The 144,179-nt window shown below is 39.0% G+C and overlaps 1 non-coding gene and 1 pseudogene across 1 annotated transcript; one reads left to right on the top strand and one right to left on the bottom strand.

Annotated features, from left to right (window-relative positions):
• The first annotated feature begins 61,646 nt into the window (after positions 1-61,646).
• Positions 61,647-100,027, top strand: LOC124973007 (uncharacterized; annotated as a pseudogene).
• Positions 100,028-137,572: 37,545 nt separating this feature from the next.
• LOC124973044 (U6 spliceosomal RNA) lies at positions 137,573-137,676 on the bottom strand. Its single transcript, XR_007106606.1, has one exon. It is a non-coding gene; the product is annotated as a U6 spliceosomal RNA (small nuclear RNA).
• Between the last annotated feature and the right edge of the window lie 6,503 nt (positions 137,677-144,179).

The following is a 144,179-nucleotide window of genomic DNA, read 5'->3' as shown; positions in this document are numbered from 1 at the left end:
CAATGCTGTTTTGCTCAGGGGTCTCTGGACTAACTTGATTGTGACGATTAGTCCAGGATTGTACCCACTGTGGTAAAGCCTTAGTTCCCAGGTTTTTCCAGCCTCCCAGTTTGCCTTTTTTCCCATAGGGGTGAACTTTATGATTAATGGGTTTCAGCATCCCCTTGGGGTAGCTAATGGGGAGGCAGAATATTCTGATTAGTCTTTGTCATAACATGGCCCACAGTTAACCCTTTTACCTTGCTAGTGGCAATAACCTCGTCCCACTTCTTCTGTGTTTCCACCCCTTTCCACCAAGATTAGGTCTCCAGTGATGGGGGGATCCACATGATCCACCCAGTAGATTCACAACCCCATGCTTTACAGTAGGCGCTTTCAGGACCTCCACACTTGGCAATTTGCTTTCTGTCTCTCCAGTGAGCTGGGCAGACATAGAACCCTAGGCTTCTGGTATTGCTGCGACCCCCGGGAGTTAAACACCCATACCCTCGGAAGGGTTACTGATCTGAAGGGTCCCATGTATTCCCCAGAAGGTCACACAAGTCCACAAGGAGGTCAGGGAACCAAGTTCATAGAGGGGCTAAATTTGAGGGGGTGACATTGATTATTTCGCTGGTTCTCACGTTGCTGACAATCCAGGTTTGGTTCCACAGGAGGTGGGGATTTCCTTGAACTAGTACAGTACTTACAGTTAGGAAGCAAAGGGTTACTAAAGGTCCCATGGTAAGCTGAGGGATTTAGGATTTAGTATGGTTTTGATACTTGTGGTATAGCTCCAGGTGCTGCAAGAAAGCTTGGATGATGATGGCACTAATGAACACCAACAGAGAGATGATGAGCAGTACAGTGATGATGAGGCAAAGAGTCCACCAAGGTTTTTGCATACCTGTCAAAGACAAGAGAACACCATACCTCAAGAGGTGGAGCTCCTTGGGTCAGTATTATCATTTTGTGAGGGGAGGGCATCATTTGGAGGGGGGTGATACTTAATGTTCTTTGCAGGGACCCAAATGGGCTTGTCCTCACCAATAGGAAATACACATCTGAATCCCCTTTGAACAGTTAGGAGAGGATCAGGACCTCTCCAGGCCCCTGTGAGAGGGTCTTTCCACTGGACTTTGATGGTGTGATATTTTACTGTGGTTGCCCAATGCTTTTGGAAAGGGGAGAGATGATCATTTTTGGAAAAATTTAAAATATTTAGAGTGCATAGTGCCATCTTTAATTGATCATGGGGGGTGATACTCCCCCTTTTTGCTTTAATAGCTGGGTCCTTAGGCTTCTGTTTTGTTGTTCGACAATTGCTTCACTAGTGGGATTGTAGAGTATGCCCGTATTATGGTGGATGCTCCAACGTTCTACAAATGTGGAGAATGATATACTGGCAAAGCAAAGGCCATTGTCAGTTTTGAGTTGTTTAGGTAGGCTGAGGCCTGCAAAACATTGTAGTAAATGATTGATAGCATGTTTTGTCTTTTCTCCAGCTGGGATGTGGCCCAGCAGGTATGTGAGAAAGTATCAATGGTTACAAAGACATATTTGAGCTTTCCAAAAGGAGCATAATGAGTGACATCTGTTTGCCACAGATGGCTAGGTGTTAACCCATGGGGATTGACTCCAGCTTCTTGTAAAGGAGGTACTTGTAGAAAAGTGAACAAGATTTACAGGTCTGGGCAATATGTTTGAGCTCCTTAATAGGGACCTGGGGATACCTGTGGTGTAAGCCCTGCCAATTAACATGAATTAACTCATGAAAGGCGGTAACATCCTCTTGAAAAGAATAGCTTTGTAGAGAAGATGCTAAGGAGTCAACAATTGTATTGCCCCGAGATAAAATACCTGATAGGTGTTGTTGTCCCTGGAGGAATATAGGTTTAGTCCTCAACTTTAACAGGTTTCTTTCCTGAAACATTAAAGGAGTGATGGGATTATCATCAAGTTTAATGTATGACCAGGGGAGGTTAGGGAGCAGATTGGCAGCATAGAGGCTATCAGTGAATAGGTTGAAAGGCTCTCATATCTCACTTAAGGCCAGAATGATTGAATTGTGCTGAACCTTGCATACCATAGACTAATGTCCTGGGGGTTTCATCACCCTGCATAGAAAGTGGAAAAATAACTATTGCTGCTCCTCTTTTTCCCCAATTTGAGAACATCATGAGAAAGGAAGGATTAGCCTCAGGTAAAAACAATCTTGGTGGAGCCCAATCCAGTTATGAAAAGGAACTTATCCATTTGTGGGGGCCATACTGAAAATCAACTTGTCCTAGAAATCTGTCCATGGCAATTGCGATGTGGTTATTGTTTTACTGCAACCAAGTAAAGTCAGCCAATCAGAAGGGGACAATAAGAGCATGTGACTGATGGCCAAAAAGACAGAGATATAAATCCCTCCCTTTTTTAATGCAGTCGACGAGTTGATCTAAGATGGCATAGACCCGGGGTATTCCCCCTACTGACAGGTAATCCAATGGATGGGTTCCCCTTCTTGCTCCAGGAGGCCTGTGAGAAGGGATTTTCCCCTGAAGATGTAGAGAGTTTAGAGGTGAGGAAGGGTTATATCTCCTAAAACAGGAATGGTCAATGGCCTGTTGAACTTTAAGGAGAACATTCATATGAATGGGTTCCAAAATGATTGCTGTGGATAGGATTGATCACCTGAGTAGATCAAACAGGGAGGTGAACTCCTCTGTGCTAATGGAGATTCAGGGAGATTCATCCAGTTAATCTCCCCCAGAAGTTTCTATAGCTGGGGTAAGGAATAACTTTCCTGAATTTGGAGCTGAGGTCTAACAGGAGAAACCACATCCAGCTCCAGGATGGATCCTAAGACCCTAAATGGGGGGACCTATTGAAACTTCTCAGGTGCAATTTGAAATCCATGTTCTGTAAGCAGTTGCAGACATGGCTCAAAAAATTGATCTGATTGGTCACTTTGTGTTGCCCCAAGTATAATATCATCATGTAGACATAAAGCAGGCGATCCACTTGCTTAACAATCTAGGTATAAACAATCCTAGACATAAACTATTGACATATGGGGGGACTATTGGCCATTCCTTGGGGTAAGACAGTCCACTCAAACCTCTGATCAGGACCTTTAAAGTTAAGGGATGGAATGGAGAAGGCAAATTTCTCAGAATCTTTGGGGCTTAAGGGAATGGAAAAGAAACAGTCCTTGATATCAATAACTATGAGATGATAATGTTTAGGTATGGCTGGGATCCAAGGAAGTCCCCTTTGAGGGGTGCCAAATGTATCATTCTTTCATTTATTCTCCTCAGATCCTGTAGGAGTCACCATTTCCCATTGGCCTTTTGTACAACAAAAACTGGGAGTTCCATGGACTGACAGAGGGTTTAAGATGATCTGCCTGTAACTGTTGCTGCACAAGCAAGTGAGATTGTTGAAGCTTATGTTGGGGAAGTGGCCACTGCTCTACCCATATAGGGGGGCCCGGAAGTCATTTAATTGTAAGGGGCCCCAGGTGAACAGTGACCCTTAAGATTGGAGGTATGACCAGACAGAAGGTCTCGGTTCCCCTGTCCTTATCGCCTCCAAGGAGGGGTCATCTCTGTAGTTGGGGTGACAGGCCCTCCCTTCCTTAAAATGCTGTTGGTATTCTTCTTCTTCCTATAAATCCTCATAAAAGGCTTTGTGATCTGCGGTGATATAGGCCTCTGCCTCACCTAGTATATCCTGTCTAAGATGATTAGCAGTTAATCCTGAGGCCACCAGAGAGCATTCTTCCCCTCCATGGGTCCTTCCATGAGAGCCAATCGGCCATCTGAAAAGACTGTGTTTGCCCACCGACTCCCAATAAAGGAGGCCCAGGCAGATGCTTCCATTGGGGGGGTTTCCTCCCTCCTCAGAACTGTTCTGTCAACCCCAGTGTCAATGAGGCATTTAAAGTTCTTTCCTCCTACAGTAATAGTCATTTTTGGCTGGATCCCTGGCACGAGGGGAACTGTCCAGTGAGTCCTAACCAGGGGTCTCCCCTTATTTAATGGGGCTGGGGGCCACCCCGTGGGGAGTTTAAAGGTTTCCCCTTAATGTCCATTTTGGATTTGCAGTCCTTGGCCCAATGAAACCCCTTTTTACATTTGGGGCAAGGAGTGCATGGTGGCCAAGAAGAAGAATCTCCTGGGGGGGCGTGTAGTTCCCCTTTTTCTTTGAGGACACTCCTTTTTGAAATGACCCTCTTGTCCACACTTAAAGCAGATTTTTCCCTTCCTAGGGAATGCCTGTTGGAGTGCACAGACGAGAGTGGCCATATTATTTTCCTGGGACGCCCTTAGCATTGATGTTATGGTTTGAGTTTGATGAGACATTGTGCCAACATCCTTAGTGGCAATGATCCATCGTCCCACAGAGCTATCTTTTAAGCCTGCACAGGCCGGTTTATGATCAGTAGTCATGCCTTCCCATACTAACATCTTCACAAATTGATCTCTCAGTGGGCCTGGAGGGAATTTTCTCTGTAAGCTTTTTTTCCACTCTGCCTATAAATGTGGCTAAATCCTCAGAGGTCTTTTGTGTGACACCTGAGATTGGGGGCTCTGGGGGGCCCTCCTTAAGTTTCCTCCAGGCTGCCAAGCCTAAAGCGTGTACCTGTTCCTGATAAGGAGCAGGTATGGCCGCCTGCAGTAGGCCCGTAGAGAATTGATCATTAGACCCTGAGAGCATTCCAAAGGTGATGGGGATAGGTGGACTAGTGGCTTGGTTTCTCTCTGCCTGAGCATGACACTCGTCATTGAAAAAGGTGCACCAATTAGTATACATTGGACCCGGAAGAATGGCCTTAGTCAGGTTTCTCCAGTCCTGTATGGTGCAATTTTGGTGGACAAGACCTTGAAGGTAAGTTTCTGCCCAGGGGGAGTTTGGGCCGTCCTCAGCAATGGCTTTCTTTCGTTCTTTTAAATCTTGAGCCTCCCATGGGTACCAGATAGCAGGCCTATTACCTCCTGGGTTAGCATTCACTGGAAAGAGGAGACATGCTTCAGGAGTGGCCCTGTGCTCAAGATAAGTTTTGTATCTGAATAGGTGGAGGAGAGACTGAAGAAGACTGGAAAGGGTTAGAAGAGGGAGTGAACTTGGGGGAGGACCGCTTCAAGGACACAGGTGTTTCCTCTGTAGGTGGCCATGGGGCTGCATCAAAGGGATCAAGAAGGGGGCCTGTTTCTGTCTCTTGTGATAGTTCCTCTTTACCCTTGCATGGGAGGACCTCAGGATGGTCCTTTGGAGAGCTGGCGTCTTTGGAGAGACCCCTATCTGGGTTGTGGGTAGGAAGCAGTGGGAAACAGCTTTTAAGGGCTGCAATAGTGGGAAAGGCCCCAAGAGGGGGGGTATCTCCCTTATTAACTTGCGTCTTATGAAGAAGTTGTTCAATTCTATCCCACGTTTCCCAAACTACTTTGCTTCAGGCAAACTGGGTCATTAAGGGGTTGCCTTAATAAGAGCCTTCCAGGTCTGAAATGCCTGGCTATCTGAGAGTTCTAATCCTCTACTTCTAAGGAGAATCCTAAGGGAGTCAAGGAAGGGATCAAACTTGGAATTGGACTGTCCCATATTTTATGGAAGTACACTCACCTGCAGTCTGATTGACCTGTCGGCAACTTTGTGATCCTCACACGGGGCACCAGTTTTTGCTCCCTGTCGAACAACAAGGTCTGATGTATCTCCTCAGGGCCCGCCTGAGGAGAGTATGGGAACAAGCAGGATGATGAGTGTCAGCATCAATGGAAACCCACCAGAGTCGGGAGGTCTGTCAGCACATGAAGTACAGCAGTAACTCATTTATTGAGGAAGTTACACAGCTTTTATGTATGGTGGGAGCTAGGTGGGAACCAATTAGCTTAAAGGTCAGCAAGGCACAGAGGAATCACGCAGGGGAGAGTCCCATAGGACTAAATGGCAAGCACAAGCTGATCATGTTCACGGAACTGCTGCTAACCAATCCCTGACAGTAGCGGGTGGAGATGAGCAGGCCAATCAGGGAGTTGCTGGGTAAGAACACATTTTTCAGTTTCCAGGGGAGGGTGGCAGTACAAAGTAGTCCTGGTAAACTGTTGGAAGATCAGGCAGTGCCACGTATGAGGAAGAGGTTGCCACCAGGGTGCAGCTGCCATTAGGGTGCATCTCCTACACTTAGCTTATGTGATTTCTTGAAGGCTTAATTCCTCTTTCTGTATAATTACTCTCTCCAAGAATTTCAGCCTTTTTCTTCATTTACCTAGTACATGGTAAATGCTCAGACTCACACAGGATGCCCAGGAATAGAGGGAAATAAGTTACTATGTGCATATAAATGAATAGTTCTCACGAAGAAAGTTGAACAGGTACATAAACCCATCAAAAAATGACCACCATAGATCTCTGATGGATAGACCTCAGCCCAATTTGGATGTGGTAGCAGTGGGCCAGGAAGAGTATGAAGACCTGAGAGGCAGCAATATATGGAAATAAAAGGAAATGGGGTTGAGAAGGAGCCTTGGAACATCAGCCAGAAAATACTTAACTTTGTTGTTAGAGTTTGTGTTCCCAGTTTGGAATCTGGGGCAACAAAGATGGTAGGGCCCTAATGGGGTTCAGACATTTATTTGGTAGTTAAGAGTGCTTGTCCAGGCCAGAATACCAGGAAGGGCAAATATAATTCCTGCATCTTCTACATGGCGGAAGCAAACTGGGAGGCTCAGGCATTTGTTGCTTCAAGTCACTGAGTGAAGACATCATTGGGTGAGGAGTAGTGATAACTGGGTGTAAGCTCAGGGGCTGGGCTAGTGGCAAATAAAATTGGATAGAAAGTGGCTGAAGAAAGCTTTATTGGAATTTGACACTCAGGTGAAATTCCCAGTACCCCAGAGTACAGGTCACAGTAGGGAGCCAGAGAAAATTATACATGGCCCCGGCTGCCCAGGGTTTTTATAGTCCGGAATAGGTGGGGGTTCCTGCTCAGTGATAGGTGAATATAAGTTTTGGTGGAATTTTTCTGCCCATTTGATTTGGTCATTGTTTGTTTGGTCACATTGCTCTCTGCCTCAGTCACTCTGCTCTTCCTCATATAGTCATTCATATTCTGACCTATCACTGGGTCCCAGGCTAACACCATCATATGCCATCAGGCCATGATGGTTGCAGCTTTTTATTAATCTATGAAATAAGTATTCTGAAAATTAAGTCATTTGAGCTTCAAAATTATTGAATTGATATTAGGTAAGTGTAGCTGTTGAAATTCCATTGGATATTTTAGTTGAAGGAGTTATCATAGTCTGAGAATCTATACTCACTCTCTCTTAAATAAGGGGCAGAGCATGGATTCACCCACCCAAGTCCACTAAATAATAACCACCCCAATCCTCTGGCCAGTGCTATGGGTCTTGTACCTTACTTGGCTGCACTTTCATAAATGAACTAGTGAAGAGCTTAGATCTGCAGAAGCTACCATGTCTCCCACACACACTGGAATTAATCTTGAGTCCCCAAACTCCTCAGTATATTTTCGTGTATCAGAGAAGATAAAACTAATCAATGAACTTTGGTAGTTCTTCAGCTCTGCAGGACCTCTGGAGTCTCTCCTCCAGCAATTATTTTATTGAGACGGCCAAGGACAGGACTGGGGACTTAAGTTCTTATGAGTTCCATAAACAGAATCCTCTAATTAGCTCCCAAATGAGAGTTTAGGATAAAGCAATCTAGGGGCTGAGGAAGGCCCAAGGATTTACAGATGTTCTTCTGCTAATAAGACCAGGGGGAAAGGCCCCTAGAAAATGGTTACTTTCTTTTTGGTACTTAGTCCGAAAGAATCTGGGACTTTGGAGAGTGGAGGAGGTCAATTAACGATGTGTGGTATCAGTAGTGTCATTATCAAGGCTTATAACCAAGTCAGGAAGGGAGAGAAAATGTGTTCAAAAAGAGAAGGCCTGGGGCTGAGCCAACCTCCTGCAAAAAGGAGCCAGCTGTTCCTTCTTTTTCTGTATGGTTGTTATTTTCATTCTTGTTCTCTCCAGAATGTCCCACAGTTTTCCTGTTCTCCTGCTCTTTGATCTCCTGCTCAAAATCACAAGATCTTTGTTTTTCTGATTCCATATTAACAAATCCATCTTCTTTCTGGTTTGCAATGACTGTCATTTTATAACTACATCCCTATTTCTTTGATCAAACCCCTATCTTAATTCTTTGAGTTTCCAGTTTTCTATTATCAAGAGTTATTCTATTATCAAGAGTATTATCAAGAGTTAATCTTTGTTAGGACTTTGCACAATGTCCTGGAATTTTCAACTCTTTTATAAATTTGACTTTCACTAAACAGATTGCATCATTTGACTTTCCTACCAACTCAGTGTGAGAAGGTCACTCCCTAATCCTAACCAATTCTACGTATTATCATTCAAAAAATCTTTATGATGAGATACTTGAATCACTATTTCCCTTAATATTTTAGTTTGTAAATGAGACTGAGATTTCCCTAATATATCAATGCAAATATTGACATTTTGTCACAAATGCTCCAAATGTTTCCTATTACAGTTTTATCTATTTAATGGTAATGGTGTTTTGATGGTTTGTTTAGTGGGATATATATTTACTTTATAACTTCTGTCTTTTCTGTCACCCTTGAAATTATTTTCCTCATTTTCAAGTTTATAAAAACTATCAACTATTTTCTCCTAATTTTTAAGACTTTATTTTATACACTCCATATTTTATAATTTTTATATCCAAATTGATTTTGGTACATGATGTGATATAGGAATACACTTTTATAACATATGTATCTAATGTAATTTTGGCCCAAGTGAACAGTCAATTCCCTTGTCACAATTTACTGCATATTTCACTCCTTACCTCATTCCCTACTGATTTGTGATGTTTAATTTATTCATATGTTAAATTATTATAAATCCAAATGTATATGTATAGACTGACTTCCATTTCATAATTTTCTTTCCTAAATCAGTATGGCTTTATTGTTGCACAGTAACATAACTACCTTCATGAATTTCCTTTTATATCACCAACTAAAAACTAAACTTTACACACACCATCTCATTTAACCCTTGTAACCAAAGTTCTGTTTGGCAAATGTTGCAATTTTTACTTAGAGATGAAAACAACTGTGGGATTGGGGGTCGGAAATTCTGACAAGAGAACACAGTCTAACACTCATTACTTTTAAATTTGTTTAAAGGTAAACTACCCAGCTTCTCTCCATCCCCCAAATTTATTTTAAGCATCCAAGTTTCCACAGCATAACAGATGCTAAAACATGATATGGATTTCTTTGTGTAATTTTCTTTATGCCTAAAAATTGTAACAGCTCTGTCCATTCCTGACAAAACACACAGAGCCCTCCAGGGGAAAAATTAAAAATTCTCCTGACCAACACTGGGAGAATGACTTATCTTCATTCAGTATATTGTAGTGGATATTTAAAAAACAATGTCAATAGTCCTGACTTCAACCAGGTTATGTATCACTTGTGTAGAGTTGACATAGGCTAAAATTATAAAACTGAACAACTTATATATAGTATGGTCATTTTTAGAGACAATAACTCATATTTTTGTTTCCTAAATTTTAAACACTATATCTTAAAAACTTATCTGAATTGGAGATTCAGAAAAGAAAACTGAAGAGAGAACAAATGTGATTCAATTTGCTAGTGTAAAAGTCAGGAGAACAATAATCTTAACACATATTTGGAAAAAAATTCAAAACTATATTCATATAAATATTTTCTGTGCTTGAGAAGCATAATTAGTGATGTCCACAAACACAAATAGTGGGGGGAAATAAAAATAAAGAGAATTTTAAATAAGTTGAAATAGGATGTTCTGTACAAATGTTAAATTCATTAATAGCACTCACCAGAGGGAGCTGTGCAGTAATTATTAAAAATCTGTTTGATACACCACCATAAATAATATTTGAAAAAATTTAAGAAGAATATAATTTTGAAGATGTATTCAAATATTAGACATTTCAGACACCTCAGGTTAACAGTACCTAAACTTGAGATGTGTTCTTTATACTTCTCCCTTTAAACTAAACAGTTTTTTATGAGATCAAGAATTTCTCTAGGGGCTGAGTTGTAGCTCAGTCATATAATATTTACCCAGCATGCAAGAGATCCTGAATTAAAAAAAAAAAATTCTGTATTAGAACCCAGCACATGTAGCTATCAATAAATACTTTCTGAATGAACAAATGTTTCATCCCTTCTTAGCCTCAACCTAACCTCCCAACTCATCTACTCAGGAAAGTCAGTTACTTCACACTTTAGATTGTATTCTGTATCCCATAGTAGATAATGCAAGTATAGGCATGTCAGTGGAGGTTTTCCATTAGGATGCTACCAAGGACAAAAGACATCCATATACTAAATAGTTAGAGGTCAGCCAATTAAACAATCTGGTCATATCTATGAGTCCACAGCCTCCCGCTTCCACAAATCTTCAAGACACATTTTTAGGGGCGGGCCAAGATGGTGGACTAGAGGTCGGCTGCATTTCACGCTGCTCCAGGACGCAAGATTCAAAAGAGAAGATAGTGAGAGACTTGGGACCAACTCAAAGCTGCCGGGTGAGTCTCTCCTGTTGGGGAGGTGTCCCGGATGGGGCGGTAGCCCCTGAACGCAGGGAATTTGTGAAGTGGAGTTGCTCGGCGAGACACCCCTCCCCCCGCTGGAGCGGTAAACACGGACAACTGGGATCATCGTAGAGGAGGCAGCTCAGCATAGCGCTTGGACTCGAGCAGCCGCTGGGGCTCCGGGCGGCTGCCTGGGGAGGAGCTGCGTGGCGAGCTGTTTGGACCCAGAACAACCGATTCTGAACACCGGGGGGTTGCCCGGAGGAAGAGGAGGAGCTCGGCGGGACGCTTGGTCTAGGAGTGACTACATCAGAGCCACGGGCTGTTGCCAGAGGAGGAGCTGCGTGGTGAGCTGTTTGAACTCAGAGTGGGCAGCGACGGGGGACTGCCCGGAGGAAGAGGAGGAGCGAGGCGGAACGCTTGGTCTGGGAGTGACTGCATCAGAACCACAGGCGGTTGCCAGAGGAGGAGCTGTGTGGTGAACTGTTTGAACTCATAGCGAGCGCTCCTGAGTGCCGGGAGGTTGCCCAGAGGAGGAGGAGGAGCGCGGCGTGTTACTTGACCTGGTTGTGACTGCATCAGAGCCGCGGGCGGTTGCCGGAGGAGGAGCTGCGTGACGAGCTGTTTGAACTTGGAGCAGCAGCTCCAGAACACTGGTGGCCTGCCTGGAGGAGGAGAGCGGTGGGACGCTTAGTCTGGAAGTGACTGCATCAGAACCACAGGCGGTTGCCAGAGGAGGAGGCGAGTGGTGAGTTGATTGGACTAAAAGTGACCGCTCCTGAACACCGGTGGCCTGCCTGGAGGAGGAGCGTGGTGAGTCACCTGGTCTCAGAGCCACCGCTCCTGAACACCCGGGGGGCTACCCCAAGGAGGAGGAGGAGGAACAGGGCGGGTCACTTGGACTTGGAGTGACTGCCTAGGGCTACGGGTGGTTGGCGGGAGGAGGAGACCTGAAGTGAGTTGTTTGGACTCCTAGTGACTGCGTCGGAAACCGGCGGCTGTCCGGTGGAGGAGGTGTGTGGCGGGTCTCTGGGTCTCGGAGCTATTGTACGGGGCTCCAGGTGGTGGCTCAGGGGAGGGGCTGCATAGCCAGGTGATTGGTGCAGAGCAGGGTCCCAGGAGCTAGGTGGCTTCTTGCTGGAAGAGCCGCACAGAGACACGCCTAGGGGCAGAGCGAAGTTTCCAGGGCGGCGGGCAGATTCTCTGGGAGAGGCAGCCTAAGGAGACTCGCCTGTGAAGGGTGAGACTCCCAGGCCCAGGAGATAGGTCCGGGCCCCTGGGAACGTTGCAGAGGAAGACAGCCCAGCCCAGGTGGTAGTTGTAGATTGAGGGGAACCTCTAGGAGGGCAACTGACCAGCGAGACGTCCCCACCGAGTGACTCTTCCCGGGCAGGGGAGGTTTTCCCACAGGGACAGTAAAACCAGAGACATAGGCACAAACAGGCCTTGCCTCAGCCCACAGTCTAGTTCCCCATTGGATGACCATTGGTCAACAAGTGGAGGCACCTCTGCCCACTAGCAGGGAATATACGCCACCTGAGGGTTACCACACCTAGAGAGGCAGCTTCTTCTTGGAGCTCTGCATTATCAACCTCCTCCAAGACTTCAGGTTACTGAAGGATAAGAGGGGATATACTAGCAATCTTCAGGGACATTATAAGTTGATAGAGGAAATCTGCAACATCTTAAAGACCCACTGATCCCTGAACAATATGAGAAAACAAGAGAAGAAAATGCCCCAAACAAATCTAGATGTTACATCAATAAAATCCAACGACAGCATGGCAGAAGAAATGACAGAAAGGGAGTTCAGAATGTACATAATTAAAATGATTAGGGAAGCAAATGATGAGATGAAAGAGCAAATGCAGGCATTGAACGATCGCACCAATCGACAGTTAACAGAGCAAATTCAGGAAGCAAAAGATCATTTCAAAAAAGAGTTAGAGATATTGAAAAAAAACCAAACAGAAATCCTTGAAATAAGGAAACAATAAACCAAATTAAGAACTCCATAGAAAGCATAACCAATAGGATAGAACAGCTGGAAGACAGAACTTCAGATATTGAAGACAAAATATTTAACCTCGAAAACAAAGTTGAACAAACAGAGAAGATGGTGAGAAATCATGAACAGAATCTGCAAGAACTATGGGATATCATGAAAAGGCCAAATTTGAGAATTATTGGGATTGAAGAAAGCTTAGAGAAACAAACCAAAGGAATGAACAATCTATTTGAAGAAATAATATCAGAAAATTTCCCAAATCTGAAGAATGAAATGGAAGATCAAGTCCAAGAGGCTTATAGGACTCCAACTACACAAAATTACAACAGACCCACACCATGGCACATTATAATGAAAATACCTAACATACAAAATAAAGACAGAATTTTAAAGGCTGTGAGAGAAAAGAACCAAATTACATTCAGGGGGAAGCCAATACGGATATCAGCAGATTTTTCAATCCAGACCCTAAAGGCTAGAAGGGCCTGGAACAACATTTTTCAAGCTCTGAAAGAAAATGGATGCCAACCAAGAATCTTATACCCAGCAAAACTTACCTTCAAATTTGACGATGAAATAAGATCATTCCATGATAAACAAAAGCTAAAAGAATTTACAAAAAGAAAGCCAGCATTACAGAACATTCTCAGCAAAATATTTCATGAGGAAGAGATAAAAAACAAAGAAGCAAATCAGCAAAGGGAGGAATTACCCTAAAGGAACTATCAAATAAAGGAGGAACCAAGATGTGTCAAAAATTTTAAATATGAGCCAAATGACTGGGAATACAAATCATATCTCAATAATAACCCTGAATGTTAATGGCCTGAATTCATCAATCAAAAGACATAGACTGGCAGATTGGATTAAAAAGAAAGATCCAACAATATGTTGCCTGCAAGAGACTCACCTCATAGAAAGAGATACCCATAGACTAAAGGTGAAAGGATGGGGAAAAACATACCATGCACATGGGCTCAGCAAAAAGGCTGGAGTATCCATCCTCATTTCAGATAATGTGGAATTCAAGCCAATGTTAGTTAGAAGGGATAAAGAAGGACATTTCATACTGCTTAAGGGAAGCATAAATCAGCAAGATATAACAATCATAAACATCTATGCCCCAAACAGTGACTCATCCATGTATGTGAAACAAATCCTTCTCAATTTTAGAAACCAAATAGACCATAACACAATAATACTTGGTGATTTTAACACGCCTCTCTCACCACTGGACAGATCTTCCAAACAAAAATTGAACAAAGAAACCATAGATCTCAATAACACAATCAATAATTTATACTTAACAGACATTTATAGAATATACCATCCAACCAAGAGCGAATACACTTTCTTCTCAGCAGCACACGGATCCTTCTCTAAAATAGACCATATATTATGCCACAAAGCTAATGTCAGCAAATACAAGAAGATAGAGACACTACCTTGTATTCTATCAGATCATAATGGATTGAAGTTACAAATTAATGAAAGAGTAAAAAACAGAAACTACTCCAAAACCTGGAGATTAAACAATATGCTACTACATGATGAATGGATAACAGAAGATATTAGGAAGGAAATTAAAAAATTCTTAGAGGTAAACGAGAACAAAGACACATCATATCAAAATCTCTGGGACACTATGAAAGCGGTACTTAGAGGAAGATTTATTTCATGGAGCGCATTTAATAAAAGAAGTAAAACTCAAAAAATAAATGACCTAACACTACAGCTCAAAGCCCTAGAAAAAGAACAGACCAACACGAAAAGTAGTAGAAGACAGGAAATAGTTAAACTGAGAGCTGAAATCAACGAAATTGAAACGAAAGAAACAATACAAAAAATTGACAAAATAAATAGTTGGTTCATCGAAAAAATAACCAAAATTGATAAACCTTTAGCCACACTAACAAAGAGAAGACGAGAGAAAACCCAAATCACTAAAATTCGGAATGAACAAGGAAATATCACAACAGACACGACTGAAATACAAAACATAATTAGAAGCTATTTTGAAAATCTATACTCCAACAAAATAGAAAATTTCGAAGACATCAACATGTTTCTAGAGACATATGAATTGCCTAAACTGAACGAGGAGGACATACACAATTTAAATAGACCAATTTCAAGTAATGAAATAGAAGAAGTCATCAAAAGCCTTCCAACAAAGAAAAGTCCAGGACCAGATGGGTTCTCAGTCGAGTTCTACAAAACTTTTAAAGAAGAACTCATTCCAATACTTCTCAAAGTATTCCAGAAAATAGAAGAGGAGGGAACCCTCCCAAACTCATTCTATGAAGCCAATATTACCCTGATTCCTAAACCAGACAGAGACACATCGACGAAAGAAAATTTCAGACCAATATCCTTAATGAACATCAACGCAAAAATTCTCAACAAAATTTTAGCAAATCGCATACAAAAACATATTAAAAAGATAGTGCACCATGATCAAGTGGGTTTCATCCCAGGGATGCAAGGTTGGTTCAACATCAGGAAATCAATAAATGTCATTCACCATATCAATAGACTTAAAGTCAAGAATCACATGATTATTTCGATAGATGCAGAAAAAGCATTTGATAAAATACAGCACCCCTTCATGCTCAAAACACTAGAAAAAATAGGGATAGTGGGAACATTCCTTAATATTGTAAAGGCCATCTACGCTAAACTCATGGCTAATATCATTCTAAATGGTGAAAAACTGAAAGCATTCCCTCTAAAACCTGGAACAAGGCAGGGATGCCCTCTTTCACCATTTCTATTCAATATCGTCCTTGAAACTCTAACCAGAGCAATAAGACAGACCAAAGAAATTAAAGGGATACGAATAGGAAAAGAAGAACTCAAACTATCCCTATTTGCTGATGATATGATGGTATACTTAGAGGAACCAGGAAATTCCACCAGAAAACTTTTAGATCTCATAAGTGAATTCAGTAAAGTAGCGGGATATAAGATCAATGCACATAAATCTAAGGCATTTTTATATATAAGCGATGAATCTTCAGAAAGAGAAATTAGGAAAACTACCCCATTCACAATAGCTTCAAAAAAAATAAAGTATTTGGGAATCAATCTCACAAAAGAGGTGAAAGACCTCTACAATGAGAACTACAGAACACTAAAGAAAGAAATTCAAGAAAACCTTAGAAGATGGAAAGATCTCCCATGTTCTTGGATAGGAAGAATTAATATTGTCAAAATGGCCATACTACCAAAAGTGCTATACAGATTCAATGCAATTCCAATTAAAATCCCAATGATGTACCTTACAGAAATAGAGCAAGCAATTATGAAATTCATCTGGAAGAATAAAAAACCCAGAATAGCTAAAGCAATCCTTGGCAGAAAGAGTGAAGCAGGGGGTATCGCAATACCAGATCTTCAACTCTACTACAAAGCAATAGTAACAAAAACGGCATGGTATTGGTACCAAAATAGAAAGGTGATCAATGGTACAGAATAGAGGACACGGACACAAACCCAAATAAATACAATTTTCTCATACTAGACAAAGGGGCCAAAAATATGCAATGGAGAAAAGATAGCCTCTTCAACAAATGGTGCTGTGAGAATTGGAAATCCATATGCAACAGAATGAAACTAAACCCATATCTCTCACCATGCACGAAACTAAACTCAAAATGGATTAAGAATCTCGGAACCAGACCAGAGACCTTGCATCTTATAGAAGAAAAAGTAGGTCCAGAGCTTCAACATGTTGGCTTAGGACCAGACTTCCTCTACAGGACTCCCATAGCACAAGAAATAAAAGCAAGAGTTAATAACTGGGATAGATTCAAACTAAAAAGTTTTCTCTCAGCAAAGGAAACTATCAGCAATGCAAAGAAAGAGCCTACAGAGTGGGAGAAAATCTTTGCCAATCATACTTCAGATAGAGCGCTAATCTCCAGAATCTATAAAGAACTCAAAAAACTCTACACCAAGAATGTAAATAATCCAACTGACAAATGGGCTAAGGAAATGAATAGACACTTCACAGAAGAAGATATACAAGCAATCAACAAACACATGGAAAAATGTTCAACATCTCTAGTAATAAGAGAAATGCAAATCAAAATCACCCTAAGATTCCATCTCACCCCAATTAGAATGGCGATTATCAAGAATACAAGCAACAACAGGTGTTGGCGAGGATGTGGGGAGAAAGGTACACTCTTACATTGCTGGTGGGGCTGCAGATTAGTGCAGCCACTCTGGAAAGCAGTGTGGAGATTCCTTAGAAAACTTGGAAAGGAAACACCATTTGACCCAGCTATCCCACTCCTTGGCCTATACCCAAAGGACTTAAAATCAGCATATTACAGAGATACATCCACATCAATGTTCATAGCTGCTCCATTCACAATAGCCAGATTGTGGAGCCAACCTAGATGTCCTTCAATTGATGAATGGATAAAGAAAATGTGGTATATATATATGTATAATGGAATATTACTCAGCCATAAAGAATGATAAAATTATGGCATTTGCAGGCAAATGGAGGAAACTGGAGAATATCATGCTAAGTGAGATAAGCCAATCTCAAAAAACCAAAGGAAGAATGATATCGCTAATAAGTGGATGATGACACATAATGGGGGGTGGGAAGGGTTAGTGTTGGGGTTGGAGTTGGGTTTAGGGAGGGGGGCAGGAATGGAGGAAGGAAGGACTGTATAGATGGAGGGGAAGGGTGGGAGGGGAGGGGGGAAGGGAAAAAATGGCAGAATGAATCAAACAACATTACCCTATGTAAATTTATGATTACACAAATGGTATGCCTTTACACCATGTACAGACAGAGAAACAACATGTATCCCATTTGTTTACAATAAAAAAAAAAGACACATTTTTAGAGAGTAAGTCTTAAACAATGAGGGGAGCCCAACTTATCAGAGGAAGGAGGTGCAAGACCAAAAGCAGGAGCAAAAAGGGAAAGAGAGCAAGAGACTAAAACAAGAACAAAAACTTAGAAAGAAGAAAATCAAACTATAACAAGCATCGTTAGAAAACAAAGATGATATTAAATCCATAAAACAAGAACAAGAGACCATGAAAATAAATATACCTGCAAAGAGTTTGTAAAAATAAAATTAAAAATTATGACCCTTCTTGATTTTGGGAACTAAAGAAACCACAGCACAGTAATACTAGGCCACTTTAACATACCTCTCTCACCATTGGATAGATCTCACAGATAAAAACTAAATAAGAACCTGTAGAACTCAATAATACAAGCAATAACATACATTATGACATATATGTGTATATATATGTCTATATATATATATATATATATACACATATAGAATATATCCATCCATTAATGAACACACTTTTTCATCAGCAGCATCTGTATCCTTCTCTGAAATAGACCATGTGCTCCACCACAAAGCAATTCTTAGCAGATACAAAAAATAGAGATAATACCCTGAATTCTATCAGATCATAATGGAATGAAACAAGAAATCAAAGATAAAATAAAAATTGAAGTTACTCCAACACCTGAAGATTAAATAATACACTACTTAAAAAAACAAGGATAACGGAAGACAACAGCGGAAAATTTAAAAAAATTCTTAGAGGTAAATGAGAGTACTAATGCAATGTATCAAAATCTCTGGGACGCTATAATGGTAGTGCTAAAAGGAAAGATCATTGCATTGAACTAATTCATTAGAAGAATGAAAAGTCAACAAATAAATGACCTATTATTACATCTCAAAGTTCAGGAAAAAGAAGAACAAATCAACAACAAAAGTAGTAGTAGAAAATAGGAATAATTAAAATTAGAGCTGAAATTAATGAAATTGAAACAAAAGAAACAATTTAAAAAATTGACAAAACAAATAATTGGTTCTTTGAAAAGTAAATAAAATTAATAAACCCCTAACCATACTATTAAAGAGAAGGAGATAGAAAACTCAAACTTACTAAGATTCAGGATGAGAAAAGGAAATATCACAACAGACACTATTGAAATTCAGAAGATAATTAATATATGCAAATTTTGTACTCCAAAAAAATAGAAAATCTCAAACACATCAAAAAAATTGTACAGGCTTATGAACTCTCAAACCTGAATCAGTAGGACAAACACAATTTAAACAAGTATATTTCAAGTAGTGAAATAGAAGATGCCATCAAAAGTCTATCAATCAAGAAAAACCCAGACCAGATGGATTCTCAGCTGAGTTCTAGATCTTTAAAAATGAACTAATCATAATGCTCCTCAAAGTATTCCATGAAATTGAAAAGGAGGGAACCTTCCCAAACTCATTCTATTAAGTTAGTATCACCCTGATGCCAAAACCAGACAAAGGCACATGAAGGAAAGAAAACTTCAGACTAATATCTCTGATGAACATTGATGTAAAACTTCTTGTTAAAATTCTGGTGAATCACATACAAAAACTTACTTAAAAGATAGTACACCATGATCAAGTGGGGTTCATTCCAGGGATGCAAACTTGGTTCAACATACAGAAATCAATAAGTGTAATACATCACATCAATAGACTTAAATCTAAGAATCATATGATCATTTAGATAAGATGCAGAAAAGACATTAGAAAAATACAGCACCCTTCATGTTCAAAACTCTAAAAAAAAAATAGGGATAGTTGGAACACACCTCAGCATTGTAAAAACTATCTATACTAAGCCCAAGACCAACATGATTTTAAATGGAGAAAAACTGAAATCTTCCTCTCTAAAACCTGGAACAAAACAGGGATGCCCTGTTTCATCACTTCTGTTCAACATAGCTCTTGAGTGACCAACCAGAGCAATAAGAGAGGTGAAAGAAATTAAAAGGATACAAATAGGAAAAGAACTCAAATTATCACTATTTGCTGACAAATAATATTATATTTAGAGAATCCAAAAAACTGCACCAGAAAACTTTCTACAACTAATAAATGAATTCAGAAAAGTAGCAGGATATAAAATCACCACTTATAAATCTAATACATTTCTATACATCAGTGATGAATCCTCTGTAAGAGAAATTAGGAAAACTACCTCAATCATAATAGTCTCAAAAAATAAAATACTTGGTAATCAATCTAACAAAAGAGGTGAAAGACTTTTATAATGAAAACTACAAAACACTAAAGAAAGGAATTAAAGTACACCTTAGAAAGTGAAAAGATCTCCCATGCTCTTGGAGAGACACAGTTAATATTGTCAAAATGGCCATACTACCAAAAGCATTATTCAGATTCAATGCAATTTCAAATAAATGTCTTTCCTCAGGGAAATGGAGAAAGCAACTATGAAATTTATTTGAAAAAATAAGAGACCCAGAATAAATAAAACAATCCTTAGCAAGAAGAGTGAAGCAGGGGGCATTATAATACCAGAACTTAACCTATCCCATCCCACAGAGCTATAGTAACAAAAACAGCATGATATTGGCACCAAAATAGACAGGTACACCAATGGTACAGAATAGAACACAAAGAGACAAACCCCCATAAATACGGTTATTCCCTACTAGTCAAAGGTGCCAAAAACATACATTGGGGGAAAAGATAGCCTCTTCAACAGATGGTACTGGGAAAACTGGGAATTTATATGCAGCAAAATGAAATTAAATTCCTATCTCTCATCCTGCATAGAACTCATCTCAAAGTGGATTAACCTCGGAATTAGACCAGAGACCCCATGCCTAATAGAAGACAAAGCAGGCCCAGATCTTCATCATGTCAGCTTAGGACCTGAATTACTCAATAAGACCCTTTCAGTACAAGAAATAAAATCAAGAATCTCATGAATGTTATTAACCTACATTTGTGTACAGCCAAAGAAATGAAAAGTTGTACCCCATTTTTGTACAATGAAGCAAAATGCAGTCTGTAAACTTAAAAAAGAAAAAAAAAACATAAAATGAATCAACAAATTGGATGAATTCAAACTAAAAATCTTTTTCTCAGCAAAGGAACAATCAATAACATGAAACTACAGATTGGTACCACATGCAAATTAGATAGAGCACTAATCTCCAGAATAGATAAAGAATCTTAACACCACAAAAAGGAATAACCTAGTAAATAAATGGGCTAAAGAACTGAAAATACTCTTCACAGAAGAAGATATACAATTGTTTTGGGTTAGGATTCAAAATGTCTATACTTTAACCAGTTAATGTTGAACTGACAGGAACCTTTGCAGGAACTACAGAAAATTCCAAATTATCTGTATCCTTATTATTGGACTGACATGATCCTAGCCATCCAGGGCTCCCAACATATCTGGTAGAAACAAATCTAAATCCTTACTTTAGACCTCCTAAGATACACAGTTTATATTTAAAACAATTCACAAATATAGGTAAATATGTCATCAGAAATGACCAGTCATGTCAGAAGACAAGATAACATGAATAAAAATTATTAGAAATAACAGGAAATTAGAATTGGATCATATTCCAAATTTGTACATTTGAATTATCATAAACAAAATTTAAAGTTATATGAGTATTATTTTTAAGGAGTTGGGAGTGGAGAGACTGAAAATGGCTGCAGAGTGGTAGAAATTTTGTGTCTTTGAAAATTTCAGAACCGAATAATATAACCAAAATTAAGAATATATATGCTAATTAGATCAGCATCCTCAGATCAGAGAAAACTTTTGGCTTTTGGTTATTTGAGTTTGGCTTATTTCACTTAGTATGATATTATCTAACTCCATCCATTTACCAACAAATGCTATAAATTTATTCTTCTTTAATGCTGAATGAAAGTAGAGTGAAACAGACATTATTACTTCATTTATGTATATGACTATGACCGATGTGATCCTACAATATGAATAATGAGAAAAATGATCAAGGTGGGCAGGGGCATTCACCCACTGGTGATGCCTACAGTGGACCCTTGTGGGTCGGGGTGCTAACCCACAGGAACCACCAGACCCTCGGCACTGCTGGGTGAGGGACACTCACCCTCAGTACCCAGAAAAGACTGAACCCTGGTGGGCCACTGATATCACTCACAGGACACTGAAGACATCTGGCACTGCTGGGCCAGGGGTGCTCACCCACAGGCCCCAGTGCAGAAGGAACAAGATTGGGCCAGTGTCCCCTCATAAACATAACCTTGAGGAAAGTCAAGCGTAGTGGAGTGGGACACGCACCCAAGCAACACTGAGGACACTGAGCACTGCTGGAGAAGGGGTGCTCACCCACAGGACCAAGAAAACACTGGGGAATGTAGGGTAAAAGCTGCCCATGCCCAGGAACCAGGGCAGGTGGACTGGACTCACACAAGTCACACCAGCTGAGGGAGGGGTGCTCACTAACAGCAACTGGGGAAGACAGAGAAAGGATGGTTGGAGGGTGATCACGTTCAACACTCTGGGGTGTCTGAGCATTGGTGGGTGAGGGGTGCTCACCCCCAGAATCCAGAGAAGACTGACTGGGGGAAGAAGGTTGCTAATCCACAGGAAACAGGGAGACAGAGCACTGGTTGGAGTGGAGCACTCACCCACAGGACCAGGACTCCTGGCAACCTGGAGGACAGGATTCCTAATCCCAAGGAATCAGTGTCCTCTGAGTGAGGGTGGCACAGTAGTGCTTGTTCACATGGCTCTTCAAGTCCTCCCTGAAGGGGACAAAACTGTCCTTGACCAGATGTCTATCCTATATGGGAGTGTTTTCTTATTCCAGGATCCCAGATGGTTTTTGCCTGGAGCAGAGGCAGTATCTTGAGGCAAGACAGAGAAGATGGTGACAAGAGTTGGAAATTTGGCCTTCATGCAATGGTTTCAGGGACCTCAGTCACTCTGGGTGTGTCTCAAGCATCCCTAGTGACAGAGCCCCATGAACCGAATAGTGTACAAATGGTGGCTAAGGAGTGATGGGCGCAGGTCCTTTGGTGCCCTTTTCATGAAGATCCACTGGTTTTGTGGTGGCAGGCTGTGAGGAGAAGCCTGTCCCAGGGGCTGCAACAAAGGCCAAACAAGGTTCTTAGAAGAAGGAGCAATCCAGTACTCCCCAGGTTTCTTCCATAGTGTTGACAGGGACAGTGTTTTGAGGCCAAGAAGTTGTCCTTGCCTCAGAGGGAAAGTCCCTCACCACATCTGTAAGGTCAATGCAGGAGTCAGGCAGCCTATGGCTCCGAGGGCGCTAAGCTCAGGAGGGCCAGGGGAAGCTGACCCACGGGTCACAGAGACTCTGAGGCACTCACCCAGAGGTCTCAGATATTCCACAGCAGTGGTGGACAATGGGTACTGAGCAAAAGGACCCAGAGGAGTCTGAGCACAGGTAGGCAAGGGGGAATCAACAGGGCCCAGAGGACACTGAACACTGCTCAGGGAGGGGCATCGCCCACAGACCCCAGAAGAGCCTGAGAAGTGCTGGGCAAGGGATGCTCACCCCGAGAACCCAGAAGACAGGGAACACCCTTGAGAGAGTGACAAAAACCCTCATGTCCCCCACCCTCCAGAGGACCCTGAGGACTGCTGGGTGAGAGACATTCACCCAGAGGACCTAGAGGACACTGATCAATATTTGGTCAGTGGCACTTACCCACAGGAGCTGCCTGCACTGGCCCTTGTGGGCCAGGATCAATCACCCACAGGAATTACCAGACCCTGGTGACTGCTTGGCTAGAGGAGCTAATGCAAGAATCCAGGGGAGACTCGACCCTGGTAGGCCACAGATGCCTCTCACAGGACCCTGAGGACACTAGGCACTGATGTGCAAGGGGCAATCACCCACAGGCCCCAGTGCAGAAGGAACAAGAGTAGACCACGGCCCCCTCACAAACAACTTTGAGGAAAGCCAAGAGTAGTAGAGTGGAGTGCCCAATCCAGGGACACTGAAGACACGGAGCACTACTATGTGAGGTTTGCTCACCCAAAGGACACAATGGACTCTGGAAAATGGAAAGTGAGGGGCATCCAACTCCAGGAAACAGGGAAAAGGACAGGACTCACACTGCTGGGGGAGGGGCACTCACTCACTGCAACTGAGGAAGACAGAGCAAGGAAGGTAGTGGGTGGTGCTCACCCTCAACTCTCAGGGGTATCTGAGCACTGCTGGGCAAGGGGTGCTCAACCACAGAACCCAGAGGAGACTGAACCCTGGGGTTCAGTCTGATGCCACCCACAGGACCCTGAGGACACTGGGTACTGCCTGCTAAGGGACATTCACCTGCAGGCCCCAGAGGACCCTGATCAAGAGTGGGCCAGGGTCACTCATCCACAGGAACCACCTGACCTTGGGCACTGCTGGACAAGGGGCACTCACCCAGAGGACACAGAAGAGAATGAACACTGGTGGGCTACTGATGCCACCCACAGGACCTTGAGGACAGTGGGCAATGTTGTGCAAGTGGCACTCATTCATAGGCCCCAGTGCAGAAGGAACAAGAGTGGGCCAGGGCCCCCTCACAAACAGGACCTTAAGGAAAGCCAAGTGTAATGGATTAAGGCAGACACCCCAGGGAACACTTGAGGACACTGAGCACTTCTGGGCAAGGGGTGCGCAGCCCCAGGACCCAGAGAACTCTGGGGAAGGCAGGGTGAGGGGCACCCACCCCCAGGAACTAGGGCAGGCAGACTGAACTCATACAACTGGGGGAGGGGTGCACACTCACTGCAACTGGGGAAATCAGAACCAGGAAGGGTGGGGGTGATCACCCTAAAAACTCAGAGGTGTCTGAACACTTGTGGGTCAGGGGTGCTCACCCATAGGATGTAGAGAAGACTCACCACTGGGGGAGAAAGGGTGCTCACCCATAGGAACCAGTAAGATGAGCACTGGTTGGAGAGGTGTGCTAACACACAAGACCAGGGCTCCTGGCAACTTGGAGGATAGGATCCTTCTGCTCAATGTCTCAGTTTACTCTGCATGATGGTGGCATAGTGATGTTTGCTCTGCAAGCCCTCCCTGATGGGGGCAAAACTGTCATTGATCTATGTACCACTGTCCTGTCCATGTGGGAGTAGTTCCTTATTCCAGGATCCCAGAGGTTTTTGCCTGGGAAAGAAGCAATGCCCAGGGTCAAGTCACAGAAGATGCTGACAAGAGTTGGAAATTTGTCCTTCCTCCACTGTTCCCAGGGACCTCAGCCACCCTGGGCTTATTTCAAGCACTCCTAGAGATACATCCCCAGGAGCCCAGTGGTGTTCAGATTTTGGCTAAGAAGTGATAGACACAGGTCCTTGGTGTCCTTAGCACTGAGACCCAGTAACACTGGTATTGTGGTGGAAGGTGGTGAGTAGAATCCTGTCCAGTGGCTGCCCAAAGGTCAAAAAAAAAAAAAAATCCTGGAAGGGAGAGCAATCCAGGGCTCCCCAAGTTTCCTCCACAAGGTTGACTGTGACAGTCCTGCAAGACCAAGAAGGTTTCCTTGCCTTGGAGGGAAAAGTCCACACAATCCACCCCTCAGGTCATTACAGGAGCAAGGTGCCCTAAGTCTCAGAGGATACTAAGCTCAGGAGGGCCAGGGGAAGCTGACCCATCAGACCCAGAGACCCTTAAGACTGGGTCTGAGGGGTGCTTACCCAGAGGCTTAAGAGATTCAGAGCAGTAGTGGGAAACAGGTGCTATGGAAGAGGACCCAAAGGGGACTGAGCAATGCTAGGCAAGGTGTGATCACCCACAGGGTCCAGAGCAGATTTATCACTGCTCAGTGAGGGGCACCATCCACAGACCCCAGAGTAGACTGAGCAAAGCTAGGCAATGGACGCTCCCTCAGAGGACTCAGAAGACAGGGAACACCCATGAGTCAGGGGTGTTCTGGCTCAACAGTCCTCAGGGTCCTCGGGGGTGAGGGGTGCTCACCTGCAGGCCCCAAAGGACATTAATCAAAAGTGGGCTGGGGCACTCCCCACAGGAACTACCTGCACTGGTACTTGTGAACCAGGGACACTCGCCCACTGGACCAGAGGAGATTAAACCCTGGTGGTCACAGATGCCACCCACAGGACCCAGAGGTCACTGGGCCCTGCTGAGCAAGGGGCTCTCACCCTCAGGCCCCAGTGAAGAAGGAACAACAGTAGGTCAGAGCCCCATCACACACAGGACTTTGAGGAAAGCCAAGAGTAGTGGGCCACTGTTGGGTGAGGGGCTCTCACCTATAGGACCCAAAGAACACTGAGGAATAGAGGGTGAGGGATGCCCACCCCTAGGAAGCAGGGCAGGTGCACTGGACTCACACTATTGGGGGAGGAGTGTTCACCCACAGCAACTGGGAAAGACAGCAAGGAAGTGTGGGAGGGATGTTCACCCACAAAACTCAGGCATGTCTAAGCACTGGTGGATGAGGGGTGTTCATCCATAGGACAGAGAAGACTGACCACTTGGGGAAGAAGGGTGCTCACACACAGGAACCAGAGAGTCAAAGCACTGGTGGGAGAATGGCATTCACCCACAGGACCTGGATTCTGGAAACGTGGAGGACATGATCTCAGACCCCAGAGGAGACTGAGCACTGCTGGGTCAGTGGCACTCATCTAGAGGACCCAGAGGACAGGGAACACCTGTGAGCTAGGGAAACACACACTCGTGAAAATCCAAGGACCTGAGGACTGCTGGGTGAAGGGCCTTCACCCAGCGGACCCTGACGACACTGAACAAGAGTGGACCAGGGGTGGTAACCCACTGCAACTGCCTGTACTGAGCCCTTGTGGGCCAGGGACACTCACCCCCAGGAAACACAAAACCCTGGGCACTGCTGGGCAAGGGGTGCTCACCCCAAGTACCAGAGGACACTGAACCTTGGTGGGCCACCGATGCCTCCCACAGGACCCTGGGGACACTGGACACTGCTCAGCAAGAGGCACTTACCCACAGGCCCCAGTGCAGAAGGAACAAGACTGGGCCAGGGCTCCCTCACAAACAGGACCTTGAGGAAAGTCAAGAGTAGTGGGAGAAGGGCGTGCTTCCCAGGGACTCTTAGGACACTGAGTACTACTGTGTGATGGATGCTCACACACAGGACCCAGAGGACACTGGGGAATGGAGAGTGAGGGGCACCCACCCCCAGGAACAGGGATGGGCAGACTGAACTCACACTGCTGGGGGAGGGACACACACTGACAGCAACTGGGGAAGGCAGAACAAGGAAGGATGGGAGGGGTGCTCACACTCAACACGCAAGGGTGTCTGAGCACTGGTAGGTGAGGGACATTCACTCATAAAACCCAGAGAAGTTTGACCACTGGGGGAGGAGGGGCAATCACCCACAGAAACCAAGGAGACAGAACACTGGTGGGAGAGTGGTGCTGATGCAAGGGACCCAGACTCCTGGCAACCTGGAGGAGAGGATCCCTCAGCCAAAGGTCTCAGTTCCCTCCAAGTGAGGGTGGTAAAGTTTTATTTGTTCACAGGGCTCTGCAAGTCCTCCATGATGGGGCCAAAACTGCCCTTGGCCTGATTCCCACTGTCCTATCCATGTGGGAGTGTTTCCTTAATGTAGGATCCCAAAGGATTTTTGTCTGGGGCAGAGGCAGCTCCCAGGGACAAGTCACACAAGAAGCTGACAAGAGTTAGAAATTTGGCTCTCATTCACTAGTTCCATGGACCTCAGCCACCATGGCTTGTTTCAAGCATTCCTAGGAGCACAGCTGAGTGGTGTGCAGATGGTGGCTAAGGAGTTCTGGGCACAAGTCCTCAGTGTCTTTAGCGATGAGATCCAGTAACACTGGTCTTACGTTGGCAGGCTGTGAGGAGAAGCCTGTCCTAGTTGCTGCACCAAAGGCCAAGCAAGGTTACTGGTAAGAAGAGCAATCCAGGGCTCCCCAAGTTTCCTCCACAGTATTTACTGGGACAGTCTTGTGAGGACCAAGAAGGTGTCCTTGATTTGGAGGGAAAGATGCACATTACTCCCGTCAGTTCATTATAGGAGCCAGGCAGCCCCAGAGGACACTAGGCTCAGGAGGGCCAGGGGAAGCTGACCCACCAGACCCCGAGACTCTGAGGACTGGGACTGAGGGGTGCTCACCCAGAGGCCTCAGAAATTCCAGAGAAGTGCCAGGCCAGGAGTGCTGAGCAAGACGACCCAGAGGAGGCTGAGCACTTGTACATGAAAGGCACTCTTCCACAGGGCCCAGAGGAGACTGAGCAATTTTAGGGAGAGGTACCACCCGCAGACTCCAGAGGATTCTGAGCACTGCTGAGCGAGGGGCACTCACTCAGAGAACCCAGAAGACCAGAAACACCCATGAGCCAGTTCCATCTAAGTGAGGGTAGCACAGTGTTGCTTGTTAACAGGACACAGCAACACAGCATTTTTGCTCCCTCATGGGGGAATAAATGTCCTTGGCTTGATGTCCCTCTGTCCTATCCATGTGGGAGAGGTTCCTTATTCCAGCACCCCAGAGGGTTTTTGCCTGGGGCAAAGGCTGGGCCCAGGGGCAAGTCACACAAGAAGCTGACAAGAGTTGAAAATTTGACCTTCATCCACTGGTCCCAGGGACCTCAGCCACCCTGGGCTCCTTTCAAACATCTCTAGGGGCACAGCCCTGGTAACCAAATGGTGTGCAGACTATTGTTAAGGAGTGGTGGGCACAGACCTTTGGTGGCCTTTGAATTGAGACCCAGTAACATTGGTCTTATGGTGGCAGTTTGTGAGTAGAATCCTGTCCAGTGGCTACAACAAAGGCCAAGCAAGTTTCCTGAAAGGAGTAATTCAGACCTCTGTAAGTTTTCTGAGCAGTTTCCTGTGATAGTTTTGGTAGGGCCAAGAAGGTGTCCTTGCCTTGGAGGGAAAAGTCCCCACCATCCTCCCCTCAGGTCATTAAAGGAGCAAGGCAGCCTATGGCTCAGAGGAAACTAAACTTGGGTGCACCAGGGGAAACTGACCCACCAGACCCAGAGACACTTAAGACTGGGGCTGAGGAGTGCTCACCCAGAGGCCTCAGAGATTCCAGAGCAGTTTTGGGAAAGGAGTGCTAAGCAAGAGGACCCAGAGGAGACTGAGTACTGGTAGGCTTGGTGAGCTCACCCAAAGGACCCAGAGGAGACAGAGCACTGCTCATAGAGGGGCACCACCCACAGACCCCAGAAAGACTGAGCAATGCTGGGAGAGGAGCAATAACCCAGAGGACCCAGAAGACAAGCAACACCTGTGAGCCAGGGGTGCACACCCTTTTGACCCCCCGAGGATCCTCATGACAGCTGGGCAAGTGGCACTTACCTCAAGGATCCAGAGAAGACTAAAACATGGTGGGCTGCCCTCGCCAACCACAAGACCCTGAGTATACTGGGCACTTCTGGGCAAGGGTCACTCATATGCAGACCCCAGTGCAGAAGGAAAAAAGTGGGCCAGGGCCCCCTCACATATTTAAGGCCCACTTGAGTGACATAGTAACATCCTGTGTTGAAAATAAAATGAAAAAAATTCTGGAAGAGCCCCTGGTTTCCACACCCAGTACCAAAAATCACCAAATACATGTATGCTTTTTAACATCCATACACTGATATGCCAAGAGCGAGCATCAGGGCACAGGATGATCCCAGATCTGCCTGTGGAGGAAGCAAACACCCAGCACCACCATGCCTTGCCCTGATGCCTGTCACAGCTTTCAGCTGAGTTCAGCTCCAGTGTGTCTAGGATAGTGTTGCCCTTGTCTTTATCTTGGCATTTGGCCTTTTCTTGTCATGGCTCCCCTCAGCCCTAGATCTGGTCTGGGCTTTGGTTTTAGTCTTGAATGGATCCTAGGCCTTGAGTCCTATCCTGTTCTATACATATAGGCTTCAATATGCTCCTAGATTTAACTTAAATCTAGGTAAGTCCAAGTTTCTGAATGAGCCCACCAACACATTGGCTTCCCTTGGGGACAACGGCTTGGTAGTTGATGCCTGTCACTTCACTGGAACACCCAGGCAGAACAACCTTGCAAGCAACAGGACAGGACCCAGATCCTCCTTGACCTGTTCCTGTCTGCATCCTCACCTGGAGGGTGCTGGTAGTACCACACCAGAGCATGGTCCAGGGGCAGATGAGCCTGGGTTTTGGTACCTGCTCTGCCCCTGGTGGCTTGGGTACCACTGACAAAGTCACATCGACCCCCTGAGAATTCTGTGCCATTTGTAAACTGAGGTTATCACTGCTCCCTAGAGTCTTGAGGCAGATACTTTATGACATCAGGTGTATCAAGCACCCTGCTGGCCTCAGAGCAGAAAAGGTGCCCTCAACAAATGAAAGCACTGCCCTCACTGGACTTAGCACCTGGATAGAGCTGGGAGCACTTCCTGCTCTTCCCCACTGTGGGTGCCCTCAAGTTGGCACCCACACTAGTTCCCTCTCCTCCCAGTGCCTCATGGTTCCTGTCTCTACACCCATCACTTGCTCTTTGCTCATATTCACTCTCTTTCCCCTTCTAATTTCACAGCTTCATTCACAAACTCAAGAACCCCCAAAAAGAACCTCAGTTCCAAATCTTGGGCTGGGTCCTTGGGCAGACGCCACTTCTACAGCTCAGGGACCAGCCTGGTCAGAAAGGTGATGGTGCCAGCTCTGTGATAGTTCCCTGCTTGAGTTTGGCACACCGATCTGGTCAGGGCATTGCCCAGGGATGGAGACTTGCAGAAGAATGCTACAGGGCTGCTGGGATAGTGATGCAGGGAATGGCAGGCAACATGCAGGTCTCTCCAGGCACAGGACAAGCAGCCAGAACAAAGTGCCCTGCAGGAAGGACTACAATCTAGCATCTAGCAGACAAATAGATGTTTCCTGAAGATCCAACTAATGAATGAACACAGATTATTCCATAAACCCATACCTGTGAATAAATGCACACAACACCATGGTCAAAACTTCAAAAACAAAATGAACAGAAGGTGAGGGTGTCTCAACCTGACTCCAGATCTGTTTCTGCTCCCTGTGGCCTTCCTTGCAGCTGACCCATAGGCTAGCACACTCTGTCCAGCTTCTCCACTCTTTCACCTTCACTGTTTCTCACACAAGTGTTTCTCCCCTTAGTCTGAAAGAAAATTTCCACATTATAATGAACCACACATTTCTTGGGCATACTCTATCTTACTGGATAAGCACCCTCCTCCTGATCCTTTGAAGTGCTTTACAATTTCTAAGAGTGGTTAAGTGAGCAGAGTTTCTTCTCATTGCTCCATCTGCATCTTTGAGCCAAGGAATGTGAACCGAGTTTTCTTTCAAAATATTTCCTACTGGCTTGTTGGGTGTGTAGTATATTTGGAAAAGTCCACTTCAACTCATTCTCACTGGCACTTGATATTTTTATTTTATGAAAGAACTGCATTCAGGAGGATGAGTTCTGACCTCCCTGTTTGACTTATATTTGTGTTTCCAAGGGTCCAGTCCTAAGGCCTTGCAAGGTGGACGAGTTGTCCAGCATCTTAGCTTTCAGTGGATTCTTTTTCTCCTGAAAGTCCAACTGATTGTTTTGAATGAATGTAAGTATTCAGGTTCTCTGTCTTCAGGTTCAGTGGAGCCATGCAGAGACCAATCCCAGCTCACACAACAGGTTTGGTTTACTCAAGAGGAATGCAGTGATGGAAACTCTAGAAGAGTAATGTGGAGAGGAAGAGAACCAGGAGAAAACTGAGGAAGAGACCAGCCCTGGAAACTGGAGGGGAGCAAGGGAGGCAGCTATGTGGGATGACCCTCCACAATTGGGCGACAGGACAGAACAACCCAGTGGCTGCACACCCTGCCAGATCTGATGCACACACATGTGTCCATGTTGATTGGAATGTGTGTGTATAAGCCATGGGTGGCCATAAGCAGGGCTTTCTTTTTAACATGTCAGCCCTCTCTGAGTTGCTAGGAGCCAGAAAATGAGGTCTCTGTGTCCTGCTCTTCTGCAGATCTCTCCACCAAGTCTTGCTCTCACCTATGCTTAGAACACACCTGAGTCACATTCACATGAAAACACAGTGCTCTACTCCAGGTCCATTCCTGGCCAGTTGCATGAAGCACCAATAAAATTGAAATGGGTAATCACCCCATTGGTTTCTGGTTTGTTGTTTTGTGCATTGTATCAACATAATGAAGGGATGGAGAAAGGTTAATAATGCAAGAATGTTTATGTACGTAGCTATTTCACTGTGAATCTCTACAAAAATAAGCTTCCAGTAGTCAACACTAGTATGCGTTCCACCAAGGACACCCACCTGTCATGAACAAAGTGGTACGCTACATATGAATGTTTTGTTTGCTTCACTTTTGTCTTATTTATTAATGAAATTATCAACCAACATTCTTGTCAAAACTATACTCAACTATCAGCCAGTGAACAAGGTCCACAAATTCTCTGTCCAGTTAGATAACAGTGAAGTATTTACTAAGAGCCTGATCTTGTCCATGGTGGTTCCATGGCAACTGTCGGCTGGCTGTAGATACAAGAATTCTGACAAAATTGAAGCATTCAGAGATACCTGGTGTGTGGAATCCACAATTGACAGATGTGCATTTGAAGATCATTTTAAAGCACATGTCACACATCCTCTGTACCCGTTAAGTTAATGAGTACACAAGTGCTCTTCAGAAAGCCTGCTGATCAACTTCTGCTGGCACCCCAGGTAGGTTGCAGGGGGAAGGCCACTGAGGGCCTCTGAAATTCCAGAGGGCTACAGGGTATAGTGCACCCTGAATGGTCCATTTCACTCAGATCCTTTCCCCACACACAAGTTATGCCTGGAACTTTTGTTCCTCTCTCCAGTGCTGCTCCTTCCACTGGGTACAGAGCAGAACATGATGAATATGATCCCAAATGCTGCGACTAAAGATGGGGAAGAAGCCACACTCAATTCCCAACCTGTAAGGTGTTAAGGTGACAGATGAGGAAGACCATAAGGCTGACATTGGCTATCATAGGAGTGAATGAAAGCTGAGGAACAGGAAGAGTGCCTGGGAGGAGGACAGAGCACCTGATCCCAATATTTCCAAGAAAGGGCCCTAGGAAGGAGGCAGCCTGTGGAGAAAGAGGCTGAGAGGTGGGTTCAGGAAATCTCTGCCTCAGGGCTTCTAACCTCAGGACAGGTAGCTCTGTCTCAGTGAAGAAAGGCGCCCTACAGAAAGTTTGTCAGCAGACACAGATCTACTCACTGAATGAGCATAAAGAATAACCCAGCCAGGAGAGTCAAATATCTCCATGAAGGATCATAATCTGGGGAGATGAAGGACCAACAGAGGTTTAGAGCACTCATGTGCCACACATGAGAGGCAGCCAAAAAATCCAAATCTCTAACATCTTGAAAGCCCAAAATAAACACAAAACAAGCTCTGCAAGGGACAAGTGAGAAAGGCAATACTAACTCAACCACAAAGATCAAGGGTACGCAGGGAACTGGAGGAAAAACACCCACCATAGTCTCAGGAAGAAGTAACACTAGAGGGAGTAGACCACCAAGGACCAACTGCAAAGAAGTCAGACTGTGGGGGAGGACACAGCACACAGAGAAACCTAAACATTGCTTGCAAAATGGCCACACACCCAGAGGACCCAGCACTGGTGGGTGAAGGGTGCTCACCCACAGAAATCAAAAGACACTCAGCACTGTTGGGCAATGGATACTCATCCAGAGGACATTTAAAAGACTGTGTGCTGGAGAGGAAGGGGTGCTCACCCTTAGGTTCAGAATGCATGCAGTCTTTTAGAGAATATTCCTCAGCACAATGTCTCAGATACCTTGGTGATGGTGGGGCAGTCATGCTTTTTCAAAGGTCTCAGTAAGTCCTCTATGATGTTAGGAAACTGTCTTTTTCAACTTTTCCTACTTTCCTCTCAAGGTGGGAATTGTTCCTGATCTAAAGATCCCAGAATGTTTCCTCATGGAGCAAACAAAGCCCACACTGTCAACTCATGGAAGATCTAGACAATATATGGAAATCTGGCCAACATCCACTCATCCCAGGGCCCTCAGAAATCCTGGAAACATGTCATTCATCCATAACAGAAAAGTCACATAAGCAAAGGTGTTGAAAAGATAGGTAAAAGGAATGGATCCACGTCCTCAGTACTCTTGGAATTGAGATCCACTAATAATTTCCTTGTTTCAGGCTCTGTTGAGAAACCTGTCTGAATGGCTATACCAAAGGCCAAGCAAGTTTTTGGAAAGTGGGACTACCAAGATTTCTTCCATTTTCCTCAGTAGTGTTGACATGGAGAGTCTCCTAAGGTGAAAGGGGGTTCCCTGCCTTGGAGGGAAAGGCATTTACCCACCCAGGACATGAAAGGAGCCAGATGGCATAGGACTCAGAGGAGATTAAGCACTGGAGGGCAAGGGTGCTAACTGACAGGAACCAGAAACACTTAGGACTGGTGGGTGGGGGGGCACACCTACAGGACTGAGAATCCAAAGCAATAGTAGGCCAGGTGTGCTGAGCAAGAGGACCCAGAGGGGACTGAGCACTGGTGAGAGAGAGGCACCACTCATAGGTCCCAGAGGAGACTGAGTACTGCTGCATGAGCTGTGCTCAATCACAGGCTGTAGAGTAGTCTGATCAATAATGGGCAGGGGAAGATCACCCAGAGGTCCTGTGGAGACTGGGCACTTGTTGGCAGTGCACACTCACCCACAGGACCCAGAGGAGACTGAGAACTGGTGAGCAATCTCAAAGAGATTGAAAAATCATTTAAATTGGGCAAAATTCATAAGCTACACTTTTTAATTTTCACACAAATGACAAAAAATAATTCTTAAAACAGTTTATTAAACAAGGATATTTAGTTTTCTTTTCAACTTCTATATTACCATGATGAAAAGTATTTGACAAAATTTTGAAAGGGCAAATTGTTTCTGGATTTATTATTTCTATGATTGTAAAGATAATTAAAAAATGGAAAAAGTATTATCTTTGAATATAACTTTAAAGTATCTCAAACATAGTAGAGATTTATGTGTCTGACATTTATTGGTAATTTATTTTTCCCATCACCAGATCTTTCCTGAAATTAGTAACTAAGTTGTAAGAATTAGAGAGAACCTAAAATTATTCACAACCTTTCAGAAATATTAATCGATAAGCTGGAGTCTTCTGCTTGTTCAAGGAGACAGGGTAAAACATGCTGATTGGCATCTGGTTCTCTTGGAAAGAATGGATAGAAAATGGTAGACATATAGAGCCTCATTGGTGTTCCCCAAATATAAAGGAGTAAGGACTGGAATTAATGGTAATCCATGGGCCAAATTAAGAACACATTTACCTGTTTCTCTTGTCACCAGTATTTGAAAATGATGTTTGTAGATGTTTAAATGGAATGTGGCAGTGCTAATCTAAGGATACAGCAGCAAGCACATTGCTCTCTATTTGACAAACTCCCTATCCTGCAACTTAAATTAGTACAGGATGTAAGGTGAGTCCAGTGTGATTCTTTTTCATGTGGCTAAGAACAATAATCTTTTTGTGAACATGTGCCCATAATTACACAAACATACAATGTTTATAGGTAAATATTTGGAAGGTCATATGAATTAAGAAAAGGAATTTAGAACAAGAGCATATGTGGTTACTTAATAAAGTGTTCAACTTTGTGTGTTTCAGAAAGCATCAAGTGAATATGTCCATTAAAAAATGAAGATAAAACTTGAATGTGATACAGAGGTGTGGTAGGTGCCCTTAAAGAGAAATCAGAAGGACAAATTTGGTAGTCATCACTTGCACGGCCCAAGGAAACTGATGATCAAGAATGGAAACATAGACATGATACATGAAACTCATATTGAAAAATGTAAGGGAGATCCAAGATGGTGGACTAGAGGGAGGCTGCATTCCTTGTTGCTCCATAACACCGGTTTCAAGCAGAGGATATCTGTTTCTCAGTGAGTCAGTTTTTGCTGCTTATAGATCCTCTTGTGTTTCCCTATTTGCTGTGATGACCTGCAGTCTGCCAGCATATCGACACCTTTTTTGAGAGCAGATTGCTCACTGTCAGGCGTCTATCATCTGCCATTTTCCTGCCTCTCTCCTGTCCATCGCCTGCCTTACACCTATCCATTACCCAGCGCTTGAGGTTCACCTCCCGATCATCCTACAACAGTCAGAAAACTGATCACCAACCATCAGTGGAGCACCTGCTGCCCACGGCTGCCTGGAAGTTCACTGTTACAGTACCTGTAGGCTTGATTACACGTGGCTGCCGACATTTTGAGACAACAGACAGGCCCCGTAGGACATCAGGCCAAACTGACTGAGCCCTGTCTCCAGCATACCTCAGCCCAACCAATCACTCCTGGCCTCTGGGGCCCTAACATTGACTGACTGTTCCCTGCCACCAGGACCTCCAGACCAACTGACTGCGCCCTATCACCAGGACCCCAGACTGACTGATTGCACTCAGCATCCAGGATCCCACAACTACACCAAACACACCAGACCTCCAGGACCCCTGCCAGACCAACCGCATCCCATCTCCAGTACCTTCAGCTGACCACGTCCACCCCTAAGCTGCAACTCCCCAATTGCCAACAACACATTTTGAAGTCAGAGCGTCCATCTTGGATAATCCTGGAAGCCTTAGCTCAGATCTTTGGGTGAGGAAAATCCCATCCTGAGATGCCTGCTGGAGGCTTGAAACTCACTGTCAGGTACCTCTCATGCATCAGGCTACTGAACACTGGGAGGTTCATTAGTATATGACTGTTATACAGTAGATTTTCTTTTTCCTCCTTTTTAAAAATTATTTTTTATTTCTTTACTTTTCTTGCTCTCTTTTCCTTTTGTTTATCTGTTCCCTCAGAGTCTCTTTCTCCCTTTTTTGCATGCTACTATCCAATGTCTTTTGATTACACTCTCACCCTTTCTATTTTCTAGAACTTCTGTATATTCTTTACGTATCCCATTAACAGTCACATTCTACATCCCTCTGCATCCTCTTTGTCCTCCATTAGAAACTGCAGACCTTATTGAAAACCTGTTTGTTTTACCAAAAATGATATTTCAACTCATTTTGTTTACTATGACAATTTTGTTACTGTCCCCATAGGGGCTATTTGATCTACAATTGCATAGTGTCTCATTTGGGCATGACTAATATTGATCTTGCCTTAAAGAAAGGGTTTTGGAAACCTATAGGGCCACTATAAGCCTATAGGGGGAAATCTGCAATATGCCAGATCTGCACTACTAGAGGAGAAGATACAGGAACAACATAAAAACAAGGGAAGAAAATGATCCAAAGAAATCTAAATTCTGTTTTAATAGAATACAATGACAGTATGTTAGAAGAAATGTCAGAAAAGGATTTCAGATTATACATGATTAAGATGATTCATGAATCAAAGATGAGATTAGAGAACAAATGCAGGCAATGAATGATAATACCAATAAGCTGAAAGAGCACCTGCAGGAAGCAAAAGATCATTTAAACAAAGAGATAGAGATTCTCAAAGAAAACCAAACGGAAATTGTTGAAATGAAGGAGACAATAAACCAAATAAAAAACTCAATGGGAAGCATCACCAAAAGACTAGACCACTTGGAAGACAGAACCTCAGACAATGAAGACAAAATATTTAATCTTGAAAATAAAATTGCTCAAACAGAGAAGATGGTAGGAAATCATGCACAGAATCTCCAAGAACTATGGGACATCATAAAAAGACCAAATTTAAGAATTATTGGTATTGAGGAAGGCACAGCGATACAAACCAAAGGAATGAACAACCTATTCAATGAAATATTATCAGAAAATTTCCAAAACCTGAAGAATGAAATGGAAAATCAAATACAAGAGGCTAATAGAACACCAAATGCACAGAATCACAACAGATCCACACCAAGGCACATTATAATGAAAATGCCTAACATTCAAAATAAAGATAGGATCTTGAAGGCTACGAGAGAAAAGCATTAGATTACATATAGGGGGTGACCAATATGGATAGCAGCCGACTTCTCAACCCAGACTCTAAAAGTGAGAAGGGCCTGCAACAACATATTTCAAGCTCTGAAAGAACATGGTTGCCAACAAAGGATCCTATACCCAACAAAACTAACCTTCAGATTTGAAGGTGAAATAAAATCCTTCCATAATAAACAAAAGTTAAAAGAATTTAAAAATAGAAAGCCTGAACTACAGAATGTTCTCAACAAAATATTCCATGAGGAGGAAATGAAAAACAATGTAGGTCAGCAAATGGAGGAAATACCTTAGAGAAAAAAGGAGAAATCAAGCCAACTTAAAAACCAAAAAGAAACCAAATGACTGGGATTAAAATCATATCTCAATAATAACCCTGAACGTTAATGGCCAAAACTCATCAATCAAAAGACATAGACTGGCAGAATGAATTAAAAAGAAAGACCCAACAATATGCTGCCTGCAAGAGACTCATCTCATAGAAAAAGACATCCACAGACTAAATCGGAAAGAATGGGAAAAAACCTACCACGCACAAGAACTCAGTAAAAAAGTGGGGGTTTTCATCCTTATATCAGATAAAGTGGACTTCAAGCCAATGTTTGTCAGAAGGGATAAAGAAGGACATTTCATACTGCTTAAGGGAATCATAAAGCAGGAAGACATAACAATAGTAAATATTAATGCCCCAAACAATGGTGCATCCCTGTACATCAAACAAATTCTTCTCAATTTCAGGAATCACGTGGACCACAACACAATAATTCTGGGTGACTTTAACACATCTGTCACCACTAGACAGATCTTCTAAACAGAATCCAACCAAAGAAACCATAGAACTCAATAACACAATCAATAACCTAGACTTAATAGACATATATAGAATATTCCATCAATCAAGGAGCGGTTTCACTTTCTTCTCAGCAGCACATGGAACCTTCTCAAAAATAGATCATTTTATGCCACAAAGCAGCCCTTAGGAAATGCACAAAAAAATAGAGATACTGCCTTTTGTTCTGTCAGATCATAATGGACTGAGAATAGAAATCAATGACTAAATAAAAAAGAAATATTACTCCAACACCTGGAGACTAAATAATATGCTATTGAATGAAACATGGATAACAAAAAACATCAGGGAGGAGATTAAAAAATTCTTAGAGGTCAATGAGAATGAGGATACAACTTTTCAAAACCTCTGGGACAGTATGAAAGCAGTACTAAGAGGAAATTTCATTGCATGAAGCGCATTCCAGAAAAGAATGAAAAGTCAACAACTAATTGACCTAATATTACAGCTCAAAGTACTAGAAAAAGAAGAAAACAATAGCAAAAGTAGTAGAAGACAGGAAATAATTAAAATTAGAGCTGAAATCAATAAAATTGAAACTAAAGAAACAATTCAAAAAATTGACAAAACAAAAAGTTGGTCCTTTGAGAAAGTAAACAAAGTAGATAAACCCTTAGCCACACTAACAAAGAGAAGGAGAGAAAAGGCACAAATCACTAAAATCCATGATGCAAAAGGAAATATCATGACAGACACCAATGAGATATGGAACATAATGAGAAGCTACTTTGAAAATCTGTGTTCCAACAAAATAAAAACTACCAAAGACATTAACAAGTTTCTAGAGAATTATGCTCCGCCCAAACTGAAACAGGAGGACATTCACAATTTAAACAGATCAATATCAAGCAATGAAATAGAAGAAGCCATTAACAAACTACCATTCAAGAAAAGCCCAGGACCAGATAGATTCTCAGCCACATTCTACAAGACCTTCAAAGAAGACCTCATTCCAATACTTCTCAAAGTATTCCAGGAAATAGAAAAGCAGGGTACCCTACCGAACTCATTCTATGAAGCTAATATCACCCTCATACCCAAACCAGGAAAAGACACATCAAGGAAAGAAAATTTTAGATCAATATCCTTGATGAATATAGATGCAAAGATCCTTAACAAAATATTGGCACACCATATCCAAAAACATATTAAGAAAATTGTGCACCACGATCAAGTGGGGTTCATCTCTGGAACGCAAAGATGGCTCAACATCCATAAATCAATGAACGTAATCCTTCATGTCAATAGACTTAAGGATAAGAATCATATGGTTATTTCAATTGATGCAGAAAACGTGTTTAACGAAATACAACACCCCTTCATTCTCAAAACACTAGAAAAAATAGGGATAGTAGGAACATACCTGAACATTGTAAAGGCTATTTATGCTAAGCCCATGTCCAACATCGTTCTTAAAAACTGAAACCATTCCCTTTAAAAATGGGAATAAGGCAGGGATGTCCTCTTTCACCACTTCTATTCAACATTGTCCTCGAAACTCTAGCCAGAGCAATTAGGCAGACTAAAGAAATTAAAGGGATATGAATAGGAAAAGAGGAACTTAAGCTGTCAATATTTGTGCATGACATGATTATATATTTAGAGGATCCAAAAACTTCTCCAGTTTCTGGAGAATTCCTCCAGAAAACTTCTAGATTTCATCAATGAATTCAGGAAAATAGCAGGCTATAAAATCAAGACACATATATCTAAAGCATTTTATACACAAGTGATGAAATAGCTGAAGGGGAAATGAGGAAAACAACCCCATTTGCAATAGCCTCAAAAAAATACTTGGGAATCAATCTAACAAAAGAGGTAAAAGATCTCTACAATAAAAACTACAAAACATTGAAGAAAGAAATTGAGGAAGACCATAGAAGATGGAACGATCTCCCATGTTCTTGGATAGGCAGAATTATTATTGTCAAAATGGTCATTATACCAAAAGTGCCATACAGATTCAATGCAATTCCAATTAAAATCCCAATGACATACCTTACAGAAATAGAGCAAACAATTATGAAATTCATCTGGAAGAATAAGAAACCCAGAAAAGCTAAAGCAATCATTAGCAGGAAGAATGAAACAGGGGGTATCACAATACCAGAACTTCAACTATACTACAAAGCAATAGTAATAAAAACAGCATAGTATTGACACCAAAAAATGTAGATCAATGGTACATAATAGAGGACAGGGACACAAACACAAATAAATGCAATTTTCTAATACTAGACAAAGGTGCCAAAAATATGCAATGGAGAAAAGATAGCCTCTTCAACAAATGGTGCTGGGAAAACTGGAAATCCATATGCAACAGAATGAAACTAAACCCCTATCTCTCACCCTGAACAAAAATCAACTTACAATGGATCAAAGACCTTGAAATCAGACCAGAGACCTGCATCTTATAGAAGAAAAAGTAGGTCCAAACCTTCAACTTGTTGGCTTAGGATCAGACTTCCTTAACAGGACTCCTTGTTAAGCACAAGAAATTAGCACAGGAGATCAAAGCAAGAATCCATAACTGGGATTGATTCAAACTAAATAGATTTCTCTCAGCAAAGGAAACTATTAGCAATGTGAAGAGAGAGCCTACAGAGTGGGAGAATATCTTTGCAACTCATACTTCAGATAGAGCATTAATTTCCAGAATATATAAAGAAATCAAAAAACTACACAAAGAAAACAAATAACCCAATCAAAAAATGGGATAAGGATATGATCAGATACTTTACAGAAGAAGATCTTCAAGCAATCAACAAACATATGAAAAAATGTTCACCATCTTTAGTAATAAGAGAAATGCAAATCAAAACTACACTAAGATTCCATCTCACCCCAATTAGAATGACAATTATTAAGAATACAGGCAACAATAGTTGTTGGAGAAGATGTGTGGAAAAAGGTACACTCATACATTGCTGGTTGGGCTGCAAATTAGTGTGGCCACTCTGGAAAGCAGTGTGGAGTTTCCTTAGAAAACTTGGAATGGACCTACCATTTTGACCCAGCTATCCCACTCTTCAGCCTATACCCAAAGGACTTAAAATCAGCGTACTACAGAGATACAGTCACATCAATGTTCATTGCTGCTCAATTCACAATACAGACTGTGGAACCAACTTAGATGCCCCTCAATTGATGAATGGATATATACACACAATGGAATATTACTCAGTTATAAAAAATAATAAAATTATGGCATTTGCAGGCAAATGGATGAAATTGGATAATATCATGTTAAGTAAGATAAGCCAATCTCAAATAACCAAAAGATGAATTATCTCACTGGTAAGTGGATGATGACACATAATGGGAATTGGGAGGGGGGCAAGAATGGAGGAAGGAGGGACTGTGTGGAGGGAAAAGAGAGGTGGGAGGGGTGGGGGAAGGAAAAAATAATGGAATGAGTCAAACATCATTATCCTATATAAATGTATGAATATGCAAATGGTATACTGTTACTCCATGTACAAACAGAAACAACATTTATCCCATTTGTTTACATTAAAAATAAATTAAAAAATAAAAGAAAGGCAAAAAAAAAAAAAAAACCTACCCTAAGATTTCATCTCATACCAGTTAGAATGTCTATTATCAAGAATTCAGGCAACAATAGATTTTGGCAAAGATGTGGGGAAAAGGCACTCATACATTGCTGGTGCGGTTGCAAATTGGTACAGTCACTGTGAAAAGTAGTACAGAGATTCCTCAAAAACTTGGAATGTACACATCATTTGACCCAGTTATCTCACTCATTGACTATACCTGAAGGATGTAAAATTAGCATTACTACAGGTGACTCAGCTACATCAATGTTTATAGCAGCTCAATTCACAATTGATAGATTGTGGTACCAACCCAGATGCCCTTCAATCAATGAAGGATAAAGAAACGATGGTATATATACATAATGGAATATTATTCAGCCATAAAGAAAAATAAAATTATGGCATTTGCAGGTAAATGAATGGAGTTGGAGAATATCATACTAAGTGAGATAAGACAATTAAAAAAAGGGGATCCCTCCTGACCCCCTGCACAAAGGATGGTGACATCACTGGTCAGTTGCAGTCACGGAGTGAGCTGGCATGTGATTCAGGCTGCCTGCATTGCGGAGGTAGCAGGAGGACACCCAACCCACCTGCCTTGTGGAGCTAGGAGGCAGACAGCCAACCTGCCCAACAACCAGGCCAAATACAGATGCCATCATTGTGTGACACGACCAACCCACCATTCTGAGGTATTTTGCCATCACAGAGCTATCCAGAGGCTGCTTTATAGGCTGTTGCAGGCATTTTGAATTATTTCTGAGGGCGTGGCCATCATCATTGGAAGGGCAGCTTCCTTCCTAAGACACCTACAGGAGACTAGAGGACAATTGACAAGACCCAGGGGTCAAGAAGAGGAGATATTGAGAGACTCAGGATCAACTTAGAGCCACTGGGTGAATCTCACACAATAGTTGGGCTCCCTGGATGGGGCAGTAGTCCCAAAATGCAGGAAATTTCATGGAGTAGAGTGGCCCAGTAAGACTCCCCTGCTGGAGCTGAGTACCCACTCAACCAGAAGCATTGCAGAGGAGGGTCACACAGCAAGATGCTTTGATGCAGAGTGAGGGTCTGAGGCAGAGGTGGTAGCTCTGGTCCCCAGGGAACATAGCAGAGGAAGGCCACTCAGGGAGGGAATCCCTCCCAGTGCCAGGCTCCCTAGACCAGGCAATAGGTCAGGACCCCTGGGAACATCACAGAGGAGGGTTTCCCAGTCCAGGTGGTAATTCTGGACCAAAGGGATCTTCTCATAGAGCTGGCCAGTGAAACTTCCCCACCAGGAAAGTCTTCCCCACTTGGCAATGCTTTTCCACCATGGCATTAGAACCAGAGACACAGACCAAGAAGAGACCTGCCCCAGTCTGCAGTCTAGTCCAACTGTGACTGACCCATCAGTCAATAAGTGGAGGTGCCTCTTCCCACTAACAGGGAATATACCCCATCTGAAGGCCAAAACCCATAGAGGGGCAGCTTCCTAGTGGAGAACTGCATTATCAAGATTCTCCAAGACTTCAGGCTACTGAAAGCTAAGAGGTGAGTTATGGGAAATTTATAAAGACACTATTAGTCAATAGAGGAAATCTGTAATATCCAAGAGTTTCAATACTAGACCGATAGATATCTGAGAAATATGAGAAAACAAGGGAAGAAATAGTCCCAAACAAACCTAGATGGTATAGCAATAAAATCCAAGAACAGCATGGCAGAAGAAATGTCAGAAAGGGAGTTCAGAATGTACAGAATTAAAATGATCAGGGAAGTAAATGCTGAGATCAGAGAGCAAATGCAGGCATTGAATGATTGCATCAATCGACAGTTAAAAAAGAAAATACAGGAACCAAAAGATCATTTCAATAAAGAGTTAGAGATATTGAAAAAAAAAACAAAACAGAAATCCTTGAAATGAAGAACCAATAAAACAAATTAAAAACTCCACAGAAGGCCTAACCAATAGGATGGAACACTTGGAAAACAGAAACTCAGGTTTTGAAGACAAAATATTTAATCTTGAAAACAAAGCTGACCAAACATAGAAGATGGTAAGAAATCATGAACAGAATCTATAAGAATTATGGAATATCATGAAAAGGCCAAATTTAAGAATTATTGGGATTGAGGAAGGCATAGAGAAACAAACCAAAGGAATGAATAATCTATTCAATGAAATAATATCACAAAATTTTCCACATCTGAAGAATGAAATGGAAAATGAAGTACAAGAGGCTTATAGGACTCCAAATACACAAAATTACAACAGACCCACACCAAGGCACATTATAATGGAAATACCTAAAATACATAAGAGGGACAGAATTTTCCAGGCTGCAAGAGAAAAGAATAAAATTACAGTCAAGGGGAAACCAATACAGATATCAGCAGATTTTTCAATCCACACCCTAAAAACTAGAAGGACCTGGAACAACATTTTTGTTGTTCTTAAAGAAAACAGATGCCAACAAAGAATCTTATACCCAGCAAAACTTACCTTCAGATTTGATGATGAAATAAAATCCTTCCATGATAAACAAAAGCTAAAAGAATTTACAAAAAGAAAGCCAGCATTTCATAACATTCTCAGCAAAATATTCCATGAGGAAGAGATGAAAAACAATAATGTAAATCAGCAAAGGGAGGAACTACCCTAAAGGAACAGCCAAATAAATGAGAAACCAAGTCGTGTCAAAAAAAAAAAAAAAAAAAAAAAAAGAGTCAAATGACCAGGAGTACAAATCATATCTCAATAATAACCCTGAATGTTAATGACCTGAACTCATCTATCAAAAGACATAGACTGGCAGATTGGATTAAAAAGAAAGATCCAACAATTTGCTGCCTGCAAGAGACTAATCTCAAAGAAAGAGATACCCATAGACTAAAGGTGAAAGGATGGGAAAAAACATACCAGGCACATGGACACAGTAAAAAAGCCAGAAATTCCATCCTCATATCAGAAATATGGACTTCAAGTCAAAGTTTGTCAAAGGGATAAAGAATGACATTTCATAATACCTAAGGGAAGCATAAATCAGCAAGACATAACAACCATAAATGTCTATGTCTCAAAGAGTGACTCATCAATATATGTCAAACAAATCCTTCTCAATTCCAGAAATCAAATAGACCATGACACAATAATACTAGGTGATTTTAACACACCTCTTTCACCACTTTACAGATCCTCCAAACAATAATTGCACAAAGAAACCATAGATTACAATAACATGAACAATAATTTAGATTTAACATATATTTATGGAATATACCATCCAACAAAGAGTGAACACACTTTCTTCTTAGCAGCACATGGATCCTTCTCTAAAAAGATCATATTATATGCCACAAAGCTAATGTAAGCAAGTACAAGAAGATAGAGATATTACCTTGTATTCTATCAGATCATAATGGATTTAAATTAGAAATAAATGACAGAATAAAAGACAGAAACTTCTCCAATACCTGGAGATTAAATAATGCGCCATTATATGATGAATGGATAACAGAAGACATTTGGAGGGAAATAAAAAAAATTCTTAGAAGTAAACAAGAACAAAGACACATCATCTCCAAATCTCTGGGACATTATGAAAGCAGTACTTAGAGGAAAATTGATTTCATCGAGTGCATTCAATAAAAGATGAAAAAATCAACAAATAAATGACCTAACACTAGAGCTCAAAGCCATAGAGAAAGAAACACAGAGCAACACCAAAAGTAGTAGAAGAGAGGAAATAGTTAAAATCAGAGCTGAAATCAATGAAATTGAAACACAAGAAACAATTGAAAAAATTGACAAAATAAATAGTTGGTTCTTTCAAAAAATAAACAAAATTGATAATCCCTTAGCCACACTAACAAAAAGAAGGAGAGAGAAAAATCAAATTACTAAAATTTGGAATGAACAAGGAAATGTCACAACAGAAGGAGGGAAATACAAGCCATAATTAGAAGCTATTTTGAAAATCTATACTCCAACAAAATAGAAAATCTTGAAGACATCAACAACTTTGTAGAGACACATGAATTATCTAAACTGAACCAGGAGTACACACACAATTTAAATAGATCAATTTTAAGTAATGAAATAGAAGTCATCAAAAGCCTACCAACAAAGAAAAGTCCAGGACCAGATGGGTTCTCAGTCGAGTTCTACAAAACCTTTAAAGAAGAGCTCATTCCAATACTTCTCAAAATATTTCATAAGTAGAAGAGGAGGGAACCCTCCCAAACTCATTTTATAAAGCCAATATCACCCTGATACCTAAACCAGAAAGAGACACATTGAGGAAAGAAAGTTTCAGACAAATATCCTTAATAAATATTGATGCATAAATTCTCAATAAAATCTTAGCAAATCACATACAAAAATATATTAAAAAGAAAGCGCACAATGATCAAGTGGGTTTTATCCCAAGGATGCAAGTTTGGTTCAACATCAGGAAAACAATAAATGTCATTCACCATATCAACAGACTTAACGTCAAGAATCACATGATTATTGCTATAGATGCAGAAAAAGCATTTAATAAAATACATCATCCCTTCATGCTCAAAACACTGGAAAAAATAGGGATAGTGGGAATATTCCTTAATATTGTAAAAGCCATCTATGCTAAGCCCATGGCCAATGTTATTCTAAATGGTGAAAAACTGAAAGTATTCCCCCTAAAAACTGGAGCAAGGCAGGGATGCCCTCTTTCACCACTTCTATTCAACATTGTCCTCGAAACTCTAACCAGAGCAATTAGGCAGACCAAGGAAATTAAAGGGATACAAATAGGAAAAGAAGAACTCAAACTATCCCTATTTGCTGATGACAAGATTATGTATTTAGAGGAAAGAGGAAATTCCACCAGAAAACTTTTAGAACTCATAAGTGAATTCAGTAAAGTAGCAGATTACAAGATCAATGCTCATAAATTTAATGCAGTTTTATACATAAGTGATGAATCTTAAGAAATAGAAGTTAGGAAACCTTCCCCATTCACAACAGCCTCGAAAAAAATAAAATACTTGGGAATCAATCTAACAAAAGAGGTGAAAGACCTCTACAATGAGAACTTCAGAACACTAAAGAAAGAAATTAAAGAAAACCTTAGAAGATGGAAAGATCTCCCATGTTTTTGAATAGGCAGAACTAATATTGTCAAAATGGCCATACTATCAAAAGTGCTATACAGATTCAGTGCAAGTCCAATTAAAATCCCAATGACTTACCTTACAGAAATAGAGCAAGCAATCATGAAATTCATCTGGAAGAATAAGAAACCCAGAATAGCTAAAGCAATCCTTAGCAGGAAGAGTGAAGCAGGGGGTATCACAATACCAGAACTCCAACCATACTACAAATCAATAGTAACAAAAATGGCATAGTATTGGCACCAAAATAGATCAATGGTACAGAATAGAGGACATGGACACAACCCAAATGAATACAATTTTCTCATACTAGACAACGGGGCCAAAAATGTGCAATGGAGAAAAGATAGCCTCTTCAACAAATGGTGCTGGGAAAACTGGAAATCCATATGCAACAGAATGAAACTAAACCCCTATCTCTCACCCTGCACAAAAATCAACTCACAATGGGTCAAGGACCTTGAAATCTGACCAGAGACTGTGCATGTTATAGAAGAAAAAGTAGGTCCAAATCTTCAACATGTCGGGCTTGGATCAGACTTCTTTAACAGGACTCCCATAGCACAAGAAAAAAGAGCAAGAATCAATAACTAGGATAGATTCAAACTAAATAGGTTTCTCTAGCAAATGAAACTACCAGCAATGCAAAGAGAGAACCGACAGAGTGGGAGAAAATCTTTGCCACGAATACTTCAGATAGGGCACTAATTTCCAGAATCTATAAAGAACTCAAAAACTCTACACCAAGAATATAAATAACCCAATCAACAAATGGGCCAAAGTAACGAACAGACACTTCATAGAAGATGTACAAGCAATCAACAGATATTTGAAAAAATGTTCAACATCTTTAGTAATAAGAGAAATGCTAATTAAAGTACCCTAAGATTCTATCTCACCCCAATTAGAATGGCGATTATCAAGAATTCTAGAAAATATTAGGTGTTGGTGAGAATGTCAGGAAAAGGGTGCACTCATACTTGCTGGTGGGGCTGCAAATTACTGCAGCACAATGGAAAGGAGTGTGGAGATTCCTTAGAAACCTTGGAATGGAGCCACTATTTGACCCAGCTATTCCACTCCTTGACCTGTACCCAAAGGACTTAAAATCAGCATACTGCAGAGATACAACCAAAACAATGTTCATAGCTTCTCAATTCACAGTAGCCAGATTGTGGGACCAACCTAGATGACCTTCAATGGATGAATGGATGAAGAAAATGTGGTATCTATATACAATGGAATATTACTCAGCCATAAAAATTAATAAAATTATGGCATTTGGCGGCAAATAAATGAAATAGGAGAATATCATGCTAAGTGAGATAAGCCAATCTCAAAAAACTAAAGGATGAATGATCTCACTGATAAGTGGATAAACACATAATGAGGGGTGGGAGGTGGAAAAGAATGGAGGAAGGAGGGAGTGTATAGAGGGATAAGAGGGGTAGGAGGGGTAGGGGGGGAAATAACAGAATGAATCAAAAACTATTACCCTAGTAAAATGTGTGATTACAAAAATGGTATGCCTCTACTTCATGTACAGAGAAACAAGATGTATCCCATTTGTTTACAATAAAAATGAATTTTAGAAAATGAAGGCCTTTTGATTTCTCTTATAAACAATGGTGATACATAGTGGGGGGAGATGAAAAGGGAAGACTGTAGCAAGTTTGGATTGTGTAACAGGAAATGAGGGGTAGGGACAGGGCTGGGGTTAGGAAGAGGGTAGAATGAGACAAATATCATTATCCTATGTATATGTACGATTATGAAAATGAGATGATTTTACTTCATGTACAACCACAGAAATCACAGTTGTACCCCATTTGTGTATAATGAATCAAAATTAAATTAAAAAAGAGAAGAGTGTGTGTTTTGTGTACAACAATTTATTTTACGGTTATACTCCACTCTTAAGTCTGAAATCTGCAGGAATGTTCGGCTTACTTCATTCCCTGGGAAGAGTAGATACAGTCTTGAGACCACATTATTGTGGAGGTAGAATTCGTCCTGTTCAGGAGAGTGAAGTCTTTTCTCCTATGATCTTCTACTAACAGTAGCATGGCTCATCACAATTTGTGATGCAATCTACTTCACTCAAAGCCTACTAATTTAAATTTGAATGTATTATAAAATGACTTCATACCATATTCAGAAGTGGTATTTTATAAAAGCCTGATGCCAGAGTCTAGCCATGTTGACACATAAAATTAATCATCACAGGGAGATCTGAGGAGGAACTCAAGGTAGAGCTCTAAAAAATGCAACATTTCATCTGCTTTCCCCATAATTTATAAAATTCTCATCACATTATTTTATCTCACATCAGTAAACCTCAATTTGTGTGGATTAATACATACAGATGCTTAAGTCATTGGTGTGACTGAAAAATGTTGTACTTCTGACACACCTTAATATGTTTTCATAAAGACAAATTTACATATGTGAAGTGATAATGGAGTGTCACAATTTAGCAGTAATATGGTGAAGTCTAGCGTGTTTGTATTCTGGGAGGATCTAAAAACTGATTATTTTACTTAATTTGAGTTTTCTGCCATTAAAGTTGAAGGAATCTGTCTCATTCTGAGAGACAGCCAACAATTATTGATGAACCATTGGCCACATCAGGCACCATGCCAGATGCTGCCCTGCTGCAGGCATGAGGCACACATGACCTTTACTGTGTGGAGTTCACAACTTGGTGGGAAGTCAGTCATCAACCTATGATCAGGGCATTCTTTGTCATGGGATGTGAACAGGATGTTGTGCAAATAACAACACAGATCACCTAGGGTGGTGACACAAGAAAAGTTTAGTTTCACAAGTGCCATCTGACATCCCTGAAAGATAAATCAGGATAAGCCAACTGAAAGAGGAAGCAGATGGGAGAAAGGGATAAGTCGGAGAAAATAAGCTATGAAATTCTAAGGGAAATAAATTATGATTTTCAGTCCAGCAGTGCTGGATAATGGAAGACTTGTAACACTTGGGGACCAGATGAGACTGTGGAAGGAGACACAGCTCCGATAATGAAGCATCATTTATGCCCTTCAAAGGAATTTTGATTTTATCTTAAGAGCAATGATAATAACCTGAAGCATAAATCAGGAGAGATGATCTGATTTCCATCTCAAAATGTCACAGTGTGAATGAAGCATATGGAAGGATAAGGGTATTTAAGGTATGGAAAACAGGGACATGATTGAGTCTCACCAGGACTACATAAATATATGTCATCAAGGTATAACAATGTTGGTTTGTGATAAGGAGTGGAAGAAGTAACAGATGAATGAAAGCAGAATATATGGGATGTGATAGGTACAATTTGATTTGATGGTGACACAGTAGAATGAAAGAAAAACACTTCAGAGATTTCTGATCAGATCCTGCATTCCTTTACTGAAACATGAGATAGTAGAAGAGGAGGAGGGCAGTATGCATGCAACACAACATGCTGAGTTTCATTAGGGACCTGTTGAGCTTAAGACAACTGTGATACATCCAAGGGAAGATGATTATCAAGCAATGGCACACAGAGTTCTGTGGGTGAGAGAGGTATCTCTACCTGTGTTTAAATGATAATCAAAGCACTTGTCATAGATGAGAATTTCTTGGGGTTATACACAGAATTATAAGATGATATAGTTTACAAATATACTTGAGGAACATCACCCTATTAGATATTACATAGCAGACACCAGTTACAATTTGGATGACTAATCAGAGAGGTAAGAGAAAATCCACTTATCTTTTTGTTTCAATCAGAAATGGACAAGTGTTTAGGAAAGAATGGAGTACTCAAACATGGTTAAAAGAGGACAAAAAAGTAATAAATGATCATATAGATTAAAGACACTTGTAAGATTATATTTAATGTGATGATAGTGAGAAGAACTATTATACAACATGTAAAGACTGTATGTCAGAGAAAACAATCATTGTCACCTGGATTTTTAAAGGGTCTTTATTATTTCCCTTAAATGTATTAGAGACAGCTATCATTGGGAAAAATCCAAACTTTCATCTCATAGTTCTTCCTCCTCAGCCTGCCCATCCAGTCAAAACATTAAAACCTGTTCTATGCCTTATTCCTGACCATGTATCTTGCCACATGATAAGGGGAACTCTCATCATCATCCATCGTGGACTCCCATCTCCACACACCCATGTATTTGTTTCTCAACATCTTTATCTTTCTCTGACCCCTGCTTTTCCTCTTTCACAATGCTCAAATTGCTATAGAGCTTTCATCCATCCCCTATGCATGTTTCCTGACCCAAATTTACTTCTATTTGTTGGATACTTTGGGAACTTCATCCTCATGTCCAGGACCTATGACCAGTATGTGACCATCTGCTTTCTCCTGCGCTCCTCTGCCATCATAAGCCCCAACCTCTCTTTTTCTGGGTGGTGCTCTCCTGGGTGCTGACCACATTCTGTTCCTTGTTGCACATCCTGCTGATTCCCAGATAGTCCTTCTGTGCAGACAATTTGACCCACACTTTTTCTATGAAATATCTCCCTTGTGAAGTTGACCTGCTCTGCCCCTCATGTTAATGTGTTGCTGATATTTATTATAGGAGGATTGTTTTCATCCCATTCTTACTCATTCTTGTGTCCGACACAAGGATTGTATCCTTCATTCTCAAGGTCTCTTCTGCTTGAGGTATCTATAAATCTTCTCCACCTTTGGTTCCCACCTCTCTGCGGTGATGTTGCTCTATGGGACAGTCATTTGTCGATTCTTATGTCCAACAGCGAACAATTCAACTGTGAAAGATACTGTCCTTTCTCTGAAGTACACAGTCATGGCTCCCACTTTGAACCCCTTCATCTACAGTCTGAGAAACAGAGACATAGCAGGAGCCCTAGGAAGGGATTCTGAAGGAAGAAAATTTCCTTGTGTGAAAAGGAATTTCAACATAATTTTCACATTAATATTTTGGTGATAGTAATATTGGAATATTTGCCTACACTTTTCTTTTACCATGGGAACTTTGGTTGAAGTAATGTACTACATAATTTTTCAACAGGTAAAAGAAAGGAGGTTTGGCTAAGTAGTGAAGTAGGAAAAATGATTTTCATGACCTCCTCTTTTGTATTCACCTGTAATTTATCCACAATCCCTCGACTTTATTGACCCACAATGGGTCAAAAGTTAGAGGCTGTGGAAAAATTTTAGTTTTTTAATGTTGCCTCTCTTCTGTTTATTTTGATGTTGCAGAAGTTTCTCCTGTGTTTTATTATACACCCCCAGATAATTCAAAGGAAGTAGAGAAGACATTATAACTTATTTGCAGACTAAACTCTATCATCAACTTTCCATGCCACCCAATGGGTCAGTTGTTAAGGCTGTGCAAGATCAGAGACTGAAAATTCTTCTAATTTTTTTCTTAATTCCAAATGAAGTTTAGCAACCATCCTTCTTAAAATTTTAGCACACCCATGGCATGGAGAGTTTCTTGACTTGATTCATTCATTTTCTTAGTTGTCCACTCTAAATGATGATATTCAAATCCATTCCTTTCATATAGTCTCCTGACATCTCTTCTTAATCTGAATGCCATATCTTTCTCCAGAGCTGCAGCTGTCCCTTTTAAATCTTTAATTCTACATTTATATATAATTTATTCTAATTAGGGTCCCAACTTGTGGTCATTCATTGGTGGTGTATTCATATATGAACATGAGAAAGTTATATCCAACTGATTCCTCTGTCTTCCCTATTTTTATTCCCTCTCCCTTCCCTTCATTCTACTTTGTCTAATCCATTGAACTTCTATTCTACCCTGTCCCTTTTTTGCGTTAACATTCACATATCAGAAAGAACATTTGATTTCTGGTTTTTCAGAGTTGGCTTATTTTTCTTAGCATGATAATCTCCATATCCATTCATTTACTTGCAAGTGCCTTATTATTTTATAGCCCAGTAATATTCCATTGTGTGTATATACCTCATTTTCTTCATCCATTTATCTGTTGAAGGACAATGAAGTTCTTTTCATTTGCCCAGTGGACATTTCCACTTGAGAATCTGTGTGCAGTTTCAATCTCAGCATGAAGAACCTAGTCCCTTCAAGACTTTCTTCATCCATTATGCCATATCTAAACTTACAATGCAACTTCCCACTTATTTACCTTTTCTATGTGCATATGTGTATTCATAAAAGTAGATTATGCTTCTTATATTATTTGAATTATGCTTTTTCCATTGAATATTATTCTGAAAGATCTCCAATTTTCATGGATAAGGAGAATGAATATTGTTAAAATGGCCACATGACCAAAAGCAATATACAGACTCAATGCAATACACATAAAAATACCAATGACATTCTTCACAGAACTAGAAAAAAGAACCCTAAAGTTAATTTGGAATAGTAAAATACCAAAATAGCCAAAGCAATTTTAAGACAAAAAAAAAAAAAAAAACATCAATGCTGGAGGCATCACACACCTGACCTCAGATTATAATACAAAGCTATAGTAAACAAAAATTGCATGGTACTGGCCTAAAAACAGACATATAGACCAGTGGTGCAGAATAGAAGGCACAGAGACAAACCCACACAGATATAGTCATTTGATCTTTGACAAAGCTGCCAAAAATACACATTGGAGAAAAGACAGCCTTTTAAACAAATGGTGATGGGTTAACTGGTTATCCATACATAACAGAAGAAAACAACACCCTTATCTCTCATCCTGCAGAAAAATCAACTCAAAATAGATCAAAGATGTAGGACTGAGACCACAAACTATGCAATTCCTAGAAGAAAACATAAGGTCAACATTCAGCCTTTAAAGCCCAAGCAATGTCTTCCTCTATAGAATCCCTAAGAGCTCAGGAAATAATGCCAAAACTTAATGGAACAGCATCAAATTAAAACACACAGCAAAGAAAACATAGTATCTGATTTAGCTATACCACTCCTTAGCATTTACCAAAAGAGTTAAAATCAGAACTTGAGTTATAAACACATATAATCATGGGTATTGTAACATAATTCACAATAGAGAAGTTTGAAATAAGACTACGTTCCTGTCAATGGATGAAGTGATAAAGAAAATGTAGTAAACATATACAATAGAGTATTATTCAGTCATAAAGAGAAATGAAATCATGACATTTGCAGGAAAATAGTGGAAATGGAGAGCATAGTATTAAGCAAAATAAACCAAACTAAGAAAGGTAAGTATCACAAGCTTTCTTTCAAATGTAGAATCTAGAAAAATAAAATATTATGGCATGAAGGGATAAGAGAGACTATTAGAAAAGAGGAAGGGGATCAGGGGAATGAGTGAAGGGGGAGCAACAGGAAATAATCAAGTTTACACACATACACATACACAAGTATTCTAAATTGAAACCCATTTTCCTATATAATTAGTATGTGCTAATACAAAAGACCATATCATATACAAATGGGGATAATTTTACTTCCTTCTTCCCAACTTGGATTCCTCTTCCTTCTCCTATCATTTGCATGGTCCAGTACTATTTTGAGCAAGAGTGGTGAAAGTGGACTTATTCTATATTGTAGAAGAAACACTCTGAAAATTTCCTTGTTCAATATGATGCTTACTACGGGTTTCTTGTATTTGTATCTTTATTGTGCACAGGTACATCACTCCTATACCTAATTAGTTGTGATTTTTATCATGAAATGTTGAAGAACTTTTATGCTTTTTCTGCCTCTAATAAGATGGTCACATGATTTTTGTCCTTTGTATTTTTAATGAAGTGTATCATTTTCATTGATATGCAAATGTTGAGACATCCTTGCTTCTCAGGAATAAATTCCACTTGATCATAATGAATGACCCATTTAATGTGCTGTGGAAATCACTTGAGTATTTTGCATCCCTGTTCATCAAGCATATTGGCCTGTAGTTTTCTTTTGTCAGGAAGTCCTTGTCAGGCTATATATAATTCCACGGTAACTCTGGTCTTGTAAAAAGAATTTGGAAATATTCTTTGCTCTTCCAATTATCTGAAGAGTTGTGAATAATTTGTATTAGTCCTTAAAATGCTTTATACAATTCAACAGTGTGACCCTGAGGTCCTGGTTCTGCCTTTGATGGGAAACTGTTTTTTTGTTTGTTTGTTTATTAGCTTTTTGTTGTTGTTGTTTTGTTTTGTTTGATTTAACCTACTCTATCTTTTCTCCCAATTATTTGTCATTTCAGATTTTTTGTTTCTTTGTGATTCAATCTTAGTGTTTAGTAATTTTCTTCTTTGTATTTAGTAATTTGTCCACTTCCTCTGGGGTATCCAGCTTGGGGCATGTAATTGTTCACAACTGTCTCACAGTACTTTGCACTTCTGTGGAGGCAGTTGTAAATGATTCTTTCTTCATTGCTGATTTTATTTCATTTCTTTCTTTTTCTCTCCATCAGTCTAGACTGCTACTGGTCTTTTATCTTTTCAAAAAACAAGCTCTTTCCTTCATAGATATTGTTTCAATTGTATTGTTTTCCTAACTTTTATTTCATTTATTTTGACTTGATATTTATTATATATTTTCCTTTGCTAACAAACTAAGGTTTGATGTTCTTTTCCTATTTCCCTGAAGTATAAGGTGAAGCTGCTTATTTTCCTTCTTGGATATAGGTGTTTATTGCAATAAACTGTTATCTGACAACTGCTCTTGCTGCATTCCATAATTATTTGTAGGATCTGTTTCTGTTTTCATTTGCTGTAACGTATTTTTAAATTTCCCTTTTAATTTCTTCACTGACCCAATAGTTGCACAGGATCATGTTGCTTAATTTCCAAGTATTTGTGTATTTTCTGAAATTGCTTCTTACTAAGTTCCAGTTTCATACCATTTTATTCAAAAGAGGCATTTGGTAGGATTTCAATCTTAAATTTTCTAAGATGTGTCTTGGCCTAACATATGATATGGAGAGGTTCCATGTGCATGGTGTTCGATGAAAATGCTTTCTATATATCTGGTAACTCCATTTTGTCTAAAACATTGCTAAAATCCAGTGTTCCTTATTGATTCTCTGTCTGCATGATCTATTCAATACTGAAAATACTGTGCTGAGGTCCCCTACTGAAGCACCTGAAAGCAGAGGACATTTATATTTGCTCCATATTGTTAGTTGTCCCATTGTTGATTCTATATATACATAAAATTTTTATATACTTTTGACCAGTTGATCATTTCATTAGTATATAATGTCCTTTGTTTCTTTGTAATTTTTATTTAATATATATTTTGTCAGATAAACATTGTTCCCTCTCCTCTTTTTTTGCATAGAATATTCAATTTGTATAGAATATATTTTTCTATCCTTTCACCTTCAGTCTCAGTGTGTTTTCAAAGTGAATTGTAGGCAGATTATAGGTGGGCTGGTTTTTTTTTTTTTTTTTTTTTGTACATTCACTTAATGTCTTTCTTATTAGAGAATTTAATCTATTTTCTTTATTCAAGGTTATTTTTGATGTATATGGACTTGCTACTGCTGTTTTGCTTTTTGCTTAGTGCTTTTGCAGATATTATGGTTTTTCCACTCTTGTTGTCTTCCTTAGTGATTTGGTGGTTTTCTGTAGTAGTGTGTTTTGAATGTTTTTATTTTTCTTTTATGTGTCTCATTCATATTTTTCTCTTATTGTTTTCCTTGGGGTTGCAGAGAAGATCTTGCATTTGTAAAAGTTCATTCCAAATGGCCAGCAACTTCACTTGAACTGAAAATAACAACTTTACACTGAAACTCTTATATTTTGAGTTTTTAATGTCTAAATTCACATCATTTTGTAATATGTATCTCTTGATGGTTTATTTCAATGATTGTTGCCACATAATTTTTTATTTGCCTTTTGTACTAGGTATAACATTACTAAAACTGCCTTCCACAATGTCATAGTATTCTGAATACTGTTCAGTATTACTTATACCATTGGGTTTAAAACTCCTCTAAGTTTTATATTAGTAACTGGAAGACTTTTGTTTCTACTTAGTGAATTTTCCTTAGTACTTCCTATAGGGCAGGTCTCTTGTTTGTTTACTAAGTAAAGTTTTGTCATTTTACCATAAATTTTGAATTCTTAAAGTCAGGTTTGCTGGGTCTTGTCCTTTGTTGTGTGTTGTTAGGAATTTTTTTCATCATGCAAACATCATTGAGTATACTTACACTAATAGAGCTATGATGTTACTCAATAATATACTCTTATGGGACAACCTTGTACACGTAGTTCATCATTGACTGAAATGTCATCATGTGTAGCATGACCGTGTTTGTAAGATTTATACTGTAACCCATGATATATAAAATTATTTATCAATAGAAGCTAGTGATAGGAATAGTTAGGGATAGTTAAGGAGATGGATCAATAGGTACTAAATTATGTTTAGGAGTAAGATGTTCTGGTGACTGCAGATAACTATAATGTGCTGTAAATTTAAAAAAATGGAAAAATAATTCTAAATATTTTCACCTTAAAAATGATGAATGAGGATTAATTTTGACATTATGTAAATATTACACAATAAATATGTACCCAAAGATCACATGATACACCATAAATATGAATTTTCTTTTTGGTACTGGTGTTTGAACCAGGGAAATTTTATCACTGAGCTGCATCCCCAGCCATTTCTTTATTTCTAATTTTGACACAGGATCTTACTAAGTTTCTAAACCTAGCTTCAAATTCATGTTCCGTCTTCCTCAGGCTCCCAAGTAACTAGGACGACAAGCATGAATCACAATAGCAGGCTAATATATATAATTGTTATGCTTTAAAGTATCAGTTAAACATTTAAGTTAAACATATGCAAAATTAAAACATATTTCATTTTAAGAATTCTAATAAAGCTACAACAAATGTAAATATGTCTTTTTATTTTGTTCCCACTTATCCACAAGCTTCTCACTGTGACATGTAATATCGATCATGAATTTACCCTCATATCTGTTATGGGGCGCAACTTAAGAACAGACTGATCACCACTGAGAAGTCCAAATTTGACAGTCTTTATCAAACCGGCCGGCTGACACAATGCCCAAAAAAATGGCTATTGGGAGAACAGCCCCAACCACAGGGTTGTAGGGGTTCTTATACCAAAATCACATTAATCATAAGTGCCTGTTGCTATGATTCAAAATTACACATTAACATCATGAGATCATCAACAGAGGGGGAAGTGGGTCAGAATAACCCTTACCTAGGTACAAACTAAGAATGGTTACTAACATCCACACAATCACTGTTCACATGGTACATTGATTAGTAGCAATAGGAATCAAAAGAGAGCAATTCTTTACTATATAGGAGTTGCCATTGTATATTATTAAACATGTCACACCAAGTAACTGATGATGGGCACAGAGGTGGTGTGTTCCCATGGGAGAAGCTTATATCCTACATAACATGGAGTCTCAGAGCACAATGGAGTCTGTTTAGTCATTTCCCTTAGAGTCTGGCCTATAACATTCTCATGGAGTCAGATCTGTCAGCCCATCACAGTATCCAGTTGTATAATGCTCAACTGTCCATATCCCAAGCTTCTGGTTGTGATAAGAGATATATGAATCTATGCACGAGATCAACATAAACTCTACAGAAAGGCACATTGTAAAATTATGTCTGAAAAAACTGGTGGAATACAAATAATTTTTGTGCTGCAGTTAATTACCTTGCATCAACAATAACTTGTGTGTTTTGATAGGAATTCTAGTGTATAAAATTATACCATGAGAGGAATCTAGGGGAGGTACAAATAAACTTTTGGGGTTTTGTCTTAAAATTTGTGGTTCTATAATATAAAAATTTTAAGAGCAAGGTTCAAATCATTTTAAAGGCACAGAAGAAAAAGGTATTTCACATTGTGACCCTTACGTACCTTTCACAGTCTGGTCTGACCCCCAATGACTCTTATATCCCTTCTTTTGCAACACTGTGGACTTACAGTCAGAATATCTTGATTCCAGCCTTTCAAAATTGCTTTTCCTCTTGCTTAGCCTTGTCTTCCCTATTTCCACTTTACTTGGCTTACCCCACTTATTTTTCAGGATCATTATTTGTGACTGGTCTGCTTCCTTAGACTACCTAATTCCTACACTCATGGCATAGCACTCAATTGTCTTGGTTTCTTATTTGTAGCTATCTTTCCACCAGAATATAAACTCCATTCTGGAAAGGCCATGTCATCCTTCATGACTGCAACAGAGACAGTACCAAGCATGGTACCAGAATATGGCCAGTGTTTAAGAATATTTGTTGACTATCCTTCAGGCTGAGATACACATTCAGCAAAATTCAGAGACAGAAACTCTTAAATAAATATACATTACTTTCCTATGTATATATGTGAATATGCTACAAATTCCCTATTTTGTATATCCAGAAGGTACTAATCAAAAAAATAAACTATAGGTAATAGCAGAAAAATTATTAGCATAGAGGGGAGGAAGTGGGGAGAAAAAAGGAAGGAACTGAGAACTGAATTAGAGCAAAGTATAATCCATACTTTTGTGATTGTGTCAAAAATGAATTCTAATTTAACTATAAAGAATCCATTAAAATATTACTTTTATTGTAGGTTTATAATAAATAATAAAATCAGAAAAAATTTCAAAGGTAGCATATTCCCTTTTAAGTAAGAATCACTACTCCCACTAAATCCTCCAAGAGGAACTCACTAGCTTGTAGTGTATACACTAGATTTTGACCCTTGATCACAGAACACATGGCTTCAGATCTATGGAGAATATTAGAGAACTCGACCTCACTAGATTTAGCCTAAACAGACAACTACATATTCTGGTATATGTGACTAGAGTAATATTTGGATTCTTGTGTTGATATTCACATGACTCATTGATACCAGTATGAAATATGTTAATCCAAGAGAGAGGTTTAATATTTTTGGGAGAATTAAAGCTCATGAAAAATGTTGATCCAATACAGAGATTTAGTCATTTACAGAAACTTAAACTAATAAAGATATTTTGTACTTTTGAGATCTCACTCCATTTTTTTCAGATATCTGTGGTGGGCAACGCCTGGTGTTGTGCCACAAGACCAAGCTAAGACCAAGCTCAGATGGCAGCTGGCACAGCACCAATGGGCGTGTGGTTTGTCTCTCGCTGTAAACAGGAAGATGAGCACACTGGCTATCCCAGTGAGACCATGCCTAAGTTACCAATAGTAATATTCCAAGACTTATTTCCCCTTGGCAACAAGTTTCTGATTGGTTTGTTAACTGTATATAAGTGAATGTTCTTCCTGTAATAAGGTCCTTTCCATCCAAGCAAGTAGAGTGTGGTGTGTGTTTCACTTTGTGTCCCACAGGTTGGCGACATTTGGGGATGTGGATCTTCATATGCGTCTTCAGGTTCCCCACCTGGTTGAACTTCTTGTCACAGTGAGGGCACTTGTGCTCCTTGTCAGTGCCCTGGGTCTCAAGGTGGTGCATCTTGGACGTGGGGTCGGAGAAAGAGCAGCCACAGTAGTTGCACTGGTAAGGCTTCTCCCCGCTGTGCACCAGCTGGTGCTGCTTGAGGTTACCAGAGGTGGTGAAGATCTTGCCACAGTCCTTATAGTGGTAGCGCACCTCGCCAGAGTGCTGCTTCTTGTGCAGGTTCAGCAGGCTGATGAGCCGGAACCTCTTGCCACACTCCTCGCAGCCATAAGGCTTCAAGGGGCTGTGTGTCTTCTCATGCGCCTTGCACGTGTTGGGGTCAGAGAAGGCTTTGCTGCACTCAGGCTTGAAAACGCTTCTCGCCCATGTGGATGTGGATGTGCCCCTTGAAGTTCCGCTTGCGTGGACTCCTTCCTACAGTCCTCGCACTTGTGGATGACGGAGCCATAGGCTTTGGACTCCGTGTGGTCCCCTTAGGCGCCAGAGTACAGGCTCTGGGCCTCTGAGTTGAGCGCCCGCCGGGCACCTGCCGCCCTCCCTTGGCTCCCACAACTTTTGAGGCGGGGAGTGCGCTTGCAGCCTCACTCCGCTCACTTCCCAGGGCCAACGCAGCAAAGGCCGCCCGCTTCCCTCCACCCGTGCCGCTCCTTGCCCTTCCCGCATGATGGGCATGTGAACCCGGCAGGCGCTGCCACCATGGCCTCGCCACACGCCTCGCGGTGGGCGCCACTGCCCCTCCTGCTGTAACTGCTGCCGCTACCGGTGGTCCCCTGGACGCTGGGTCAGCCTCGCTCCCCGGCCCATCTAGCACTCCTGTCTGGCTTATGACCTGTGCGACTGCCTGACATCTGCCGGGATTGCGAGGAGCCGCCGCTGCCCCCGCCCTAGAAGATCCTCGGCCCCAGCCACACTGGCCCACGCCGACAGCACAGGGAGGATTCTGCTGGGCCCCCGAGTTGGGAGCCTGGCTACTATGGGTGACCACTGGCCAGAGAGTGGTACTGGCCCCTCATAGAGAGCATCGTCTTTTGTCAGGTCGGGAGGACTTTTTGGCAGTGGACTCTGGGGAGGGCACGGTGGTTCGGACCTCCAGAGTGAGCCAGGTATTTTCCAGGGCTCCGAAAGGCCTCGCTCCCCTGGTTGAAGTGGCGACTGTAGGGAGGGGGTGGGTCTTTGGGTGGAGCAGACTTCACCATTTTGCCTGTTGGGCGCTCATCTGGGATTGTGGCGGCTCTGGCATCCCAGGGCAGTGCCTTGAGCTTGGAGGGCTTCACCTCCCATCCAGCAGTTCAGGGTCTGAAGGAAGAACAGCTCCTTCTCAAATGGAGAGCAGAATACCCCAGGTCTCCCTAGGGAAGGTGAAGGGGCTCCCAGAAGAAGTGGCTGTTCACACCCTAGTGACTGGCACTCAGATTCAAACTGGTCTTCCCTTGCTGCTTCAGAGCCAGGAGAATCAGCACCACAAGGATAAGGTAAGTAAAAAACAGGTTCGCTAGCATAATTAGCTAGAAGTTTTCCCTATTTGAGGAAACAGTACCCTTAAGGTTTAACAGAAGGTTGTCCCAAGAGACAGCAAAAAAGGTTTAATGGAAGGCTCCCCTAATGAGGGAACTTAACAGAAGGTTGTCCCGAGAGACAGCAAAGGACCTTCCTATAGTAAATGAATGTGTTTAAAATGTTAGTTGTGATAGTAGTTTTATTGCTTTTATTTGCTTAGTTACTGTTTGTTGTTATAAATTAAAACAGATAATGGTCCTGGATATACGTCCCAGGCCTTTAAACAATTTTGTTCCACCTTTGGTATTCAACATGTCACAGGACTTCCCTATAATCCTACTGGACAAAGCATTGTTGAGCGTGTTCATTTAACAATTAAAACACGCTTTATAAACAAAAAGGGGGTATAGGGGCAGCATACAGATCCACAAAAGATAAATTATCTGTTGCCTTGTTCATTTTAAATTTTTAAAATCTTGATTCTGAGGGCCGCTGGATTCAGTCAAGAACCCCATCTGTGTTTATTGATCAAGGACATTCCTTCACCTTTTCTCCTAATTTTCTTACTTATAAAAATGAGACTCTCCAGGGATATAACTTTACTAAACAAAACCCCACACAATTTATCACTGCAGATCCTTTTGATATTTGGCTTCTCTGCAATTCATTTGGAGTGTGTGCAGATATTTCAGCCTTATCTATGATTCTAGGAGGAGTTCTAAAGAATTGCATGTATGTACAAAATATGTCTGCTACCTTTGAATCTGCAGTCCAAGTACAAAATTGTACTAAGGAAAATGCCTTCCCTCCTACACCTGTATGTGTCAGGTGTTCCTTGTATCCAATGCTACTACTAATGGTAGGCACCTTACTTGTCCAGAAAGTTCTTGTTTTCTTACAGAAAGTTGGAATGCAACCAATTTTCCCACAGCTCTCATGATGTGCATCTCTACCTACCTTCCTATACCAGTACAAACCCAAGAGGATGAGCTGTCTGTTCTACTCAGATCCAAGAGAGACTTTGGCATCACCACTGCTATAGTAACTGCAATCGCTGTCTCTGCTGCTGCTGCCGCCATATTGCCCCTGACTTGGCCACCGTAATCCCTATGGCAGAAGCAGTCAATAGCTTGTCAGAACACACCACCTCTGCCTTGACTGTTCAATCAGAGATCAGTCAACAGCTACAAACTGGAATTCTGTTAATCAACCGGAGAGTGGACTTAATACAAGAACAATTAGACATCATTACTCATTTGATGTCAGTGGGATGTGTTCATTATTATCTGCCATGTGTATAACTTCTGTAGAATATCAAAACTTAAGTTTGGCCACTAATCTATCCAAAAGTCTATCCATGTATCTTAATGGAACCTGGAACTCTAAGTTTGGCAACCTTACATTTACCCTAAGATCTCAAATTTTTGCTATTAACAGTACCCGAGTGGAGGTGGCCTCTGTATGCCAATTAGCTTACTTTGTCCAGTCTGTTGTCCAATGGGGAAAAGGTTGGTTTGGATTTTTGTCCCTTGGTGGTCTATTGTGTGTTATATCTATCTTGTGTATCTGGTATTTATACAATATAGGGGACACACCCTATAATGGCAACTGCACCCTCATGGCGATCCCCTCCTCATATGTGGCACTGCCTGACTCACCAACAGTTTACTCAGACTTCCTTGTACTGCCGCCGTCCCCTGAAACCTGGAAGTATGCTCTTATTCAGCAACCAGTTATGTGTAACTCCCTGGTTGGCCTGCTTATCTCCACCCCCTGCTGTCAGGGATTGATTAGTAGCAGTTCCACGAACATGATCAACTCGTGCTTGCCATGTAGTCCTATGGAACTCTCCCCTGCATGAATCCCCCATGCCTTGTTAATTTGTAAGTTAATTAGCTTCCACCTAGCCCCCATCCTACATAAAACCTGTGTAACCTCCTCAATAAACGAGTTCCTGCTTCACCACGTGCACTGACAGACCTCTCTCCCGGCTCTGGTGTGGTTCCTTAGCCGCCGACACTCATCATCCTGCTCAGTCCCATATTCTTCTTTGGGCGGCCCTAAGGAGATACATCACACCTTGTTGCTCAACAGGGAGCAAAAACTGGTGCCCTGTGTGAGGAAATGAAGTTGCTGACAGGCCAATTGGACCATGTGTGAGTGTACTCCCATAAAATATGGGACAGTCCAATTCCAAGCAATACCCCCCATTGACTCCCTTCAGGTTCTCCTCAGAAGCATAGGATTAGAGCTCTCAGATAGCCAGGCATTCCAAACCTGGAAATCCCTTATCAAAACAGCCCCCTGGCTGCCAGAGGCCAACCTATTTGGGAAACCTGGGACAGAATTGAGCAACTTCTCCACAAGGCTCAAGTCAATAAAGGAAATATCCCCCCTCTCCGGGCTTTCCTCACTATCGCAGCTCTTAAAGGCTGTTTCCAACTGTGCCCTACCCACAACCCAGATAAAGATAAAGGCCTCTCCAAAGGTGATGGCTTTCCAAAGGACTGTTCTGAGGTCCTCCTATGCAAGGGTCAAGAGAAACTATCACAAGAGACAGAAACAGGTCCCCCTCTTGATCCCTTTGATGCAGCCCCATGGCGACCTAGGGAGGAAACACCCATGCCCTTAAAGCTGTCATCTTCTGAGTCCACTCCCTCTTCTAACCCTTTCTGGGCTTCTTCAGCCCCTCCTCCACCCTATCCAAATACAAAACTTATCTTGAGTACAGGGCCACTCCCTGCCCCTGCCTGGCCTTGCTGAAGCCTGCATTGGAATATTGGAATGTAAACTTTGGCAGTCTCAGCGGGGGAGCAACCTGAGACTGAATGAAAAAAAAAAAAGGAGTGTCCGTTTAAACTCATTTACCAGGATTCTTGTTTTGTTTTGTTTTTCTTCAATGCTGTACTTTTGAGCTCATAATTTTGATCCTACATACCTAGGTTAATGATTTTTTTTATCAGTTCTATTTTTATCCAACTCTAGAGTTATTTTTGAACATCTGTTATATTGCAATGGAAATTCACCTATAAAGTTACAAGGCCTTTGATTTTGTGTTATTTGTATGTCGTGCTGCCTGATGTCATGTTTTGTCTGTATCAAAACTGAGTGCTCCTAAAATTAAAATTTAAAAATGGATCCAGATAATTTTAATTCATGTGATTTAAAGAGGTTCAATTTAAATTGCATAAACTAATCAAACTTAAATGTCTTCAGAAATAACTCGCAAGTCTCTAAATGGTCAAACTAATAAAATGTTGATGTTAAACAATGTCTAATATCAATTGTTTCTAGGACTTTTCTTCAACAGGAAAGAGATGGCAAATACTGTTCAGGACACTTGTCTGATAACTTGTTTTTTTTCAAAATAAGTAAACTAAATTTAACATATATGGGCTCTAGAAATGGAGCTATATTTAGTGAAGAACACAATCTTTCTGGATAAGAAAGTGTTTATATGATGAAATACCTGAGGGTCTAAGTAAGTGCTAAGAAAATCTGTGTGTAAGTGAAGGGCAAATTTCAACAAGTTTGTATGTAACTAAGTTGGTTACAAGTATGTGAGACAATCAGTTAAAGCCATTTAAGATTTTTCTTAAAGTCAAATACTACTGTACTGATATAAACCAAAGTTTAATTTATATGTTAAATTGAGAAGTATTTCTTACAGACACTAATTTACTGTTAGCATTATATTTGTTAAGTTTCACTCTTTAGGACAATTAGTCTTAAAAATTGAGGTTTATACAATTATGGTTAAACAACTGTTAGAGTATTATACTATGTTAGAGTCTCAATTTTTCTTTAAAAACTAAATTGGGTAATATAAAAGTGTCAAGGTAATTGTGAAATGGTCACTCTTTGTATATTAAATGTGTTCATATTTTCCAGGTATACAAGTTTTAAAGCAGGGAACTTATCAAGCTGCTATTCTTCAAATTAAACTTGTCTGTAATGGTAATTATAAAGAGTAAATTTTACTAGGGATTTATTTCTATCATTTAATATTCTATTATAGGACCTGTTATCAATAGGGTATATGTAAAATTTGCTATGTTTTACACCAAGATTGTTTTTACCTGAGGCTAATCCTTCCTTTCTCATGGTATTCTCAGATGGGGAAAAGGACTTTAAATGTCTAATTGTTACTGGGGCAGATCAGACAGTTGTAAAGAAGGAAGAGATCCCTCCTCAGTGGAGACTTTTTCCCGACCCTCCTCTATTAGGAGTCGGTGGGCTAACAGAGTCTTTTCAGACAGCTGACTGGCTCCCCTGGAAGGACCTGGATGGTAATGGTGGGGAAGTCCACCCCCTGGTGGCCTCAGGATTAACCGCCAATCTCCTTGGGCAGGATATACTAGGTGAGGCAGAAGCCTATATTACTACCAACCATAAAACCTTTTATGAGGATCTGATAGAAGGGGAAGAATATCAACAACAGTTTAAGGAGGGACAAACCTGTCATCCTAACTGTAGAGATGACCCTTCCTTGGAAGTAATAAGAAGAGAGGAACCCAGATTTTCTTTTTGGCCGCACCCTCAATCCTAAAGGTCACTGCTTACCCAGAGCTCTAAATATCAAATGGCTCCCAGGCCCCCCTGTTTGGGTAGAGCAGTGGTTACTCCCTCAACATAAACTGCAGTAACTCCACCTGCTCGTGCAACAACAGTTAAAGGCAGGTCATCTTAAACCGTCTATCAGTCCATGAAACTCCCCAGTTTTTGTTATCCAAAAGGCTAATGGGAAGTGGTGGCTCCTACATGACCTCAGAAAAATAAATAAAAGGATATTACCCTTTGGCACCCCTCAGAGGGGGCTTCCTTGGATTCCAGCCATGCCTAAGCATTATCACCTCATGGTTATTGACATCAAGGACTATTTCTTTTCTATTCCCTTAAGCCCTGAAGATTCTGAGAAGTTTGCCTTCTCTATTCCATCCCTTAATTTTGAAGGCCCTGATCAAAGGTTTGTGCAGATAATCTTACCCCAAGGGATGACCAATAGTCCTCCCATATGCCAATATTTTATGTCCAGGATCCTTGCCCCCCTTAAGCAAAAGAATCATCTACTTTATGTCTATATGGATGATATTATCCTTGGGGTGACACAAAGTGACCAGTTAGATCAATTTTTTGAGTCCTGTCTGCAATTACTTACTGAGCATGGATTCCAGATTGCACCCAAGAAAACAGCTCCCCCCATTCAGGGTCTTAGGATTCATCCTGGAACTGGATGTGGTTTCTCCTGTTAGGCCCCAGCCCCGAATTCAGGAAAGTTATTCCTTACCCCAGCTACAGAAGCTTATTGGGGAGATTAACTGGATGAGGCTCTGGATCTCCATTAGCACAGGGGAGCTCACCCCGCTGTTCGATCTACTCAGAGGACCAAACCTATCCATAGCAATCATTTTGGAGCACATTCATATGAATGTTCTCCTTAAAGTTCAACAGGCCATTGGCCATTCCTGTTTGAGGAGATATAACCCTTTCTTGCCTCTAACCCTCTACATCTTCAGAGGAAAATCCCTTCTCATGGGCCTCCTGCTGCAAGAAGGGGAACCAATCCATTGGATTCACTTAGCGGTTGGGGGAATACCCTGGGTCTATGCCAGTTTAGATCAACTTGCAGATTGCATTATGAAAGGCAGAGACCTATCTCTCCACCTTTTTGGCCATCAGCCACATGCACTTATTGTCCCTTTTCAGCTATCTGATTTCACCTGGCTACAAAGAAGGAACAACCGCATTGCAATTGCCATGGAGGGATTCTTTGGATGGGTCGATTGCCACTATGACCCCTATAAATGGATAAGCTCTTTTTCACAATTGGATTGGGCACCACCCAGACAGTTTTTACTAGAAGCTAACCCCTCCTATCCCAGCATTTTCTCAGATGGAAGAAAAGAAGGAGCAGCAATAGTCATTTTTCCACCATTCATGCAGGGCAATGAGAATCCCAAAACAATCATCCATGAGATACAAGGTTCAGCACAATTCAAGGAGCTCTATGCTATCATCCTAGCCCTAAGTGAAATACAAGAGGTATTCAACTTATTTATCAATAGCCTCTATGTTGCTAACCTACTCCCCAATCTCCCCTGGTCTTATATTAGACTTGATGATAATCACATTACTCCTTTAATGATTCAAGCAAGGAACTTATTAAAACTAAGAACCAAACCTATATTCCTGCAACACCTTCGGGGACACCAATGTCTCCCTGGCATCCTATCTAAAGATAATACCCTTACTGATTCCTTAGCATCCACTCTTCAGATTTATTCTGTCCAGGAGGAAGCTACTGCCTTTCATAAACTTACTCATGTTAACTGGCGAGGTTTACAACACAGATATCCTAAGATACCCATTAAGGAACTCTAAAAGATTATCCAAACATGGAAATCTTGTTCACCTTTACTACAAGTACCTCCCTTGCAAGAAGCTAGAGTCAATTCCCGTGGATTAGCATCTAACCATTGTGGCAAATGGATGTCACTCATTACACTCCCTTTGGAAAGCTCAAATACATCTTTATAACTATTGATACCTTCTCACATGCCTGCTGGGCCACATACCATGCTGGGGAAAAGACAAGTCATTTGCTACAATGTTTTGCCATTCTTGGTCTCCCTAAATGACTCAAGACTGATAATGGCCCTTGCTTTGCCATAAATCATTCTCCGCATTTATAGAGCACTGGAGCATCCAGTATAATACAGGTATACCCTATAATCCCACTGGTCAAGCAATTGTTGAATGACAGAACAGAACCTTAAAAACCCAACTAACAAAACAAAAAGGGGAAATATCATCTCCCCATGTTCAATTATGGATGGCACTATGTACTTCAAATATTTTATATTTTTCCAAAAATGATCATCTCTCTCCATTCCAAAAGCATTGGACAGCCATAATAAAATATCACACCATTAAAGTCTGATGGAAGGGACCCTCTCACAGCGGCCTGGAGAGGTCCTGACCCTCTCCTGACTGTTGGAAGGGGGTTTGAATGTGTATTTCCTGTTGACATGAGCAAGCCCATTTGGGTCCCTGCAAAGAACATCAAATATCACCCCCCTCCAAATGATGCCCTCCCCTCACAAAATTATAATACGGACCCAAGGAGTTCTGCCTCTTGAGGTATCGTATTCTTTTGTCTTAACAGGTACACAAAGACCTTGGTGGACTCTGCCTCATCATCACCGGACTACTCATCTTCTCTCTGTTGGTGTTCATTAGTGGGACCATCATCCAAGCTTTCTTGGAGCGCCTGGCATTATACCATAAGTATCAAAACTATACTAAATCCCTCAGCTTACAATGGGACCTTTACTTCTCCTTATGATCCTCGTGATCCCATATGAGCCCCTAATTCAAGCTAGTTATCTCTATCATATTAGAGATCCATGTCAGGAGTGTGTAATTGTTCCCTCCATACCTACTCATTGCTATACATCGAAAAGGTCCTGCCAACCTTATTCTCAGTTCCGTCACGGTAGATGGGTTGCCACTGTTCTTCGATCAGGGTGTCTCAATCTTAAACCAGGTTAAAATGCCTGCTGGGCTAAGTCAGCTCCCCTTTCCCTTTGACCTTCAGGGCCCCCATCTTGTCCTATAGCATGTACCACTTACTACAACTATATGCCAGCCCACTGCTATACAGAGGCTCAACAATGTAAGCTCTCATCAGGCATAACACTTTGGACTGGTGTAAACTCTTACTCATCTGATATGGGTCTTACAACATGCCCTGGCAAAAATTTCCAAACCATGTGCTGGACCCTCTTCCCTCAAGTAGGAATGAATGATGGGGAAGGAGTGCAAAACTGGGTACAAACCCAAAACATTTAAAAGGTCATTCAAAAGTTAGTGGGTCCAAGTCCTTTCCCTGTCTATCATCCCTTAACCCTGCCCGAGTTGAAGGGAGAACTTGGCCTTAACCCAGGAACTCAAAACCTTCTGCAAGTCACTTTTTCACTCTTGAACCTCACCAATCCTCCTCTTGTTGATGACTGCTGGCTGTGCCTTTGTAATGGGCCCCTTCAATTCACTGCTCTCTTGGTAAATGGATCCTCAGACTTTACTTCTAATTGCTATATCTTCCCCCCTAACCCACAGGTATTTCTTCCTTTCCTTAATAACTCTCAGGTGAACCGTTACCTACCTGCATCTCACTCTAATACATCTGAAAATATGGGAACCCTTAACCCCTTGGTGTGTGCACAGAACATTATCATTGAGCACTCAGAAAAGCCTATATGTGCCCCAAATGGAACAGTCTTTTTCTGGGGAGGCTTTGCCTCTAATGTCCTCCCCAGTAACTGGACAGGGCTATGTGCACTAGCACTCTTATTTCCAGACATCAATATCCTCCCCAACAATCAATCTTTCCCTATACCACTAATGGAACACTTTAATCCTCGACCCAAAAGGATATTCAAGCCCTCCCCTTGCTCCTTGGGATAGGAGTAGCCACTGGAGTCGGAGCCGGAGTTTCTGGCCTAAGCACCTCTCTTACCCTATATAATAAGCTTTCACAACAATTAATAGATGATATGCAATCAGTGGCTAGTACAATCTTAGACCTACAGGCACAATTAGATTCCCTTGCAGCAGTGGTCCTACAACATGGAAGAGGATTAGATTTACTAACTACCAGGGAAGGAGGGTTTGCTTGTTTCTTCAGGAGGAATGCTGCTTTTATTCCAACTGCTCAGGAATTGTCCATGACAAGGTCAAACAACTCCAAGAAAATCTGGAAAAATGGCGTACCAAGCTTCAATCTAACTTCTTCTGGACGGGCTTACATGACTGGCTCCCTTACTTACTTCCCCTGCTTGGCCCCCTTTTCCTTTTCCTTATGGCACTTACGTTTGGCCCCTGCATTTTCAATAAGGTCATACAGTTCATACAGAAATGTTTGGAGGCAGTGCAGTTAATTAATATCCAAGTACAATACCAATGGCTAGCCACTAGTTATGAGGAGGCATATGATGGTGATGCAAGGTTGACCCCAGAGACCCCTTGAGCCAATGACGGGTAAGATTCCACATCTGCTGGGACAACCTAAGACAGAAGCTCCACCTTCCGACTGGCTCCAAGGGGGTTAACAAAACAAAAGGTGGAATTATAGGGGACACACCCTATAATGGCAACTGCACCCTCATGGTGCTTGCCATATAGTCCTATGGAACTCTCCCCTGCATGAATCCCCCGTGACTTGTTAATTTTTAAGCTAATTAGCTTCCACCTAGCCCCCATCCTACATAAAACCTGTGTAACCTCCTCAATAAAAGAGTTCCTGCTTCGCCACCTGCACTGACAGACCTCCTGGCTCTGGTGTGGTTCCTTGGCCACCGACACTCATCATCCTGCTCAGCCCCATATTCTCCTTTGGGCGGGCCCTAAGGAGATACATCAGACCTTGTTGCTCAACAGGGAGCAACAATACAAGATACATAGATGTCAACAAAGAGAGACAGCTATCATTTGCCAAACTCTGGTCACTATAAATGTGGGAACCTCCCCTCAAGTCTGGCTAAATATGCTAGACTGGTAGTCAATGATGGGTAAGATTCAGGAGGAGCCCATGCCAACCTAAGACAGGGATTGAAGGATTTAGATTTCAATACCTGATGACGGGTAAGGATATGGCTCTGTCCTGGACAACCTAAGACAGGCACAGTCTCTTTTATAAACAGAAAGTGGGAGATGTGGTGGGCGATGCTGGGGTCATGCCACAAAGACCAAGCTAAGATGGCAGCTGGCACGGCGCCAGTGGGCGTGTAGTTTGTCTCTTTGCTATAAACAGGAAGATGAACACACTGGTTATCCCTGTCAGACCATGCCTAAGCTACCAATAGTAATATTCCAAGACTTACTTCCCCTTGGCAACAAGTTTCTGATTGGTTTGTTAACTGTGTATAAGTGAGTGTTCTTCCTATATTAAAGGTTCTTTCCGTCCAAGCAAGTAGAGTGTGGTGCGTGTTTCACTTTGTGTCCTGCTGGTCAGCGACAGATATCCAAACTCAGAGTGCCTCAGAGCCAAGGAAAATAAAGGGGAACATTAAGGCTGATGGGTACGTCCTCTACTAAACAGACAACTGAATCCAATGGCTGAAATTTTCACCTTGCTGATGATGTCTAATATAGTCACATTAATGATTTTTACATGTAACCCATAATACACTGGTATTGCAGATAGGAAAGGGATCAAAAATTTTGTATACATGCAATTTCTCAGAATGTTGCTTTCCTGAGAAATAAGTGGGATATACTGAATGAGGGTGGAGACCCTGCCACACAATCTCCCCCAAATAAACCAATTTCTTTGATACTTAAAACAATTATTTTGAAGATCATCATACAATTTGGGGAATCAAGATCATCAGATGGATAGACACCAAGACACCAGTTCATTCACAGTTCATTCATATATAGGGCCCATATCCAAGATCCTGATACCCTTTATTCATTATGGGCTATGAAGTGACAGCCTCTATAATCAGCAGCCACCTCTGCATCACCTCCGCTCAGCTCATTCCTCATTCTATGAATTCGTAGGTCTAAGGGGTTCTGTGTCCCAGAGGAGTCCACATCCTGGAGGAGCTCATTAAAAGCAAAGTATTACCCAGTACCTCCTAGGACAACTTCTCTCAGAGTCCTGTTATTTTGACTGATTACAGTCACTGATCACTACTGACCACCCTCTGGAGAAAGATGGGGATGGAGAAAAACTTTGGGATGCATGCTTACTCACTCCCTGTCTATAGAATGGAACAGTCTTTTGTAACTGGAGCCTACATTTTGGGAGGTGAAGAATAGTGTTTGGAGAAACCATAAATTAAGCAAAAACCAGACTGTGAATGTCTTAGGAGAAGAGTTATGTTTTACCTTGTGAACTAGAAGCTATCAGTAATGTCTGGGTATAACCATGAAAGATACATATTTGTTAAATTTTCCAAGGGTGGAAGAAACTCTAACTACAACTGAACTCCTCATAAACATACTCCATGAGAGAACTAAATCTTCCAAAGTTCCAGGGATCAGAATTCAACAACCTAATGGTATGCAGATATATAGGAATTTCAGGGATAAAAGATGAACTCTCCCAAGTCATGTTCCATTTTCCCTCAGGAAAAAATAGAAAAGAATATCCATATTTGTATTCCACCAAGTTAATTCTAGCTACTTACCTCTTTAGGAGAAGTTTCATAGCATCCACCACCACCATTCTTCCAACTAGTCTCTATGTCAGATTACATCACAGTCAGCTTTTCCTGATAACTCAATTGACCATGGAATTCTAATTGATATTTACAATTCCTTCCACACCTATTCCATGTTTCCTTCTTCATTGCTTTAGCTAGATTCACCCTTCATTTCTAGGCAATCTGAATCCTCAGTATATTTCTCTTTACTGGATTACTGTAATATTTCCCATTTTATGCCACTCCACCCAAATATCCTAGATATCAGAATGGTCTCTTACTTCCTCATTATGTAGAGAAAGGCAATTTTCCACTATTAAATGGAATTAAATTTCTTCAGGTAATGTAAGTAACCCCCTTGTTTGACTGTTGTTCAATGACTTAAAGAACTTTAAATTGCCAACTGGTAGAATGAAACCACTGAAGCATTCTTGGTGAAAGTTTTCCTTTCTTGGGAATTGAATGAGATACTTCTAGTGTGCCACTTCAAATTCTCCCAGCCATCATCTTTTATTTCAGACATGGCTGAAGTAAGCAGTTTTATACACTTCAACCACAAACCTCATGTCTCCTGCCCTTGGGTCTCTGATTGCCAGATTTTTAAATCATGTCTGTGGGAAAAACAGCACCAAAATACATTTCTGGTTCAAAGTATATATCAATTCAATAAGATAAGACAGTGAGTTTTCTGGGACTCCTAATTCTTGTTATTCTGTTTAGTACTTTGTTTCCAGCACTTGAAAAAAAAATGCTTGACATAGAGTAGATTTTCACTAAATATTTGAAGTAGTGCATTTCCTGTGGCAAATGTACTAAAACCCAAATGACACCAAGATGATAAACAAAGCCTCTGCATTGGGATAAAACACGCATGCATGAAGTGTTGCACAGTTTTTTTAAGAAACAAACATGTCATTAAAATATAAAAAATAGTTTTGTGTTTTTAGAAAGAAAATGAAGAAGGATTTATGAATGAGAAATGGCAGGCAGGTTAGTATGTTTGAAGATTGTGACTAGTAGGAAAGAACCAAATACCTAGCACTAGAGTTTGTACCTTGTTACCTGTTTTTTTTTTTTTTTTTTTAACATTTTAAGAGACATCACTAGTCCGTATCTCTTCATCTACTATCATGTAGACCAAGGAAAGAGACTAACTGGGGTATGACTGGAGTAACCTGTCCAAAAAGCAAAAAAAATATGGGAAAGAAGGAAGGAAAGTGACATAAGATACAGATTAAAAGGAATACAATGAAATGAAAAAATGATATCAAGGAAAAGGAACACAGGATGTGTTTCTTGATATCTCTATTGTACTGTGATAGAAAGTACATAAGGTTTGTTGCTTCCATAAAAATAATTTCCTTTTATATAAAACTATATTAAGCAAGCATCTTTTAAATCCTTGATTTTTAACTTTTTCATAGTATTTTATATGCCAGAGGAATAGAATAAAATGCTCTTCTTGGAATTTAAAATAGGAAACAAATAAAAGAACTATACAGACTAGCAGTTCCAAAACAATGCTTAATAATAGTACTGAAAAGGAATGTTACTGATTGTGAGAATGTCTTTAGTGATCCCACCTTAAGTGAGACACTGGATTTTGGACTGTCTCAGATATATTATTATCCCATGTTAAAGAAGCACCCATCTATTTCTATTATAATGAGCACTTTTATATGAAATGCCACTGAAAGCAGATGCCCCCTGTATTTCAAAAACTAGGTCTGTATTTTTTAAAGGATTTAAATATTTTAATTCAGCAACCAAAAGACAGAAAAACTGTAGCTCCATAACTATACAAATAATAAATTAAACAAAAACAGAAAATGTTTTAATTTATACTATTTAAATTTCATTCATTACTGTAGTATAATAACTTTTCTCAGCTCCTACAATTTTAACAAACATCTGGAAATTGTTTCGTTCAGAAACAGATGCTAGTCTGACAGAAACACATTTAAAAATATTCTTGTTCTGGTCATAGTTTCCAATACACTTATCAAAAATATGTAATGGTTGTTCAGTCTTAGAAGTTCATAATCTTGTTTTTCAAAACACAAATATTTCTAAAATATGATTACTTCACCTAAATTTTAATGTTTAACAAATAATTTAACAACTTCATAGGAATCATGACAAGCACTCTAAATTTTCTCACCTGAGTCAGGGTGCCACTGCTAACAAAGTCTATAACAGTTATTCATGTATGGATACCCTGTCACAGAGCAAAGACTCTAATTGGATAGGGCTTCTTACAAGATAGCAAGATGCTGCTTCTTAAAACATTTAATTCCTAATGTAACAACAAAAAATTATCCACTCTTCTGTCTGTCTGCCAGAGTTCCACTTTCATTACATGCCATAATAGGTAGTTCAGATCAACTAACTCCCAGTTAAGAAGTAGAATAGCTGATTTTTTTAAAAAAATTAGAATGCCCTGCATAAGGCATCAGAGACATATTAAAGCAGTGAGGAGCTACATAAATGTCATCTGGGAGAGTATGAAGTTCAGGATGAAGCCTGATTTGGGGGTGTCTTCTCCCTTAAGGTGTCTGCCAACTAAAGAAAGGAAATATATAGTCTAAAAATTGAGAAGAGATTTTAACAGTCTTAGAAGTGAGAAAACAAAAAATGGAGTCTGATGACCTCAAGGAAAGATATTCTAGCAATCACTTGAGCCACCCTATCCTAGGTTAAGGGTTTGGGATCAAAACAAAGGTACACATTTACAAGGATGAATTAATCAGAATAAAAATATTTCTGGTCCAGCTCTCAATCATGAATAAACTAAAATATTCTGAAATTGCCTTCACTAAAAGGTTATAAAAAGAACTTAAAGGGAAAAGTTGATGATTTTAAACAAGGACTAAAATAAAATAAATTTCCCTTCATCAAAATACATTAAAAGTGTAAAGCAAACCATGGAGCATGAGAATACTTGCAGTAAATGTTAAGAAAAAACTTGTACCTAGAACCATTTTGTCAAAATATCCCATAAATCAAAAAGAAAGAGATGAATAACTGAGTAGGAAAAACAGAAGAGACCTAAACAGAGTTTAGAAAAGAAGATATCTAAGTGGCCAAGAAACATATGAAAATGGTGCTCAACAACACTGGCCACCAGGCAGAGAAATGAGATAACACTAAACTTACCAAGGAAGACTGCAATAAAAAGACAATACTAAGTGTTGATAAGAATGCAGAGAAACCAGGACTCTCCTACACTCCTTGTTGGTGTGTGATCTCATATAATACATGGAAAATTATTTTGACAATGATCACTATCTTAGCTCTGTAATGTGGTAATTTTACATCTACAAATACACCAAACAGAAATACATGCATATGCACAAGAAATATACAGAAGAATGTTTATATTCATTATGCTTATTATTCATATTGGCAAAAAACTTCAACTAGCCTAAACACCCATCAACAATAAAATGAAATTCTAGATTGTGAAATATTTACACAGTCAAATAAATGAATAACTATAGGTATACACAATAACCGATGAATCCTACATTGTGTTGCATGATAATAACCATATATTTTAAAAAAGATAAACCATTTGATATTATTTATATAACATACAAGAGCAGGCGTAATTACTTTATGCCATGAAAAGTCAGGTTATCAATTGCTTTCAGGTAAGAGGTAGTGAATGGGAAGAGTTACAATGGACCTTCAGATATGATGACAATATTTTACTTCTTAACATGGGAAGTGTTCACTTTGATGCTTCATAGAACTACACAGTTATGATTTCTGTACTTTTGTGCTTATGTTATACTTTAATAACAAGGCTTTAGAAAACAAACTGGAAAAAATAAACATTCAAGATATTAAAATAATTAACATGACAATTACTATTTCTTGACCACCTACTGTGTGTCAGTCACTGTACATTTATCATTTTATCTCCACAAAATTCAAAGTAGGAATTCAACTCCCCACTTGCAGATTTTTAAAAACCTGAAGAACTAATAGTTTGAGTTGCCTACTTATGTCATAAGGCTGGTGAATAGTGAAATATGCTAAATATTTGAATCTAAGTGTGATTTCAGAATTGAGGTCAATTTCAGAATTAACATGTAGGTCTTGTAAGTTCTCTTTCATTATCTGTAGCATTCTTTGTCACCAAGCATCTTGCTTACATCCCAGGCCACTCCTGCCTCAAATTTAAAATCCCTGCCCACAACCCAATCACTTACTAACTCTACACTGTGGTAATAATACACAGTTGCAGCTTCCTGGACAAGTCTGACTTTCTCTTAGTTCCATGTTTTGTGTGTACTGCCCCTGCACTTTAAAGTGAATCTTCCCTACCTCTTACCCTACCAATATTTGGGCTTAGTTGGCTCTAATGGTTCTTAAATATCTAAGATAATTTAGGTGATAATTTCCTTTAAAAGTCTTTCTCTGATCTGGCCCATGCTTCTTGTCTACATGTGAAGCACACTGCTTATACTTCTATCATATCACAGTGTACATTTATGTATCCATCTTTCTATTTGAGATCAAAAATTCTTTGAGAGAAGGAGCCATTTACCACTTATATTTCACTTTATATCTCTTGTACTCAGTACAGTCTTTGGTACACAGGAGGCTCTCCAGGTTAGTTAAAAAAAATGAACAAATTTACTATCTGAGTTAAAAGCAAACAAAATGTTTAAAGTACTAAACAGCTGGAATTTCTATTGCAATGAAATTATAGCCTGCATTTTTGCTTTGCTGGTTTAGGCTTTGCAAAGAATACACTTAAAAGTATTCACAGTTTCATAAAATATGCAAGGCAGAGTATTTTTACCATCCCTCATAAGAAAATCTTTTGACTATAATGGACCGGGTATAACAGCTGAATCGAGGGCAGCTAACCCACATTGAAATAAGGGGGAAAAGTCCATGTTAGAAATGTGAATAAAATGTTAAGAAAGAAGTTGATAATTAAATAACATTCCATATTAACCTCTTATAGTTTTACTTGCAGTAACAGAGGAGACACTTTAAAAATGAATTATATTTCTGAGATAATTTTATACTAAACAAAACATTTGAACCCTTTCTTACTTAGAAAGAGATTATATGTTAAGTATGTACAATTGACAATGGTGGGCTATCTCAGGCTTTTTCCATAGACTGTGTTCTCTACAGTGGTATAATGCCCAGACAACTCTACTGCAGTATAATAATAAGTACATTATTACAATAAAGATGACAACTTTTTTTTTACATGTTCCTTTTTTTAATTGTAAACAAATAGGATACATGTTGTTTCTCTGTTTGTACATGGAGTCAAGGCATACTGTTTGTGTAATCATAAATTTACATAGGGTAATGTATTTTGATTCATTCTGTTATTTTTTTTCCTTCCCTCCACCCCTCCCACCCCTCTTTTCCATCTATACAGTCCTTCCTTCCTCCATTCTTGCCACCCTCCTTATCCCTAACCCTAAACCTAAACCTAACCCTAATGCTAACCCCTCCCAACCCCCATTTTATGTCCTAATCTGCTTATCAGCGAGATCATTCGTCCTTTAGTTTTTTGAGATTGGCTTCTCTCACTTAGCATGATATTCTCCAATTTCATCCACCTGCAAATGCCATAATTTTATCATTCTTTATGGTGGAGTAATATTCCATTGTATATATATGCTACAGTTTCTTTATCCATTCGTCAATTGAAGGACATCTATATTGGTTCCACAATCTGGCTATGGTGAATTGAGCAGCAATGAACATTGATGTGGCTGTATCTCTGTAGTATGCTGAAGGAGTGGGATAGCTGGGTCAAATGTGATTCCATTCCAAGCTTTCTGAGGAATCTCCATACTGCTTTCCAGAGTGGCTGCACTAATTTGCAACCCCACCAGCAATGTATGAGAATACCATTTTTCTACATCCTCACCAACACCTATTGTTGCTTGTGTTCCTGATAATCGCCATTCTAATTGGTGTGAGATGGAATCTTTGATTTGCATTTCTCTTATTACTAGAGATGTTGAACATTTTTTCATATATCTGTTGATTACTTGTACATCTTCTTCTGTGAAGTGTCTGTTCATTTCCTTAACCCATTTGTTGATTGGATTATTTGTATTCTTGGTGTAGGATTTTTTGAGTTCTTTATAGATTCTGGAAATTAGCAATCTATCTGAAGTATTCATGGCAAAGATATTCTCCTACTCTGCAGGCTCTCTCTTCACATTACTGATAGTTTCCTTTGCTGAGAGAAAGCTTTTTAGTTTGATTCTATCCCAGTCATTGATTCTTGCTTTAATTTCTTATGCTATGGGAGTCTTATTAAGGAAGTCTGATCCTAAGCCATCAAGTTGAAGATTTGGACCTACTTTTTCTTCAATAAGATGCAGGGTTTCTGGTCTGATTCCAAGGTCTAGATACATTGTGAGTTAAGTTTTGTGCAGGGTGAGTGATAGGGTTTTACTTTCATTCTGTTGCATATGATTTTCCAGTTTTCCCAGCACCATTTGTTGAAGAGGCTATCATCTTTTCTCCATTGCATATTTTTGGCCCCTTTGTCTAGTATGAGAAAATTGTATTTATTTGGGTTTGTGTTCATGTCCTCTATTCTGTACTATTGATCTACCTGTCTATTTTGGTACCAATACCAATACTGTTTTTGTTACTACTGCTTTGTAGTAGAATTGAAGATCTGGTATTGCAATACCCCTGACTTCGTTCTTTCTATTGAGGATTACATTAGCTATTCTGGGTTTCTTATTCTTCCAGATGAATTTCATAATTGCTTGCTCTATTTCTGTAAGGTACATCATTGGGATTTTAATTTGAATTGCATTGAATCTGTATAGCACTTTAGGTAGTATGGCCATTTTGACAATATTAGTTCTGCCTATCCAAGAACATGGGAGTTCTTTCCATCATCTAAGGTTTTCTTAAATTTCTTTCTTTAGTGTTCTGTAGTTCTCATTGTAGGTGTCTTTCACATTTTTTGTGAGATTGATTACCAAGTATTTCATTTTTTTCGATGCAATTGTGAATGGGGTAGTTTTCCTAACTTCTCTTTCTGAAGATTCATCACTTATGAATAAAAATGAATTAGATTTATGAGCATTGATCTTATATCCTGCTAGTTTATTGAATTCACTTATGAGTTCTAAAAGTTTTCTGCTGGAATTTCCAGGTTCCTCTAAATATATAATCATGTCATCAGCGAACAGGGATAGTTTGAGTTCTTTTCCAATTCATATCCCTTTAATTTCATTGGTTTGTCTAATTGCTCTGGCTAGACTTTCAAGGATGATGTTGAATAGAAGTGGTGAAAGAGGGCATCCCTGCCTTGTTCCAGTTTTTAGGGGGAATACTTTCAGTTTTTCACCATTTAGAATTATATTGACCATGGGTTTAGCGTAGATGGCCTTTAGAATGTTAAGGAATGTTCCCACTACCACAATTTTTTCTAGTGTTTTGAGGATGAAGGGATGCTGTATTTTATCAAATGCTTTTTCTGCATTCTATCAAAATAATCATGTGATTCTTAACTTTAAGTCTATTGATATGGTGAATGACATTTATTGATTTCCGGATGTTGAACCAACCTTGCATCCATGGGATAAAACCCACTTGATCGTGCTGCATTATCTTTTTAATATATTTTTGTATGCGATTTGCTAAAATTTTGTTGAGAATTTTTGCTTCAATGTTCATTAAGGATATTGGTCTGAAATTTTCTTTCCTCGATGTGTCTCTTTCTGGTTGAGGTATCAGTGTGATATTGGCTTCATAGAACGAGTTTGGAAGGGTTCCCTCCTCTTCTATTTTATGGAATACTTTGAGGAGTATTGGAATGGGCTGTTCTTTAAAGGTTTTGTAGAACTCGACTGAGAACCCATCTGGTCCTGGACTTTTCTTTGGTTGGCTTTTGATGATCTCTTCTATTTCATTGCTTGAAATTGATTTATTTAAGTTGTGTATATCCTCCTCGTTCAGTTTAGGTAATTCATATGTCTCTAGAAACTTGTTGATGTCTTTGAGGTTTTCTGTTTTGTTGGAGTATAGATTTTCAAAATAGCTTCTAATTATGTTTTGTCTTTCACTAGTGTCTGTTGTGATATTTCCTTGTTCATTCTCAATTTTAGTAATTTGAGTTTTCTCCCTCTTTCTCTTTGTTAGTGTGGCTAAGGGTTTATCGATTTTTTTTTTTCAAAGAACCAACTATTTTGTTAATTTTTCTGATTATTTATTTTGTTTCAATTTCTTTTATTTCAGCTCTGTTTTTAACTATTTCCTGTCTTCTACTACTTTTGGTGTTGGTCTGCTGTTCTTTTTCTAGGGCTTTGAGATGTAGTGTTTAGTCTTTTATTTGTTGACTTCTACTTCTTTTGTTGAATGCGCCCTATGAAATAAATCTTCCTCTAAAGTACTGCTTTCATAGTGTCCCAGAGATTTTGATATGATGTGTCTTTGTTCTCATTTACTTCTAAGAATATTTTTATTTTCCTCCTGATGTCTTCTGTTATCCATTCATCATATAATAGCGCATTATTTAATCTCCAGGTATTGGAGAAGTTTCTGTTTTTATTCTATCATTTATTTCTAATTTCAATCCATTATGATCTGATAGAATACAAGGTAGTATCTCTATCTTCTTGTACTTGCTAACAGTAGCTTTGTGGCATAAAATATGGTCTATTTTAGAGAAGGATCCATGTGCTGCTGAGAAGAAAGTGTATTCATTTTTTGTTGGATGGTATATTCTATATATGTCTGTTAAGTCTAAATTTTTGATTGTGTTATTGAGATCTATCGTTTCTTTATTCAATTTTTGTTTGGAGGATCTATCCAGTGGTGAGAGAGGTATATTAAAATTGCCTAGTATTATTGTGTTGTGGTCCATTTGATTTCTGGAATTAAGAAGGATTTGTTTGACGTACGTGGATGAGTCAATGTTCGGGGAATAGATATTTGTGATTGTTATGTATTGCTGATTTATGCTTCCCTTAAGCAGTATGTAATGTCTTTCTTTATCCCTTCTGACTAGTTTTGGTTTGAAATCCACATTATCTGAAATGAGGATGGATACTCCAGCTTTTTTACTGTGTCCGTGTGCATGGTATGTTTTTCTCCATCCTTTCACCTTTAATCCATGGGTATCTCTTTCTATGAGATGAGTCTCTTGCAGGCAGCATATAGTTGAATCTTTCTTTTTAATCCAATCTGTCAGTCTGTCTTTTGTTCGATGAGTTCAGGCCATTAACATTCAGGGTTATTATTGTAATATGATTTGTATTCCTAGTCATTTGACTCACTTTTGCTTTTTGACATGATTTGGTTTCACCTTTTTTGGTTATTCCTTTAGGCTAGTTCCTCCATTGCTCATTTGCATCATTGTTTTTCCTCTCTTCCTCATGGAATATTTCGTTGAGTATGTCTGTAATGCCAGCTTTCTTTTTGTAAATTCTTTTAGCTTTTGTTTATCATGGAAGGATTTTATTTCATCGTCAAATCTGAAGGTAAGTTTTGCTGGGTATAAGATTCTTTGGTGGCATCTCTTTTCTTTCAGTGCTTGGTAAATGTTGTTCAAGGCCCTTCTAGCTTTTAGGGTCTAGATTGAAAAATCTGCTGATATCCATATTGGTTTCCCCTTGACTGTAATTTGATTATTTTCTCTCACAGTACTTTAATTGAAAGTGCTGTTCTTACTGCAATGTTTTCTTAGAACTTGTAAAAAAAAAATCAGTTGTTTGAAGATGCATGACTTTGTTTCTTGGCTCTCTTTTTATGGTTGGATTACATGCGTTTTTATGCCAATACCATGGTATTTTAATTACAATTTTCTTGGCCATAGAATGCCTCCTGCTTTTTTCTTTTTCCTCAGGAAGGATTAGCTATTCAGGGTTTTCTGTTTTCATATGAATCCTAAAACTGTTTTTTCTACTTATGTGAAGAATGTCATTGGTATTTTGATAGAAATTACACTAAATCTATAGACCTGTTCAGGCAGGATGGACATTTGAACAATATCAATTATTCCAATGCATGAACACTGATGCCATCACACATTTTTTTGTCCTCTTAAAATTATTTTTTCAAAGTTTTATAATATTTATAATATAAATATTTCACATTTTGGCCTACTTTTATTAACATTTTCCTTAATCTTTTAAAACTTTTACAAATGGTGTTGTTTTGATTTCTACTTCATTTAATTCACTATTTGAATACAACAATGTTACTGATGTTTATGTGTTGATTCTATATCCTGCAACTTGATGAATTTATTTACTAGTTCTAGTAGGGTTTTTTTTTTTTTTGGTGCAGTTTTCAGAGTCTTCTATATATAAGATCTTGTAATGTGAAATCAATGACAAATTCAATTTCCCTTCCTCCACAGAAGTGGCCTGGTACACATTCTAAAATCAAATGAAACTCCATTTTCTTCCATTGATCTATGTGTCACCTATTTACCTACCCCACCCAAAAGTTCTCAGCATTCACATTACTTTTACAATGATTTCTAATATGTCCATTGTCTCTTCTAACTTGACCTTGCCCACAATGATCTTTAAATTGTTGCATGATCACTGTGCATACATATAGAGTACATGGCAGTGTGATTTTTAAGTTCATGTATTGACAGTGCAATGAACAGATCAGGATAATTGACATATCCTTCACCTCAAATATTTATAATTTATTTGTGTTGGGATCATTCAATATTTGTTGTACTGGTCATTTAAAAATATATGATTAATTGTTGTCATCAATAGTCATCCTAATGTCTTAGATAATATTAGAAATTATTACTGCTACTCAACTTCTGTTCTATGAAACCAACTTTTATGTACAGCATGCTTTGCTCTTTACTGCTATTAACCTTGAAATTCAAATTTGTTATATATGCATTTCATGTTAAATAGAATTCTTCCTACAATTCTTCTAATATTATGACTTTAGAGTTTCAAAAGAGTTTGGTTATCTTCTTGGTAGATTTGATCGACTCCATTTAAGAAGTAAATGGTTCGTGAATTCTATATTTATTATATTTTCACATATTTTAGATAGTTCTTTTATATATGTGTTTACTCATAAAAGGAAAAGTAACTAGATAAGCAATTTTGTGAATATGTTTTGGCACAGAAATCTCATTTTCCAAATCACCTGTGGAATAACCTTTGTTAAGGTTTTCTACTCCATATTTCCTCCACTCCTCTCATATAGCCTCTCCCTCTTGATACTTATAGAGTTATTCCTTCAAACCTCAAGTTCAATCACTTCAAACTGTTTGAAAATCTATATTTTCCTTCATTTCAAGAGAATTTTCTAGACCAATAATTTTTGCAGCAAATTTCATTTTTTTAATCCCAAAAGATAAAAACTGAGATAATAATTATCTTTTTATTAACACAAGTGAAAAACAAATTTTAAAAATTAACAGTGATAAATATTATCAATGATAACATGAGATGTATGACAGAAATTAAACCTATGATATTCAAATCAAAGATTTCTAGTTCAATGTCAAATTAGTTTTATTTCTTGTACCCTATGAATTCCTCAATTCAGGTCATTTTCCTTTGTTCATATCATATGTCTATCTCTTTGCCTGAATTCATTAATTTGTCCCTTTCTCTCTTACTTTTCTCCACATCTCTTTTATTCTTTTTTCAATTGCTGATAATTTTTGACATGAAGACACTTACCACTGAGTAGTCCAACTTTCAGAATCTCCTACAAAGAAGAGCAATCTTGTGCACCATCACTATATCATTATTTAACCCATAAATTTAACATTAATGCAAAAATAATTAATATACAACCTATATACAAATATTCTGAACTATAAAGACCTTATTCTCAGATTTATAACATATATTGTACTTACTCTTTCATTCACTTACTTATAGTGTTTAAATAAATAGCTATTTTGTGTATTTTCCTGGAATGATGCAAACTTTACCACATTTTTAGAACATAATCACTAGCTAAATGGCATGTCTGTGCCCATTAATAATGCCTGTTCATTGCCCAGATGTACTACCACTCAGGAGTTGTCAGCACAAGTCTATCTCTATGATTTTCCTACAGTTAATATTTCATATGAATAGAATTATATAACATGGTTATTACAGCTGCCTCATTTCAATTAGCATACTGTTTTAAGGTAGATGTATGTTTTCTGACTTACTTTAAAGGTGTATTTTAATTATATATAATAGTGAGTTTCACTGTTATGACTGCATAACACAGTCTGGTCAGTTTTGCTCCCCATCAAGGTATATGTGTATAATAATGTGTATCAATATTTCATTTTGTTTCTGGATAACTGTATGGAAGTTATGTGAATCAAGAAACAGAATGCAGGAAAAAGAGTATATGTAGGTAGATAATAGAGTTCAAATTTTGTGTGAGTAAGAAATCATCAAGTAAGATGTCCATTGAAAAATGAGGATAAAATCTATTGTTTTGGTATGGAGAAAGTTTGTGCTGCAGAGATGTGGAAATTAACTTAAGAGAAGTTGAAATGACAGATTTGAGTGTCATCACTTACAGGGGACAAGAAAATTCAAGGGACAGGGAATCATTAAAGAGTGAGATTAAAAGCAGACTCTGGCTTCCTTAAACATGCTTGAGGAAACAACACCTAGGGCCCCAAAGGACATAGTTTCCAGCAAATACAAGTTAAACTACTATAAGAAAGTAAATGGAAAATCCACTTTCCATTTTCCATTACCAAATCTTTATTTGGTAATAAAGAATAATGTAGACATGGAAAGAAAGAAGAAGCAATAAAGTTTAGAAAACCCCTTTCTGAAAGAGATAAGTGAAGACATTCAATTCAGGAATGAAAAGTTTCCTTTAGAAGAACAAGTGTTGACCTGAGTTGTTTGAATCTTGGTGTTGACCTAGGAGAGCAGAATAATTCCTAGAAAAATTATATTTTAAGAAAGAGGAATACATGATAAATGTGTGGTTTAACAGCTTAAGACAGAAATTTCAATTAAAATATTTAAATTATGCCTTCAGGGTCACCTAGAAATAACAAACAGGAAACCTTTCCAGCAGGTTACTGAGAACACCCTTTACATCAATTACCCATCTCCACTTCAGTTTTTTAATGTTGGGAAATTTACATGATATTTCATTTGCACAGAATAAAATATAGTGGGAAGGAAGGTCACAAGAATATTCAAATGTCCATCACAATATTTATACTGGATAAAACTGTGTGCATATTACAAGGGTTACCATAGTACAAAGAATAGAATTGTCTCCTGACAAGACTCTTCTCAGGTCTCCCTTCATATCTCTGTTCCTCAGGCTATAGATGAAGGGACTCAGCACGGGAGTCACCACTGAGTACCTCAGAGTCACGACAGTATCTTTCACTGTAGATTTATTAGCCAATAAACATAGATAGATATCAATAATTATTCCACAAAACAGTGACACCACAGAGAGGTGGGAGTCAGAGGTGGAGAAGGCCTTGCAGATGCCATAAAAAAAGTCAACTTGAAGATGGAGGAGAAAATATATACATAGGACACAAGGATAAGTAGAAATGGGTGAAAATGATTCCTCCCATGGCAAATATCAACAACTCATTAACATGAATGTTGGAGCAGGCTAGCTTCAGTAAAGCAGATATTTTACAGAAAAAAAGTGGGATCACATTGTCAAAACAGAAAGACAATCTGGTCACAAGCAGAGTGTGCAAAAGGGCATGAAACATGGTCAGGAACCAGGACAGCACCACCAGGGGTACAGTTAGGGGCTTATGATGGTGGTGTAGTGCATGAGGAAGCAGATGGCTACATAATGGTCATAGGGCAAGACCACAGAAGGAAACTCTCCAAGTCTCCAAAAACACAGGATGAATTACATTTGGGTCAGGCAGTCTGCGTAGGGAATGGATGGGGTTTGACTCAGCATGTTTTCCAAGAGTTTAGGAATGGTCACAGAAGAAAAGTAGAGGTCAAAGTCACATGAGCTGCTAAAAAAAATGCATGAGTGTGTGGAGATGGTCAATGAGGATGATGATGAAGAATTTCCCCAGGACGGTAGTAAGAGCATGATCAGGAATAAGGCATAGGAAAGGGTCTGGGTGTTCTAGTTAGATGGGTAGGTCCATTAGAATGAACTCTGAGATAAGGGTTTGATACCTTCCTATGATGGTCTGTCTCTAGTATCTTTAAGAAAAATAAGTTGAGTCCCTTAGCAACTCAAATAAATGAATATTTTTTATCTCACACATGATTTGGTAATCATTCTACAATAACTGATCTCACCTTTATTACAATAATTTCTATCTTTAAAATCTATTCTTCACCACTTCTATGCCATTAATGACTTTTTCTTAACTTCCTTGTAACATTTTTGAATATTACATCTTTTCCTAAATTCTTACCTAATTGTTTCTGAGACAAAATGCATTATTTTTTTCCATACTTGCCTGACTGATAATCCTAGGGAAACATAATTGAATTGACTCTTGTTCTATTGGTATCTTGTATATCGAAGTTCCTAATGCATTTTTCTACACCTTGTCCTATTATAACTCTATATGTAACTCTCCTATTAAGCCTGATATACTGCAATGACTTATGTCATCTTTTAAAACTCAAATATGGAGGCTGGGGATGTAGTTACAGTGATAGAGTGCTCATTGGACATGCACAGAGTCTTAATGCATTCCCCAGCACCACAAAAAATAATAAATAAAAATAAAAATTAGTAAATAAAACTCAGGTATAAATTTCTTTGTAACCTATAAATCTCTTTACTCCATAAAAATTATCTTCCCTTCAATATATGTGTGTATCATAGGCACCCTAAGCTCAGTAGGCTCCTAATAAAACTTATCAAATTGCATGGCCTCTGTGTCAGTCTTTCTCATCTAATCACATTTAAAAATTGGTTTCAGCATTAGATCAGAAGTCTGTGAATTGTTTCATTCATTCTTTCCTCTTATCATTAACTCTGGCCTACCAAATCATGTACATCCTACACATTATGCTCCTGCTACTTCATTCACTCCTTATCACAAGACCATGTTACTCATTCACAAAGGCATCTCATTTCACTGGGACTACTGAAGCAATCTTTCAAATCATGTATGTTGTAGGGAAAATTGTGCACCCAGTGTCTTAGAATCCTGTGTCACTTCTGAATGAGTAGATTGATCTCTTGTCCCAGGAGTATATGCAGGGATCAAATACTGGAAACACCACCTGCTATTGTCACTGCTGACACAATGAACTCCTATCCTCTCCTGTGGTAAAATCCATAACACTCATTGTGGATGGCACATGAGTCATCAATGGCAGTGTTTATAAAATTTAATATTTACAAAAATCATCTGGGTATTTTGCTAAAAGATTCATTCTTGTTCTGGAGTTCAACTTCTATGTTTTTTAATGAACACCCAGGTGATGGCAGTACTGTGGTCAATATTTTGCATGTAAGTAGCAAATACATATATTGCCATCAAAATACATAAAACGGACCACCCTCAGATAAAAATTGAACTATAATCTCTAAGAGAGGGTTTTGAAATGATTTAAAAATCTCTGAAGGCACTGCAAAAAAAGGGGGAGGAGGAGAAGTAGGAGGAGGAAGAAGAGAAAAGGAGAATTAATAATTAAAGTACTCAAACCAATCTCAAAGACATGTCATTATTTTGAACACATAGAATCATTGATATTACATGGCACAATAAGTTATGGGAATAAACATAAAAATATAATAAACATTAAAATATAATAATCATGAATGTTAATCAAATTATTTAATCCATGTGGGAAAGTCTTGGGAGGCAGAAAGATGGAAAGGAGAAAACTTAACAAACCAGAAGTCTTTCTGCAAAACATCATACAACCTGGGAATTCAACAATCAGGTTGGAAAGACGAACAAGAACTCATTCATCCTCCTGACAACTCATTCAGGGTGGTTGAGGGATCCCCTAGAACCCTTACCCAACATCCTCCTCCCATTTATTCATTAGAGGCACAAAAAGTAATGACCTCTGGAATCTTCACCCAACTCCACCAGCCCTTCTCATTCTTAGCCTTTTGCACACATGAGCCTGAGGACGTTTGCATCCCAAAATAAATGATTTCTCATTCCCTGTGTAGGGAAGGGGCAGGAAACCTTTGTGGCAGGAGCCTCCATTCAAAGTTGAGTACTTGATTTATTTTTATGGACTCTTCTACCATTTTTCTTTAAGTCTCCAATGTAGGCTCCACCAGCAAGGATTCCTGTCCATTCCCTAAATGGGCACTGACTGATCATTCATCTCTCAGTTCTCTATTCCCACCTTTTCCCAAAGTATAATTAGTTGTGATCAGTGGCTATAATCAGTCACCATACAGGACCCTGAGATTCTAAGAATTTGACTTACAGAGTTCTTGGATATTTACTTTGTGCTTAATGAGTCATACCTGAGTCTGGACTCCCCTGGGATGCAGATCCTCTCAGGCCCATGGATGACTAGAAGGCAAAACATGAGAATAGATGGCATAGGTATGTGATGACTACAGAGGATATTACTTCATATGCTTTCAATGAATAAAGGGAAGAAGGATCTTGGGTCAGGGACACAAAGTCACCCTCAGATACCCTGGGTAAGTTATCAAGGTGAAAAATAATGTGGTATCTTTCCAAATTGAGTGTCTTGATTTGCCAGAAAAGTTTCCAGGTATAATGAGTTTCCTTTTTTCCTTCTATGTGCCTTCCAAGATTTTGTTATAGTATAGAAATATTTTGACTAATATTCATCACTTATAACTCTTTTTATTAATAATACGGTTCATTAATATTACTTATTGTGCAGTGAATCCTCTAAGATCATAGCGTTCTGACATAACAGGCCTGTAAGGTAGGGTTTGGTGCAATAACAGTCCTTCTCCTTTCTTTATTTTACATTCATATAAGTTGCATTCCTTTACTGAAACATGAGAGAGTAGAAGAGGAGGAGGATAGTATGGATGAACACAACATGCTGAGTTTCATTAGGGACCTGTTGAACTCAAGAAACTTGTGGTACATTCAAGGGAAGATGATCATCAAGCAATGGCAGACAGAGTTCTATGGGTGAGAAAGGCATCTCTGCCTGAGTTTAAACAGTTATCTAAGAATTTGGCATAGGTGAGATTTAATGTTAAGAGGACAGGGTTTACAAAAATATTTGAGGAACCATCACTTTGTAAGATACTGAAAAGCAGAAGTCAGTTAGTTCCTTAGGATGACCAGTTGGGCAAGTAAGAGAAAATCCAACTCTCCTTTTGTGATAGAATCAAAGAGATAAGTATCCAGGGAATAATGGACCTTAGAAACATGTTTATAAAACATGAGAAAAAGTAATAAAGTAATAAATGATCATAGAGATTAAAGACACTTGTTAGGTTATATTTACTGTGGTGGTGGTGAGATCAACTATTGTAGAATAGTTAAAGACTGTGTAAGAGAGAAAAAGGATAATTTTCACTTAAAGTGTCTTATTATTTCTCCTTAAAGGTATTTGAGAAAGATAATAATGGAAAAAATCTGAACTGATCTTCGAATTCCTCCTCCTGGAACTTCCCATCCAGAAAGAGCAACAGAACCTGTTCTACGCCCTGTTACTGGCCATATCTCTTACCAGCATCCTGGGGAACCTAGTCCTCCTCATCTTCCTTCACCTGTATTCCCATCTCCACACACCCATGTATTTGTTTCTCAGCTTATCTCTGCTTTTCCTCTATCACAATGTCCAAATTGCTAAAGAACATACAGAGTCAAATTCCATTCATCCCCTATGCAGACTGTGTGACACAAATTTACTTCTTTTTGTTTTTTGGAGACCTTGTGAGTTACCTTCTCATGACCATGGCCTATGACTGCTATGAGGCCATGCACCACCCTCTTCCCCCTACACCACCCTCCTGAACCCAAGTTCTGTTTCTCCCTGGTGGTGCTGTTCTTGATGCTGATCATTTTCTATTCCTTCTTGCACAACCTGTTCATTCACTGATTGTTTTTCTCTGCAGACAATGGGATCCCACACCTTTCCTGGGAAATATCCACCCTGCTGAAGCTGGCCTGCACCAACACTCATGTTAACAAGTTGATGCTATTTGTTATAGGAGTTATTTTCAACCCAGTCCTACTCATTCTTGTATCCTATGCAAGGAACACGTCCTCCATTCTTCAGGTCCCTTCTACTCAAAGTATCTGCAAGGCCTTCTCCACCTGTGGCTCCCACCTTTTACTGGTGTTGCTGTTCTATGGGACAGTCATTGATCTCTACTTATGTCCATCAGCTAATAATTTAACTGTGAAAGATACTGTCATGGCTCTGATATACACAGTTGTGACCCTCATGCTGAAACCTTTCATCTACAACCTAAGGAACAGAGAAATGAAAGAAACGCCAGGAAGAGCCCTTTATAAGAAGTAAATTCCCTTCCATGTGTGAAAGAGTTTTAACATAATTTTTGCATTAATATTATTGTTATTAACATAGGAATATTTTCTCAGAATTTTCTCTCACCTTGGAAACTTTGGATGAAGTGGCAAATTACATAATTGTTCAATAGGCAAAAGAAAGGAGTTTTAGGTAAGTAGTGAACTGGGGAAGGTGGTCTTGGATTCCTGGCTTTGCCTTCCTCTTTTGTTTCTGGACTTAACTTATTCATTTTCTTAGTTGTCCCCTCTAAGTGATGATATTCAAATCCATTTTTTTCATATAGTCTCCTGACCTCATAACTTTATCTGAAGACCAGATCATTCTGCAAAACTCTCAGTCATCCCTTTTTAAAAAGATTTAGTGCTATCCCTGGATGCTGTAAAAGTCTATGTGAAAGTCACATTTTATGTGCTTTGATGCTTAGAAACTTCCCAAAAACTCAATCTTCCAGAAAATATTTACCTTCTCCTATATATTTCTGCACAAATTCTTCCACCATTCTAACTTTCCTACTCACCTTTTTTATTTTCATGTTTACATTGTCTTTTATTACCTGTTCTGTTACTAAATTTTTCTGACCCTCTATAAAATAGTATAAAATTTTCAATTTTTAAAGTTGCCTCTCTTTTGTTTGGTATTTTGACTTTGCAGAAATTCTTTCTATGTTTTATTTTACCTCCATGACAGTTAGAAGAAAGTAGAGAAGACATTATGACTTATTTGCAGACTAATATCTATGAAGTTTACCAATTTTCCATGCCACCCACTGGGTCTGTTTTGAAGGCTGCACTAGGTCAGAGAAAATTCCTTTCATTTTCTCACACTTCCAAATGAAGAGGAGAAACAATTCTTTTCTAAAATTTTAACACCACCATGACGTGAAATGTTTCTGGTCTTGACTCATTCATTTTCTTAGTTGTCCCCTCTAAGTGATGATATTCAAATCTATTTTTTTCATATAGTCTCCTGACCTCATAACTTTATCTGAAGACCAGATCATTCTGCAAAACTCTCAGTCATCCCTTTTAAAAAAGATTTAGTGCTATTTTATTTATTTATTTGTTCTTTAATTTGTTCTTTTTACATATGCATGACATCATTGTGTATTTTGGCATATTACACATACATGGAATATATCTTATTCTAATCAGGATCCCACTCTTGTGGTTGTACATGATGTGGAGCTTCACTGGTTGTGTATTTATATATGAAAATAGGAAAGTTTTGTCCAATTCATTCCACTGTCTTTCCTGTTTCTATTCCAACTCCCATCCCTTCATTCCCCTTTTCTAACTCACTTAACAGCTATTCTTATTCCCCTTGTATTGTGTTAGCATCCACATAACAGAGAGAAATTGTGACTTACAATTCTTGGGGATTGGCATGATAATCTCCAGATCTATTCATTTACTAGCAAATGTCATAAAGTCTCCCAGTTACATCTCTGGCTCTGGGGACCACTTGAATCACAGAAGAAACTACACTTTGCTGGTGCCATTGAGCTCCACTGATGCTTGAAAACAACTGCAGAAAAACATGAGATAGAAGATCTTAGGCAGAGTTTTTGTCTATATTAATGAATATCAAATGGTGTTACTTAGAAAAGATATATGGTTCAGTTTTTGGGCACAATCTTGATGATAAAGCCTCTGTCCTTTGTAGCTTTTTATTCAACCACATACTGACCTAAATGTGAATCCTTAGCCTCAGTGAACCCACAGCCAGCTAGTGGCAAAGCTGAGACTAGAACTCAAAGCCCAGGGTTCTGTCCTTTGCACCAGGTGTGACTGAGAGAAAAAGTGATTGGACTTCCTGGGGCCCAGGATTGGGGGAAGCCAGATGGCTGGACCTTACCACTGGCTGAGAGGTTCCTGGAGTCAAGTGGTCAGGTGGGGCCTTGGTCTCTCCTGGTTTGTGTTGGGAAGGCTCTTCTCTTGGATTGATCAGTGAGGACCCTAATATTTGAGATGAAACTTGAGCAAAGAAAATGGAGAGGAAAAGAGATTCTAGGGAACTGCACCTCAGTGACTTCTGTTCAGCAACTCCAGTCTGTAATGTGGCAAAGGCCAGGACAGAGATGGAGTTCACCACCCTCAACTTCCTTGAAATGAAGAAAATGAAGACAGAAAGTGGTAAGATAAACTCTCTTTCTCATTTCTCTCTGATTCTTAAAGAAAAGGGTTATGAAATATTTTTTCAAGTAATGAAACAGGATGCATCCTGTTTCACTTTCCTTACATTGACCCTTGAATGTGCCAACTCAAGCACTAACTTTTTCATTTGTGTCTTACTCTATAGACACAGCTTTGTGGTGGGGAGTGATGGGGGCATTCAAGTAGATCCTACAGCTTCAGGGGTTGGAAGTGACCAGGCCAGTCAGCAATGCTCAGGACCCTGTGACTCCTCTCTCACTCTGGCTACTCACAGGAGAGAGAGAAAGGATAAAAAATTCTCAAAGGAGGAATTGCTGAAAACTCCAATTTTATGGAAAAACACTAATACACACATATAGGAAACTCAAAAACTTCAAATAGGATAAAAAAATAATCCATTGTAGGCTGCAGCACTGGGAGAAGAATTTGCATCAGAAGTTTGAGTTCAAGTCCCAGTTGAACACACACAGGCATTTTTTGAACAAACTGTTACCCTTTCTTTGGCCTGATAATAGGTTAAGTGCTATAGATACTGCTAAGTACAATATACATAGGTTTTATTTAGTCTGCAAGAGAAACATTTGTTTCTCTATCCCACTTGAGAGATTAAGTGACCGAAGTTCAGGTTAGTGAGTAACTAACAGAGTTGGAATTTGACTGCACCTGCTTCAGCCTCCAAATTTCATACCTTAACTACACTGGCACATGTCAAGTGAGAGTAATAATACTTGCCTCAGCCAGATTGCAAAGACATGATGTATGTGGAAACACTCTTTGAACATTAAAGACTTGTAAACTGGAGGGGCTGTCATGAGAATAACCAAGAAAGTTCTATTCTTGACCAATTCCTCAAATTTCTGATATTTTCCAGATCTTTCCAGTATCTCCTCTCCATCCTGGGCTTGCTTCTGCCCCCTTTTCAGACAGAAACAGTCCCACCTCACCCTGTGACTCCAGGGAAGGGCCCAGGATGTTGAGCTGGTGATTCATTTGTGTCAGACCCTGAAGTACAACTACACAGGAGAGGAGAGCATGGGGACTCATCATTACAGTCTTCCTGTTCACAGGGGTGTTGGTTGTCCAGGTCAGGAATGAGGGTGTGAAAGAGTCAGCAAGATGAGTGAGGCTGTGACCCAGAGGACTTGAGTACTGAGAAAGCGCAAGATACTTGAGAAAGAGTGAATTTTCCATCAGAGAGGGCACACAGACAGGCAGCTAGAGCCTGTGGACTGAGAGGTTGTTTCAGACCTGATTACTGCTTTCAGTGCAAGGAGGTGATGTGTAGGTTCTCATTATACAATAAGGAATCAAATTACTCAGTAACAAAGTGGTGGTCCTTTGGCATTTGAGTGGAAACTACAGTATGTTCTTCCAGAGACTGTGTATTCTGACTCTTTTATCTGTTACTCATATAGTCCCCCAGTGGTTCTATACCATGAATGAACTCATTATTTCTTGCAGTGGATAAGTGCAGCTTTGAGCAGAGGATCTGCCCAACATCACAGTGTGATATGATGGCAGGATGAGTTTCATGACTAGGAGTTCCATGCTGTGTGTTGCCTTGTGTTAACCCACCACCTGGATAAAGGAGAAAACCTGAAAACTTGTAGCCAGAAAAAAGGAGGCTGTTTGCCACTTAGAAAGAAGAAAGAGTTGCTGGGTCTGAGGGTGCATGGCTGCAATCCTGGCCACTCTGGGGCAGGAGGATTACAAATTCAAGGCCAGCTTCAGCAACTTAGTGCTCTCTGGAAAATGAAAAGGACTGGGTATGTAGCTCTGTGACAGAGAGCCCCTTGAGTTCAATCCCCAATACTTTGAAAACAACAATGACAAAACAAACAAATAAAGAAAAACAAAAGAATTTCAACAGAAGGGACAGGAGTATAGCTCACCAAGTGCAATGCCCTGGGTTCAATCTCCAGTGCCACAAAAAAGCAAAAACTGCAAATTAAATGATAACAATAGCAAAAAGAATTTGCAAATGAATGGGGGAACTTTCACTTCCTTCCGTCATCTGAGTCTTGGGTAACCTTGACCACAATGTCTGTTTCTGTCATGAAAATAAATGTCTTCCAACCACTTTGACTGAAGCAGAAACTACTCCCTTGTGTCCTGGAATTCAGATACTCTGGGATATCTGCCTGAGAGGAGAGAGAGGGTGGGAAGATGAGAAGATTGGGAAAGTCAGAGGACCTTCAGAGGAATTGATGCCTCTGCCTTCCAGTGCTCGATGCCAGAGTCTCCCACACTTTACTGTCACTTTGTGATGCTTCAAAGCAAAATGCTGATCTCCTGTCCTTTTCCATTAAAGTACCAGTTTTATTCTGAGAACCAAGTCCCTTTAACCAAGCACCTGGTAGTTCTATTCCCACATTTAGGGAACAATTCTATGAATACATAAGAGTCAATATGGTCTAGATTTGGTGTGTTCAGATGGTTCTCGGAGGCACAAACCTCTCTATTATGTGGCTTAAGTGTGAGGGGAGAGATTGCAGGGGAAAAGGGCTCCAAGTTTACAGCAGGCTCTGGAACGCCTCCATTTTCTAGTTGTCTGATCTTTACTAGGGCATGGCCTCCTGAACTCCCTCATCTCAGCTGCAGAGCCATTCCTGCAGGCAATGGGAATCATAGGCAGCAGGATGTGTGGTAATTTTAAAACCACAGAGCACTTAAAAGATTTAAAGGATTGTTATATTACCTTGAAACACCAAGAGATTGGATTATATACTGTGTGAAAGACAAAATACAGGTGAGAGGGAGAGAAAGAGGAGAGCGAGAAGAGAAGAGAGAGAAGGAGAGGAGGAGAGGAGGTGGAGAGGGAGAAGAAGTGAGAGGCAGAGGGAAAATGTAAGCCTGCGACCTTACCCTCTGATCTTACCCACTGCTCTGTGAGGTTCTCTGAATTCTCTGTGACTCTAATGCATAATTTTCTGAATTGGGCTTAATGACTTAATGGCTTTTGGCTCTAGATGAGGAATAGGAATTTGTTCCCTGGGTCTTCAGTCCTTATAAAAAGGAAGACAGAATTTAAGACTTTTTATATCCTAATTGGTCTGAGGTATCTAAGAACTGATGCTTGGAACCCAATTTCATGAAGAACAGGTTGAACAAGGCCCATTTATCAGTTTTGGAGAGACCTTGAGGAGGCAATCCCAAGGGAAATTCTTGAGGTGAACAGGAATAATTGCTCCAATGTTGATACCTAGAGGCAAAGATCTTGGGAAATGAATCTTGTTAACAAGAAGTAAACACATCATTACTGTGCAGCAGTCCTAAAAGTTGCCCTAGGAATTAGGGTAAATGAAAAATAAAGAAGACTCCAATATTGTGAAACCATCTTTGAGCCTTTAGAAGAGATCTGGAAAGTCTTAGGCACCCATCATGGGTCTAGATGATTTCAAATACTAAGTAAAAACAACTGAAAAAAATTATGTTTGGAGTAAAACAATGTCCCTTAGACCTCAATTCACTTCTCTCAATATTTTTAAACATAATATACAACACATAAACATGGATAAGTAGACATACGAGGAAATAAGCTTCAAAAAGCAAGAACCAACACATGGAAAGCATGTAGGGATTCCAGATACAGTAATTATCACAGACTGAACAATAATGAATCTTATGTTTTAGGTAATAAAATGAAGCTGGAAAGTGAAGGAGGAATTTTTAAAAACCAAAGAGTCATGGGTACTTAGAAGAAATACACATTTTAGCACTCCAGAAGTTACCATGCATTTTTGTCTAATCACTGTTACTGCAAGGGTTCCTTCATCTCCCTTTACATCACCCCCTTGTTATCTTCACCAACACTTATCTTTTATTTCTTTGATAATTGTTATTCCAAAAAAGTATGAGGTGATGTTTCCTTGTTGTGTAATATCTGTTCTTATGAATTTAATATTTGATAATTCTCTATTCTTTAACAATTGCTATTGTTTGTTTGTCTGTTATATTTTGATATAGTTTATATTTTATAATGTATGCATTACATTTTATTTTGAAGTTTATATATTTAAAACACATTCCCCAAACTAGCACATAAAACCCATGATTTCATGAGTATTATTTTTAACTAAATAAAAAAATAAGTGAGCCAAGAAAATGTCAATTTAAATGGCAGTCAAATCTTTTAACAGTCACTGTCTCATGTCCAGGCTTGCTTGTTTTATCTACAATTTCTTCCTCATCCCCTATCCCTTCAGATTACTTTGAAGCAAATTCTATATATCATATTGTTTCATTGGTAATTTTTGTACGTATCTATAAAAAATAGAAACTCTAAAGGAAAGAGGTATACGTTTATATATTTATTAAGGGCATAATCACTAGCTGTTATCTCACCTGAATATTTAACACTATTTATATCACTAATATGGTTCACATTCATAACTGCCCTACACTGGTAAAAAATAATTTATTGCTTAAGAATTAGAAAATAAATAACAAATCAAACCCCCAATTAAGAGAAGAAAAGAAGTGAAAAATAAGAACCTAAATAAACAAAATGGAGAAAATGGAGAATTAAAAAAATACAAAAGATCAATGAAAGATTCTTTTTAAATGAAATTGACAAACTTTAGCCAGGCTACCCAGAGGAAAATATAAATTAAATAAGAAATGAATAAGAAGACATTATAGTTCATACTCATACTACAAAAATAAAAAACATCGTAAGAAACTATGATGAACAATTACATGAGAAGAAATTGGAAAACCTAGAAGAAATGGATAAAATTCTGCACAGTACAGGGAAACAATTAACAGAATAAAGAGGCAGTCTACAGAATGGGAGATCTTTGCCAGCTAGGCATCTGTCAGAGAACAAATATCCAGCATATATGAAGAAATATCAAGGATATATAATGAAATACCAAAGAACAAGTAATTCATTCAATGAATGGACAGATGAGTCAAATACACTTCTCAAAATAAGAAGTGTATGAGGGAAAATAGACCCATTAAAAAGACATTACAATAGACAGATTATAAGAATTAAACAAATCATTAGTGTGCTCAACACCTTTAGCCAGCAGAGAAATGAACATCAAAACTACACTGAGATTCTATTCCACCTGTCAGGATGACTACTTTTATAATAAATAATAAGACATGCTAGTGATGGTTCAGGGAAAAAAGAACAATTACACACTGGTGGTGGGAATGTAGATGGGTATGACTAGTCTGGAAAACAGTATGGACGTGATTCTAAAAGTTAAAGACAGAACTACCACATGACCCACCTATACCACTCCTGAGTACATACAAGAAGGACTCAGGCAGTCCCTGCTAGGAAGTGTGAGGAGATACAGTGCAGCATGGTGAGGCACAGCTCTGGCTCCCCATTTCCAGTTGCTGGGTGAGTGGTGACTATGAGGCACCTGGTTCCACCGTGGATACCAGTTACTGCCATGCTGCCTTAGTGCTGCCTCTGTGGCGAGGGGAGGAGAAAAAGGAGAAGTATGAGCTCAGAGACACAAGTACACAAAAAAAGGAAAAAATATCCTATGAAACAGATCTTCAACTCAATGTAACATTTTGATGTTTGGCATCTAGACTCACTTGTGACCTCGCTATACTACAGCAGCAACTGTAGATCAGAGCCAAAGAATTTGTGAAGTTTGGGTTTATAACCTGGATGAAGAGATGAAGAAAATTCAAGTTATCAGAAAATATAATTATGCTGTTAAAGACACCGAATTTCCAGGTGTTTTTGTGAGAACCATTGGAGAATTCAGGAGCAATGCTATCGAAATATAAAACTGATTCATTAAATACAATTCAGCTAGGACTGACATTTATGAATGAACAAGGAGAACACCCTCCAGGAACTTCAACCTGGCAGTTTAATTTTAAATTTAATTTGACAGAAGAAATATATGCCCAGGAATATATAAAGCTACTAACAACATCTAGTATCCAATTGAAAAAAAGCATGAGAAGGAAGGAATTGAGACCCAGTGCTTTGCAGAACCTCTTATGACTTCAGGAATGATCTGTGAAGGGGTTAAATGGTTATCATTCCACAGGGGATATGACTTTGGCTATTTAATCAAAATCCTGACCAATTCTAATTTGTCCAAAGAAAATCTTGACTTCTTTGAGATCTTTCAGTTGTTTTTTCCTGTCACTTATGATGTGAAGAACACTCATGAAGAGCTGCAAACTTCCTAAAGTTGGATTACAGGAAGTAACTGAATAGTTAAAGTTGGAATAGATAGGACCAAAACATCAGCCAGGATCTAATCAATTGTTTACAGAAATGACCTTTTTCAAAATGAGAGAAATGTTATTTGAAGATCATATTGATGATGCCAAATATTGTGGTCATTTGTATGGCCTTAGTTCTGGTTCATTCTATGTAAAGAATGGCACCAGGAATGCATATGAAGAGGAAGTAAATAAGCAATCATGACATGAAATATTCCTTTTTATTTTATTTAACCTACACACAGAATTGTGTGCAAATTTTATATCTGGTTGAATCCTTTGAACAGTAGACAGTACCTTTTCCCACCTTCTGTAACCCATTTGTTTTTTTGCCTTTCAGTACTAATCATGATCATTAGTGTAAGAAAATCTCACAAAAACCATGCTGAACACAGGAAATCACATACGGGAGTTTATTAAGCAAACAGAGTGTCTCCCTGCAGGGTAAGAGAGAAAATGAGAGGAAAAGAGAAAGAAAGGAGAAAGCGCATGCACTAGAGAGAGTGGAAAAGAGAGGAGGAGAAAGAAAGTGAGTCGTGGGAGAGAAAGCAAGAGAAAAGATGGCAGGGAAGCTATCCTTAAGCAGTTGAATTCTGCAGGGCTAACAGGGGACCAATAATAGAGAAGGATACTTGCAAGCTGACTGATGAACCAACTGCTAGCTAGAATGTTCACAAACTGACAAATAGTTGGAAGACAGGGAAATGGGTGTAGCAGAAAATGGCTGCAGCATCATAAGTGACAGAAAAAAACAACTGAAAGATCTCAAAGAAGTCAAGATTTTCTTTGGACAAATTAGAATTGGTCAGGATTTTGATTAAATAGCCAAAGTCATATCCCCTGTGGAATGATAACCATTTAACCCCTTCACAGATCATTCCTGAAGTCATAAGAGGTTCTGCAAAGCACTGGGTCTCAATTCCTTCCTTCTCATGCTTTTTTTCAATTGGATACTAGATGTTGTTAGTAGCTTTATATATTCCTGGGCATATATTTCTTCTGTCAAATTAAATTTAAAATTAAACTGCCAGGTTGAAGTTCCTGGAGGGTGTTCTCCTTGTTCATTCATAAATGTCAGTCCTAGCTGAATTGTATTTAATGAATCAGTTTTATATTTCAATAGTTGGTACCGATAGCATTGCTCCTGAAAGTTGTGATGCAACAGAAAGAACGGGGGAGCAACTTTGTATTATAGTTCCTATCTCAGATCTCAATAAGTAGAAGTATATTCAGGTTACATTTGACCTTAATTTAAAATATTTGGTAGCACATGTGCGTGACACAGTGGGGAAAGCTACATCGTATTGAATAATTTGACAAACTACCTGCTTGAGCTTGTCCCCCCAGCTCCTTTCCTAAGTTAACTAGCAGTGACTGTAACTCATTTCCCTGTTTCATGTGTCTCCCTTACATTCTGCAGGAGTTTTATCTATATGAGATTGTGAACCATCACCATCAATTGTGCACTTTAGAGAGTGATTGCAATCCTGTTTTATCAAAACTTGTGATTTTTCTTGGTCTTAACTAGAAAAATGTCCATCTGACAACTTTCCAGAGTATTTGTTTTTGATCTACAGAATATAATTGCACAGTTGTGCAAATTGTTGATTCAGGAAGATTAACAACAAAAAACTACTGAGGGGTTTAATAATTACTGTTTTGTATGTAGTGTTTAATCTTCTGAGCATATCTAGTGTCTTTTGGTTTCTAATTGGCATATGTATGTTGCTCTGTGACTGAAAAATTATCAAACCGTTCAGGAAAAAAAAAAAAAAAACTATGATTGGATATTTAGTATCTGTCAGGAAACTGGCATTCAAGAGATTGAGGCTACACTTGTTTTATTGTAGCACACTTCCCTTGCTCTGCTTTTTATTTCATCACTGTTAATTCTTTTTATTTTATAGCCATACTTAAGGATGCTCTTGATTTGCTGATTATACAAATCAATTTCATTTAAATTCAAAGATAAGTCTTTAGGTATATTTTGTATCAAATTAAAAGACAAAACTTGTGCTTTCATAGTTGCTACAAAGAACTAGTGGAGAGATTTGGTGCAAAACAACAAAATCCAAAATATATGTATACACACATATGTATATATAGCTAATAAAATTATCTGAAGAGTGTAATGCTTGTTTATTTTTTGTATATATCTTTGCAATCTATTTTACATATCATGACAAAAGAGATTGTGAAATATTTAGCCATGCAGAATATGTAACTAGACCAGAGAATTCATAGGAAGACCTTTGGGTGATCATTAACTCTACTCTAAAGTTATACTGTGTCATCTACACTTTAATCAGTAACATTAGCAAATCTCCAAATGTTACAAACATAGTTCATTTCCCTTGTTCATTATTTATTCATGATATTACAATGCTGTAATTGGGCATTCCTTTTTAAACAAAATATTATTTGAAAAACAGAGGGTATTATTTGCTTTTAAAACTTTTGTAAATAAAGGTTTCAGAAATGTTCAAAAAAAAGGGGTCAGTCAGCAGCAGTAGGATCCCTGAATACCCATGTTTATCATGGCACTACACACACAAACCAAGCCATAGTATCTGCCCAGGTGTCCATCAGTGGATTTTTGAATAAAGGAAATATGACATGTATACAGAACAGATTATTATTCAGCAATAAAGAAAAACTAAATCATGCCATTTGCAGGGAAACAAATGGAACTGGAGATCATCATGTTAAATAAAGTAAACTAGACTCAGATAAATATTGCTTATTTTGGGCATATGTGGAATCTGAAGGAGAAAAAAGCCATGGGAAAGTAGAAGGGCTTACAATGGATGAATGGATAAGGAAACTTGGTGTATATACACAATGGAAATATCCATAAAGAAGAATGAAATTATGGCATTTGCCAGGAAATGGATGTAACCAGAGACTATCATGCTAAGTGAAATAAACCAATTCCCCAAAGGCTGAATATCCTCTCTGATATGTGGATTCTGACACACAATAAGGTGTGTCGGGGGGGAAGAGAAGTTTCTTGGATTAAACAAAGGGGAATGAAGGGAAGAGAAGGAGGATTAGGAAAGACAGTAGAATGAACAGATCATAATTTCCTATGTTCATATGTAAATACATGACCAGTGTAACTCCACATCTTGTAAAACCAAAAGAATGGGATCCTAATTAGAAAAAGTTACACTCCATGTATGTATAATATGTCAAAGTATACCCTACTGTCATATATATATATATATATATAAAGAACAAATAAAAAATTGAAAAAAGAAAGTAGAAGGAGACTGGATATAATCAGAGGATGTTACATGCATGTTATATATATGTATAATAAAATTAAATGTGCTAAAATTATAGTAATAAGAATAAAACTACAGGTCAATATCCTTGATAAATTTGATAAAATTCAACATCCTTTCAGGATTTTAACCCTCAAGAAATTAGGTGTAGAAGGGAGGTGCTTTATCACAATAATGGCTTTGTAGAACATTATGCTTAATGTGGAGAAGCTGAAATACTATTTTCTACATCTGTAGTAGAGCCAGGATATCCTCTTTCACAACTCCCATTGAACACAGTACTGAAATTCTTGGCCAGAATTAGGCAAGAGAAAGGAGTAAAGACCATCCAAATAGGAGAAGAAGTAAAATTGTCCCTGTTTGCAGATGACATAGTCCTACATGTACAAAAACCTGAAGATTCCAACAAAAAAATTCTTGAAACCAATAAATACATTTGGTAAAGTTGTAGATATTTATCAATTCTTTTTCATAAAAGTTCAAAATCCTCTCTACTAGCTTTTTGAAATGCAAAGTAATAATTGGGATCTATATCACCCTCACGTGCAATAGCTCACCCAAAGTTCTTGCTCCATCTAACTTCAGCTTGATCCGCATTAATCAGCCTCTCTCCATCTCACATATATTTCCATAACTTATCAACCCCACTCTGAATCCTACTTTTTAAATTTTTTGCTCCAAATCTTCAAGCATTCTCTCTATTATTTAATGCAACACCTCCACAAGAGTCACCCCAGATGGAACTAATATGTTTTAAATTTCTGTCTTTACCATTTTTATTAAAGACATCCTTTTCCTGTCAGTACCTCAACCTCAAAACCCTGAATATCTGTACTTGCAGCTAGCACAAAAATTATTACATTCAATTGTTCCCATTTTCACATTATCTCTGCAAGTAGATCATTGGCTTATATCATCATTCCATATACGTGTTATATCATGTGGTGTTTGTCTTTTTGTGCCCGACTTATTTCACTTCCAAAATGTCCTTTAGGTCCATCCATGCTCTTGAAAATGACAAGATGTCATTCTTTGTATGATCAAATGGCATGGTCAATTCTACATCCTGCATCTTTTTCATTGAAAGACATGGACTAATTCATTTCATATTTCAAAGATATGACTCTTATCTGTAAAGGAGGGCTATTTTATTTATGCCAAAGAATTATTTTGAAATCCTGCAGGTTGCTCTTAGAGAAGTCTGATTAAACTCCTGTCTTATCACTTCTCCCTCTTCCCTTACTTTTCTGTCTCATCCAATCCTTCATGTGAGACAAGCACCATTGTTTCATGTAGAGCTTTTATCTATCTGTCATCTTTCTATCTATCATAATTGGATAAACACTCTGAAACTCACCACCAAACCTGAAAATTAGAATTGTCATCATATCCTACATCTAATCACATGGTACCCCAAGTTTCATTCCCCTATCTCCTCTGGAACTTTCTCTCATCTGTGCCCTGTGATCATTTGATTTTAATGCACTTTTATGGCTTATTGTATATTCTTGAAAAAAATATATTTTTGGTTGTTTTCATTGCTTGAAGTCTTACAAAATGGTATCAATAATAACCCTTAAGAATTTGCAGTTTTAAAATTTAATACTTTGTTTCCAAGATTCAACAAAATTGTACTATGTCTCTGTTGGTCACTCAGAAAAAAAAGATATTTTTCTGTTGGTGAGGGTGATTGACCCCAATGACCAAGGACATCACATTGCTGTCATATGATGGAGTACAACAAGGGCTACCTGGAACTATGTGTAGGATGCCTCTTAAAATTTCCATGGCAAAAAATAGCATTAGTAGCAACTATATTAGCTCTTGTCCCAAAAAGTACTATTGAAGATTTACATCCCTGAAAAAGCTAAATCACATGTCCAAGTGAAGACTGCAGGGTAGCTGAGTAACTCTCAGAGATTAAAGTGTCAGATATGTGGTCATCCCTCCTCCATATCCCTAGGTTCTGATGATCACCACCACCTTCTTCTGTTCATTCCCCTGGTCCTATAGGAAGCAACTTCATTTGCCCTCAATAATTACTGGGTGACCTTAGCATTCTTTTCCCTTCTGTTAGTTTCTTTCAGAATACACCTTTGTGTTGGATTCTTTGTATTCAGTGCTCTTGGTTTAAATACACCAGGTGTGATTTCTCTTTCCTGAACCACCGTAAGTAAACTTCATTGACATATCAGCTATAAAGTCTTTTGCAAACTTAGTCAATTCTGGGATTTACATGAAGTAATTTAAATCACTGTTTTAATATTACTTCAGGAAAGCATTCTTGACAGAACTGAAGGGAGATGACTAAGACGATTACCAGACAGAGAGAAGCACTAGTTTTTATTTGCAATGAAAGTTATAAATATACACATAGATTCTTAGGCTTATTGTAGGAAATAAACTAGTGAAGGTCAGTTCCCTCATCTAACTTTACAAAGGAATAATGTGATTTTGATTTCAGCAGTTAGGTATTTGGACTTCTAAGTATGTACATTTTCTCAGTTTTTCTTTTGTAGTGTTCTTTGGGCACTTAATTCTCTATGTTAAATATTTGAGATATTCCATTTGACCTTTTTGAGTTTTACCCATGGCAGAAAAAATAACCTTATATTCATTATTTAAACATAATACTGAATGATTAACTTATTAATTTAACACAATTTTATTAAGCAGTTACTATGTGTCATACTACTCTAAGAGCTAAAATAGAGCAGGGAACAAGACAGACCCCAAACCTCCACATTTAGGTGGGGAGAGATAGACAATAAGTTTATGTGACATTTTTATAACTTCACCTTGACAATGCCCTAAATAAAATATCCTTATTTACTGCATTCTGTGATCATTTATTCACCTAATTTTGTATTAAGTTGTAATCAAATTCTTTTTGGTTTAAAAGGAGATAATTTTGATAGTTCCATCTTGGTGTTTTAGGGTCACTGAAGACATTAAAATGTGAATACCATCATCTTTGAACATTCATGGACAAATTATTGTCAATATAAATAATATATAGAAGATAATAATTTTGTAGTTTACCTGGCAGTTAAAATGAGTGCATAATAAAACAACCTGTGTACTATTCTAAGATATACTCAATCCATCTTTTAAGAACAGAATTTTGTTTGGAAATATGAGATTGATGAAGAGTCATTTATTAGTCATCAATATTTTGATTTTGACTAAAACCATAAATGGTTTTTCTCATAAGTAAAAATCATATATTGTGGGATTCCTTAGTGGGTTAGGGATGTGCTGGGTTAACTCTGTTTAGGGAATGTTACCTATATAATCACTTAGTGGCAAGAATCATGCCTTATCTTCCCTGCAACACTCAGGAGAAAACCAGTCACATCATTATCGATAGTGCTGTTTTCCTTCATTTATTATATAGAATCTAAGATTTTGATCATTGTAGCTTTATTTCATGCTATAATACATTTTATTAACATTTGATTTTATGTATTAAATCAGAATCACTATTACTTAATACCATGAAAAACCTACATTACTCTCATCTTAGTAAAATTTTAGGGAGATCCAAGATCATAAGAGATAGTCTATTTTAATCAATATGAAGGAAGCACAAAAATATATTTCTAGATTTTTAAAATATTTTAAGGATGGATAAATCATGTCCACTCTGGTTATCTCTAATCATTATGAAATTGTATATTGGAGACATTATTGTCATTCACCCATTCCACCTCTGCCAGTGTTTACTGGATGTACTTTATTTGACCAAGATTGTGAGGATGGTTAGGTGAAAACACAGCTCCTGCCCTCAGAGGTTAGAAAGTCTAGTAGGCAGGATTAAGCATAATAGTCAAATAAAAATGCTGACTTTTAGTCTTCAAGGCATGAGTTATTGTGACAACACTCTGTGATGCCATCTAGGAAGATATTATTGTTTCAATATGTGGATGTAGAAGCCAAGGTTCAAGCATTTTTTCAACTTTACTCTGCTAGTCAGTTGCATATAGGGGTACTTGAACCCAATACCTTTCCCTGCTGATCTGCCAAGAGGAAAAGAAAAGTGACCAAGTGATAATTTCCATAAATTGTTTCATTAATTTTTATATGATTTTGGAGACTAGAAATTTGGGACTGTAAAGCTCAGAGACAACTTCTTGTAGGAGAGGACATTGTAGCTGGAATTCCAAGTTCCTCCCAGTGGTGAATGTGGTATTCAGTGTATGACCTCACAATGCTTATGAAGATCTTCTACTGTGAAAGAGTTTCTTCAGAGCAGCCTTCCTGTCTCAGTTTCTCAGTAGACTGTAGTTGAAAGGATTTAACATTGGTGTTATGGTCATGTACATCACAGCAATCACAGCATGGTTTAGGCTGTAACTGGTCAGAGTTTGGAAAAACATGCCCATGACGTCCCATAGTACAAAAAAGGTGAAAGCTACAGGTGGAGAAGACTTTGTGTACCCCCTTAGTAGATGGAATGTGACTAGCTGTGAGCAGAGTGTGAGGAAGGGCATTGGCATTTCCAATCACCCATCATGCAACCACCTGCAAGATGCAAGACCACAGGCTCATGACAATTATACAATGAAGAGGGTGGCTGATGGACATGGCTTGATCATATGCCATTGCCACCAGCATGTAGCTGTCTGTGTTAGCCAAGGTTATCATGAAATACATCTGTGTCAGGCATCCCACAAAGGAAATTGCTTTGCTGCCCAGGAGATTGTTGACCAGCATCTTAGGGTTACAGAGGAGAAGACATCGACAAGGGAGAGATTGGCAAGGAGGAACTGTAGAGGTGACTGTCAGAGAGAATGGCAGGAATGATGAGTAAGTTTCCTACCACTCTGATGGTGTAAATTAACAGGAAAAGGATGAAGAAGAAATCTTCCTGCTCCTGCAGACTCATGAGTCCCAAGAGGATGAACTCCCTGGTAGAAGACTAGTTTTCTTCTTCCATGGCCCTTTCAACATGAAAGACAGAAGAGTCAAGATTTATTAGTGCCTTAATAGTGCATTATGAATTTCCTTATGCAACACTTGTGACTCAAGTGATCAGCTTTCTTAATGCCTGCCTTTATAAAACCCAGATATACTCAACATTTGGGGAAATATGCCTATTGGTTTCTGGAACTAATCAACATTCACCCAGACACTCATGTCTGAGAAGTGAGCAATATGAGAATCAGAAGTGCTCATCTTCCCTATCAGCACACCATAAACACCCAGGACTAAATTATTTCATTATTAAATCTTATATTCCATTGTCTAGAGTCTTTGTTAGACCTTAGGAAAAATCATAAATACATGACAAGTACAATTTATCCATTCATTCATTCATTCATTTAGTGTTTAAGGCATAGTCCCTGCTTTCAAGGACCTGATAATTTTATGGAGAAGCCAGCATCACAGGCTAATTTTATTATATATGATATGGAACAGAGAGAATTGGGATTTTTGACTAAGTTCTAAAGGACAAAGGATTTGTTAGTGGAAAGACTAAACTGGAAGTGTGGAATTGTTTCTTTGACCAAAGAATGGTCACAAAACCCATAAGTTAATGGGTGTGTACACTGACATTGGGAGATTGCAAATCAAAAGGGTCACTGGATTTAAGTTCCACCAAAATGATCCTAGTGGATTTTCTCCCCTGCTGTCCAATTTTGGTGAAAGTAGACTTTTACTACCTTCTTTAAGAGGTTTTATATCTGACAGGTCTTCAAGTAAACATAATCACCATGCTTTTCTCTTCAGTCTTCTTTCTGTTCTTGGTTATTTCATATTGTAACTCATGCAGCTCTACAGTACCTACAACTACTATTCCATAAACTCTCTAGTCCTTTTGGGTAGGCCGTCTCATATTTCCACACCCAGTCATCCGGTCAATAATTCTAGCCAACCTTACTCGGCACACATGTAGCTTAAGAAGACTGTCAGATTTAGGGGAGTGGAATATCATGCATTGTTTTATTTTTAACTTCTCCAGATTGATAATTGTGAAGAGTTGTTTGATGCAAAAATCAATAAGCTTTCCTGTTCCGTCCAGCGGAACCTGCATGGAGAAAGGAGACACCACCAATCTTTAGTTGACCAGATTTATTGCGTCCTCCCTGTTTTTCTGCCTCCTTTGTTCTGCCACTATCTCCCTTCTTCTTCCCTCTCCCTCTCTCCTCCCCAGGCTCCTAGCTTATCAGTCAATTATAGCAAAGCTTACTCTCACACAGGAAAGCTTGCTGAGGAATGTCAGCATAGCACTATATGAATCACGAGCTGTCCACGCGTGGCATGATATTAGATAGCCAATCCTAGAGCCTGGCGTCAACACGTTATAAGTCTCCAAGGAACTAGTAGGCAAGCAACCTTTATGGGTACTTCCTTATTTTGGTACCCAGTGCCCTTTGGCTCATTGCCAGGCACCATCTTGTCCAAGATGACTCTCAACAGGCTCCCCCTTTTTGTTATAAAAAGAAAAGGACAGCGACTGTGCCTGTCTTAGGTGCCAGAGTCAGACTTTATCCTTACGAGTCATTGGGAGTCAAAGAGCTGTTGGCATGCTTTGATCCCTGTCTTACATTGGTATAAAGTCCACCCTGTGCTTACCCGTCATTGACTACCAGTCCTATAATTGGGAGAGCCAAATCTGAGGATCAGAGCCTTGGTCCATGGCCATAAGGGCTTGCCACACCACTAAGGCTTGCCATCTTTGATGACTCCTTAGAGACAACAGATATCTTAGAGACAACAGCAAGAACAACAGTCCTATCATAGCAAAATTTCCCATCCATTGTTTACCAAATTGTAACGCTGACTATAAGAAACTAATGGCTTCTGGCATACCCAGGACCTTTACCTGAGTACTATTTACCACGAATATAGAATTTCTCAATAGAGTAATCAAATTAGTAAACTCTTTAGTCCATGTCCCATTAAGCATACTACCAAGCCATTTGGATGATTGGCAGCAGCAGTAATATTAGAATAGGGTATCGGGGTAACGCATAGTGCTTGGGCATGCACTAGACAGCCTGTCTGTGCGGTAACAGTCATCATGTCCACTTATTCTTGTAGTAAGTCCACTCTTTGGTTTAGAATCAGGATTCTCGTGGCGAGATGCACATTGATGTTTTCCTGGACTGTCAATGCTTCGGCAGTGGCTTGTGACAGATTATTGAGTGCATGAACAGTAGGAATAGCAGTTCCTAGGGCAAGTCCAGCAGCAGTGGCAGCAGCCGCTGCAGCAACACCGATGGCTATAATGGCTGAGACACCAAAATCTCTTTTTGCTTTCACGGGTAGGAAACTCCACTCACTATGAATTAAGGTCACAGGGACTGGAATGAATTTTGGAATCCTGGCAATCACAGCCAGAGGAAATAGTGAAGCATCCCAACAACTAGACACATAACACTCTTAACACATAACACATAACACTCTTAAAACATAACACAGTTAAGGACCTCAGTATCATTATCATTGTTATTAGTAATGTTAATATCAAACTTAGAACTCTTAGACAGAATGAACACAAATGGAGATGTGACACTTATGGGAGTAAGGGGGGAAACTTAATAAAAGGAAGAGTAATTGGCCTCGCACCCTGTATAACTATAAACAGGTGTATTACTTCCCTTTATATAGGTTTGCTTTAGACTGTACCTTTAATGAATGAGAGAGAGATTGCCTCCATGTATTATGGCAGTTTCTGAGGTGGCTAACCAGAGGAAGCAAAGACTACCTCTTAACTTGAAGTTTAGACTAGTCATAAGTGGCTTCACAGTGGAACCAGCTGGTAGGTAAGGAATACCTATAAGTTCTGTACTAGGAAAATAATTGAGGGAAAACTTGTGTGCCATGAGTGATATGTCCCCAAAAGTTTTAGGAAGAGCTAAGAACAGCAGGCTTACCACCCTCACCATCATTTTGTGTTTCAGTGCCATTTTCTTTCTTATGGATAGTTCTTACCAAGTGTTCCGGGACCCAGATAAGTTATTGTTGGTCCTGAGGAAAAACACAAACAGATCCTCTCCCCCAAATTAATACTGGGTCAGGTCCTTTCCAGGACCCAGTCAAGATGTCTTTCCACTTTGCTTGTGGATGGCCACCAGACTTTCCACTAAAATGTCTATCAGCCACAGTACAGCCCATAGCATCCAAAGTTAAAAAATTGAGGGTGAATAAAGCAAGGTTAAGTCTGTTCTTGGGAGGGGCTAATGCCCCTATTCCCCCTTTTTGTTTAGTTAAGCAGACTTTCAAATGTTTGATTAGCCCTTTCCATGATAACTTGTCCTTGTGGATTGTAGGACAATTCTGTAGAATGATAGGTATTAAACTTTGAGGAAAACTGTTGAAATGAAGAAGAAGTATATGCAGTCCCATTATCTGTTTTAAATGATTTTGGCCTTCCCATAGTAGCAAAGGCTTGAAGATAATGACTGATTACATCTTTTGTCTTTTCCCCTGTATGGGCGGTAGCAAATATATATCCTGAATAGGTATCTACAGTTACATGTACAAATTTTAAAGTATCAAATTCAGGGATATGGGTGACATCCATCTGCCATAGATGATTTGGAAGGAGTCCTCTAGGATTGACTCCAAAATGAGGAACAGATAAATGAGTCACACAGGCAGGACACTGTTTTACTATATTTCTGGCTTGTACTTTTGTAATGTTATATTTTATTTTGAGAATAGTAGTATTAGCTTAAAAGTCTTTATGGAAACTAATTGATTTTTGTACAATGTTAAACACATGAGTATCTCAAGTAGTTGAGTCTGCAGTAGAATTTCCTTGAGCTAAAGGCCCAGATAAGCCTGAATGTGCTCTGATATGGCCTATATATAAAGGTTCTTTGCAAACCCACAAAAGAGTTTGTACTTGATAAAAAGCGTTGTTGTAAGGTAGATATAATTGCTTCTAGTTCAGTTTTTTGAGCAGACTTATGAGAAGTAATAATAGTCTGTACTTTATCAGAAACTATTGTAGCTGTGCCAGAGGAGAAGCCACCTGTAAAGATTGTATTTGCTGCTGGGATAGGTTGAGCCTTAACAACCTGAGGGAAAATAACAGGATGTCTTTTGAAGAAGTTTACAATAGGATAACTTGGCAAGTGATTATCAAATGTGGCCATGGTGGAACAATAGACAATTGCCCAATCTTCATTACTGTTAACTAGTATTTCAATCTGTTTTGCCGAGTACGGGACAATAACTGTCTGATGATGAACTCCAAAAACTCGAAGGGCTGTCTTAAGTCCTAATGTAACTAGATATGCTATCATCACAGGATATGGGGAAACAACATATTTGGGGGATACTGGCAAATGGATCCATATCAGGGGTCCAGTTTGCCATACCAGACCTGTAGGAGTATATTCAGAATCTAACACTATGAGGCTAAAAGGCAAGGATAGATCAACTCTATCACTATGAGCATTTTCTAAAGTTTGTTCTACTAACCTTAAGGCTTTTCTATCTTCAGGAGTTAAAATTCTGGGGGATGTAGGGTCTGAATCTCCTTGGAGACTATCAAACAGAGGCTTAAGTTGACCAGTGGTGCTTCCCAAATTTGGTCTTACCCAATTTATATCACCTAATAATTTTTGGAAATCATTTAGAGTCTTAAGCTTTCCTGTGGCTAATTGAATTTTCTGTGGCTAACATAGGTATGTAATATTTGATGTCCTAGAAAGGTAATAGGGCTGTGGGTTTGCACCTTTTCTGGGGCCACATGTAATCCCCATTTTTTTAGGGTTTTTATAATATCATCAAATACCCCTAATAAGGTCTTCTGTTCCTTATGAGCCCAAAGAATATCATCTATATAATGGAGACAATAAAGTCCTTTACAATTTTGTCTAATCTGTGATATAACCTGGCCAACATATATTTGACACATAGTGGGACTATTTGTTATTCCCTGGGGAAGGACCACCCATTGGTATCTAGTATTAGGCCCTTCATTATTCAAAGAGGGAATGGAAAAGGCAAATTAAGGGCTATCCTCAGGATGCACAGGAATGGAAAAGAAACAATCTTTTATGTCTATAGAGATGATGCAATAATGTTTTGGAATAGCAGCTAATGAGGGGAGTCCCAGTTACACCGGGCTCATAATCTGCATACTGGAATTTATGACTCTCAGATCTTGCAAGAGTTGCCATTTCCCAGATTTCTTTTTTATGACAAAAATGGGTGTATTCCAAGGGGAAGTGGAAGGAATGATATTAGTTTCCTTCAATTGTTGATTAACTATTTCCTGGGCTGTCTCTCTTTTTTCTTTAGAAAGGGGCTACTGGGGGACCCAGACAGGATTATTGGATTTCCATGTTATCTTTAATGGTTCAGAGACCCCTCCAGAAAACCCAGCCCCTTAGTCCCTGTTTGTTCTTTGGCTTGAATGGGGCAGGTCATACCTTCCAGATTCTTGCATAGTCCTTTTCCAGGGATATAACCTTGTCCCACCATGACTGGTAAAACAGTTGTGTTTAGACAGGAAATATTTTGTTCAACTGAGGAAGCAATGACAACATCCATCTGTGTTAAAATGTCTCTTCCCCAGTGACAGGCAGGTGAGCTAATACATAAGGTTGGAATGTCCCCCTTTTCCCATCCAGGTCCTCCCAAGATAACACAGCTGAACTTTGTAATGGGGTTTGAACAAATCCAAGTCCCCGTAAGGTAGTACTGGATGCTGTAACAGGCCATGATTAGTTCCAGTCCTTCTGTCTTATAATATAGATGTCAGCACCTGTGTCTATTAGACCCTCTATGGGAATACCATTAACTTTCAATTTAAGCATCATTCTATTTTTTGTTGATTGTGCTCAAAAGACACCCAATCCTGGGAATCCAAACCCGTTGTCTCCTCCAGTCCTTTGTGAACTGGGAAAGACCCCATGATAGCTAGACAATATCAATATTTGTGCTATTTTATCTCCTGGAAAAACAACAGATACCCCTCGAGGGGAGGATAACATAACCTTTATTTCCCCAGCATAATCAGAATCAATGACTCCTTGCAATACTTGCAATCCTGACAGAGTTGTGGAACTCCTCCCTAACAATAATCCTACTGTGCCCTCAGGGAGTGGTCCATGTATGCCCGTGGGGACCACTTGTACTCCCATCTCTGGGGTTGGAACGAGTCAGGCAGAGGCACAGAGGTCCAATCTCCCGCTCCCTGATGTTCCTGGGGACAATGAGGAGATAGTCGGAAAGGATTGTGAGTGGGGATCTGGACTATGGGATTCTGAAAGGCCCTGTATATTTGAGGGCCCCAGGTTGGTTCCCCCTGACCATTTTTTGACTGGGTAGGAAGAGGATTTCTCTCTATATCAAATCTTGATGTACAAAATCTCGCCCAGTGCCTTCCTTTCCGGCACTGGGGACATAGACCTGGGGCAGGTTGATTTGTCCCTTGCTGTTCTCTAGTCTTAGGTATTCCCCTGAACTTTAATCCTGTGGGTCCTTCAGGGCAGTCTCTTCTGAAGTGCCCTTGTTACCCACACTTAAAGTATATTATTCCTTTAGCTCTTCATTGCCCCTGATTTGGCCCATGAAGAGCAGCAGCTATTACTTGTCTTGTAATGACTGCATCATTGATATCCCTGCAGAGCTTTATATATGTACTTAAATCTTTATTTTTCCATGGTCTTATAGCTTCTTTACACCATCTACTTGCTTGCTCATAAGCTAATTATTTTATTAAGGGCATAGCTTGTTCTGAATCCCCAAAGATTCAGACTAGAGTTAGCAGTTGTTTGGATTAGTCTATCAACAAAATCTGCAAATGTTTCATTATTCCCCTGAATCACCTTAGACAACTGCCCCTGTAAATCTCCTGACCTTTGAATTAACTTCCAAGCTTTAGTGGCAGCAGCAGCAATTTGTGCGTACACCCCAGGATTGTAAATAATCTGCTGTTGAATACTTTCATAGTTTCTTTCTCCTGTTAGCATTTCTACATTTCTTTGGGGAAAGTCTGCGGCAGCATTACGTCATGCTGTTTCTAATGAGGCTTCCTGCCATGCAGTTTTTCACACTAGGTACTGCCCCCCCCCGATAGCACAGCTTTACATAGCCTTTTCCAATCTTATGGCACTAGATTTAGCCTCAATACTGATTCCAACATACTAATTGAAAATGGGGCCTGTGGACCATATGTAGCCACTGCCTCCTTAAAATTTTTTACTGTTTTGAAATCCAGAGGTTGGTGGAATCTTTGTCTATTTTGGTCCTCTAGTACAGGGAAGAATTGTGAGACTGCTAAGGTTTCCTTAAGGGGGGTTTCTTCTCCCCACAGTGAAAAACCCATCTGATTTATAGCATTTGATAACTCCTCCCAAGGGTACCTTGGGGGTAATAGGGGGCAGGTAGCTTGAGGGGGAGCGGCTGCCTCCAGGAAGGGATTGGTATTCCTTCCCGATATAATTGATGGGGGCGACTGTGCCCTTGATGCTCTTTCTAATTCCTCCCCAGTAAATCCCTCCTCCTCTTCTTCCTCTTTATGAGAAGTTACACTTAGTTGTTTCTTTATCTCTTCCAGACACATATTTCCTTTTTTTTACTAAAGTTATTATTTTACCTTTTTTAGCTGTTAGACATTCCTTAATGAGCTACCACATGGGAAAAGTACCTCTAGGTAACGGGGATTGCTTTTCTGCTTTAATATCATCCTCTTTATCATGTGCCCATTTTGGAATATTTAGGACTCTCTCTTCCAAAAACCAAGGACTAACCTTGGCCAGTGTAGTTACATATACTGTTAAAGTAGATCATTTTATGGCAGTTTCATTAGCCTTAAGTACATCTTGTTTGATTCCTATCATTTGATTTCTAAACACCTGTGACCCCATCCTGGAGTTAGGAGGCCTCCCTTTATCGGGGCTATGCAGACTCCCTTCACCAGGGTTATGTGGCCTCCCTTTACCAGGGTTATGCAGACTCCCTTCACTGGAGTTATGTGGCCTCCCTTTACCAGGGTTATGCAGACTCCCGTTACTGGGGTTATGTGACCTCCCTTTACTAGGGTTATGTAGACTCCCTTCATCAGGGTTATGTAGCCTCCCTTTACCAGGGTTATGCAGACTCCCTTTACCGGGGTTATAGCTTACCTATAGCTTACCTAAAGTTACTTAGTTTTCCTATAGCTTACCTTAAGTTACTTATGTGGGAGGATGCAGAAGGAGGAAGAAACTCCCTGTCCTGGCCACCACTTGTTCCGTTTAGCGGAACTGGCGTGGAGAAAGGAGACACCACCAATCTTTAGTTGACCAGATTTATTGCATCCTCCCTGTTTTTCTGCCTCCTTTGTTCTGCCACTATCTCCCTTCTTCTTCCCTCTCCCTCTCTCCTCCCCCAGGCTCCTCGCTTATCAGCCAATTATAGCAAAGCTTTCTCTCACACAGGAGAGCATGCAGAGGAATGTCAGCATAGCACTATATGAATCACGAGCTGTCCACGCACGGCATGATATTAGATAGTCAATCCTAGAGCCTGGCATCAACACGTCATAAGTCTCCAAGGAACTAGTAGGCAAGCAACCTTTATGGGTACTTCCTTATTTTGGTGCCCAGTGCCCTTTGGCTCATTGCCAGGTGCCATCTTGTCCAAGATGGCCCTCAACACTTTCCCTCAATATTGCTTGTGAGAAATTTTTTTTTTTTTTGTATTCCCTAAGTATAGGATGATCACAAGAACAATCTGCTAGTTTATTTCTCATCAGCGCCTTGGTTATTCTGATTCTTATTTTAATGTATACATATCCTCCTTTATACTTCATATCTCAGTGCCTTTGCTCACACAATTTTACTTTTCTAATAGAAAAATCATCAATTTTCCTTGAATGTTCCATTGTAGGTTCCTCTTTGACCCATTTTGCATTGCAAGACATACTAAATATGACAGACTACTAACTGCTTGTCTAAATCCATGCTATTCACTTCTTCTTGGACATTCAACTAGACTGACTTCCCAGGCTACCTTGTGTTGAGATTTCATTGTGGGAGTGAGTTCTAGCCAATTGACTTATATGATCCAATGCTGGTCTTCCCCTACTCTCTCTTGTGCCAAATGTATTCAAAAGCGGAGGATGCTGAATGGGGTAATGGAATCACAAGCAGATTGATGAACTTTTTTCCCCAATTCTCCACATCCAGGAAAGACACTCACCACCAAGAATACCCACATGGACTGTTACTTATGTAACATGTAACCTCTTATTTTTTTAAAGTCTGTTTTACATGGTATGATCAAGTAGTTGCAGCAATCTGAGTTTTCATAAATAATTCACCAATTTTTCTGAGGAGGTTTCTACTTAAAAACTAATTAAATCTGTAGTTAATTCAATCACTGATTCTCAGTGTTTCCTATAGTAATATGTAAATTATATGCTGGGCATGGGGGATGGAGGTCTACTCATCTCTGTCATCTAATCAGGATGTGCATTCTCATCTGTACATCTAAAGAAGTTTGACTTTATCTTTAAGATGTCCTTTCTTATCTTCATTTAGAATTTCTACACCTCTGATTTCAAAGGGTTCTCTAAACCTGGAGGTTCAGAGACTATGTTTACCTCATATGATATAGAAAGCTAGGGTTTTAGAGGTTGGGCTCTAAGAAACATAGCATGTGAGGCTGATGTTGACAGGTTCCATTTTTAATAAAATACATAAAAAAGTTTTGAAAAATGTAAACATATCCCCCCACCAAAACATAGCCAAATCTAAAAGAAACAGATGGGCATACCATACTGAGGAGCAAAGAGAAACTCAGAACAAGAAATATAAGTCTTAATCAATGCTGCAGTGGCCCCTTGGGGTTTGTAATCAGGAATTAGGTCCTCAGGTCTGGGGCTTGGGGGGTGTGTGCCATTTGGTAGAGTACATGGGGCCACAGAGTCGCATAAAGCATGGAGATCAGTAGTTTGTATAAAGTGCTTGAAGTATTAGCCTCTTGTTAAAAGAGCACTAGAAAGAATTTGCTGAGAAATGATTATAAACAAAAGACATTATTCATAGAAAATTTGATCATTTACAAATAAATCAATGGAATCTCTGGATGAACAAAGTAATTTCAAAAATTGTGTTAGTTATAAACCATTATGTTGAAAAATTGATGCTATATTTAAATAAATTAGAAAATATAATTTCAAAAAGTCTTTTCTATAAAAATAGTTGGAGAAAAATTTGAGGTATCTAAAAATAATTTTAACTAGAGATCCAAAACAGTTTTCCAAAATCAATAAATTAAAATAAACTTTAATGAAGAACAAAAAAATAAAGTGGAGGGAATAAAGAATGTTCATGGAAAGTCTCACTACAGAAATTTCAGTTCTTTTCCAATTAATCTCTGAATTCATTGAAGTATCAATCCAAATACCACAGGTTCCTTTTAAAACATAAAATTTAGCAAACTGATCCAAACTAAAACAATTTGTGAAAGCACTATAAGGAAGAAGGAACTGGCAAACAATGAGGCCATATGTAGGAAAGCTGAAATCCATACACCTTCAACCCAGCAATTCCTCCTCCTGACTAGCTCCAGAGAAACACTAGCATATAGCCTCAAGAAGACATGTGTATTGTCATATAGGAAAGTTAGAAATGACCCATGCAGGAAGAAATTAATAAGGAAATTGTGCTACTTTATGATCAATAAATTCCTTTCAATTTTTTTTTAAATTTTTTTAGTTGCCAATGAAACTTTATTTTACTTATTTATATGTGGTGCTGTGAGTTGAACCCAGTGCCTCACACTTTCTAGGCAAGCACTTCACCACTAAGCTAACCCCAACTCATCTTTTCAATTTTTAAAAAAAATGAATGTGCATAGATAAGTTACACACAAATAATGTGGTGAGAAAAAGCACGCTGCTGGAAGTTATATGGGACATCAGAAACTACATGTAAATTTTAACATACAGTAATATATACCTAAAATGTACAGAAGTGTAAGTCCTGAATGGAAGTATCTTAACAATGATAGAAGAATAGTTAACTCTGGAATGGGAATCAGAAAGAAGATATTTGGTGGGAGCAAGGACATTTTAAGTATATCTGTAATATTTATTATAAAAAATTGAAGCAAATATGAAATGTTCTCTTTATTAATTCTACATAAGTTTCTGTTATGTTATTCTCTGCGCTTCTTGATTTTTTTTTTAGCAATATCATAATACACTCAATTCAAAACAGAGTCTTCACATATGTGGTAATGATTGGTTCAGAGTCTGGCCATGGTTCTAGTGGGTCAATCCATTTTTTTTCCAGTACTAGAGATTGAACCAAGGGACAGTATCCCACTGAGCTACATTCCCAGTCATTTTAATGTTTTAAAATTTTGACATAGGGTCTCATTCAGTTGCTAAGTTCAGACTCAAACTTGCAATCTCTGGTCTTAATCTCCAGAGTCACTTGGTTTGCAGACATTCAATATGAAACCTGGCTGAAGACCATATTTCTCTGAAGGCAGGAGATGGAGAGAGTTTTCCCTGTGAGTAAACTGAGAACAAAAGGGGGATACATTGGGAGAGAGATTCAGGGCCTGTATATCAAGCTACATGAGGGAGAAAACACATCAGCATTTTCAGAATCTTCCTTAATACCAGCTCTTTCCCATTAACTAGCAAATATATTGTAGCCCCTAAATTTATTCAATGAATTGTTCACAGTTCTATAACTCTTTCTAACTGTCTCTTCTTTTCTTATCTATGTTTTTTTCTCTCTGAATTGGTCTTGCCTACAGAGGTGTTTGTCTGTTGGAATGAAAAATATACTATGCAGTTATGCTAGTGCCCATTTCTTTAACATCACATTTGTATGCATCAATACATGGATGAAATCCAAACTCCTTATCATGGAAATAACCTCAAGTACCAAAAGTTCAGGCAGTAGAGGATGACTCCAGGAAAAACACATGTGTTGTATGTCTTTATCAATGCAGAAAGAACAGGCCAGTACAGGGACTGGAAGACATCAACCATAAATACATGTTGTGATTTTGTTTTGTGGAGGATTTTCATCTCAGGCAAGGTATTTATGACATATTCAATAGGTACTAAGATTTGGTAGGGAGTTTGAGGGTTACACTAATCATTTTTGGTTTGTTCACTGTAAACATGTGTGTTTAAATGTATACATTAATTGGCCAAAGAGTTGGAAATATTTTGATTGAAAATCCTGTGGAAGGACAACCTAAAAGAGAGCAGAAAACATGTGTGTGGGGGTGATACTAAAAATTTAAGAAAGAGAGGTACCAGAGTAGGAGAAATGGTTGGTATAGTCAATGCAGGAACTAAAGCAACAGGGAACCAGAGGATCTGTGCACAGGGATGGTCTTCAGGATGGAGAACCAAAGGATATTGTTACCACCTGCAGCAATAATCCCATGGGAATTTATCGGAGGTGGGCTGGGAATGAACTACTTCTATTTCTGAGCTTCTTCCTTGCTTACTTGCTTGTTCACTAGTTTATAGAGGAAGAGAGGTTTTACTTAGAGGAAGAGAGGCTTTGAGAGGAAGAGAGGTTTTGCTTAATTTTTGAGGTGCTATGCTTTCAGAGAGGCTACGCTTTCAGAGGTCTGCTTCTTAGAGGTGAGTCGCTTCTTGGAGGTGTGGGGTGCAGCATACAGCTTGCAGCCTTCATCCTGCAACCTGCGACCCAGAGGTGTGTTCTTAGTCCTCCATCCTGCAAACCCCGCCCAGGTGAAGAGAATGTCTTATATACACTAAAGCAACCAATCAGCTTAAGATTAAGTAGCATGATTGGAGCATGCGCCACAGTACCAATCAAGAAAGAATGAAAAACAACTGTTGACACTAGCACAGAGGAGACATTAACTAATCAGGCAAAAGTATATCATGCTGTGTTAACACTAATTATGCGCCACCTCTTGGCCCATTGCCAGTAGCCATCTTAAGGCTACTTAAACATGTCTCTACATATCCCCCTTTTTAGTTTTAAAAGAAAACTTTAATGGATGCGTGATAGCTATCACTACATCTGGATTGACTGTGCTTGTGTTAGGCATCCATATGTCCTACTGACATTCTTACCCATCATCAGATTACCAAGAAGCTTGATATTGTTGTCTTGGCTCCTGTCTTAGGTTGATATGTCAGCCACATGAGACTTTCCCGTCTTTGACTACTAGCCGTCCATTTGAGACAACCAAGCAGTTCTGGCTTCTAAGGTGGCAAGTGCGCATCATCTTAGTGTTTATCAATGGCTAAGTGATCATTAATTGTCTGATGAATCTTGTTGGCACCCACACTGGAGAGGTTGCATCCTGTGGAAAGATATAAGCAGATCCTCACCCCCCTATTAACACTAGGTTTGGACCCTTACACGTTCTTGTAAGAACATCTTTCTAGCAGGTTAGCAGTTTGTTTTGCTGGTGAGGATTCCAATGTCTTTCTCCAGGAGAATAACCCTCTGAATCCATAGTTAAAAAATTTAAAGTAAAAAGAGCTATAGCCAATCTATCTCTGCGGGTAACCCAATCTCCCCCTTTTTGTTTTAAAAGCACGAGCTTGAGCATTTGATTAGCACATTCCACTATGCCTTGGCCTTGAGGATTAAAAGGAATTCCAGGTTTATGAGTAATTTGAAACTTGAGACAAAACTGAGTAAAAGATGATGAAGTATAAGCAGGGCCATTATCAGTTTTAAGCATTTTAGGAATGTCCATAGCTGTAAAAGCTTGTAAGCAATGAAAGATAACATCTTTAAATTTTTCCCCAGAATGAAGAGAAGCAAAAATCAATCCTGAACATGTGTCAATAGACATGTGAATAAATTTTAGTTTACCAAAGCTGGGATCATGAGTAATATCCACCTGCCACAAATGATTGGGTAAATGCCCTCTGGGATTGATGCCTACATGTGCAACTGGAGAATGAATAACACAAGAATGGCATCCCTTAATAATAGTTCTAGCTTTTTCTTTAGTTATTTTAAAACTACTTTGCAATGTCGTACTGTTAACAAAAATTGAGCATGAAATTGAGTGGCCTGTTCTACTGAAGAAAATATGAAAATAGTTTGAGTTGTAAGATCAGCTTTATTATTACCTTTATTATTACCAGGCAAATTGGTATGAGCTCTTATTTGTCCAAGAAACATGGGTTCTTTACGTTCCCATAAGAGCTTTTGTGTTTGAAGAAATAACCTAAAAGCTGGAGTATGAGGAACTATAGGTCCAGCCAATTCTAATTTAGGAATTACTTATGCAATATAATTTTTACTGTCTTTAAAAAGACTTATGGGTTGTTCCTTGAATTCTATAAGGGCTATGACCACAGCTTCCATTTCTACAAGTTGAGCAGACTTATAAGAAGTAATATGAGTGATAGTATTTTGGCAAGTGACCACTGCAGCAGTACCATTAGAGAATCCATCAGTAAAAACATTTAATGCTCTAGGAATAGGCTGTTTTTTAACTACCTGAGGAAATATAACATGATGCTTTAAACAAAAAGGACAATAAGGGAGATTAGGAATATGATTATCAAAATTTGCAAAAGTAGAACATTTAGCTACAGCCCAATCATTACCATTAGTGCATAAATATTCAACTTGTTGGGCTGAGTAAGGAGAGATAATAGTAGTAGGATGAATTCCAAATACTCTAATTGCAGACTTAAGTCCTTGAAGAATGAGTTGTGCTATCATAGAAGTATAGGGTTCAATTACATTTTTTGGAGAGACAGACAAATATATCCACATCAAAGATCCCTCTTGCCAGAAAATACCTGTGGGTGTATATTGAGAAGGAATTACTACAAACGAAGTGGTTTTAAGAAATTAACTCTATCACAGTGGGCACACCCAATAGCCCTTTCTACTCTATTTAATGCTTCTCTAGCTTCATTAGTTAAAAATATTGGAGAAGATGAATCAAGATCCCCATAGAATATGTCAAATAAGGGCTTTAACTCTCCTGTGGAGAGGCTCAAAGTTGGTCAAAGCCAATTAATATCCCCCAGTAGTTTTTGGAAATCATTTAAAGTGGTTAACCGATCCTTACTGAGCTGGGTTTTTGAGGTTTGATGAATGTGTCCATAATTTGAAATCCTAGATACAAGATAGGTGATCTAGTTTGTAACCCATGTTGTCTTAGGCTGATAGACATATCCCCAAATATCTCAAGCAGATTCTGATGATCAGGATGAGTTAATAGAATGTCATCCATATAATGGAGACATGAGTTTTGGATACTTTTTTCTTATGGGTTGTAAAACTTGGTCTACAAAAACCTGACATATTTGGGCTGTTTGCCATGCCTTGAGGCAAAACTTTCCAATGATATCTTTGATCTGGTCCTTCATGATTAATAGAGGGAACTGTAAAAGAAAATCTGGGAGCATCTTCAGAATGTAGAGGAATAGAGAAGAAGCAATCCTTTATGTCAATAGCTATCAGGTGAAAATTCTTGGGAATGGTTATAGGATTAGGAAGTCCAGGCTGAATAGGACCCATAATTTGCATAGTTTTATTAATCTCTCTAAGATCACGTAAAAGTCTCCATTCCCCTGATTTCTTTTTAATGATAAATCTTGGCGAATTCCAGGGGAAAGTGGAAAGCTCTATATGTCCTGTTTCCTATTGTTCTTGTACTAATTGTTGGGCCACCTGTAATTTTTCTTTAGATAGGGGCCACTGAGGGACCCAAACTGGTTTATTAGAAAACCATGGTATTTTCAAGATATTATTGTCAGTGGCCCCTAAGGAAAATATCCTAACCCTGCCCAAGCCTGATATTTTCTGGCCTTAATGTGTTCAAGGTTTTCTTGTAAATTTTTGTCTAATCCTTTGCCTGGAATAGACCCTTGTTTTTTCATTAACACCCAACCTTCATCACTCGAGCCTATAGGCTCAGTGGTAAGACATACTCCCAATTGCTGTAATATATCCCTGGTAACTGGCAAACAGGACAAAACATAAGGCTGAAACATTCCCTGATGTCCTTCATCATCTTCCCATTTTAAAATCTTTGCACTCTGTTCTGGGCTATTAGAATATCCAAGAGCTTTTAGAGTACACAATGCCCTTTGTAAAGGCCACTGTTTTAGCCAATGTTGAGAATTGATAATGGACGTATTAGCCCCTGTATCAAGTAGTCCTTCTAATTCAATTCCCTGTACTTTGAGTTTATACATAGGTCTTTTTGAACAATCTTAAGCCCAGCAAACCATAGGTTCTGTACCGGTGGAGCCAAACCCTCTTTTGTTTCCGTCTTGTGGTAAACATCTAAATGATTCATGAAGACTAGGAAGGAGGAGTAATTCAGCAATTTTGTCACCAGGATCAACTTCTGCACTTTGGGCAAAAACCTGGGACATGAGGTGTAACAGATTTTACTATAGTCATCTCTTGTCTTTTATTAGGGCATAGCCTTTTGATATGGCCTGACTGTCCACATAGGAAGCAGCCTTTAGGGCGAGCCCCTCCAGAGACGTTTAAAGGAGAAGCACCTCTCATATCTCCAGCAATTATATTTAGAAAGTTTTATATAGGTAGAAAGTTCCCTTTTATTTTTCCAGGGCCTGATAACCTCTTGGCAAAATTTGTTAGCATTTTCATAGGCTAGCTGGATAACCAAAGGCATAGCTGTCTCTACCTCTCCAAAAACTCTACTTCCCGTCTGTAAGAGGTGATCCACAAATTCTGCGTATGGTTTATTGGGTCCCTGTATAACCTTGGACACACTGCCTTGGAGATCACTGGTTCTCTGTAAAGTATTCCAGGCCTTGGTTGCTGCTGTATATGTCTGGGCATAGACTCCAGGATCATATAGATTTTGTATATCTATTGGAGCGTATTGGCCTTCTCCTGTTAGCATATCAACATTTCTACCAGGAAACACCACTGCTGCATTTCTGTGAGCAGTTTCAACAGATATTTCTTGACACTGAGCTCTCCAAATCAGATAGTGTCCTCCAGATAACACTGCTCTGCACAACTGTTTCCAATCATTAGGAGTTAAATTTAAATTGCTCAAAGATTCAAGCATACTTAAGGTAAATGGTACCTGAGGTCCGTACATCATAAGTTTTTAATGGTTGTAAAGTCTAATGGTTGATGGTATCTCTGTCTATTTTGATCCTCAAATAAGGGCAAGTTCATGAATTTTGAAGTTCTTTGTATTCAAGAGCATCTAAGCTCTTAGAAAGATCCTCAATAGCCTTAGTCAGAGGATCCTCCCATGATGGTGCAGAAGGTTGAATAAGATTTGGCTCTCCCTTACCTTTCTCCTTTGTTTTTCCTAAATTATTTAAGTAATTGCTTTCTAAGTCACTACCACTTAATTCTTCCTCATGTTGTTCTCTTTGTTGAACAGTGTCCTTCACCGTCGTGTCATTACCTTTTAATACAACTTTTTTAACCTTAATCATTTGGGTCTTTGAAATTTCTGACCCCATTTTTTCTTACCATCCCTCCACCCTTAAACCGCTCTGGCCAGAGGCTTCTGTGAGGCTCCTTCTTTCCCTCACCCTATTCCTGCGTGGTTCACTGTACCAAGTCCCGGAGGCAGACTTGGAATTTTCCTTTGCCCTATTCCTGCAAGGATCCTCAGTTTCCCCACTGTACCGATTTCCCTTTTCCCATATGGGCCACCATTTTTTGCCCCCCCCACAGCAACAATCCTGTGGGAATTTATCAGAGGTGAATGAACTACTTCTATTTCTGAGCTTCTTCCTTGCTTACTTGCTTGTTCACTAGTTTATAGAGGAAGAGAGGCTTTACTTAGAGGAAGAGAGATTTTGAGAGGAAGAGAGGCTTTGCTTAGAGGAAGAGAGGTTTTGCTTAATTTTCGAGGTACTATGCTTTCAGAGAGTCTACGCTTTCAGAGGTCTGCTTCTTAGAGGTGAGTCGCTTCTTGGAGATGTGGAGTGCGCATACAGCATGCAGCCTGCATCCTGCAACCTGCGACCCAGAGGAGTGTTCTTAGTCCTCCATCCTGCAAACCCTGCCCAGGTGAAGAGAATGTCTTATATATACACTAAGGCAACCAATCAGCTTAGGATTAAGTAGTATGGTTGGAGCATGTGCCATGGTACCAATCAAGAAAGAATGAGAAATATCTGTTGACCAATAGTGCAGAGGAGACATTAACTAATCAGGCAAAAGTAGATCATGCTGTGTTAACATTAATTATGCACCACCTCTTAGGCCATTGCCAGCTGCCATCTTAGGGTTACTTAAACATGTCTCTACAGGATATGATATTAGAGTGTGGTTACAAGGAGAGATAATTTCTGTTGAAACTATGGAGAAAGAGGTGAAAAGACCACTCCGTGTGACTTTCAGCCATTTATTTCAACTGAAAATGATATCTTATAAAATAGCATAATAATTATATTACCTTATCAGGTCTTTGTGAGGTATAAGCAAAGGAATGCATGTGTTACAGATCCTGGTGATATATTGCTTGATGATGATGCTATAAATCATCTATATTGTCCATAGCCCTCACCTCTGGAGTCAGTTCAGATGTTGCTAAGAAGTGTTCTGGCCAGGTGACTTTCACCACCCTTCCAAGTGGAAAGTGTGCAGGCAGTTGGTCTAGTATTTGCTAGTCTTCCTTTTGGAGTTCAGGCAAGGCAAGCCTTGTGCTCTGTAAATGAAGTGGAGAAGACATGTCCAGGATGGTTTGGAAAGAGGCACTCTTAGTTGACCTATGGAATAGAAAGGATGGAAAAAACTGTTCAGGATGGAGCTTGAGAATGAGGCTTCCATTTCAAGGAAGCTGGGTAGACCATAGCTTAAAGATGGTTGGGAATAAGTCACCAGGATATATATCACCAGGATATCCTGGAGGTTAATGCTGTATTTGAGGTCCAGGTAAAAAAAGATTTTCTCCCATTCTGTAGGCTCTCTGTTTATGTTCTTGATATTTTTACTTTGTTGTGAAGAAGCTTTTTAGTTTGATGCCATCTCACTTATTGATTCTTTTTTTTTTTTTTTTCATTTTTTTTTTATTTATTTATTTTTTTTACGTTTACATAGGGTAATGATGTTTATTATATTTTTCCCCTCCCCCCCACCCCTCCCACCCCTCCCACCCCTCCCACCCCTCTTTTCCCTCTACACAGTCCTTCTTTCCTTCATTCTTACTGCTCTCCTTAGCCTAACTCTAAACCTAACCCTAAACCTAATGCTAGCCCCTCCCACCCCCCATTATATGTCCTCATCCGCTTATCAGCGAGATCATTTGTCCTTTAGTTTTTTGAGACTGGCTTATCTCACTTAGCATGATATTCTCCAATTTCGACCATTTGCCTACAAATGCCATAATTTTATCATTCTTCATTGCGGAGTAATATTCCATTGTATAAATATGCCACAGTTTCTTTATCCATTCATCAACTGAAGGGCATCTAGGTTGGTTCCACAATCTGGCTATGGTGAATTGAGCAGCAATGAACATTGATGTGGCTGTATCTCTGTAGTATGCTGATTTTAAGTCCTTTGGGTATAGGCCAAGGAGTGGGATAGCTGGGTCAAATGGTGTTTCCATTCCAAGCTTTCTGAGGAATCTCCACACTGCTTTCCAGAGTGGTTGCACTAATTTGCAACCCCACCAGCAATGTATGAGTGTTCCTTTTTCACCACATCCTCGCCAACACCTATTGTTGCTTGTATTCTTGATAATCGCCATTCTAATTGGGGTGAGATGAAATCTTAGGGTGGTTTTGATTTGCATTTCCCTTATTACTAGGGATGTTGAACATTTTTTCATATATCTGGTGATTACTTGTACATCTTCTTCTGTGAAGTGTCTGTTCATTTCCTTAGCCCATTTGTTGATTGGATTATTTGTATTCTTCGTGTAGAGTTTTTTGAGTTCTTTATAGATTCTGGAAATTAGCGCTCTATCTGAGGTATGGTTGGCAAAGATATTCTCCCACTCTGTAGGCTCTCTCTTCACATTTCTGATAGTTTCCTTTGCTGAGAGAAAGCTTTTTAGTTTGAATCTATCCCAGTTGTTTATTCTTGCTTTTATTTCTTGTGCTATGGGAGTCCTGTTAAGGAAATCTGATCCTGAGCCAACAAGTTGAAGATTTGGACCTACTTTTTCTTCTATAAGATGCAGGGTCTCTGGTCTGATTCCGAGGTCCTTGATCCATTTTGAGTTGAGTTTTGTGTAGGGTGAGAGATAGGGGTTTAGTTTCATTCTATTGCATATAGTTTTCCAGTTTTCCCAGCACCATTTGTTGAAGAGGCTATCTTTTCTCCATTGCATATTGTTGGAACCTTTGTCTAGTATGAGAAAATTGTATTTATTTGGGTTTGTGTCCATGTCCTCTATTCTGTACCATTGATCTACCTGTCTATTTTGGTACCAATACCATGCCGTTTTTGTTACTATTGCTTTGTAGTAGAGTTGAAGATCTGGTATTGCAATACCCCCTGCTTCGCTCTTGCTACTGAGGATTGCTTTAGCTATTCTAGGTTTTTTATTCTTCCAGATGAATTTCATAATTGCTTGCTCTATTTCTGCGAGGTACATCATTGGGATTTTAATTGGAATTGCATTGAATCTGTATAGAACTTTAGGTAGTATAGCCATTTTGACGATATTAATTCTGCCTATCCAGGAACATGGGAGATCTTTCCATCTTCTAAGGTTTTCTTGAATTTCTTTCTTTAGTGTTCTGTAGTTCTCATTGTAGAGGTCTTTCACCTCTTTTGTGAGATTGATTCCCAAGTATTTTATTTTTTTCGATGCTATTGTGAATGGAGTAGTTTTCCTAATTTCTCTTTCTGAAGATTCATCACTTATGTATAAAAATGCATTGGATTTATGAGCATTGATCTTGTAACCTGCTACTTTACTGAATTCACTTATGAGTTCTAAAAGTTTTCTGGTGGAATTTCCAGGTTCCTCTAAATATATAATCATGTCATCAGCGAACAGGGATAGTTTGAGTTCTTCTTTTCCTATTCGTATCCCTTTAATTTCTTTGGTTTGTCTGATTGCTCTGGCTAGAGTCTCAAGGACGATGTTGAATAGAAGCGGTGAAAGAGGGCATCCCTGCCTTGTTCCAGTTTTTAGGGGGAACGCTTTCAGTTTTTCACCATTTAGAATGATATTAGCCATGGGCTTAGCGTAGATGGCCTTTATAATGTTTAGGAATGTTCCCATTACCCCAATTTTTTCTAGTGTTTTGAGCATGAAGGGATGCTGTATTTTATCAAATGCTTTTTCTGCATCTATTGAAATAATCATGTGATTCTTAACTTTAAGTCTGTTGATATGGTGAATGACATTTATTGATTTCCGAATGTTGAACCAACCTTGCATCCCTGGGATAAAACCCACTTGATCGTGGTGCACTATTTTTTTAATATATATTTGTATGCGATTTGCTAAAATTTTGTTGAGAATTTTTGCATCGATGTTCATTAAGGATATTGGTCTGAAATTTTCTTTCCTTGATGTGTCTCTGTCTGGTTTAGGTATCAGGGTGATATTGGCTTCATAGAACGAGTTTGGTAGGGTTCCCTCCTCTTCTATTTCATGGAATAGTTTGAGGAGTATTGGAATGAGCTCTTCTTTAAAGGTTTTATAGAACTCGGCTGAGAACCCATCTGGTCCTGGACTTTTCTTTGTTGGTAGGCTTTTGATGACCTCTTCTATTTCATTGCTTGAAATTGGTTTATTTAAGTTGTGTATGTCCTCCTCGTTCAGTTTAGGTAGTTCATATGTCTCTAGAAATTTGTTGATGTCTTCAAGGTTTTCTGTTTTGTTGGAGTATAGATTTTCGAAATAGCTTCTAATTATGTTTTGTATTTCACTCGTGTCTGTTGTGATGTTTCCTTGTTCATTCCGAATTTTAGTAATTTGAGTTTTCTCCCTCTTTCTCTTTGTTAGTGTGGCTAAGGGTTTATCAATTTTATTTATTTTTTCAAAGAACCAACTATTTATTTTATTAATTTTTCCGATTGTTTCTTTTGTTTCGATTTCGTTGATTTCGGCTCTGATTTTAACTATTTCCTGACTTCTACTACTTTTGGTATTGGTCTGCTCTTCTTTTTCTAGTGCTTTGAGCTGTAGTGTTAACTCGTTTATTTGTTGATTTCTACTTCTTTTTTTGAATGCACCCCATGAAATAAATCTTCCTCTAAGTACTGCTTTCATAGTGTCCCAGAGATTTTGATATGATGTGTCTTTGTTCTCGTTTACTTCTAAGAATTTTTTTATTTCCCTTCTGATGTCTTCTGTTATCCATTCATCATATAATAGTGTATTATTTAGTCTCCAGGTATTGGAGAAGTTTCTGTTTTTTATTCTGTCATTTATTTCTAATTTCAATCCATTATGATCTGATAGAGTACAAGGTAGTATCTCTATCTTCTTGTATTTACTAACAGTAGCTTTGTGGCATAAAATATGGTCTATTTTAGAGAAGGATCCATGTGCTGCTGAGAAGAAAGTGTATTCATTCTTTGTTGGATGGTATATTCTATATATGTCCGTTAAGTCTAAATTGCTGATTGTGTTGTTGAGATCTATAGTTTCTTTATTCAATTTTTGTTTGGACGATCTATCCAGTGGTGAGAGAGGTGTGTTAAAATCGCCTAGTATGATTGTGTTGTGGTCTATTTGATTTCTGGAATTGAGAAGGATTTGTTTGACGTACGTGGATGAGCCAATGTTCGGGGCATAGATATTTATGATTGTTATGTCTTGCTGATTTATGCTTCCCTTAAGCAGCATGTAATGTCCTTCTTTATCCCTTCTGACTAGTTTTGGTTTGAAGTCCACATTATCTGAGATGAGGATGGATACTCCAGCTTTTTTGCTGTGTCCGTGTGCATGGTATGTTTTTCCCCATCCTTTCACCTTTAGTCTATGGGTGTCTCTTTCTATGAGATGTGTCTCTTGCAGGCAGCATATTGTTGGATTTTTCTTTTTAATCCAATCTGCCAGTCTGTGTCTTTTGATTGATGAATTCAGGCCATTAACATTCAGGGTTATTATTGTGATATGATTTGTATTCCCAGTCAATTGACTCATATTTGTTTTTGACATGATTTGGTTTCTCCTTTATTTGGCTATTCCTTTAGGCTAGCGCCTCCTGTTGCTGATTTGCATCGTTGTTTTTCATCTCTTCCTCATGGAATATTTTGCTGAGAATGTTCTGTAATGCTGGCTTTCTTTTTGTAAATTCCTTTAGCTTTTGTTTATCATGGAAGGATCTTATTTCATCGTCAAATTTGAAGGTAAGTTTTGCTGGGTATAAGATTCTTGGTTGGCATCCATTTTCTTTCAGGGCTTGGTATATGTTGTTCCAGGCCCTTCTAGCTTTTAGGGTCTGGATTGAAAAATCTGCTGATATTCTTATTGGTTTCCCTCTGAATGTAATTTGATTCTTTTCTCTCGCGGCCTTTAAAATTCTGTCTTTATTTTGTATGTTAGGTATTTTCATAATAATGTGCCTTGGTGTGGGTCTGTTGTAATTTTGTATGTTTGGAGTTCTATAAGCCTCTTGTACTTGGTTTTCCATTTCGTTCTTCAGATTTGGGAAATTTTCTGTTATTATTTCATTGAATAGATTGTTCATTCCTTTGGTTTGTTTCTCTAAGCCTTCCTCAATCCCAATAATTCTCAAATTTGGCCTTTTCATGATATCCCATAGTTCTTGGAGATTCTGTTCATGATTTCTTACCATCTTCTCTGTTTGTTCCACTTTGTTTTCAAGGTTAAATATTTTGTCTTCAATGTCTGAGGTTCTGTCTTCCAGGTGTTCTATCCTATTGGTTATGCTTTCTATGGAGTTTTTAACTTGGTTTATTGTTTCCTTCATTTCAAGGATTTCAGTTTGGTTTTTTTTCAGTATCTCTAACTCTTTATTGAAATGATCTCTTGCTTCCCGTATTTGGTCTTTTAACTGTTGATTGGTGCGATCATTTAATGCCTGCATTTGCTCTTTCATCTCCTCCTTCAATGCCTGCATTTGCTCTTTCATCTCCTCATTAGCTTCCCTGATCGTTTTAATTACGTACATTCTGAACTCCCTTTCTGACATTTCTTCTGCTCTGCTGTCATTGGGTTTTATTGATGTAGTATCTAGGTTTGTTTGGGACATTTTCTTCCCTTGTTTTCTCATAATGGTCAGTTGTCAGTGGGACCCTGAGATATTGCAGTTTTCCACTATTGGCTTATAGTGTCCCAGTAGATTTCCAGTGTATCACCTCCCAGCCTTCAGCAGCCTGATGTCTTGGAGGAATCTGATAAAGCAGCTCATTCGAAGAATACTGCCCCTAGCCCCCTACTGGTTCCACGTTTTGGAACTGGCTCTGTGCGGAAATGCTCTCACTGTGGGCCTGCACTGTGCAGCTGGCCGTGTGGGAAGAGCCCACTGCCGGAGTGTGGAAGACTACCTTGGGAAGACTCAAGCTGCCCTGCCCGGCTCTGCTAAGCCACCTCTATCTGGGCCTGCCACCCGGGCTGGGCTTTACCCAGTGGGCAGACTCACCCGTGGCTCCACTTCAGTCCGAGTCTCTCAATGCCTCCCCTTCTTAACTCCTGGGTTCTGGAGCGACCGGGGGTGCAGTCTCCCTCTAGGCCGCCATCTTGGATCGCCCCGTGAAGAGAGCCCGCAGCCGGAGTAGGCAGAGCCGCCTGAAGAGGTTTCCGGCTGCCCTGACCTTATCCCTGAGGCTGACTGCAGATCGAGGCTCTCCGCTGGTTCTTTGCAGGAGTACACTGCACTGCAGGGGCTCCGGGACTCGGAGCGTGCTCTGTTCAGACAGGCTCTCACTAGCCGGCCAGTTCCGTTCCGAGAACCTGGAGAAGCTGGCTGTGTGGGCGGGGCCCACCGCCGGAGTGCGCAGGACTGCCTGTGGATGACTCTAGCTGCCCTGCCCGGCTCCGATAAGCCACCTCTATCTGGGCCTGCCACCCGGGCCGAGCTTTACCCAGTGGGCAGACTCACCCGTGGCTCCACTTCAGTCCGAGTCTCTCAATGCCTCCCCTTCTTAACTCCTGGGTTCTGGAGCGACCGGGGGTGCAGTCTCCCTCTAGGCCGCCATCTTGGATCGCCCCCACTTATTGATTCTTGATTTCACTTCTTGTGCTTCAAGAGGCTTGTTGAGGAATTTGGTTCCTAAGCCAATATAATGAGAGTTGGGCATTCTTTTCTTCTAGTAGGTGCAGGGTCTCTGGTTTATTTTTAGGTCCTTGATCCATCTTGAGTTTTGTGCAGGGTGAGGTAGGGGTTTAATTTCATTTTGCTACATATCGATTTCCAGTTTTCCCAGCATCATTTGTTGAAGAGGTTATCTATTTTCCAATGTATGTTTATAGTGCCTTTGTCTAGTATGAGGTAACTGTTTTTATATAGGTTTGTGTGTGCCTTCTATTCTGTTCCACTGGTCTTCATATCTCTTTGATGCAAATGCCATGCCATTTTTGTTACTTTAGCTCTTTAATGTAGTTTAAGGTCTGGTATTGTGATGCCTCCTACTTCTCTTTTCTCACTGAGGATTGCTTTGGGGTATTCTGGACATCTTAGTATTCCAAATAAATTTTATGGCTACTTTTTCTATTTCTATGAAGAACCTAATTGGAATTTTAATGGAAATTTTATTAAATCCTAATAGTGCTTTTGGTAGTGTGACCATTTTGACAATATAAATTCTGCCTATTCAAGAACATGAGAGAGAACTTTCCATCTTCTAACATCTTCAATTTATTTCTTTAGTGTTATGTAGTTCTTATTATGGAGGTCTTCCATCCCTTTTGTAAGATTGATTCTAAAAATATTTTATTTTTTTGGCTATTATTAATAGAATAGTTTTCCTAATTTCTTTCTGAAGTGACTCATCACTGATATATAGAAACACAATTGATTTATATGTGTTAATTTTATATTCTGCTACTTTGCTGAATTCAATCTATAAGTTTTCTTGTGGGTTTTCTGGATCTTCTAAGTACAGAATCATGTCATCTGCAAAAAGTAACAGTTTGATTTCTTATTTTCCTATTCATAACCCTTTAACTTCTTTCTTCTAATTGCTCTGGCTAGAGTTTCAAGCAATATGTTAAATAGAAGTGGTGGAAGAGGACATCCCTGCTTGTTCCAGTTTTTAGAGGGAATGCTTTTAATTTTTCTCCAGTTAAAATGGTTTTGGCCTTGGGTTTAGCAGATAGAATTTTACAATGTTGAGGCATGGTTCTACTATCCCTACTTTTTCTAGTGTTTTGAATGTGAATGGATTCTATATTTTGTCAAATGCTTTTTCTGCATCTATTGAAATAATCATGTGATTCATGTCTTTAAGTCTATTGATGTGATGAATTACATATATTGATTTGTATATGTTGAAACAAAATTGCACCTCTGGGATGAACCCTACTTGATTATGGTGCATTATATTTTAAATATGTTTTTGTATGCAATATGCCAGTATTTTATTAAGAATTTTTGCATGGCTGGGGATATAGCTCAGTTGGTAGAGTGCTTGCCTTGCAAGCACAAGGCCCTGAGTTCAAATTCCCGGTACCACAAAAAAAAAAAAAAAAAAAAAAGAATTTTTGCATCTATGTAAATCAGGGATACTGGTAAGAAATATTTTTCCCTTGATGTCTCTGTCTGGTATCAGAGTGATAGTAGCTCTATATAATAAATTTGGAAGGGTTTCCTCTTTTTCTATTTCATGGAATAATTTGAGGAGTATTGGTGTTTTTCTTTGAAGGTCTGGTAGACCTTGCCTGAGAATCTGTCTTTACTTGGACTTTTCTTTGTTCTTAGGCTTTTGATGGCATCTTCAATTTCATTACTTTAAAAATTGATCTACTTAAATTTTCTATGTCCTTCTGATTCAATTTGAGAAGGTCATATGTCTCTAGAAAGGTGTTGATATCTTCACGATATTCTATTTAATTAGATTATAAATTTTCAAAAGAGGTTCTGAGCATCATCTGTGTTGTACTAATGTCCAACATGATATTTCCTTTTTCATCTAGAATTTTAGTAATTTGAGATTTCTCTCTCTTTCTTGGCTGTTTATCAATTTTATTCATTTTTTTAAAGAACAAACTTTTGTTTTTTTATTTTAAAAATTTTTGTTTATTTCAATTTCATTGATTTTATCTCTGATTTTAATTATTTCATGTTTTCTACTGCTTTTGGTGTTGATTTGTTTTTCTTTTGCTAGAACATTGAGATGTAATGTGAGATTATTTATTTGGTGACCTTCTATTCTTTTAATAAGGGAGTTGAATGCAACAAAATTTCCTCTTAGAACGGCCTTCATAATGTCCCAAAATTTTGATATGTGGTATCACTATTCTTATTTAACTCTAAATGGTTTTTAAATTTTATCCCTGATTTCTTCTGCTAGTGATTGATCATTCAGTAATACATTATTTAGTCTCCAGGTGTTAGAGTATCTTCTTTTTTTTTTTAACTTTATCATTGATTTCTAATTTCATTCCATTATAGGCTGACAGAATGCAAGGTATTATCTGCACTTTTAAAAATCTGCTGAGTTGCTTTGTAGTCTAATATGTATCTTAGAGAAGGATCTATGTTCTGCTGAGAAGAAAGTGTATTCAGTCATTGATGGAAGAAATATTCTATATGTGTCTGTTAAGTCTAAATTAATTGTATTTTTTAGTTCTATAGCTTCTTTATTTAGTTTTTGCTTGGAAGATCTATCCATGTTGAGGGACTGGTGTTGCATTAAAGTCACCCTGTATTATTGTGTTGTGATCTATTTAATTCTTGAAGTTGAGAAGGCTTTGTTTGATATACAATAGATACTCCATTGTTCGTGGCATAAATATTTATAATTATCATGTTGATGTATAATTTCCTTAAGCAGTATAAAATGTCTTTCTTTGTCACTTTGATTGTTTGGATTGAAGTACAGTTTATCTGATATTTGTTTAGCAACTCCTGCTTGATGAATTTAGGCCATTTAATTTCAATGTTGTTATTGAGAAATGATTTTTTTCCCTGTCATTTTGATTTATTTTTGTTTTTTTCAATTTGAAATAGTTTCTTCTCTGATTATTTTAAATTTGAAATAGTTTCTTCTTCTTCTAGTATAGTTCTTCTCCTTGCTGGTTTTCACTTTTATTTTTCATTTCTTATTCATGAAATTTTTTATTGAGTATATTTGGTAGTGCAGGTTTTCTATTTGTGAAGTCTTTTAACTTGTGTTTATCATTCAAAGTTTGTTTCTTTGTGATTTCTAAAGCATAATTTTCCTAGGTTAATATTCTTGGTTGACATCCATTTTCTTTCAGAGCCTAATATCTATTATTCCAAGACCTCCTTTCTTTGAGGATATGGTTTAAGAAATTGGGATCTGGATTAGCTTCCCTCTAAATAATTTTCTTTGGCAATCTTTAACATTTTATCCTTATTTTGTATATTAAGCATTTTCATAATAATGTGTTTTAGTGTGGGTCTGTTGTAATTTTGCATATTGGGGATCCTATAAGCCCACTGTATTTGATTTTACATTTCATTATTTAGGTTTGGGAAATTATCTGATATTATTTCATTGAAAATATTGTGTATTCCTTTGTTTTCTATCTCTGACCCTTTATCTTTCCCAATAAATTTTAAATTTTGTCTTTTTATTTTATCCCACAATTCCTGGAAATTCTGTTCATGATCTCCTAAAATCTTTTTTCCAAGGTCAAATTTATTTTCAAGACTGTATATTTTGTCTTCATTACCTGAAACTCTGTCTTCCAATTGGACTAGTGTATTTGTGATGCTTTCTATTGAATTTTTACTTGATTATTGATTTCTTCATTTCAAGAATTTTGTCTTGATTTCTTTTCAGATTCTCTCTTTCTTTCCTTTTCTTTCTTTATTCCCTTTCTTTGTTCTTTCTCTGATTTCACTCCTTACATTGTCCTTTACATTTCAGATCAGTTTAATTATGTACATTCTGAACTCTTCCTCTGACATTTCTTTCTCTGTGGTATTGATGGATTCTACTTGTTTGTTTGGGGCAATTTGTTGCCTTACTTTTTCATGTTGTTTGTGTGTCTTCCCATCTAACAGTATGAATCTGAAACAGTAGAGTTTCTATCCAGTGAACTTTAGTGTCCCTGAAGTTTTCCAGTACCTCAAAGTTTAGGGGGAGAAAAATAACAACCAATGCAAGCAATATATAGCATTACATGAAATAGTTCCTGCTATGACATTTACAATGTTAATTATTGCAATAAACAGAAATGATATGATCAGTTTTCACCTACAATAAAAACAATGTTTGCAGAAGTATTTATAATTTCAATTGGTGAACAGGGAGAGAAGCAGAAGTAATGTAGGATGTAATGATTTATGATGGAGGAAGAGAGAATTTAAAACTAAAAAAATTAAAGAAACAGTGAAAAAGAGAACAAAGATATTGACTGTTCACAGAGGGACAGAGAAAGAGAATCAAGGGAAAGATATAAGTGAGAGAAAGAATATATACAAAGTAAAAATTTAAAAATAAAATATGAAAAATATGGACTGCTTAACAAATTTGCGTATGATTCTTGTACAGTGGCCATGCTAATCTCTGTATTGTTCCAAGTTTAGTGTAGTTGCTGCCAAAGTGAGCAATGGAAAAAGTTTTAATATGGTGTTTGGCACAGAGTTAACTGGCATTTTACCACCTCTAAGCCAACACTGCTATATTATCCTTATGGAGTATTCCCTTCCTATTTTATTATATATATATATATATATATATATATATATAAATATATATATTTTTTTTTACTTAATATGTATATATTTATATATATATATATATATATATATATCTCCAGATCTTGTATCAAACTCTACATGGTAGTGGTTAAAACTCTTACAAGCCCTTTGTCTTTTTTCTCACTTCTAAAATCCAATATTAAGGTTATGTAAGTTAAATTGCAGAAAATCAGTTTCATTCAAGGACCATTCCTAAGAAGATGGAGGGGGCTATCATCCTCAAACACCCTCTTAGAAAACTCAGGTACTTGAAAGAACTTTCACAGGGAGGAAGTGAAGTGAGTGGGATTATATATAGGAAGGCTACCTGCTTAGTAGGATTTTTGTCATCCAAGGGCTGTGTTTCCTTTATCTTCTCTAGAATTGCCCAGGATAACAATTAACTTTCATCTCATAGGTCATCTCTAGAATTTCTTTGGATAGACACATTAATCCTTACATGTTAAATAGTATTCTACTTAAAATTATAGAACAGAATTAGAAAGTCCTTGGCTCATACTCCTATTATGTGAAGACAATCAATTGTCCCAGACTCTGAAAACCTAAAGGAAGATTACTGATGAGGTGATCTTGGGATCAGTATTTACATCTTTTTGCTGCAACAGTTGAGTTTAGGAATTAGTATCTGTCATTCAACGGTGATTTTCTTTAGAATTTCCAAAACTTAACAAAAGCAAAAACAAAAAATAACCTAATAACACGTAAATTGTCAAGTAGAGCTAATATTAAATAGGGTGACTTAAAACATGAAGTAAGAGCCATTGTTCTTGTTACAAACATATTGGGAATTGAAGCCTGGAGTGCTCTATGACTGACTTATATCCTCAGATCATTTTAATTTTTACGTTGAGACATGGTTCTGCTAAGTTGCCTAGGCTGGACTCAGATTTTTGTTCCTCCTTCCTCAGACTCCTAGGTTGCTGGAATTAAAGGTAACCACCATGCACAACCATTTTATTTTTCTTTTTTTAGTGATAGGAAAGACTTTCCCCCCAGAAAATTATCAATGCCAAATAATAACATATTATTTAAAAAGAAATGAGTTCAAACTGGCTTCAGATTCTTTTTTAAATCTCAAATACCAGATGAAAATTTCCCAACTCAACATTCTATACCCAGCCAGAAAAAATTTTTTGTACTTATGTTTGCAAAATTAAATGAAAATGTTCTTAGTAGTATTTTCTTGATATATCTTTAAATAATCTCTATTAGACATCTCAGTAATTTAACAAAGACCATGCATTTGAAGACTGGGAGGATCTGAAACTTCTATTAAAATGTGAAGAACAGTGGTTATTGACTAAAAAAAGATAATGAGAAGAATGTATTAACAAAATGAAATGTTCATAAAAAAATGGTCCAAAAACCTCTTGATATGCACCATGATGTAACTGGTCATTCCAGATGCCTGCAGTGAAAGGATGGAGAGGACCAAAGTTCATGTTCCTGGCAGCAGCTTGAGCCCTGCATTAGTCCTGTCCACTTAGAAAAATACTTTTGTCGAAGATGCTGTGTTCACCTTAATTTTTCTTTCATTTTCACCTGAGATGAAAGATTATACCATATACCCTTGTTTGGTCATTACAAAATGTATGCTGATAACAATCATCATACATTTCCCCATAAATATGCAAAATGACTATGTATCAGTTAAAAACAAAGCTACCAAATAAGATAAGTTTCATTCCATAGGACATAAATGTATTCTTTGAAATCCAAGTTTTGTGAAGACACTTTTTTTCCCCAAGAAGATGATTATCTGACAACTGAACAGGATGCTTATAGCTGAAAACTGTCATGTAAGTCTTTATCCTAGACAGGGGAGTAAAATGGACTATTTTATTTCTTTTCCGAACTTAACATTTGATTCCAGTATATCAAATGAACCACATCTCAAAGCTGATTCCAAGCTCAAAAATATGTCTTCCTTCTGTAACTATAAAAACCAATATTTTAATTTACAATTTGACTTGGTAATAGTGCCTGTTTCTTTGAGGAAAAAATCCAGGTTCTGATGGTGAGGATTTGAAGTTGCAGGTGCACTCCAGTGCTCAATCCTGCCAGGTACCATCATCAGGTAAGGGCCCTGGCAGGGAGGATGTGTGACTCTGCAATTAGGAGTAGGGTGTGTGGGAACTGGCATTCAATGCTGAGGCCTGTGTAACACCTGTATCCCTTCAATTCCCTTGACCCTCCCTGACTTTCTGAGGGAATCCGATGCTCACAGTTGGAAAGAATCAATCTTCTCTGAAGAAAAGTATTCCAGAGGCAGCACGAGGGTCAAGTGCTCCAAGGCCAGTAGCGAATCTTTTCATAATCTAGTTTTGCCATTCCTCATTATGTCTGGTTCATTGTGTTGGTTTTCAACACACTCAGGTGGAGAGGCAGTGATTGTTTAATTTATTGCAGTAGGAACAGGTTTTGGAACTATTTTCATTAGTGGGCTGTTGTTACATCTTTGTTTTGGTTGGGAAATAAGGCTGGGACCTCCTAGACTGCCATTTTGTTGACATAGCACCAATAAGGATTGTACAGATTTTGTCTTCAATTTTCATGTATGTTTTGCCAGGAAAACCACAGAAGTGATATTTTGTCCTCAGTTCATTGTGTCAGAAGGTCCATGATTTGTTCCAATATGAGTATGTTGACTTTGATCACTTAAAACAGGTTATATAGACAGGATTGTGTGCTAAGCAAACACTAATTTTTCTTTGTTATGAATATCTTGCAACAACTATTACTGTGATGTTTACCCAATATTTCTTTTTTTTTTTTTGTAATGTCAACCAACCTTCAAAATTTATGAGTTGAAATTCTATCCCACGGAAGAATGTTTCTTTCTTGTTGCTTGCTTATGTGTTTATTAATTCATTCATCCATCCATTCATTTATCTATTTATGTTAGTATGATAAAATCTATTTTATTATTTTGGTCATAATTCATTATTCATTTTTTTTGTTACTTTATTTTCCCAAACATGGTAAACAAGAGCCCTTCAAGTTGTCTTCTCTGTGTCTTGGCAAGTTTCTATTAATCCTTGTGTTTCACTCTTGGTCCCCTCCCCAATACCCAACCATGATAGAATGACCTTATTTTAAAGACTATGAGAAAAAACTCCATGCTGAAATGAGAAAGAAAATTACTTCATAATTACTATCTTAAGAAGTTTTTCCCTTTGTACAAGAATTCCACACAATGAAATACTTTTAGGAGAGCACATTTCCAGATTCATTTAAACAAAATAATTTCAAATGTTGAGGACCAAAAGAGATTATTTTTCTTTTTTAATAGATGAAATGGTCTCTTTAGTCCTGTACAAGCAATATACTTCTGTCTGTTTTGTGTAGTTTTTAATTGAGGTAAACCCAACCCCCCTGGAAATTCTAAGAAATCACCCTTGGGGGAATATGTGGGGCATGGGACAGTTATGAAGCTCCAGCCTGCCAGAGGACACTTGAGAACTTGCACTGATACTACCTGGTATGTAAATAGATTGATAAATCCTGTCACAGCTCAGGAATGAGACAGGCTATTCCAGAGGTATTGATGTTAATTAAAAGATCTCTCCCACCTGCAGTCTAGCTGTAGTTGGGGTGCAGCAAAGTCCTGTTTCACCAGAGGAGGCAAGCAAGCTTGTTATCATACTCTTTGCTCCAGACAGAGACAGTCTCAGAGTGCTTACAGCTTTTCATTTTAAGTCCCAGTGACTTAGAAGAATAAAGAAAAGGCACCAGGTCACTGTGATGGTGATTGGGATGCCCACAGGCATGATGGTGAAGCTCACAATGAGGGTGTGACACAAGAGAGCCCCTGTTCACTACTGTAAAGTAAGTGTGTCCTATGTCCTATAAGGAATGTATAAATAAGGCTTGCTGTTCATCTCTAATGGGTACAAGTCAAACATAGAAGATAAGACCTCATAATTTGATAACAAAAGTACAATAAAATCTTATATTTGCACTTTGGAAGGAAAGTTGATGTAAGCTTGAAAGTCTTTCCAACCCAAAGAGGCAATCTAGGGAGTCATCAGATTTTTGGGTAAGGGGGTATAGAAAACAGATGATGGGTGAGAGCAAATGGAGGAGGATCCCTGCAGGCTGGTGTATCCTGGGAAGTGTTCTCAAACTTGCCACCCCCAAGTGCAGGAGGACCATCTGGTGAAGACTTTTGATTTCCTACTGTCATCCCAGATGGAGCACTCAGAAAAGTGGGCACTTCCAGGAAAGGGAACCTGAGCTTTATCTGAGAATCTCCTTCTATGGGACTGATCCTATTCTATAGGTGTGAGGGGGACCAGAGAATGTCTGTTAATCTCTTGCTCTGTATGATGATTATTCATTCATCGTACCTGATTGCAGACAGGACAGAATCTTGGAACATAGGGGAGTGGACAGCACCTCCCCTGACATTCTCCACACAAACTCAGGAAAATCATCTTTCCTTTCACTTCCATGTACCTCTATCTGAAGGCATAATGGAGGAGCTGAGTGGTTAGGGTTAGGGTTAGGGTTAGGGTTAAATGAAGGTTAAACGTGACAAGATAGAGGACTTTGGGAGGCATCCTGACATTAAGATCTCAATACATACCGATTAGTATTTAATAGGGTTTGATAACTGTTTATCTTTGAAATTAAAAAAAAATCCCAGGATGTTTAAATGTATGAATCATTTTATCCTTCAAAAATTATGTGCATATTTCATAGAACCATTTAGGTTTACAATGTGTGACCCTTCCATTTTAGTAAAAAATACTTTGAGTTCTAATATTTTCCTTCATTCTTCCAGTGTTCATGCATTCCATTACTTGGGGCATCACATGTATCTTGAAGATCTCATTTGTGCCAGGCATTATCTTAGATATTGGGTCAATGAGACACACAGGGGCATGACTTGTAGAAGTGTGCATCTGATGGCAAACCTGGACTTGTCAAATATAGTGGTGGTATTATAAATTATAGTGGTGTTAAAAATAGAGGCAGGAAAAAGATATGTCAGAATACCCAGCAATGTGAAGAAGGTCCACAAGCCTCCTTTGGGATGTCTATGTTGTGACTTGATGTTTCTCAAAGTGCTCTATCTGTCTTATCTTGTTTAAGTTTCATTTTGTATCAATACAAAATCATTTATTTTCTCCATTTACAGGTGAAAAAATTGATGTTCAAAGATCTTGCATAATTTACAGAGTTTTTTAGTGGTAGAATCAAGATTCAAAACCTATTATTTTCTTGATACAAAATGAAGGTTAAACAGATAAGATAGGTAGAGAACTTTGGGAAGCATGCTGACATTAAGCTCTCAAAACATGCTGATTAGTATTTACTAGGGTTTAATGACTGTTTATTTTTGAAATTAAAATTCCCAGTATGTATAAATGTATGAATCTTTTTATCCTTCAAAATTTATGTGTATATTTTATGGAACCATTTAGGTTTATACTGTGTGACACTTCCATTTTAGTAAAAAATGCTGTGAGCTCTAATATTTACTTCATTCTTCCTTTGGGATTTCTCAAATTCTCAGATTGGATCTTGGATCTCTAATTCCTTTAACTATGGTTTGTTATTTTGATTTCTTTGTCTCCTTCATCTAAGTTTTTGGGAGGAGCCTTCCATTTCTATTTATAAAATATATGTTCCTTTCTGGAGTGTCCTTATATATATCATATGTACCTGGTGAAAGTTTTCAAAATTTACATTGTTATGTTAAAATATTTTAAAATTAATAATAATTATTTTGGCATTAGTCCCTTAGATATTTATCCTGCATCTTCAAAAAAGTAGAAAAAAAACCCTCAAATCCTTTATGTCCCAAATAATATTTTTACACCAATTCATTTAATAACTCTACTATTGTCTTTCACTGGTCCATATTCACTTTCCCCAGTTTTTCCCCAAACTATCCTTTCCAGCTTGTTTAACAAAATAGGAATCTTATCCAAGACCATGCATTGGAATTGGTTGTTAAGATTCACCATGTAGAATTTTGAGTTTGTGATAAATATTCATTTTTTACAGCAGTGCCTGCATGAAGTGAGGACCCTATCTCCTCTTTTGCCAATCAAGTTCACTGACTGCAGCATCATTGTCATCTGGAACTTGTTTTCTCAAATTTTCAGGTTCCAGCCCTGACCACTCAACACAAAGCCATATTGAAACCTGTGTACAAGGTGATATGTATTGTTCCACCATGTATCCTTCTGATAATTTTCTCCCAGTTAAAATAGTTTATTCCTTCAGATACTGTATTCTTGTTACCAGTAGTTTATTGCTAGCAGTCTGATTACATTTAAGTTAAACATTTTTGGCTAAAATACATCATATGATATGGTGTGCCATGGTTGACCAATGCTAAG

The sequence above is a fragment of the Sciurus carolinensis genome, chromosome Y (genome assembly GCF_902686445.1).
Source record: "Sciurus carolinensis chromosome Y, mSciCar1.2, whole genome shotgun sequence".
Taxonomy (NCBI): domain Eukaryota; kingdom Metazoa; phylum Chordata; class Mammalia; order Rodentia; family Sciuridae; genus Sciurus; species Sciurus carolinensis.
This window is presented reverse-complemented; position numbering and strand designations above follow the sequence as displayed.